We start from the raw sequence: 139,583 nt of genomic DNA on the forward strand, positions 1-139,583 counted from the left end.
TAGGGCCCCATCGTAAGGATGGCTGCTGGAAGCTTCCTGAAGACTTTCTGTGGTGGTCTCTGAACCACACATAACCCACCTCCAGAAATAAAATGAATCCCAGTTGTTGCCCCATCCTCGAGGAATTGCTGGAGAAAGAACAAATTTGAAAAGTCAAATTGAACAGGCCTGATTTCAAACCAGGCTTCTTGTTGTACACGAAAGTCACTCGGAAGGACCCTGGAGGCCCTCAGAGAAACAGCAAGTCATTCTCCACACCACTGACCTTGGCAGAGACATGCCACCAGGGAGGTGACTTTTGATGGGGAGAGATGGCTCATGGTGATTTCTCCAGCAGGCAATGATGCCAGACAAATCCGACTTACCATCACACAGACCAGTGGTGCCCACATGGAAATGTTCCCAGACCAAAGAACTCTGCCTCGGGACAGTATCTGACACCTACTGGAGATGCCCCCAGGGCCAGAAGCAGCCCAAATCACCTCCCCCACACATCATCAAGGATGTGTTCTTCAGATCACAGTTAAGATAAAAGTGGACGTGTCTGCCCCAGTCCTGTGAAACTCATGCACAGCTGACCTAGACCAGGGGCCACGGGTTGGGGACAGCCCTTAGCCCCTGGTGACTGTGGGATAAGCAGACTTGCCGTGTCTGCCCTCCACAGCCCACTGCAGCACCCCTGAGTGGTACCCGGGGGAACAAAGCCCGGTGGCTGGGAGCTGGTGCTCCAGGTGGGTGGTGCCGTGTCCTGTCTGCGTCCTCTGGGCGCTGGGCAGAGTGATGGAGAGTGGAGCCTTCCACATCTGGGGTGTGCACCGGGTCAGGGCTCGCAATACCTCCAGGCGGGAGCCCTTCCAGACGCCTTTCCCCACGGGTGGCCCACAATGGGTGCCAGCACCGTTGGCTTCTCCAGCACTGCTTAGTGATTCTGCCCAGGCTCTCTGGGGCGGCCACCTGGTCATTTCTAAGTCCGTGAGCCAGTCCTTGTTATTGATGGACTCTCCACAAACAGATGGAGAAACCAGCCTGGTAGTTTTGTGAATTTTAAAGACCACAAAGGGCTCTGGTAAGATCTAAATCAAAAGGGGACAGAGCCCACCCCTCAAACTGAAGTAGGACAGGAGAGGCTGGACACGGGGGGAATTCTCAGGAAGCAGGTGTATTGACTACAGGGTTCCGAGGTGGCTCTCACCTAAGAACTCTTCCTCTGAACCATGATATGGACAGTCCTTGAACTTCATACCCAGTGTGGGGGGCAGGGCTCTGAGGGTCACACGACAGGGGTGTCTCATTCCATCCTCTAGACAGACAGGGGTCTCCCAAAACAAAGGAAGCTGCAGACCACACTGCCTTCTGCAGATTTTTGCTGAGAGCTAATGTTCTGTGCTCCCTGATCAGAGGAGGAACTCACATGCCACAAACATGGTGGGGTCTCTGCTTCATTACGGTAAGGGTCTTCTGGGTGGGGGTCTCTGGCCTGCTTCAAAACTGGTGCCTGGGCTCTGAAGGGTGGCTGACTTCTGTCCTTGCAGCATCACCGACCCTTGTCACATGGGTCTGGCATTCGGGGACTGTGATTCCTAATGACAGGAAAGTATGGCTGGGATGTCAGGAAGGGGTGTGAGGAGTGGGAGGAGAGCCACCGTGGGCGATTGACGGCAGCGGGACCCAGGGCTGAGCGCAGGGCAGTGGACAGGCACACTAAGCAACAATCCATCTCCTCTGCTGAGAGGCCAGCGGGGATGGTCTTGAGCTGGCTATCGGCAGAGGGGCTCGGAGGTTTTAAGCCGAGTTGTGGGATTAAAATGCACCTTGTCCTCCCGCTGCTGAAGATGGCCTTGGCCAAACGCAGTTCATGAAACCTGCTGCCCCATCGCTTGCTGGCTCAAGGCTCCAGAGGTGGGCAGGACAGGGACGTGGACACGGGATCCACAGCGCGTGGTCCCCACCCCCTGCACCTAAACACCTGGGCCCGTGGACCACGTGGGGGAGGCGGCAGGAGGCCAAGAGCAGCCGTGGTGATGGCGCTGACCTGCTGCCCGCTGCCTGGCAGTGCCGCAGAGGAGCGCTGTGGAGCCATTTCCCACCGGGAGACGTGATCCTCAGTTTGCCAGAGTCTGGGGGAAGCCTGGGTCCAGACCAGCTGGAGGAGGACGTGCGGTGGGAGGCCTGGGGACATCAGGATGGCAGCAGCAACGCCAGCTGTTCTCAGCCTTTGCACACCTGCCCAGTGAAGCCCCACTCCCACCTGAGCCAGGGAGTACTAGCCCCATCTGCAGCGGGGACACTAAGGCACAGGGGCTTGGTAACCTGCCAAGGGTCTCATGTGGGGAGGGCTACAGCCAGGACTTGGACCAGGAAGTCTGGCTCCAGGGTCCAGGCCATCTGGGGCTCCAGGTCACCTGGCCACCAGGGCCTAACTCACATGCGTTGGTATGTGCAAACCCCTCAGCAGGCCACTGGCCGTGGCCAGCCCTGGGCACTGGGTGGGGAGAGGTATGGTCAAGAGACCGTCCTTGATGCTGTTGATGCCCTTGATGGTTTGTGGGTCATTTCTATGTTTTGTTTTTGTTTTTGTTTTTTATTTGTTTTACTGAAAATAACGATACACACACCCAAAAGTCACCCTCCACCAAGAAACACATTTGAAGGCAAGTGGGTCAAACCAGCCAACCTTTGAAATATGACTTTGTAGCCAATTTAGAAAAATAAAATCAACTATGGCCCAAAGATTCTAGAACGACCTAGAGAAGCAATCTAGAGGGAAAACCAGTCCTCAGGAGGGTCTGGGGCTGCCAGGCCCTGCACCACACTCCTCCAGTGGAGGCCCAGAAGCACAGAACAGGACGGCTCCAGGCCGGGGGAGAGTGTGATAGACCCAACCTGATTTTCTCTTAAAATTGGGAGCCATCTCACCACAAAGCCATGAAAAGATAGTTTCGGCTTTACTATAAATTACTGCAAATTCTGAACCTGCTTGGAATGCCTGCCCGTGCCTTGAACTCACCCATGCCTGGCTCTCCGAACAGCTAGCAGCCCTCTCTGAACTTTAGTGACGCCTCACAAATCTTGGCCTTCCCTGGCCAGATAACGACCCTCTCTGAGACTCTAATGACTTTCATAAATTCTGATGTCGGGGCCAGCAAAAATGTAAACTAGGCTTTGTGTGATGCCCGTCAGAGTTCTGTTATCTGTAACCCCCCTTTGTGTAACTTTCTGGGCTATAAAGCTGGGCTGCAGGAAAGCTGCGGCGGCTGTCTTGTTCCCGTGGTTTTGGGTGGGAGAGGCAGCCCGACCGGTAGAAATAATGAGCTTGCTTTAATTTGATGTTAATTGGAGTCAGTGGTCTTTTCTTGCGTCCTGGTCTAACAAGTGACCGCAGGCAGAATGGCAGCTGAAGCCCATGGTAGGTCTTACCCTTGTTTCCAGCCTGTTGCTCTTTACAAGAAGTGCTGATGGCCACAAGTGCAATCCAAAGTCCAGCCCTACAGAGAAGGGGGCAGAAGTGGGGGCCACGCGAGCTGCCCAGCCCCCTCCACATCAGCCAAGCCCTGAGGGGGCGCTGGGGACAGAAACTGAACTAGTTCTCCATTCTGTGTGTGACAGAACTGCAGGCAGTTATCCCACCGCTTCTGGGGGCCTGAAACCGCTTTTCTTACTGGGGCCTCTGCCTTGAGGTCCTGGAAGGCCGCAGGAGGCCAGCAGGGCTCTGGGCTCATCTGGAGGGTTGTTCCCTGAGGCTGGTCCTCTGCAAGGCACCCTCTGGTGGTGGGCAGGACCACCTCACTGCCCTAGACCAGGCTGCCCTCCCTCCCTGCCACAGGGCCCTCTCCAGTGGGCCCCGAGACTCCCTGACCTGACGGCGACATAGCAGAGCATGCTCACGAGGACCAGGCTTCCTGTGATCTCAGAGGGGACACCCCATTGCTCCCCCATTCTGAGACTGGGATCGGACCCAGAGACTCAGGTCCGACCCCATGGCTTTTGTCCTTCCAGTCCCTTAGACGTGAGTCAGTAAGTCCAGCCCACACTGGAGGGGACAGGACCGCCCAGAGGGGGATCACTGGGGACCATGTCAGAGGCTGCCCACAGAGAGAGCAAAGGACACATCCCTCCCTGAAGCAGCATGGAGCCTGCCCCCAACACAGAGGCGTGGTCCTCCTCCAGCCCGCCATCAGGTCTGCGCGTCCTAACCCCAGGCCTGTGAGCCAAGGACTGTTCCCGAGGCATGCGAGGGGCCAAGAGGATGGGTGCTTGTCTTTCCAGCTTGGGGACCACCTTGGGAAGACCACACACTCACCCCAAAATGAATCCTAACCTCCTCATCTTTGCTTGAAACACGATTTCTCAGAGTGTGGCCGATTCTGACCCCGTGCTACTGGGCAGGTGGTAAGTGAGGTGGGAAGTTGACCCCGGGTCTGTGTGCGGCAGACGGTAGGGACTCTCAGCAGGGACTCTCCTCTCCATGGCCCCAACTCCCCGTGATCTTCCATTTGGACCTTGAGGGTCCTTTTGCCCTCCCCCAGGGCTGACACAGTAGACCTTGGTATCAACTGCACAACCAGCCACCCGGGCTGGGAAGACTAGGCTCCTTTGCAGCCACTGGCCAAGTAGGGGACAGAGTGGTTCTGATGCAGACTTGCTGTGTGGGCAGGAGAAGCAGCAGCCATCCATCACCCACCTCCACAGGAGCAGTGAGGGGTGCTCCTGTGTCCTGGTGACTGCTGCCACCCCCAAGTTCACTCAGGGGGACCCTTCCCACAGCAAGATGAGGGACGAAGTCTCCACTTTGGGTGGATCTGTGTCATTACAAGGTCCCACAAAACCTGCTTAGAGTCACCCTTGGGGCTGGTTCAGCAGCAGACCCTACCTCTGCACCCTGCTGTGTGTGTTGGGGGAGGGGGACCTACCTAGGGGTTGCAAACCCGAGACAGGAAGGACATTGCCTGGTTGAGGCTCAGTTGATGATTTTTAAAGACTTTCTAGACACTATTAAGTCAATATAATACGCGTGGGAAGCAGCTTCAGCAAGTGTCGTGAAGGAGGTGACGGGGCTGGAGCAGGAGAGACGCTGCGGTCCCTTCTTTCTCCTGCCCCTATTTACCAAGGCAGGAAGACCCCTCCTCTGTGAAACCTGGCTCCTTTCTACACTTTGAGCTCCAGATGACTTCAGTCATTCCTGAGAAACAAAAGAAAACTGGTGTCTCCGCCTTTACAAATGGTAGCAGGTTGACTAGTGCCCGCCCCATGTTCCCGTTCTAACCCCCAGGACCTGGGAATGGGGCCTCATTCGGGGAGTCATCCTGGGTTCCAAGTGAACCTTAAATCCAGTGACCGATGTCCACTTAGGAGAAACAAGAGGGAGACGTGAGACGGGAAGGAAGGTCCAGTGGCAGAGCACCTGGAGACCCCGGCAGCTGGAAGAGGAAGGGGGACCCCCAGAGACTCCAGAGAGAGTGGGGTTCTGCCAGCACCTTGACTCTGGACTTGAGGAAAAACACGAGCAGATTTCTGTTGTTTTACATCCCCTGGTTTGTGCAACAGGAAAATCACAGAGGACCTAAAGGGCGCACTCAGCCATGCAGGGGGGCTGTGGGGTGTGTGCAAACCTTTTGCAGCTGCAGGAGGCCAGAAGGGGAGGAAGAGGTCTCCAGTTCAGACCCCAGGGCTGGGCGCAGCGGAGAGTTTGCTGGGTCTGGGAAGGCCAGATGGACCCCGGGTGCTCGGAGCCCACAGGTGCAGTTGGTGTGGGTCAGAAGGACGCCCCAGGAGGACGTGTGAGGCCTTCACTTACTCTACAGCCGGTGACTGTGACAGGAGAGCCTCCTGCCGTGGACTGACCCCACCTTTCCGGTGGGGGCTTGCTTTTCCAGGCTGGTGTGTCAGCGGGGGTGTCAAGGCTGCACTGTGGACATGGCCGTGAGGAGCCATGGTGTGACCCCCGGCCCTCCACAGGCCCTCCAAGGTCTGCACCCTGCCGCCCTTCTCACCTGCCTGCCCACCTTAACGGAGTGGCCCCTGCTGCCACTGTGTGCCTGGACGCACCCCACCCCCAAAACCATCCACAGAGCCTTCCCACATCACAGGTCTTTTCAAACCTGCCGTGGTGGCTGTCGGTCCCCTCCTGGGCTGAGTTCCATGACGCAGGACTGGCAGCCCGAGTGGCAGGCCTCCTGTAAACATTTTCCAAGCCCCTCCCAGGTGCCGGGTAGTCACTAGGTGGTGGGGAGGTCAGGAAGGGAGTGACCCTCCAGCTCTGACCCCCCTCCTGGGCCGCGATGTGCGCCACAGCGCACTGTTGCTAAGTTGCAAAGCTCAGTGGATCGGGTACACATACCTGTGACGTGGGGGAAGGCACAGTGACCCCAAACTAGAAGTAAGGCGAAAAGGTGACCACAGACTGAAGCACTTGTGGAGAACCGCGTCCACCACCAATCAGGGCACAGCATGTCACAGCTCCTGAAAGCCAAAGCCGTGTGGGCGTTTGCTTTTCGGTCCACCTGTGAGACACCGAGGGTCCATGCTTTTGCCTGGTAGGACGTTAGCCAAATCTGTGTCTCACGGCAGTTGGATCTGATTGCTGTTCCCTGCCAGGAAGTCTGGGTCTCTGTGTTCTTTTGTCCTCCTGCACAGATCTCATGAGCAAAGTAAATAAGACTTTGACACCTGCCTGCCATCGACTTTAAGAGGGCTGTTTCGTGGTTTGAGGATCACAATGCTGGCCCTGTTGACAAATGCCAGGGAGAGATAAGCCCTCTGGGGCCAGAGAGCCAAGTGCGTGCAGGGGTGTCAGGGAGCTGAGCTGAGCGGGGCAGGGTGGGGGCAGAGGAGAAGACTGCAGATGCACCCCCCACCCCCCACCCCCGCCCCAGCCAGCTTCTGCCTCCCAAGGAGCCAAAGGCCACCTTCTCCACCAGGCGTCCCCACCGGCTCCTGGCTGACTTCCACCACGCGGTGGCACCCCAGCCTCATGAATCAGCAGGGCCAGGTGAAAGGCCTCATGGAAGTCACAGCCTCCAAGGCCACTGGCTGCCACTCCATAGTGACGGTCCCCAGCGCCCGTGGGGGACCCTCGCTAAGCTCTGGACATCATAGAGTGACCCAGTATCAGTTCTGAGATCCTCCAGCACCCAGCTGACCTCATGCCCTGACTGAGAGCAAGCCGCAGTTCTCAAGCCCTTGCCATGGAGCTGACCTCTCTGCCGACAGCACTTTCCCATGTTAGAGACAGGAGCTGAGGCTGCGAGCTCCTGCGTGTGGACTCTCGAGGCCCAGAAGTGGCAGGGTGTGTCTGCCCCGTGGAGCCCTTGCAGGAGAACGCCGTGCTCTGTTCCGCCTGCCAGGAGGGTGGTGTTCGTCAGCAGGAGTCAGGAGACCCCCGGGCCGCTGTCCTGGGGTGGACGGAAAGCTCTGCCGCCAGGCGGAGCCGGGCCCACAGCCTTGGGCTCTGCAGCCCACCCCAGGAGCCACTCCTGGGGTGGGCACGTGGACCAGGAAGGAGCAGCTTCAAAATGGTCTCCGTGAGCAGGGAGTGGCATTCCAGCTTCAGAGATGCCCAAGAGAAGGGGCGGAAGTTGAGTTAGGGCGCTAGGGGAGGCAGCTTGGCCCCACGCCCCTTCCTCTGGCGCTCGCCTGGAGGCAAGAGAGTTTGGAGGTTAGGCCGCGGCACCTGGCCTCTGAACCCACACCAGCCGGACCCTGGGCCTCCCGAGCCTCGACGCCCAGCCTGTGCGACGGCACGAGCCTAGTGCTCACTTCTCCAGGTTGCACTTGGCAGTGCGTGTGAAACGCCCGGCACGTGGCCGGGCCGGGGAAGTTCAAGAAACAGCGGCCATCGTCACTGCCATTATTACTATTGTCTGCTGTCACACTGCTCCTAACTGCCGGCCTCAGGAGGGATGGAAATTCCCCAAGTAGGTTCCTCCCTCAGCAGTTAAGGATGGTGAGACAATGTCACTTGTCTAACCACGTCACCTGAGCGCTGCTTGACTGACAGGTGGGTTATTTTGGGGAGAAAAAAAAATCAGCCGAGCTCTTAAGTGCACTAGGCCTGAAAGGTTTCTATGACAACACACACCTGGAGGTTCTGGTGGGAGGGGAGCCCCGTGGGGACGAGTTCAGAACTGAAATCAAGCAATGGGGGGAGGGGGTGTCCTCCCCCTCTGTGTTTCTGGCTATGCTTATAGACTGACTGCTGCAGCTGGCCGGCGTCACGCGGCGTCTCCAACCCCCACGGCCCACAGGCTGGGTACTGTTATTCTTACCCCGCTTCTACCGATGAAGACACTGAGGCTCAGAGAGGTCCCAACCTGCTGAACACACACTGGGTGAACTGGGGCCTCTTGGGGTTTTATTGGTCAGACTAGAGGACCCCGCAAGGGCAGGCTTTCTCCACCTCTGTGCTGTTAGGGTGTGGGGCATCTTGATTCTCTGGTGAGGGGGCCGTCCCAGGCCCTGGAGGATAAGTCGTAACTCCGCCCACAAGCCTGGAGCACCTTCCTGCCACACCACAGGGTGACGACCAAAACCCACCAGGCTAGAGGTCCCCAGCTGACAGCCCTCTCCTCTCATACAGTGCTCCAGCCTGTGGTCACATGACAAGGCTCTCACACCAAGGTCCTTGTCAGGAGCCAGGGTGCAGCCAGGTGCTCGGGAGACCCCCAGCTCGCCCGCCGTACCTGCTTGCTGGTAGACCCACCTCAGGGCAGCAGCTTCTTTAAGGTCAAGGAAACCGAGGGTCCCAGAGGAGGAAACGGGAGCACAGACCTACCTGTCTCCACTGTGGTCCCCCGAGGGTCCCCATCCCAAAGCAGACCCTAAGGCCCCTACTGGCCCACACAGCGTGCCCACTCAGCTCTCTGTGCTCTATCACAGACTTGATAGGGGCCAAGGCCCAGCCGACGGGCACCCACGATGGCAGATGCCAGGCTCCTGAGTCCCTCAGGGACCCAGGACAGAGGCATGGAGCAGGGTGTCTTCTCCTTCCTCTGGGTACATCTGAAGCAGCTTTGATGGTTGGGCCTCAGCTTCCTCAGAGATGGGGCTTCCACGGCTCAGCACCAGCCCGAGAAACCATCACCTGTTCAGAAGCCGAGGCTCAGAGAGAGTCAGACAGAGGGGAGGCCACAGCAGCGCTGGCCTGGAGCCCTGGTGAAGCCACCTGGGACCCGCCCCTGGGAGTGGCCCAAGGCCCGGGACCCTCTGGGTGTGGGAGGAGAGCGAGCACGGCACACCCTCCACACCTGACGAGCCCGACCTCCGAGATTCACGTCCACGGAGGCTCTCCCACAGGAAGGCCCTGGAAACGCCAGCTACGTCCGCACCCATTGTCCACGGCCCTGGCCCTTGTGCTCGGTTCAGAAAATAAAAGCAAACAAAAATCCTTCTCTTGTCATTCTCTCCAGCTGAGCCAAACGCGTCCTGAGCCCTGCTGTGTGCCTGGTGCCACGCTGAATACCAGGCCTGGGGCGGTGAGTTGCAGCTGGGGCCTGTCCCGAGGGAGCTGCCTGGCCAGGTGGAGTCACCCCTGGTGACTGAAGAGCCTGTCCCACACACAGGGGAGCCCTGCCAGAATTCCGCCCCCCATGGAAGGAACGAGCCAGAAAGTGGATGAATACATGAGGACCTGGATCCACTGGAGAACTAGTGGCGGAAAGGCTGAATCAGGAAGTTGGTAAGTGGTGTGACCGAGTGGACACGGACTCTGCAGGCCCCGTAGAGAGGCATCTAAAACCCTCGCAGCCACCAGGGGCCATGACGACCGTGATGATGACGGTGGTGGTGACAACAGCCACCATGACGGAGGAGAAAGAGACCCGGCCTGCCCAGGCTCCTGATTCCCTGCACGCTCACCCGCCTTCCCACACTCGCTCTCAGACGCTGCAGCCTGAGCCTGTGTCACCTGAGCCACTCAACCTGAGAGGAACAGGTTAGACTTGCTGGAGAGTGGGCACCTGGGCCAGCAGCTGGGGACCAATGGCTGGCCGTCGCTGGTGTCTAAACACCCCAGTTCCCTGCTCCTCTGGGGATGACCCTCAAGGGAGCCTTCTGTGCCACCCGGCATCCCCAGGTGGAGGGGGACGGAGCTGCAGCTGCCCGCCACCGTCCTGTGCTAGGAAGTCCGAAGTTTATTATCTACTCACAAGTGTCTCCTGGTGTCACCTCCCCAATAAAGCACTCAGATCCTCCTCTCTGGTCATCTGTTTCCTGAGGAGCCAAACGGCGAGACTGATGGTCGTGATGGGGGCGTACCAGTAGCACATTCATGGGGTCAACCACTCGTACTCGTGCTGTGAACTCGGACCACTGCGCCCTGGAGCCCTGGTGGGAGCCTGTCACACAGGCACGACATCGTCATCCCGTTCTGTAGGTGAGGACAGGACTCGGTCACAGATGAGCTGTGTAAAGTCACACAAGGCTTAATTGTCGTCACAGCCCAGATATGAGCTGTCTGCAGCTCTGACTCCGGAGCTTGAGGACGTAACCACTGTCCCTCGGTTTGTCTTCCACTGTGTGTAGAGAGGACAAGGAGAGGAAGGACACTGGGTTTACTGGGTGTGGGGGAAGGGTCCCCTCTGTCTGGGTTTTCTCCTCTGGGAGTTCAGCAGGGAGTGACTCGACAGCTCCTTGGGGACCAAGAGCGCCCCAAGGAGGGGCCAGAGGAGTCAGGCAGGGAAATCGTTAAGTATTAGTAGAGCACCTACTGCATGCTGGACACTGTCAGGAGCAAGGCCCTTGAAGGCCTCAGGAGGGACATGCAGGTCGGCTGTTTTCTCTTTTTACTTTCCCCTCTGGGGATGGAGCCCAGGGCCTCGCGCATGCTAAGCAAGCACCGTGCCACTGAGCCGCACTCCGGCCTCCAGCCACACTCCAGCTGACCCTGTGGTGCTCAGGCCAACAGATGTCCCTCCAATCCCAGTGGAGGTGTTTGGCCATGATGAGCCCATGGTGAGGTGAACATAGCTCGAGTGGACAGTAAGTCGCCCCACCGTGCTCACAGGCGGACATCAGCCTGCAGGTGGGCAAGGTCATCCAACACGAGGCTGTTTTATAGTCAAGTGTCAGACACTCAGCTGAAGGTGAACAGCAGATGGTGACTTGGGCGCTGACCACTGATGCCCACAGCCAAGGGCACACCAGGCCTGGAGAACGTTGCATGGAACTCAGGTTAACTGGCCGCATGACAGGGCTGCCCCCGCCACGGGTCATCAGTTCCTGGCTGGGTGCTGTGGCTCTCTGCTGCTGCCCGGCACCTCCAGGGTATTGTACCATGTGAGCCCCACCCCCCAAAGGTCAGAATTCAAAAGCATGGTGCCTACTGAATGCCTCCGGGCTTTGACTCCATCATCAAATGAGAGTCTGTAAGTTGAGTCATCGTGAGTCGGGGACATCTGTGTTGACAAGAATCAGGGGGAATACGCAGGGCACCTGTGGCCACAGGAGGACGGGGTCCAGGCTGTGACCTCCTCCCAGGTCTTAGAACTCTGAACACAGTGCCATTGCAGCCTCAGCCTCCGTGCCACCGGCAGTTGGAGTGGGATCACATTCAGGGCTGTCCTTCCGTTTTCTGCCGCTGGTGACAAGTTAGGAAGAGGGGATGACACAGTGGCCCTGTCATTCCATGTGACCTGAGCTGGGGCGAGGGGAAGGGACTGTGCGGTTGTGTCTCTGTCGAGCTGGCAGCTCCAAAGGTCCCAGGCATCGCGGCGACCGTGGAGGAAAGCTGTAACAGTCCCGTCAGAAGCCACGCAGCTTCCACAGCAGGGCATGGCTCAGTCCCCAGGCTGTTCCTTGTGATGAGGGTCCAGGCAGCCCAGGGCTCGAGGAGCCTCCTCTTAGCCTCCTTCAGGCCTCGGAGAAAATGAGGAGCCCCGACCATGAGGACCATCACGACGGATGCCCCCCCCCTCCCAGCCCGGGCAGGACCCCTTCCTTTCCTTCCAAGAGCTGTCAGAAACCAGCCTCTGAGCTTCCCACTCGTCTCTTCCTAGACCGTCTTCAGCCTCTGAATGGGCCCTTCTGGCAGGACCCCGAGTCCCTGATGCCCACAGCAGCTCAGCACCTGGCACCCAGTAGGTGCTGGGTGCACCTTGGCTGACGAGATGAATGAATGGGAGATTACTACGCCAGTGAGTGACTGCGCTGTGGTCGTCCCCCTCCACCCAGCAGGGAAGTGGGCGGGACCAGCAGAAGCATCAGCTGCCAGTGCAGGGATGTCCACCAGGGGCCAGGAGTGGACGGCTCTCTTTTGCCCAGTGACCACTGGAACAGGTTTTTCTTTTCTGGTTTTGTTTGTTTGTTTTTTGTGGTATCAAAGTAAAACACAAATTTAACATTTTATGCATTTAAAAGTGTACAATTGAGTGTCATTAGGTGTATTCACAATGTTGTACAACCATTGCCACCACCTAAGTCCAGGACTTTTTCACCACCCCAACAGACCCATATGCATTAAGCTGGCATTCCCATTACCCACCAACCCTGTCCTCTGGCAACCGCTAATCTGCTTTCTGTTTCTGTGGATTTTCCTGTTCTGGGTATTTCATATAAACGGAGACTTTGTTTTCAAGATTCTTCCATGTTGCAGCATTTGTCAATACTGCATTCCTTTTCACGGCTGCATAATATTCTGTGGTAGGGATAGACCATGATCTATGTTCTACTCATCAGCTGAATATTGGGTCATCTCCACCTTGAGACAGTTACATAGAGTGCTTCTGTGAACACTCAAGTACAAGTTTTCATTTGAACACCTGTTTTCACTCCTTTGGGGTATGTGCCTAGGAATGGGATTGTGGATCATGATGTAATCCTATGTTTCACTTACTGAGGAACTGTCACACTGTGTTTGACAATAGTGGGACCATTTGTATCCCTCCACTCCACTCTCAGCAATGTGTGGAAATTCCAGCATCTCCACGTCCGCACCATTTTTTTAAACTTTTTATTTGTTCATTTTAGTTATATATGACAGCAGAATGTGTTTGGACATATCATACATTCATGGAGGAAATTCCTGTTCTTTTGATTGTCCATGGTGTGGGGTTACAATGGTCGTGTATTCATAGATGAACTCAGGAAAGTTACGTCCCACTCATTCCACTGTTCCCCCATCCCCCTCCCTTTCCCCCACTCCCCCATGTTCAGTCTGGTGAGCCTCCCCTCCCCCTCCCCCCCCATTATGAGTCAGCATCCGCATATCAGAACATTTGGCCTTTGTTTTGGGGGATTGGCTTATTTCACTTAGCATGGTATTCTCCAGCTCCCCCCATTTACTGGTAAATGCCATGACTTCATTCTTCCTTCTGGCTGAGTAATACTCCATTGTGTATATATATATATATACCACACTTTCTTTATCCATTCATCTGCTGAAGGGTACCTAGGTTGGTTCCACAGTTTAGCTGTTGTGAATTGACCTGCTATAAACATTGATGTGGCAGCGTCACTGTAGTATGCTGTTTTTACATACTCTACGTATAAACCGAGAAGTGGGATAGATGGGTCAAATGCACCCGGGATTTTCTACTTTTTGACTCTGGCCATCCTAGTGACTATGAAGGGGCGACTCACTGCAGTCTTGATTTGCATTTCTCTGGTGATTAGTGATGTTTTCACGTGTTCATTGCCCTTTGTGTATCCCTGGAGAAATGTCTGTTCGGATCCTTTCCCCACTTTAGAATGGGATTATCTTTTTGCTCTGAACTGTAAGCGCATCTGTGTTTTAGACTCTTAACAGGGATGATTTGCGAGAACTTTCTCCCTTTCTGTGTGTCACCTTTTCCCTCTCTTCGTAGCGCCCCTTGATGCACACATTTTTAATTTTGATGAATTCTAATTTATCCATACTTTCTTCTGTTGCTTGTGTTCTTGGTGTCATATTCAAGAAACCAAATCCAGAGTCATGAAGATTCACCCTAATGTTTTCTTCTAAGAATTTTATAATTCTAGGTCTTATATTTAGGTCTTTGACCCATTGCAAGTTAATTTCTGTTTATGGTGTGAGGTAAGGGTCTGACTTCATTCCTCTACACGTGGAAATCATGGTGGGTACTTTGATTAGCCAGTTAGAGGTAAGACCACAAGCCTGAGAGGCAGCACACGTCTTGTCCAAAGGCCACCATAGCTGAGAGGTGGGACTGGGGGAATTCAATACCAGATTTGACTCCCAAGCTGGTCCCCTTCCCACGCTCCCCCACAGGCCCAGGAAATCAGATGGACATGCTCATGTGGCTCTGGACAACTTCTTCCTCCTCTCTGATCCTAGTTTTCTTTCCTGTACGGGAGCTGCTGGTCTCTAAGGGCCATTCCTGTTCAGACGGCTGGCTTCCCTTGAGCCTCACGGCCCACTGCCCTTGTCTGACGTCCCCTTTCAGGTGTGCAGTGGGAGCCCTGCTGGCCAGGACTTTTCTTCCGGAAGGAGCTTCGTCCCAGGCCCCGACTGTGAGTGAGGTCTCATCGCCCCCCTTGGCCTCCTCTGGAAAGCACTCCCAGCCCCCCTGGAAGTTAAAGCCACAGTTCTGAGGCAAGGCATGCTGGCTGGTGTGCAAGGGCTTCCCCGCCTGCTGACAGTTTTCTTCACAAGTGTCACAGGGAAGCTATTAGAGACTCAGCTTGCAGAGCACCTGCTGTAAATACCCCTCTCACGGGCCTCTTTACCCAGAAACGGCACCTCCTTCCCAGCCCCCACTTGAAGTCCTGAACCAGGCCTGACCCACAGTGGCGCTCGGGACACGGTTGGGTGGATGAATGACCAGAGGAGACAGCTGCACACTCTTTTGATGGCCGTAGCTCAGGAGGAGGCAGACTTCCAAAGGGGCCTATGGCAGCTACTCTGCTCTGCCATTGCAGTGCCATGGCTGATGCAAAAATGAATCCGACCGCTGTGTTCCAATAAAACTTTATTTATGCACACACTTATTGTATTTCCAATAATTTTCATTCATTTCAAAGAATTTAGGTCTTTGATTTTTTTTCCAACCATTTAAAATGTAAAAAAAAAAAAAACATTCTTAGCTCATGGTTCACATAGAAACAAATGTGTCAGGCTGCCTTTGCTACAGTTTGTATGAGTTAATAGTTTGCCAAACTTAGGCATAATTTTTTTCTTAGTATAGGAATAATAGATATTCATTACAGAACAATTAGAGATCATTTGTAAATTGTAGGCGAGGGATGTGGTTCAGTGGTAGAACTATGGCCTGACATATATGGGGCCCTGGGTTCAATCCCCAGCACTGAAAACAAAAATCACTCAAAAGAAATCTGCAAATTGCAAATTAATTAATTAAAATAAAATTAGAACCACTCCTAATTTGAACACAGAAATCACTACTTCCAATGGGCACGTAGGTTCTCACTAGTCTAACCCTGTTCCTTACCTGTCCCTTACCTAGCCACTTCATATGTGACCATTAAAATCAGATACAAGTAAGGATTTAGTTTCTAGGTCCACTATTCATTTCAAGAACTCAGTGCGTACGTGTGACAGTGGATCCAAGGTTGGATATCCCAGAACAGAACATTTCTACCATCCTAGAAAGTTCTACTAGATAGCACTGATCGGTTTGTATCAACTTATATAGATTCAATAAAAAATATGACAATACCCAATGCACTGCTTTTCTTAGTACCTGTGTTCACCTACTATGTTAGAGTGACCTTCTGGACTACTCATTTTTCAGCACCTGTGTGTATTGTTCGATTTCATGCAATGGATTTCCCCTCTGGGTTCCTGCTGCACATTTGTTTCCAGTTTGGGATTCTAATAGACACAACGACAGCAAAGCACTTTATCCTCAAACCTTTGCACCCTTCATTGTTTTGAGGTAAATTAAAGGTTTGACAGCCAGGTCAAAGGGTAAGCCCGTGTTTAGGAGTTTTTTAAAAATAGGAACGCCCAGTTTCTTTCCAGAAAGACAGTGATCATACTGCTATCAATAATACATGGAACTGCAATTTCTTGAAACCTCCACAAACAATAGCAATTATAGTAACAAGGCAATTTTTGTAGATGAAAAATTTCCATCTCTTTGTTTTAACTTGACTCTCCTTGACAAAGCGTTTTCTCCCGTGTTTGCCAACCATTTGATTTCTTTGGGCGGGTCTTTGGCCAGTAAAGGGAGGCCATCTGTGTGGCTTAGGTTTTAAGGAAAACTTGCTAGATTTCAACACCTGCCCCCTTCTTCAAGTCCTTTAAGTTCTTCAAGCAAGGTGACAGGATTAACATGCCGGAGAGATTAGCAAAGCCCTCTCTATTTCAACAGACTGAGGGTCCATTAAGTTCTCTGTCCTTTTGAATTATCCTTATTTATTATTTCTTTGGGGTTCCTACAATCATGGGTCACCCTAGGAGGTGGTTGTTTGGTGGTTTGTGAATTTATCTACTTGTTGACTTAAATTCATCTGAATTCCTTTACTCCTAGGATACAACCCTTCTTGTCTAATCAGATATAAAGCCACCTAGATTCCCGGACAGCAAGAAGGATCTGCCAGACCCCAGCCAACCAGAGAAACAGTTACTTGTGGTAAGGTGGAGTGGCAAGAGCCAAGATGTATTCTTCCTTGGCCCTTGAAGGTCTGGTATCTTCATTCAGCCCTTCATCATGAGCACTTGACTGTACGTTGTGCTGGTGGGCAATTTTTGTGTCTTTGATTTTACCACTGAATGATCGTGACCTTTAGAACGTTAGGGGGTTATCAGTCATCCCCACGGTAGTATTAACCAGTTTTCACGCCGCATTTTTAATTGTATAAAAGCATCTTCAAGACATCTGGGTGTCGTTTGCACCCATAAAGGAGGTGCAATCATTCTGCCCATTGAGGATCAGGGCAGCGAAGTGACCTGCCCTGGATCTTGCAGGAGGAACGGTGGTCTGACTCCTAGTCCAGTGCTCTCGCGTTGCCCTGCCACGCACAAGCTACTGGTCTTCCTGATCCGATGGCCAGACGGTGGAGAGCGCATCTGGGAGGCCCGGGAGAGCGCCGCAGCCGTGATCCTGGGGAGGCACAAAGCTCCCCCCACCCCATTTCATATGGAACCATCTGCCTGGGACTCCAGGACACCCGACACCAGATTCGAGGCACGAGGCGGGGCTGGGGCCGCTAAACTCGCCCTCCGCGGGAAGGTCTAAAGCAGGAGGGCGAGGGGTTGTAATTGAGATCCAGTTAAATCAACCTCCAGAGCCGCCCCCTCCCTTAAACCAACCTCAGATCCCCTCCCCCATCCAACTTGATGGGGGTCCTCGGCGTCTCTTCTCCAGTCCCAGTCCCACTCCCGGCCCTCGCGCTCCCTCCTCCGGGACCCCTGGTGCCTCCCGCGGGAGCCCCAGTCTCCTCCACCAGCTGAGGCCGGACTCTGCCCCCGCCCCGCCTTCCTCCTCCCCCCGGGGGCGGTGGCCCGTGGCGGGCGCGCCCATTGGCTGCGGCGCGAGCGAGGGCCAGGGCCGGCAGCGCTGATTGGCCGCGGCGGCTCGGCGGAGCCTGGGAGCCCGGCGAGTCGCTGGGGGAAGCCGAGCAGACACTAGGCGCAGCCGGAGCGCAGATCGTGGACCCCGCAAGTCGGAGCCCAGCGGATTCGAGCCCGGGCCTGGAGGTAAGGACCAGGCGCCTGGTCGCGGGGGGGCGGGCTCTTGCGAGGAGAGCCGAGATGGGGTACTTCTGCTCTGCCCCCAGACTACAAAAACGGAGCATCTTCTCCCAGAAACGGGCCCTCCATCCTCCCAGGACGCGGAGAAAGAAAGGGTCTCTCACCCTCCACTGAGCAAAATAGCTCCGTTTTCCTTTCCTTTCAAAATAGCTCCGCTTTCCCTCCTCATGGCCCAGCTCTGAAATAGGATTGCCCTCCCGGATTTACCCTTTGGAATAGAAGGTTACCCCTACAAAGTGGGATCCAGGAACCTCCTGGGTATCAGAGCCCTCTTTGGAGATGACGCCCCTTCCCTATCCCAAATAAACTAAGTTTGAATCTCTTCCTTCTCCTCTCATCCCCTTCACAATGATGAGCGTCTTCTTAGCTCGTAGATAACAGTGTCCTCTCCCTCCCCCACCCGTGGAAAATATGGAGGTCCTGGGAAATAAGCCCCTCAATAGGACAAGGACATCCTGGGACAGAGACTCTGCAAGTCACCTTCCAACCCCATACGCATCTCCCTGCATCCCCACCTCAGAAACCAGACTCTGGAAATGGATGATTCCCTGCCCTTCCCCACCCCTAAGAGAGGGGAAGCTGCCCCCTCCACTCCGCTAAGGCACCTGGGGCTGTCCCCCTTCCCCCTGGAATGGGGATGTTTGAGGAGAGCCTTTCACACCCAGGAACAAGGCCGCGGTCTGGCCACAATCCCTGAATTCTCCATCTCTTCCTAACCCTTTCACCCAAATCCCACCCTAAGACCCCACACCCACCCTCCCACCTCTCTCAAGCTCTCCCTCCCCGACCTCACAGCCCCACTGATAATCCCACCCCAGTTCCCTCACTCAGGGAGCCGGAGAGGACCTGAAGCCCTGGGCACTGTGACCCTAGGCCTGGAGACCCTTCTAACAATAGAGATGGCCTCAGGCAGCTGGGCCAGTGAGGACCCCCCCACACCTCTACCAACACATACACACCTCCTCTGAGGCTGTCCTTCCTCCTCCTAGAGAAGGGGTGTCAGGGCAGAGAGGGGCTGCTGGCCCTCTTCCAAGAAACCCCCACTTGCTCCCTGGGTCTGCCCCTCAGATCTCCTGTGGGCATTGCCTAGCGGAATTCCCTGGGCACTCGGCCAAGAGAGATGGATGCTGCTGGGCCCATACATTTGTCTAGGGACAAAATTGGCTTTGCTCTTTTGGTGAGGCTGGACTAAGGCAGGATTCTGTGACCTAAGGGGGGCTTGGGGACAGCTCTCAGGTAGACCAGGTTGGTTGGGCAAGGGAGGGAAAGCAAATGAGTCTTGCCTTGTTCTTTGGAGCTGGCACCACAGCATGAAGTATAGAGAATGTGCTTCCTCGAGGCCAAAGGTCGGCCCCGGGGAGAGGCAAACAGCCAGTCTAGCATCCTAAGACCTAAAAGGGATTCTGATGAAGGACTCCGACCCTTCCTCTGACAGTTGGACAAACTGAGGCACAAAGAGAGGAAGAGACTCGTTCAAGGTCACCCAGCCAGTAAGTGACAGAGCCAGCCACCGCTCCTACAGGGCCACAGGGTCCCCATGCTAGCTGCAGTCCTCACCTTGTCCCCACTTGTCAGAGGAAGCACCAAGGATCTGTAAAAGTCATGCAGCTAGGAATGGGCAGAACTGGAACTCAGAGCCACCCCCAGCCAGCACCTGGAGGAGCCCCTCGTGGGTGTCTGCATCCAGTGCTCATGGGTGTCTGCATCCAGTGCTCACCCGTCTGGAGGTCTCATTGAGCCCTCTGTGGAATCCAGGCTTGCCAGACTCCAAACTGGCCCAGAAGAGCAGAGCGCATCGGTGGCCATGTGCTGGGGCACTGCTGCCCCAGGAACTCCAGAGGGTCCGGAGGAAGTCACATCCCTTCCCTCTAGATAACCGCCCAGTCCCTCTGGTTCCCTGCTCCCTGCAGGAGTCTCATTCCTGCTCAGATCCCTGCATCCTTTCCTGCGGCACCAAGGGGGAAACTCTGTCTGCAGATCTCTAGGACCACCCAGCCAGGTAGCAGCAACCTGGTTCCTACCGATGAGAGAGTCAGGGGTAGCAGCTCTTCTCATTCCTACCTCTGCCCAGCTCCCAAGGGAAAGGGTCGTGATCATGCTTCAACTAAGAGCTGAGAACCAAGTTCAAGGTGAAAGTTCAGAGATGAGGATAGAGGTCCTTGGATCTCCAGTCTGCCCCGTGGTGTGTGGTCCTAGGAAAATCTTTCACCTCTCTGTTATCATCCTCAGGGTTAAATGAGTTAATAGCTCACAGCTAATGGGGAGAAGCCATGATTACGATTCCAAGTGCAAAGTCATAAACCTTTAAAGCCAGTGGGTGGGGGCAGCTCCGCTTCCAGAACTCAGAACTTTGCTGTACATAATCTTGCCAGTGGACACAGCCATCTCTTCCCTGAGAGGCAGTGCAGGGTGTGGGCTTGACCTGGACTCCAAAGTCAGATAAAGCTGAGAGGAACCCCGCAGCTGCTCCCTGGGGCACCTGGAGCAAGCCCTTCCCTTCTCTGAGCCCCAGCTCTGCATCTCTGAAAGAGGTCTGTTGTAGGTGGTCATCTGATAAGAGAGGGGTCTAGATCAGGAGTCTCACCCTCCCAGGCTGACACTTGGGGTGAGCTCTTCCTTCCTGTGCATGGTGGGATGTTGGTCGTCCTCCTGGCCCTCTACAGGCGAGGTGTCCACAACACCACCTCTGTTGATAGAAAATGTCTCCACGTGTGATTGGATGTCCCCTCCTCACCAGGGAGAACCACTGGCCTGATGGGTGGGTGGAACACAGCCTGTGCGGAGCCAAGACCGCTTCCCCCCTTTGCAGAAGTTCCTGGCTCTGGTTTCTGCTTGACTGGGGGTTGGGGGGTGGGTGGGCAGTTGTCCAGCTGCTGCGCCTCCCAGTGTAGTAGTCCATCACATCACAACTGTAGTCCATCACATTTAAAATAGCACTTGCTGGTTTCCAGACGCCTTTAGGTCTGCTGCACTAGATTTGCGATTTTACAGACCAGGAAACCAAGGCTTTTAACTGAGGTTTAAAGACTTGCCTGAGGGCATCTGGCCTCCCTGCTTTAGAGGGTGAGAAACTGCCCAGGCCAAAGGAGCTGTAGAAACGTGAGCGCTCGGTGCCTTCCTAGGGAGATAATTGGCAGACTCTCCCAGAACCTGAACCTGCTGCGGGTCCTTGGCCCAGCAGCCCTGCTTCGAGGAATCTGCTGTGGGATGCTCACACAGATGACCTGGGAGTGTCCGGTGCAGGGCTTGGTCACACCCCTCTGGGAAGGGTTCATGTTCGGTGCATCCACGTGGGAAATGGACAGTGTTTCTAGAAGAATGAGGTAGATCGATGTTGCTGACACAATTTAGTGAAAACAGTAAAGTCACGGGATCAATACCTACAGGATCATCTGTGTAGACTGGAAAAGAAAAGATAATTTGTAAGTACACATGAAAATGGATCGGTAGGGAACTGGGGGGCAAAGAAGAGACACATATATTATGTGAATGCGTTTTTGAGGGAAGAATAAAGAAAGGAACGCCCTGGCTAGCTGTCCCTGCCCCGGCCACCAAAGTACAGCCCAAAGAGGTCTCGGGGGCTTGCCGGCACCAGAAGTTGCCAGCAGCAGAGACCGGGGCCTCTGAGCCTCCGGAGAGGTTGGGGCTGGAGAGACACGACCTGAGGCCCCAGGAGGAGGAGCCTGCTCCCTTGCAGTGGGGGACCTCCTTCCAGCCCTGTGGAGGTGCAGCTGCTGTGAGACTGGCCCGATTGCTCCCCAGGTGTGACAGCCTCAGCCTAGCCACTCTCAGGACCTGTCTCCCTGGGTTATTGTGAGGATTAAATGGAACCTTGTGTTCAGGCCCCTGGTACACAGTCGGTACTTAATTAACGTGAGCCCTGATCTCTTTGCATCTGTCCAGTGCCCCCCTGCCCCTTGCCTGCCCCCTGTCAGGAGGCAGAGAACAAAAGCTTCCTAAGTGACAGTTGGGGAGCCTGGGGCCTCTGAGAAAGCTCACTGGGTTGAATCAAGGTCCCCCCTCCATCTTGTCCCCTGCGCCTCCAGGAGGGAGCAGTTGGGGGCAGTGGGGCTGGAGCGGGTTCCCAGGGGAGCTGTGCTCCGGTTCCCCCTCCCTCCTGTCTAGCTCTCCGTGCCTTCTCCAGATGCTCGCGCATTGCAGGAACGGGTGACAGGGTGTGACCTCTAATTACAAGTTCCCTCCATAAGACGACTTTCCAACGGCAGATTCCCCTTCAGACCTTCAGTCCTTCATAGGAACATGTCCCTCCCCCTCCCTACCGCAGCCTCTGAACTCTGCCCACACCCAGCCTTCCGTGGTCCATCAGTGGTACCGGGTTTCCTTCCTTCTGTATACCTGGCAAGCAGAGATCACACCTGCTGCGGCCGTCCCTTGTCCCAGATGCACATCACAGTTTCTGCCGTGTGACAGATAGTCAGGGAGCATTTATTGAATGCATTTTTTTTTTTTTGGTGGGAAAACTTGCAGAACATAAAATTGACCTCTTTTGTTTTCGTGGTACTGGGGATTAAACCCTGGGCCTCGCACATGCTAGGCAAGTGCTGTGCCACTCAGCCACACCCCCAGCCTTTTTATTTTGTTTTGAGACAGTCTCACTAAGATGCCCCGGTTGGCCTTGAAGTTGCCATCCAGTGCCTCGGCCTCCTGGGTAGCTGGACATGCAGGTGTGCACCGCCATGCCCACTAATAGGCCACTGTAACCAATTTAAAGTACACAGCCCAAGGACATGGAGTACATTCAAATGTCCTGCGTCCATTGCCACTATCAAGTCCCAAAATATTTTATCACCTTAAAACTTCATGTGCGGTCCCCATTCCCTAGTCCTCGACAACCACAGTGGCCTCCTACCTCTGTGGATGTGCCTAGCCTGCATGTTTCACATAAATAGAATCATGCAATAAATGCCCTTTTGTGTCATTTCTCCATGATTTTGCATGTATCCATACTTGGTTCCTTTTGACGGCTGGGTAATCTTCTGTTGTATGGAGAGAGCACAACTGGTTTCTCCATCTGTCAGTTGATGCCCACTTGGGTTGGTTTCACGTCTTTGAGACTGTGAACATGCATGTACGAGTTCTGATGGGAAGACCTGTCTGAGGTTCTGTGGAGAACATGCCCAGGAGTAGAACTGATGAGTCACGCGGTAACTCCTTCTGTTTGTCCTTTTGGGGGACTCCCTGACCGCAGTCCTCAATAGCAACACACTCGCCCTCTCCAGCAGCGTGGGGAGCTCCCGGCTCTTCTACATTCTCACCAACGTTTGTTATTTTCTGCTTCATTGTCATCGTAGCCTTTCCGGCGAGTGCGAGACGGTTTTGACTTGCATTTCCCAAACAGCCAGTGATGTCGATCACCCTCTAGGGACTTTGCTGCCTTCTGGAGCCACCTTTGGGGAAGCATCCGCTCGAGGCTTCACTCGTGCTTGATGGGCTGCTCTTGCTGGTGGAGTCAGTTCTTTACACACACAAGTGTGCTTCGGTAGCTCCAGTTCCTTGTCCATCTAAACTCTAGCTCAGCTCCTGTGGGTCAAGGTCTGTTTTGTGACCGTGGGATACCCAGGTGACCCCAGCACTGTTTGTGCCCATGTCTGAAGCAGTTTCTCAGCCCCAACACTGTTGACTTCACAGTAGGGGGCGGCAGGAGGGGCGTCCTGTGCTTCATGAGGTGTTTGGAAGCATCCGTGGCCTCTGCTCATGAGATGTCACTAGTAACCTCCCCCCAGGCTGAGACAACCAAAATGTCTTCAGACATTGCCAAAAGTCCCTTGCGGCACAAAATCATCCGTGATGAGAATCACTGTTAGAGACTGAAACAGGCGTGAATATTTATAACTTCAGTGAGATCTCTTGTGCCTAACAGGTACGTACTACTGGGTATTCAGGACCTATTGAATGTTGGATAGATGGGTAGATGGATGGATGGATGGATTGGTGGGTAGATGGATCAGTGGTGGGATGGATGGATGGGTGGGTGGGTGGCTGGGTGGATGGATGGACGAGTAGATGGGTGGACAGATGGGCAGACAACCCCATCATCAGTTGGATAGATGATAGATGAGTGTGTGAATGGATACATGAACAAATCGATGCAACTTGTAAGTTCTGGAATGTGCCTACAACTCTCCTGTTTTTCCAACTGCAATATTCTACCCTTTCTCTGTTCAGCATGGTGGTCCTTAACTTGCATCAGAACCCCTGGAGGGCTCACTAAAACTCAGATTGATGATCCGAGCCAGAATCGATGGTTCAGTAGAATCACCCACCTGGCAAAGGCTCTCAGCCCAGTGCCGTTGTTCCTTGAGAACCTCCACCCTGCCAACCTGTCGGCTCTCGGAGGTCCTAATCCATGCAGGTGCTAATGTCTGTTGCCTTAACTGTGGGCACATGCTGCAGATCTGCCCCTCAGCTGTGCTGACGTCCTCAAGGCTGGGCTTTGGTGACGGTGACCAGCAACATTGTGTCATCCGGGAGCTGGGGGAAAAGGCTGAAGTTCGGGCCCCACCCAGGCCTGCAGAGCTGAATCAGCATTTGAAAACTATTCTTGGCATGTTTCCTGGGCACCCTGGAGTTGGAAACCTGCCCTTGGACGTTCCCACAACTCTCACGCTCAGGGCTAGGACCGACCAGCCTTGCTGACGAGTCCCGCGGACAGCGTCTCTCCCAGTGTGGGCTGGAGCGTCCCTAAGGCATACTGGCCACCGTGTCTTTACCCGACATGCTCGACCTCGTGGAAGGCCTGAGCTGGCCTTGCTGTCTCCATGGAGAACGTCCCGGGGGGCAGTGTCTTGCTCAAGGTCACACGATGACCATGAGGTAGAGGAGAGACTGCCATCCATTCCCTAAGGGGGAGTGAGAGAGAAGGGGTTGCCGTCCACAGCAGTGATGTGGGAAAATGTGGAGGGGGACTGTGAAGCCATTAGCTTTGTTCTCCAAAAGTGGGGAGATGGGAGGTGACCTCCAAGTGTACAAAAGACCAGGACCTGATGTGGCTTCTCTCATTTATTTGGCAAGTGTGCATTGGGTTCTTAGAGCCAATGGAGTGGAGTATGAACAGGAGAACAAGTCTCCTTCTCAGTGCCTTATCAGTGGGGCTGAAGTACATCTGAACTTTAGTCCTTAACGACTGTGTTCGTTTATTGCGTGGTTTCTGTGTGCTGTGTACAGTCAGTACAAGGAGCAAGTGTGCGTGAGTGCGTGAGTGTGTGTGTGTGTGTGTGTCCTGGGGACAGAGAATGCCCAGAGCATCCTGGGCTCTCTGGGGTACAGAGGCCCTCAGACAGTGGACCTGCCTTGTCCTCAGGGTCAGGAAACATGAGAGCTCAAGGTACAAGGAGGGTGCCTGTCCCTGGGATGCTGCGGAAGAAACTGCAGGAGGAAAGGTCAGAAAAGATGGAAAGTCCTTCTGGGCAGAGAGCAGCACCAGGCACAGGCCTGAAGCATTCATGAGCTGCGATAAGAAAACCTTCAGGGTGAAGTCACGACTCTCTTACAAACAGGAAACGAACCCTGGCTATTGATTCTAAGCAGATGTTACAACCAGTTCAGAGGGAAAGCTAAATAAAGCTCAGATGTATACAGAGTTTAAAAAAAAAAAAAGGTGGACATGCGTTGCAAATGGAGGCAGACTGGTCGGACAAGGCAGAATCTGCTTTGTCTAACATTTTCCTACAACTTACCAAGGGGTTTCAGAGGAACACGGTCTCCATATCATGAGCAGAGCTAAAAATCAGAGAAGCCAAGGGCTCGTGCGGCACTTGGACCGGGCATAATTTTCTGTTGGCACCTGGCTTTTTTCTCCCTATGAAACCAGTGTCCAGAGGACAGGGAGGCCTTCAGCAGGACACAGGATGGAGGGGAGGCTGCAGGAAGGGCCCCGTCGTGACCAGCCCGGTGCCCCACCGCCGTGGTTTGGACTTGGCTCAGAGACCCAAGGGGAGCCGTGGCGGAGTTTTAAGCAAGGTGATGATGCTATTTTATTAGCACTTGAGAGAGATCCTTCTGGAAGCTGGGCAGACAGCGGACAAACACCTTCTCCCCCCCGTTGGGCCCAGGTTCCTTGAGGGAAGCCAGCCAATCCCAGAGGCAGGCTGCTGGCCATTCAGCAAACGCTTTTAAGGCCTTACAGCTCCTTCGGGGCAAGGCTCCTGAACAGCAGCCAAAAGAGCAAAGCGCCACCTCTGCAGGGCTGTCCCCGGGGGGAACAAGCCTGGCCCCCTCTCCCTGTCCAGAGCTGCAAATAGCTCCCTGCCGGCTTTGCAGGCTGAGCGTGTCCGGGGACAGGCTGGAAATGAGCAGACCCAGGAACATTCGTGCAAATCACTGCCCGCTGCCGATTTGCATGCCTGGCACCCAGCCCTGCCTCGGTGCCGCTGTCCTCCAGGGCGCCCAAGGCAGGGCCCGGAGAAGAGCCACACAGAGCAGAGCGTGGACGTTCTGACCTAGGGACAGGTTCCAGGCCGGGTCACGCTCAGTCGAGGAACGTTCAGAGGACTGGACTGAGTTCCATCGTGATGACAGTGACCCGCCAACACTGGCCGCTGAGCGGGCAGGGAGGGTGTGCTCAGAGCCCGGCAGGTGCTTGCGCGTCTGGCTGCTCACAGCGACCTGATGGGGCGAGACGGTCAGATTTCAGAGATGGGAAAAGCAGCCCGAGGTGACCGGCGAGGATGACCGGGTGCGTGGAGAAGGGTAGCCAGGCTTGAAGACTCTGAGCCCAGGGAGGCCTCTGGTGTGCTGGTGCTGCCTGTGGCCCCTGCGTGCTTGTCCCCCGCCTCCGTGGAGCAGCAATGTCTTTTGCTTTGGTCACAGCAGGGGTTGGGGGGGGGGGCTGCTGCCACAGCAAATTCAAAGGGAGAGTCCAAAATGCTGAATAGAAGCAGCGATTGTGGAGAAAGCAGTGGACATGCTCCAAAGCCCCGGCGACAAGGAGTGGGGTACAAGGGCCTTTCAGAGACTTGCTTCCTGTCCAGGGTTTGGCATTGAAGGGTGGCTGTTGAAGGATGGGTAGGAAGCCATGCTCTGGTTTTGGGGGAGCCATTTTGGTCACTTTGGTATCTCTCTTAAGAGGATTGGGTAGTGGGTCCCAGGAGAGAGTGGGAAAAGGGACCCTGAGGTGGGGACAGACAGTTAGAGGCAAAGTTTGCCCAGAGTGGTCAGCCATCCGTCCACCCCCTGCGGACAGGAGCTCTGGTCTTCGTCCCCCTGTTCTGGCCTTTTCTGAATCTGGGCAGTGGCCGATGTTTGGGCTGAGTGCACCCTCCCCACGGCAGCCTGCCATCGACCCATCTGTCCCCGTGCGGACCCTGTAGGTCCAGGAAGAAGGGCTCTGTTGGAAGCCAGCAGTGCTGCCCGCTCCCCGAGACTCCTCTCTGCAGACCTGCCTTTCCTCGTCTGTGGGACGGGTGGCAGAGGACTCCCAGCTAGCGTCCCTGAGAGGCCGAGGCAGTGGAACTGGTGACATTTGGCTCTTGGAAGCGGTATCCCAAGAGGTCTCCAGTACAGCAGATTCACACCTGTGTCAGGGCGGGGTTGAGAGGGAGGTCCCCCCCCCAGAAGGGCCTGAAACTCTCGCCATTGCGCATTGCTCTCTGTTCCTTCTTATGGGAACGGAGCACGTTCATGTCATCAGCCCACTGCAGCTGAGTGCGGGATGACAGAGGTCACTGCATTTGCCCGGGTGGACTCTGCACGTCCATCTCGAAGGACAGGCCAACGTAGAGGTCCCTGCCCTTTGCTACCTGGGGGATGAGCACTTCCCCAGCACATTTCACGGGAGATTTGCTTAGCTCAGACCTTTGAAGGGTCCAGAGGTATTTCCTAGGTGATAATAGGTTGCAACTGAAATTCACCAAGATGATCTTTAACCTAGGAGGTTGTAAATCCGAGCAGGCTCCGTCCCTGCAAAGGCTTAGTGGAGGGCAGCGGCCAGCCCCTCTGCAACTTGTCGCCTGGCTGCAGGTGCGGGGAGGCCCACAGGTGAAGCTGGCCACCCTGAGAGCCATGAACAAGCTAATGAATCAAAGGTTGTGTGGGGCTCGGCTTTTAACAGGGGACCCAAGGGCCCTTGCCCTGCCTTCTGTTAAGAGCACCTCGCCTGCATTATCATTTAACCCTCAGGAGCCCTCAAGGTAGTTCTGAACTCGGCAACATTTTATAAACAAGGAAATAGAGGCACAGAGACGTGAAGGAGCTTACCTCCAAGGTTATACACCTTGCTGTATTTGGATTGCTAGGGCCAGGGCTGGAGCAGGGCCCCGTGGTAGAGCACTTGCCTGGAATGTGCAAGGCCCTGGGTTCCATCCCCAGCACCGCAAAAAAAAGTAAAGGAGAGAGAGAATTGGTCAAAGGCATCTGTCCAGAGAGGCAGCCCCCTCTGGCCTAGGACAGGTCCCCTGTCATTCAAGCCTTCGCGGTGCCCAAGCCGGGTCCCCCACCTCTCTTGGGGAAGCCACTCTCCCCTGGCCGCCTTCTCGCGTGAGTTTATCACGCTGTTGAAATTCTCAGCTCATTCACTGTCTCCAGAACTCTGGTAAGTCCCTCGAACTCAACTGTGTCCTTCCTGGGGCCCCGGCATTGTCCTGGGACCTGGTACCAAGGGAACAGTGAGGTCAGCAGTTGTGGAGTGACTGCGACTATGTCGTTAGATCAACTTTCCGAGAAGCTCTTGAGCAGGTTTGGTGCCTGTTTAGGTCCTGGATTTGCTTGGCCTTTCTCTTCAACGAGCCCTTTGCTTCGGGATCCCTGTAGACTGTCACCCAGTGGTAAGAAGTAATACCGAGAGATCCCAGGGGCCCTTTCTGCGGCGCATCCCAGTGACACCATCTTGCTGGCCTGGACACACCAGCATGGACACCATCCACCTGTCTTATTGGGATTTCTTCAGTTTTACGTGCATTCCTTTGCACTTTTGGAGGGTGGGAGCTGTTTGGTTTTGCTGGGGATCAGACCAGGGCCTGGTGCACATCCGGCACATGCTCTTCTGCTGAGCTGCCCCCCGCCCCGCCCCCCCCCCCCCACACACACACATTTGAACAACTGCCGGTCTCACAGGGGGCCGGCTAACACCTGAAGGCAGCAGTCTCCATCTTGGGTGACTCAGAGCCTGACTCCGAGAGGCTTGGAGGTGGTGCTGGCAGGTGGAGGCCGCGGGTGGCGAGGGGGACAGCCCTGCAGGGCCCCGTTGCCTGAGAGTGGGGCCCTGGAGAGTGGGCTCCGGAAGAATCATCTGAAGCCTGAAGAGTGAGGAAGAGGAAGGCGTGTGAGGACAGACCCCTCAAACAGCAGCAGGGAGACGGAGAGGGGCGCAGACCACGGGCTGTGAGAGAACTTAGGGTGCCATCCAGGAAACACCCCGCTTACAGCTCACTGATTTCTGAGGCTCAGTCCTTCTCATCCCTCGTTCCAGAGTTTTGTCTTCGCCGAGCACGGCCTGAACCCTTGTTTCTGGGTTCGAATCCCAGCTGGGCTGCTTCCCAGGAGTGAAGACTTAGGCAGCTTGGTCTGCACTGGGTGTCGAGTCTCTAAGGGGGTGTGACGAGCTCATGGACCGCATGTTCACTGTGGGGCTGAAGGAGGAGCCCAGGGGAAGCCTGCAGGAGGGGCCTGGCGCTTGGAAGTTGCTCAGTGAACGTCAGCATTTTTCTTGGCGCTCGCTCGGTGTTTCTTTAAATCAAATTGGTCGGCTGTGTTTACTGAGCTTCACCTTAAGCAGTTAGATCTGTGCAGGTCAGGTCTCTCTCTCTCTCTTTAATCTTAATGCAATTAAAAGGAAAACATTGCCATTGAGATAAATGTGTCATCTGTTATTTTCTCTTGGGAAATGCATCCCATCACCAGGAATCTAGGTCAACTTGGGGGTGCCTTCTTGTGTGTCGGGCAACTCCCGTGACTCTGAGCCTTTGCCTCCCTGTTTGGAGGATGGGCGTGGTAAAGCAACCTCCGAAGGAAGTATCATGGGAACGTAGTGAGCCCTCCAGAAACCCTTCCCTGGCATGAGCCTGCTCTGTGGCATCAGACAGATTGCTTGTCTTCTCTGAGCCTTGTTTTTTTTTTTTCACAGTTATGTGGGACAGTTGGGCAAGATCTCCATGAGGTTTGTAAGCAATTATGAAAGAGTTCTTGATTTGAAATTTCCACTTGTCACATCTCCTTTGCTAAAAGAGGGGCTTGCATGCCAGTGGAATGATGGCTTGGCTGTGACAGGCGCATTCTGGAGGCTGAGGTGCCCCTGGAGTACCTCAGCTGTCTGTGCTGGGCTAGGTCCAGGCGGGAGTTCATGGGCAGAGAGGAAAACAGGGAAACCCAGTAGATCCCTGCATCCTGACACTTTGGCTCCAACTTGGGGCCCAGAGGGTTGTTATCTGGGGACACTGACGTCTGTCCTTGTCTGCCCCACACCTGCATCTCTGTGAGCTCCGTTCTTTGTTCTGGGCCCCTCAAGTCTGAGATGAAGAGCCCAGGTTTGTCTGGGGACGTCCTTTGGGAGTAAGAGCATCACGCTGATGCCACATGGCTTCAGGGAAAAGTTGCTGAGTCTCCAAGACATCGCGCCACATGAGTTGGCTTCGCGGAGAGAGAGGAGAAGCCCTCAGAGATTTCTGTTAAAAGACTGGAGTGAGAAGCAGATGGCTCCTGGTGGTTGTGATAAGAAGCGGGCACCTTGCTGTAGTTTTAATTTGCTGCAGGAAGCAAATGATGGTAAAGATTGCATTTCTCTGCCTCTGCAGAATCACCCTAGGCATCAGGCTCGGTTTCTGCAGAAAAACCAGGCAGCCAGACAGACCTGGGTTCCAGTCCTGACTGCCACCCTCTTGCTGCAAGAACAGGGGCACGTTTTGTTTAACCGTCTCTGAGCCTCAGTGAACTCACGGGCAAAAAAATCAGACCACCAGGGCTTTTTTAAAATATTTATTTTTTAATTGTACACAATACCTTTATTTTGTTTATTTATTTTTATGTGGTGTTGAGGATCGAACCCACGGCCTCGTGCATGCTAGGTGAGCGCTCTACCACTGAACCACAACCCCAGCCCGGGCCACCGTGGCTTTGCAAGATGTTTAAGAGCATCCATCGGTGGTGGTGTTTGGAAATCCATCTGCACAGGGCGAGTGTAGATAAAGCCTGGCCCACCAAAGGGCCCTGTGGCTTTCTTTGCTTCAGTTTTCTCATCTGCCATGTGGGAGAAATTCGCCCTGTGGTGGGGAGAGGCTAAATCTTCAAATGAAGAGCATCTGCCTTCTGTAGAGAGAGCAGTTATTGGTGGTAACTGTAGAGATGGGTTTGCCCCGATACCTGCCATTCCTCAGGACTGAGCACTAACCCCAGGGCCTGGGCAGGCAGACAGTGCACAGAACCTCAGGGCTGGACACGGGGAATCTCTGAGCCATCAACTTCAAACCAAGTCCCTTCACTAGCCGCTTAAAGCCCCTCCTGTGTGCCTCTGGAGGTGATCCCCTGTCAAGCAAAAGAGGTTTTGAGCCAAAATCTGCCTTCTGGTTACTTCTTTCCCTTTTTACAGCTTATGGAAGATGGCAGCCAGAGCAGAACCAGGTCTGGCTGCGCGGCTCACGCCCGTGACCCCTGGGCCCCATTTCCTCTGTAATCCAGGTTCCTTTTGCCTCCCCCTCTGCCCAGGACTCACAGGGTGGGGCACAGGCAGGGTTCAGGAAGAGCCAGTGCGCCCGTGGCCGTGGGGCGCTCACAGGGAAGGCGGCTGCCTCGGCCAGGAGCCCTCTGGAAGTTGAGGGTCGTCGGCTGTCTGACTGTGGTCCTTGACGTGGACAGGTTAACAGGGAGTGTTCCAGCAGCCAGGCACTGTAAGGGGCAGACCTAGGCAGGCCCATGTGGACAAGCCTGTCCACGCTGAGAGTCGCCGTTCACATCCCTGGGGGGGGGGACTCGCCTCGGTGGAGCCGACGCCTGTAGTCGGCCTACGGCTCCTGTCCCCAGGGGCGAGTGCAACCCAGGAACTTGTCAACGCTCACCTTGACACTCCATCTCACATCCACTGTGAGAGGAGAGAGGGGAGGGAGGAGTTTGTGTGGTGTCAATCAAGCTGTCAATCAGGAACGAGAAAATGAGGAATAAAAAACTCCAACAGAAATAAAATCTGGTGGCCTGAAGTCATGGCACTAGTGCCAGAGGCCTCAGAGAAGCTCATTCCAGGCAGGGCCGCAGCAGGGCCCTGTCCTCATGTCACAGGGGCACTTGAAATGTTTTTTTTAAATATTTTTTTAGTTGTTGATGGACCTCTATCTTATTCATTTATTTTTATGTGGTGCTGAGGATCAAACCCAGCGCCTCACACATGCGAGGCAAGCGCTCTACCACTGAGCGCAACCCCGGCCCCAGGACTTGAGGTTTTCCTTGGAAGGCTGGTTCTATTCTCTTGGTGGTCAGAGGGCTGCGGTGGCTTCCATGATGGGCTTCGCTTTAAAATAACCCCGTGAGCTGCTCCACGCGAACTGGATTGAAGGCAGAGAACCCGGGAGGCTCCTGCAGCCACCCAGGGGGAGGTTTGGGTCCAGGTGGAGACAGGAAGAGAAAGTGACTTGAAAACTTTCTCTGGACAGAGAGAACCCAGACGCTGCTGGACAGAGTCCAGGAGAGTGCGGTCAGGGCCTGGTGCTTCCCGCGTCCCGTGCCTGCGCTGGGTGTGGGAACCTGCATTCCTTTCCTGGCGTGTAAATTGTCAATTGCAGCAGATGAAGGTTTGTAGATTGAGATGGTGATAAGCACCTGTCTGGCATGGTGGCCAACCACAGATCGGAAATATTCAGAAAAACAAACTTCATCTGAACACGTCCAGACTTTCTTCTTGTTCCTATTCCTTAAACTTTATCATAGAACAACTGTTTACTTAGCTTCATTGCGTGAGGTATTAAAAGTAATCTAGAGATGACTTAAAGTACATGGGAGAACTGGACACAGGGGGGCCACGCCTGGGATCCTAGCTGTGGGGGAGGCCGAGGCAGGAGGATTACAGTTCAAGGTTAGCCTGGGCGAATTAGTGAGGCTCTGTTTCAAAATAGAATAAAAAGGACTGGGGGTGTAGCTCAGTGGTAGAGCACCCCTGGGTTCGATCCACAGTACCAATAAATAAAGAGGATGATGCATATAGGTTATATGCAAATACTGTGCCATTTCATATAAGGGGCTGAGCATCCATGGATCTTGGTGGCTGAGGGGGTCCCAGGACAAGCCCCCATGAATACTGGGGGACAGCTGTGCCGTCATTCCCTGGGGTTGCTGTAACAAATCACCACAAGCTGGGTCCCTCAAAACAACAGAAATACATTGTCTTATACTTATGGAGACCAGAGATTCGAGGTCAAGGTGTCCACAGGGCCCTGCGCTCCCTGAGGGCTGGAGGCTTCCAGGCTCGTCGGGGCCAGAGGAAGAATCGAGAGCCCCTGAGCTCACAGTTCCTACCCAGCAACTGCTTTCTCACCCCTGTCCCATGGCTCCTGAAGGCCACCCCGTCACAGCTCCCTGCAGACAGGAGGAGATGGACCAGAGACCTCGAGGGCTGACAGACAGGTGGGCAAAATGGGGCAGTGTCCCGCCAGGTGCCACCTCCTTAGACCCACGGATAAAGGAGGTGTGACCCCATTTCAAGGACGCTGAGGTTTAGAGAGGTCAGGCCACCTGCCAGACGGATAGGAGGTGGCGGGAAGCGCCCGTGTTTGAGCGGCGGCACCGCCCTCCGTGCAGAGCCCTCCTGCGCGAAGCTCCTCGCGAGGGCTCTCCCTCCGTGGCATGAACTCTGTGCCTCGCAGCAATCCGTCACCCTCTCTCGCCCCAGGGGCTCAAGGGGCGGCCTGGATTGGGGTTTGTGGTGCAGTTAGGGCCACTTCCACCTGGGGCTGGGGTCCACGGGCGGCTGCTTCTCTCTGTGCACGGGTCTCATGCTCCTGGCTCTCCGTGTGGCTCGGACTTCTCCTGGCTCAGCAGTCTCAGAGCAGTTCCCTTCTCATGGAGGCCAGCCTCCAAGGGCAGGAAGTGGGCAGTGCCGACCCTGGTAAGCGGTGCCAGGAGCTGGCCCGGCATTGCTTCTGCCACGTGGTGGTGGCGTCCTGACTAGTCACACATGACAGTAAATGCACTTCAACGCCTCACACGCAAGTGGAGCATAACTTCTCGTTCTTCTGGTTGCACATGATGCAGGATCACACCGCACACGTAGTCATGTCCGATCCATTCCACTGTCCTTCCACCCCCAGACACCCTCCCCTCCCTTCACGCCCCTCTGTCTGATCCAAAGTACCTCTCTTCTTCCCTAACCTCCACTCCCTTATTGGGGATTAGCATCCTCATATCAGAGAAAACAGTCAGCCTGCTCTTGGGGATTGGCTTGCTTCACTTTGCATGATGTTTTCCAGCTCCTCCATTTACTGGCAAATGCCATATTTTCATTCTTCTTTAAGGCTGAGTAATAGTCCATTGTGTATATGTAGCACATTTTCTCTATCCATTCATCTGTGAAAGGTACCTAGGTTGGTTCTGTAGTTCACCATTGTGAATTGAGCTGCTGTAAACATTGATGTGACTATATCACTGTAATATGCTTTGGGTATAAACTGAGGAGTGGGATAGCTGGATCAAATGGTGCTTCCATTCCAAGTTTTCTGAGGAATCTCCATACTGCTTTCCATAGTGGTTGCACCAATTTGCAGTCCCACCAGCAATGTATGAGTGTGCCTTTTCCCCACATCCTCGCCACATTTATTGTTGCTTGTAATTCTTGATAATTGCCCTTCTGACTGGAGTGAGATGGAATTTCAGTGTAGTTCTGATTTGCATTTTTCTAATTGCTAGAGACATTGAACATGTTTTCATATATTTGTTGATCCACATTGTTTTTTTACAACAGCTGTTTTGATATAATTCACCTGCTACACAGTTTGCCTGCTTAAAGTGTACACTCAGTGATTTAATTGTTGTTGTCTCAGCCATTTTAAGTGTACAATTCAGTGGCTTCGGTTGCCGTCACTCTGTTGTGCAACAATCACCACTGTTTTCAAAACTTCTAAAAAGAAACTCTGCAACCATTGAAAAATAACTCCCTTTCCCTCTCCCCATGTTTGTTCACTTTCTGCTGCTATGACGCAATACCTGAGATAAACAACTTAAAGGAGGAAAGATTCATTTTGGCTCACAGTTTCAAAGGTTTGCAAAGATGGAATTCCAATGTGACTCTGGACAGGTGTCTTTGCTGCTCTGTGCCTCAGTTTACCCTTTTGTAAAATTAAAATATAATAGTGCATCATGCCACATCTCTCAGTGATCAAAATACAGTAGTCCCCCGCTTTTCTGCAGGGGATACATCCCAACACCCCCAGGGATGCCTGAAACAGCAGGTGACATCAGACCCTGGATGTACTGCAAATTCTCCTGGATGCCTGGCAGCCTGGCCACACAGTCCTGGGGTTCATCTGTCCTCCGTGGTTTATGCCTGGGGACTCCTTGGCTTCGATACTCTTGCACCTGGGGCCATTATTAAGTAAAAATAGGGGTTCCTTGAACACAAGCACTGTGACACTGTGACAGTCCCTCTGATTACTGAGGCCGCTACAGAGAGGCCAATGGGTGGTTGACGTGTGCAGCTGCTCCCAGGGATGATTCACATCTGGGCAGGACAGAGCGGGACCCTGCAAGGCTCCACCATGACTCTCAGCACACTGTGCGGTTTAAAACGTGTGACTCGGTGGTTTCTGGAACTTTGCACCAACCGTTTCAGACCCTGGTCGACCTCAGGTAACTGAAATGGTGGAAAGAGAAGCTGCAGCTTCGCGGGGACGGCGGCAGGTGGGACGCTGCAGCCCTGAGCCCGCATCTCTCTGGGGATGTGGGAGGCAGGAGTCAAACAAGATCCATGTTAAGCAGGGAAGGGGGAAGGGCCAGCGAGGGCAGGGTGCCGGGAACTGGACAGCACAGACCTGAGGAGGACAGAGAGGGAGCCACCTGGGTCTCGGGGGAAGGGGAGAGGGTGGGAGCCCAGCTTTGGGATTGGAGAGACAGCGAGGGGTGCCGGGAGAAGAGGGGAGCGGGGTGGAGGACAAGCGGGCCTCCTGGAGGTCTCTTCCGTGGAATGGGGACCATTGGAGGACTTTGACCAGAGGGAGGACTGAGGAGATCTGACCAAACTTTTGCAAAAAATGCCTCAGGCTTCTGTGTGGATTGGACACAGAGTGAGCAGGTTGCTGGCGAAGGGGGTGGTGGAGGGGTGCGGTGGGGTGAAGAAGGGGAGCGATTCTGGATCTGTCTGTAAGGTGCACCTCGGGATCAGGCGTGATGCAGAGAGGGCTCTGGAGGGTGGAGCAGCGTTCAGGTGCAGTTGAAGAACAACTCTGTGGTCACGGTGTCACCTTCTACGGGCACCTTCTATTTATAGAAACAATACTGGCCTTCCAGGCATAATGGTGATGCGAAGGCTTCCGCCTGCCCGCATTGTTGTTAAAAACACAAGAGAACTTTCTTTTTTTCTTTTGGGGTGCTGGGGATGGAACTCAGGGCTTCACACTGCAGGCCAGTGCTCTAACACTGAGCCACCTCCCCTGCCCTAGAAAGCAAGATCGTTTCAAGGAAAAGTCTTATAAATGGTGATAAACATGGAAAAAAAAGATCAGCATGGGCTTTGTATAAATGCTCTTTGTATGCTGATGCGTCAGGGGAAAAGAAGAGCCAAAGAGACCCTGCCAAAGTGGGTCTGCGAGATTTCTCTAAACTTGAACTTGGTTGTCAGGAAGTAGGACAGACCTGTGGCTTGAAGGCTCGGAATGCCTGGAGCAGGGGCGGGCAGACTTTTCCTGTAAAGGATATGTTCAGCCTGGGGGGTGGGGGGGTCACACGGTTTCTCTCCCAGCTACAAGAGCACTCTGGGTGTAGCCGGGTTACAATAAAACTTTATTAACAAAATCGGGCCCATAGCCCTGGTTTGCAGACCCCGGTCTAGAGTGGGATCCCAGGGCAGCCTAGCCCCCAGATATCCTTGTTCCTGGCCTTCAAGGAATTCCAAGCTGAATTCTGAGCTTCCCTGGCTTCCACTGTCCTGGGATTGGTTTCCCTGTGAAACAAATGCGCTAAACTCCCTGATTTGGCGACCCACTTCCAGCTCTAAGCATTTCCACCTGGGAACTGGAAGACAGTTTGACCTGGTTCAATGCCAGAAAACTAATGTCCTTTTTATAGTCCATTGGAGGTTCGTCTCCTCTTTCCACACCTTCAGAATCCAAACGGAACACAGATCAATTTTCAGGTGCCTCTGGGGCTCTCTGTTAAAGCCATGTCGAGTTATTCGGTAGCTGTTGTCCCATAATTAAATGTCTAGACACATTTGCTGCCGTCCCCTGACGTTCCCCTCATGCCCTGTTAAGGTTTCTCTCTGGATTATTTGAGAACGGTAAGGAGGCTCCCTCTCCCCCAAACGCTGGATAAAACCGATCATACAGATCATTCACAAAGAATCAGAAACTGCAAAAATGTAGGGGAACAAACAGCCTCGTATCCAAGACAAAACACTGACAAACAGAAAGCCCATTTCTTTCCAGACTTCCTTCATCAGGTATCGGTTTATGATCTTGTTTTCGCACCTCTACAAAATTACAGCCAGGCTGCGCAGGAAATTCTATGTGATTTTTTTCCTTCTCTCATTACATTGATTCAGAAATCATTTGCCTATCTTTTACTTAGTTTCCAGTAAATTCAGTAGGATCAAGTCTTTGTTCTACCCCAACAGTCCTCTGCTGTTGGTGTTCACGGGGGTTTTGGTCGCGCGCTCTTCTGCATGACGCCGCGAGCGACATCTCTGAACACAGCTGTTCCCTCATCCAGGTTTATTTGCATTGGCTCAATTTCTAGAGTTGGGATTCTTTGACATTAAAAGTTTTAATATCTCATTCTCCCTGTGGCCCCATTGTTTTCCGTAAGGGTTAGACTCGGGTAGCCCCCACGAGTGTCTATCTGGACAGGGAGCTGGGGGTGACGCTCCGACCCTCAGCCCTGAGGGCCAGAGGTACAGAGGCTCCGCTCTCAGGGAGTTGGCTGGTTGGTTGGTTTGTGGGCGCCACACCTGACGCACCCTCGGTTTTACAAAGCGGTTAAGCGAGAGGGCACATTTCATGGTCCCTTTGCAGTGAGTGATGCCGAGGAGTGAGTGTGACTCAGTATGCCAGCCACTTGCCCACGTCTCGGTCCCGCCTGTGTGCCCTTGAGTAGCACTGCGCACAGTAGGATCTTAGGATAGACGTTTCATACATTTGTAACTTTTTTTCTGAGCCCTCATCGCCCCCACCTGTAAAATGGGAATGAAAGAATTTATTCCACAAATATTGCACGTCCTGCCATGTGCCCTCGGGGACCTCGTATCCCTGCATGGCTCTGCTGAGCCATCACCAATGACCACGGTGGCCAGGAGGAGGGGTGGGACTGGGGAGACCAGCAGATGGATTGGAGACACCTCAGAGGCAAATTTGAGTTCCACTTCTAGTGGTCCTGGTTCAGTCGCAGAAGTCAGGGCTGACCGCCGCGGCGTTTCACGAGGGTGTTTCTAAACGTGGCCACACTGTGAGCCCAGGGGAGCTGGCGGGACCCCACCCTGCGTGACCTCACCAGCACTCCAGGATGATGCCCACCCCAGGTCACATTTCGCCCAGAGTCACCCCAGAACCAGGACCCGTCATAAAGTCATTACCGCCATGACCGTCCCCACAGGGACATTGCCTGACTCACGTGTCTTAGTGAAAATGACTAAGGGCTTGGCTGGGGGAGAGAGCCTCCCACGACCCTCCAGTCCAGGACAGAAAGAAGCCAGCCGCTCTGTGTTCCCAGGGGACCTGCCCCGAGGGACTCGGAACTGAACCTGATCTCAGTCCCATGGAGACAGAAGAAGAGCGTGGGTGGCACGGATCACCTGGTGGGTTCCCAAGGTCTCCGCGGGTGAGAAGTTCAGGTCGGTCACATGCCTTCGAACTTTTGAATGATCTGACCTATTGATTCATCAGATTGTTTAAAATTAAGTGCTACAAGGCAAGTGCTTTTCTCTGGAGTTTCATGTTTCCAGACGTGTGACTGGCAAGATGTACAGAGATTCTAGAACATTTATTATTAGTCGGCAGCGACATGAGACCAGGGCTTTCGATTAACCTTGGTTTGAACTCCAGCTCCTCAGATGGGCTCCAAGATGGTGGATGTATTCCTCCACTACATGAGCTCATTTTTCTCCTCTGCAGCTTTCGAGAGCCCCTGTGTCACAGGGCAGGAGAAGAGTACCAGGGGATCAGCCAGTGCTGGTCACTAGCTAAGGGTTCACCTCCTTCCAGATTGTCCCAGCCCTCCCACCTAGGCTACATTCTCCAGTGAGCCACACGTGGCCACGGTACCCGAGATGTGGGTAGGCTGAATTCAGATGTGCTAGAAGCATAAAATACACGCCTGATTTTGGAGACTTAGTTTGCCAAAAATCACATAAAAATCTCATTAAGTGGTTTTTATATTGATTATATGTTGAAATGATATGTTGGACCTAGGTTAAAAAGAACAAACAACATTTACATCAGTTATCATATATAGTATATAGTATGCATTATATATATTTTACATTATATGTTATAAATTATACATAAAATTATATACATCACACATGAAATATACATTAAATGGAATATATAACACTATACACAGGTTAAACAGGGTGTTATACATATTATATATTATACATTACATATAATGTTTTTTATATATTACACATACATTGGTTAAGTAGATTATACATTATACATAGGGTATACATTATATGTAGGTTACATAGATTATACAACGTTAATTCCATCTGTTTCTTTTTAATGTGACTACTAGAAAACCTGAACTTGCACACATGACTCACATATATCCTTCTTTTCAAGAGCATTGGTCCAAAGGCATGATTTAAGAAATAGGGATGAGGTGGGCCAGTGGCACATTGCCTGTAACCCCAGTGACCCAGGAGGCTGAGGCAGGAGGATTGCGAGTTGGAGGTCAGCCTCAGCAATCTAGCAAGGTCCTAAGCAACTTAGTGAGACTCTGTCTCAAAATGAAAAATAAAAATGGGCTGGGGGTGTGGCTCAGTGGTAGAGCGCCCCGGGGTTCAATCCCCAGTGCCAAAAGAAGGAGGAGGAGGAGGAAATGGGGAGGAGGAGGAGGCAGTGAGGAGGAGGAGGAAGTGGGGAGGAGGAGGAGGCAGTGAGGAGGAAGGGCATGAACTTTGCAGTCAGGACGCCCCGGCCTGCCCTGGGCGCAGCACTCTCGGGAAGCTGGCAGGGGCGTCACCTAACCTGGGCGGGCCTCTGCCAACATCTGCGAAGTGGGAGCGGAAGCCACACAAAGGCATGGATTGGGACCTAGATCATGCTTAGCGCAGCCCTGGGCGCACAGTGGGTGCTCCAGCACAGACCGAGGCCGTGGCCTGCTGTGCGTGTGCTGGGATTGCTGGGTGTGCAGAATGGGCTGAGTACGTTCCGGGGTGAACGGCAGTGACTCTCCTTTGCCCAGAGAGCTGGACTGTGGCTGCTCTTTCCACCTCCCCACTGCTGTCCCTCAGAGCAACTCGGGAGGCTGGGCAGCTTCTCGTGGAGATGAGGAACCTGAGGCTCAGGAGCACCTCCAGGTCTGAGCAGGAGCTAGCCCCAGGCCTTCTTCTGCCAACCTTCCCGGACTCCTTCAGAACTTTCCAAGCCTCCAAGGTGCGTTTCTGTGTTTCCTTCGCCCTCCAATTAAGTAGCTCCCGTAGCACTCCCCAGAACAGGAGAGAAAACCAGCCTGTAGTAGAGCCCAGCAGCTGGCGAGGCTGACTCTCCTGCTGGTGCCGCGCTGTTGTTTCCTAGGGTGACCTGTGGGCAGAGATGCCACTCCTGTGCTCCACTCTTGTTTTCCAACCGGGTGGAAAGCCGTCTCAACACCTGCGACATGTTTCCTGGACAAATCAGTACCCACTTCTACCTCAAACCAATGTAGGGGCCAAGGATAAGGAGCCGCCAGGCCTGGGGGGCACCCCACACCTGCTCATTTACAACTCGTTTTAACTTAGTACGTGAAGCAGCACTTTCCCACAGCAGCACAGAGAGCACCCCCTCACTCTTTTTACTGGATGCATGCTATTCTATATCCCGGGTGCGCCAGAATTTATTAAGGTAGTTTCCACAGATGGACACTTAGGTTCTTTTCAGTTTATGTCAATGAGACAAACTCCTGCAAGTAGATTTATGCTGGAGAACATGGTCTGTGTGTTTAAAATGTTATGGATTTAGATAAACTGCTCCCTGAAATGTTTGCAGACATTGCCTTCCCACCAGCAGTGTATGAAAAGCCCCACACGATCCACGTGGCCAGATACTTCATGATAACAAGCCAATGTGGAGAACGCAGAGAGGGAGCGAGAGGGCAGCTGGGAGGCCAGTCAGGAGGCTGGGCAGCTGAGAGCAGGGACAAGAGAAAGAGCAGCGGAGTCGGAGCCCAGGGTTCCTGTGGAAGTCCATGCCCAGGGCGTGGGGGTGAGTGGAGGGGGTGGAACCAAGGGTCCCTCGAGGCTGTGGCTTGCACCCAGTGGTTGTTCACTGAGATGCTGCACACAGCAAGGGAACGGGTGCAGGAAGGGAAAGGCCGTGCTGCGGCTGAGGCTGCGCTGAGCTTGGTGTGCAGGGTCTCCTGTTGGGTCTTGCAGAGATGGGAGAGTTGCTGGAGAGATGGATGGATGATAGAAGAGGGGTGGATGGGTGGAAGAGAAGGTGAATGGATGGAAGGATGGATGGATGGACGGGTGGGTGGGAGAGAAGATGGATGATGGATGGATGGAAGAGAAGATGGATGGATGGATGGATGGATGGATGAACAGAAAGATGGACAGGTGGATGGGAGAAGAGAAGGATAGATGTATAAGTAGACAGACAGAAACCTAGATTTTATTCTGTTTAGATTGAGCCATATGAAATTGCTGTTTTTCTTTAATATCTATTTTTAGTTGTAGTTGGACACAATACTTTTATTTATTTTTATGTGGTGCTGAGGATCGCACCCAGGGCCTTGCACTTGCTGGGTGAGTGCTCTACCGCTGAGCCACAACCCCAGCCCCTGAAATTGATATTTTTGTTGTTCAAAAATGATCAGATCTTGGGATTGGGGCTGTGGCTCAGTGGTACAGCGCTTACCTAGCAAGTGTGAGGCCCTGGGTGCGATCCTCAGCACCACATAAAAGTAAGTAAAATAAAGGTATGTAGTCCGCCTACAACTATAAAAATTTTATTTAGATGATCAAATCTTTGTTTTATGTAGGCCAAAGTATTTTAGAGCAAGGGTGCTGATGTCTGCAGTTTATTTTGAAATGCATTGAAAAATAGGATTGAGAATGGATGGAGGGTAGACGAGTGTTGAAGCAAGGCCGGGAATGTCGATGGTGGGAGCCATGTGCTGGGCTTGTAGGTGCTCACGGTGAGATTCTTTCAACTCTCCCATACGATGGAAATTTCCATGACAAATCCCTGGGAAATGTTTCCCAATGGTAATTATTGGCAATTTCATGTAGTTCCACCCAATATTTATTTCTCATTTGCCAAGAGTTCCTTCCGGGTTCCCAATCGGTGACATCAACAGACCTGCCTTGCTACAATCTCCTTTGGCCTATTCTCCCCAGATTTGGAGGGCAGGGGTCCGCCTTTCTCCCTCCCAGAAATCAGGTGGAATGGCCCTAATGTGCTGATCACTGCGCCGAGTACCCGGTATCTGGCTTGTAATAATTATAGATTTCCTCTGCGATTTGATCCCATTGGTTGCCCGGGCAACGGCGTAATAGCTCAACCCAAGTGCTGTCGCGGTGATTTAGAGCCAACACGTCTCCGGCAGCCTACAGTCTGGGTGCCCCCACCCCTTGCCGTTGTCATGGCAACCGATGAGCTGCACATGACCGAAAGCTCTGTGTCACCCTCCCCCCCCTCCCCGTCCCGTGATCATCCCCACTTCCTCCTCGGGGCCCCTCTTGGACAGGCGTTGACCCCAGCAAAGGCTGTGGGGGATAGTGATTGATCCCCAGGTTACCCCAAGTCCCCGGGAGGGGGTCGGAGGACCCTAAAGCCAGAACAGCCCTCCCCGCCGGGTCTTGGAAGTGGCTTGCACCCCTCCTGGCTCAGCCCCTTTCTGCTGAGCAGCCCACACGGGCGGGCGGGCGGGCGTCCTGGGGGAGCCATTTAGGAGTCTAGGAAGAGGCCTGGGAGGGGAGGGGTGGGGACGGCTGGTTTCTGAAGGTCTGAGAAGATGCCGCTCATCTTTCTGGCTTAAACCAACGGGGCTTAAAACATGTTAAAAAAAAAACAAAACAAAACTGTGTTCCGTTTTCCCTGTTTCTCGCTCCCTTCCTGTCCCTGGTTCCCCGGTTCCCCTTGTCTCTTGTGACTCTCCCCCTCTCTCCAAGCCCTCTGCACTCCCTGGCTCTTCCCTCCTCCTCCTCCTCCTCCACCTTCGTCCTCTCCCTGAGCACTCGCTGGATTCCAGCTGAGCGCATCCTGTTCCCAAAACTGCTTGCTTCCAGGGGCCCTCTTCTCCCTCCTGAACCTGACCCCACGTTCTGGCGACTACCTGGAGGTCCGGAGCACCCTCCCACCGTGGGAGCTGGTACCCGGCAGCAGCTCTGAGGATGAGCCCAGTGAGGCGCGTGTCTGGGGCTCTGCAGCATGACATAGAGGGAGTGCTTTAAGCAGAACAGGCTGCAGGACCCTGACTGCCAGGCACGTGAGTGCAGGCGTGTGTGCTGGTATGTGGAGGTGTCTCAATGCAGTGCTGGGGTATGCACGTTCGTGTGTGTGTGCCCGCGTACATGTATGTGTGCAGACACACCTATGTGAGGCTTTCTGTGTGAAGGACACACAGACGTACATGACAGATTTTTCAAGGATGTTCTCTTAAGCCTCTTTGAACCAGCAACTAAATAAAGATAGATACAAAGATGATAAGTAAGCAATTTGCTTTCCCCCGCCCCCCCCCAGGCTTGCAGAAAAGTCTGCGTGCATCTGGTCCCCGGAAATGCAACAAGGGTCGCCTTGAAAAGCATTTTGACTCAAGCCCTAAAATAAATCCCTCCCTCCCCTTCTCGGGGCTGAAACAGCACTCGCATCCCTTTCTCCTTGAAGCCGAGCGAGCGAGGCCGGCAGATCAGGAGGCGCTGTCAGCGGGCATCCCGCCTCCTTCCCTCCACCAGATGGAAGGAGTTTGCAGGGAGAATCTCAATTGACAACCGGCAGGACTCACGCCCAGAGGGGGTGGGAGGAAGGACGGCGGCTCCCCTCGCATCTTGTGGACAAGATTCAAAAATTCATTTTGGAATTTTACACGGAAGCAGTCCGTGTCCCAAGAGGCAGCAGAGGAAAGAAATTTTACAAACAGAATCTCATTGGCAGGGCAAGGTGCAGGAATCCTGGAGGTGTGTGCGAGCTGGCCGCCAGTTCACCCAGAAGGGAATCCTTTGTGTGTGGCCTGTCCCCGGGCCCTCGGGAGACTTGGAAGCCATTGCTCTGGGTGAATACTGATGGTGGCTTGGGCACCGGGGAGAGAGGAGAGAGCCAGACCCAAGGGCCAGCCTCAGGAAGTTTCTGCTCCCAGTGGAGACAGACCCGATCCCGTGGGGGCCACATGGAAGCACGGCTGCCTAGCGTTTCCTCCCAGGGCCGTCTTCCTCCCCTGCCCTGGCCTCTGGCGGCCGTGGCCACTCTTGCCCACCTGCCACGGCCCTAACTACCTTTCCACTTCCTCTCTGTTGCTCCCAGGAGAGCTCTACCCTCCACCAAGTACCCCCAGTACTGTCCACCATCCTCCTGGGCCCTCCACAGTGACCTCTGGCTCCTGTGTCCGCAGCCTCCTTTCCCACATTTGCTCATGAGCTTCCGTTGATTTGCAGAGAATTAAATTAAAACATTAAGACTAACACAGGCAGAGTCGGTGCCCTGGGCTCTTAACACGTTCACGTCCCAAAAGACAAAATGGCTGGGAAAGGGTTCTGGCTTAAAAGAGATTCAAGGGCCACAGACCCAAGCCCAGCATGGGATCCTGGGCAAGGCCTGAATCAGGGGAACAAAGGACACTCCGGGCCACGTGGGGAGCTTGAATGTCCATATGGGTGCTTTATCAGTGACACATTTCTTGAGAGTGAAATGCTTTGTGTCTCAGGTGGCTCCTGCTGAGGTTGCACAGGGAAGTGTCCTTGCTCTTTGGGGAACCAGCTGAAGGCTGGAGGGGTGAATATCACAGTGGCCGTGACTAGCTCTCAAATGGCCCATGGATAGCCAGAGTGGTGTGGACCTGGCCAGGCACGAACCCTTGGTGTTTGGGGACGTCCAGTGCCTGTTGAGTGCACTTGTGACTTTTCTGTAGGCTCAAAACTTGCTGTGCAGCCACTACGTGCTGGGCACACTGCCCGGCTTTATCCACAGATGATCTCAATACCCAGAGCAGCCGGGCTGGGGTGCCCACCATACCCATGTTCCAGGTGGGCAAACAGAGGCAGGGCCAGATTGAAGCCCAAGGCAAGACCACATTATACCCCTACCTCTGATTATTGGGAAGTGACTCCAGGTATCTCAGCAGTCCTGTACCTGTCCAAGAAGTACCTGGGGTCTGAATTTAGGGCTTTGCCACATGATAGAGGGTGAGGGCGCTGGATCTGCTGCCAGCCGGGGTTCATAGCCTGACTAGCGAACTTAACAGCTGTGTGATGTTGGGCAGGTCACTTGACTTCTCTGGCCTTTCTTCCTTCCTTCCTTCCTTCCTTCCTTCCTTCCTTCCTTCCTTCCTTCCTTTCTTTCTTTTTGTAAGAGTCGATAATACCTACATCTACTTTGGAGAGTTGGTGTGAATTGTTAAGGGCATTCTGTGTGATACTTAGAGCAGGGTTTGGTCCTCAGAACGTCATGGGTAAGTGCTCATTGACCCAAGGCTGCTGTCGTTGCTGTCACTCCTATAGTTACTGCTGTCATTGGAACCCTAGTCCGCCCCCCCCCGGGACAAACCTGGAGGGGCCTCCTCTGTCCCCAGGGCTTCCTGGGTCTGCAGCCTGTGGACAGTATGGGTCCCACACTCAGAAGAGCCTGTGCTTGGAATATTGCTCTGCTGTCACCGGCTTGATGTTCTCAGTCACTTGTTTGGAGAGGGGCCTGGAATATCTGTTTTGCACGGGTCCCACCAATCACTCAGCAAGTCCTGTGTCACCCTCCTTATGTGGCCCCGTTGATGGCAGCAGTCAGGCTGCGCCACCTGTCCCTGCAGCATGGCTTCAGGCAGGCCCTGCAGCCCATAGACCAGCCCTGGCCTGAGCCTCAGCACCCAGGGTTCAGGACAGTGGCCACCTGTGTCCAGGCCGGCTGTGGCGCACTTGAGGTGAGGCTGATCCCAACTGAGATGCCCGTGTCACTTTGAAGACTTAGTATTTTAAAAACGTAAAATACCCTCTTGTTAGTGCTGATGGGGATTGTGTTGGATTGTTGTATTTTGGGAACCTCGGGTTAAATCAGATGCCCTATTAGAACGGCTCAGGCCGTGGGGGCCAGAAGATGGGAAGCTTCCTCCGAGGCATGCATCAGACACCTGCGCTGCATTTCTGGTGGGCAGCCCCGCCGCAGACCAGTGCCCCTGTGACTTCATCCTGGCTCTGACCTGAACCAGACAGCAGGTGACACGCTGCAGCCCTGGCGCTCAGGCCTGACCCGAGTCTCCCAGTCAGCAGGCTCTGTCCCCCCCGGTGCCTGCTGTCCTCTCCCTCTCCTTCCTGAGAGCCCCCGATGGCCTGAGGATGTTCACAGGCAGCCGGTGACGGGAGGAACTCTGAAGTGGGAATCGGGAGGACTAACTGGGGGATCCAGTTAAAATCCCAGATCCACCCTTGGCCCTGCTCCACTCTCAGTGCCGAGAGGCGCGGGCATCAGAGCCTCACAGTCCAGGGCTTGAAGCCGACGTTGGCACTGACAAGCTCAGGGACATGGGACAGTCACTACCCTCTCTGGACTCCAGCCCCATCCGTGCGGTAGAGTGGACAGCGCCTGGCGTGTCACACCTTTGCAAGGACAGGCTCAGCTGAAGCAGACGGAGTGCCAGCCCAGCAACCGGCACGTGGGGGCTGTGCCCTTGATCCCTGTGTTCGAGACGGGATCCATGTTGACCCAGGAGAACAAACGCGGTCTTGTGGGGAGGAAGGAACCTTGCTCCCGTGTCCGTAGACCACGTGCAGAGAGGCAGACACGCAGCACGTCCACGGCCTTACAAAGAACCCGCAGGGCGCCGGCCCTGAAGAGCAGGCTGAGAACCCCCAGACGGCTCTCCAGTGGCGAGCTCCGTGGCCATGAGAATGCTGGCGGGTCCGTCACGGGACCCCACAGGTGTCCTGAGCACCCGCTGTTGCCACGCCCCATTCTGGCCCTGGGAATGTGCCCCTCCAGGTGTGCGCTTTCCAGAACCACCTCCAAGGCCTCCCGGGCCAGCCCCTGCCTCTGAGTGGCCAGTTCCTAAATGGTGGCCTCCTGGGGTCTCCGTTTGGACACAGAGGTGAGAGTCCTCCTCCTCGGCCTCCGTCCAGGGCAGCAGTGCCCTCCGGGTTCCCACCTCCATGATGGAGACTCCACTGAACCGAGGGCCTCTGTTCGGTGGATCCGCGTACACCCAGACTCAGGGGCTGGAGCAGGCTCGGGTTATCCTCCTTGGCATTTCAGCTCCTCGGAGCTGCGAGGCGCAACCTAGATACGGTGTCTGCAGATCCATCCCTGGCTCTTTGGTTCTGTGAACCAGGTGTTCACACATTCAAAAAGCCATCCTGAGAGTGGGCACGGAAGGAGGGTGGCCGCAGTCCTGACCAGCAGGCAGAGGGGTGGTCCTGGTCCTCTCCCAAGGAGCCAGGAAGGAAAGGACTCCTGCCGCAGTGGCCACAAAACCCAGGCTGTCACAGTGGGCCCCGCGCTGGGAACACTCAGTCCTCTGGAGCACAGCAAATGTGATGACCTCCGCTGGGTGTGACACACGCTGGGACTGTGCAGAGGGTCCGGTCACTGTGTCTTATTATGCTGACAACCCTCTTCAGGTTGTGCAATTATCTCACGTGTTTACTTGTTTGTGTTCTGGCTCTTGTGCTGGGAGGGAAGGAAGAGATTCCCTGTGTGGTCCCACCTCCCTGCCACCTGGGCCCTCCGTGGTGAGGAGATACCAGTGCCTAACAAGGCAGGGAGGGAGGGAGGGAGGAAGAGCGTTCTTAGGACAAAGGAGAAGCAGAGATGTGACCACGGTAAACTGTGAGATTGTGTATATAAACCATGGAAACCCCAACCGCGGTAACTGCTGAAACTTGGTGGTGAGCGTAGCCAAGTTCTTTCAGCTCACCTGCATCTGAAAATTTTCATGACAACAGAAAGTGATCAGTTACTTGAGAAATTCAGAAGAGTGACCTCTGACTCTGAATCGAGGGTCAAGAAGGCTTCTCAGAGGACACAACTTGAGGCACCATGAAGAGGTGCAGGGAGTTCGGGGAATGTCGGCAGGAGGCGAGGCAGAAAGGACGCGCGGACAAGAGGACACCCCTCAGGAGGCACAGCCAGGAAGGCGGAGGGTGCTGCGTGTCCAGCCAACACCTGGGCTCTAGCCTTGGGTAGCCGGGAGCCTGGGAATGTGCAAGCGCAGGCATGAACAAACCGCCATCTTTCCTGCCCCTAACCCTCCAGTGTATACACGCCATCACATGCCAACACGCATCAAGAGCTTTCCGAGAACCATGATCTCACCTAAAGGACAAAATAAGGCACCCACAATTCACCACAAACCACTTGATGTGGATGTCCTCTCAGAGGATTTAAAATAGCTGACGTAAGAACACTCAGTGAACTGCAAGAAAACAGAAATAATCCAACACTTTATCAGAGAGACTTAACAGAAACATTGAAGTAATTTTTAAAAACCTTTGAGTTGAAAAGCACACTACATGAAGTGGAAGACATTATAGAAGGCATTAGTGGCAGAATAGACCAGAAGAATCAGTGACCTTGAAAGTTGGCTATTTGGAAATTTAGTTGGAGGAGAAAAATGTAAAAAGACTGAAGAGAAATAAAGCTTATAGTAATTTGGTATAGCATCAAATGAGTAAATATTCATGTATTGGGATTCAAAAGGGACTTAAGAATGCCAAAGGGTAGAAAGCTTCCCAAATCCAGAGAAAGTTACAATATTCAGGTACAGAAAGGTCAAAGGTGACTAGTCAGATTCAATTCAATGAAGTCTACCCCAAGACATATCATAATCAAGCTCAAACATGAATTCTACTTAGAAATAATGAGATGAACTTCCTGTATATCTTTTTGAAAATATATCCCCAAGAGAAAATCACGTAAAACAACTTGCAATTAAACTTTATTTGATGCCAGATGAGAAATAAATGTTTTTAAAACTGTAATTTTAATATAATAATTATTTGCTTTGCATGTGCAGACCAGCAGCTTCTAATATTGTACCAGTTCCTTCACCAACATTTATTTCTAAAGTAACTCAATGGAGACTAAGATTTCAATTGCATTTTTCTTTTATTTGTATATTTACTCTGAAGGTTATTTTTGAAAAATACATTATTTCCATTTGACTTTAGAGGTCATAGGACGTAAAGGCCATTATGTAACCAAATGCCTTCTCTTTTTTAAAATAAATTTATTTATTTTAATTAGGTATATCTTACAGCAGAATGCATTTTGATTCATTGTACACAATTGCAGCACAACTTTTCATTTCTATGGTTGTACATGATGTAGCGTCACACCATATGTGCAGTCCCACATGTACCTGGAATAATGATGTCCATCTCATTCCACCATCTTTCCTGCCCCCATGCACCCTCACTCCCCTCCCTCCCCTTTGCCTAGTCAGAGTTCCTCCATTTTTCCAACGCCTCCCCCTCCCCATTATGGGTCAGCATCCACTTATCAGAAAGAACATTCGGCCTTTGGTTTTTGGGGATTGGCTTACTTTGCTTAGCATGATATTATCCACCTCCATCCATTTACCTGCAAATGCCATGATTTTATTCTCTTTTAATGCTGAGTAATATTCTATTGTGTATATATACCAAAGTTTCTTTATTCATCCATCTATTGAAGGGCATATCGGTTGGTTTCACATTTTAGCTATTGTGAATTGAGCTGCTATAAACATTGATGTGGCTGTGTCCCTGCAGTATGCTGATTTTAAGTCCTATGGGTATAGACCAAGGAGTGGGATAGCTGGGTCAAATGGTGGCTCCATTCCGAGTTTTCTAAGGAATCTCCATACTGCTTTCCAGATTGGTTGCATCAATTTGCAGTCCCACCAGCAATGTATGAGTGTGCCTTTTCCCCACATCCTTGCCAACACTTATTGTTGTCTGTATTCTTGATAACTGCCATTCTGACTGGAGTGAGATGAAATCTTAGAGTAAGTTTTGATTTGCATTTCTCTAATTACTAGAGACGTTGAACATTTTTTTTGTATATTCGTTGGTCGAATTTACACCTTCTTCTGAGAAGTGTCTGTTCAATTCCTTGGCCCATTTATTGATTGGATTATCTGGGTTTTGGGCGTTAAGTTTTTTGAGTTCTTTATATATCCTAGAGATTAGTGCTCTATCTGATGTGTGAAGGGTAAAAAATTGCTCCCATTCTGTATGCTCTCTCATCACCTAACTGATTATTTCTTTTTCTGAGAAGAAGCTTTTCAGTTTGAATCCATCCCATTTATTGATTCTTGATTTTATTTCTTGCGCTATAGGCGTTTTGTTAAGGAAGTCGGGGCCTAATCCAACATGAAGATTTGGGCCTACTTTTTTTTCTATTAGGTGTAGGGTCTCTGGTCTAGCTTCAGTGCTAAAGAACAAATTAAGTATAAATAGTAATAACTAAATTAATATGATAAGAGATAGATAAGAGACAATGTCAAAAATGTAAAATAGAATAGCAAAAATTCAAAATGTGGAGAGGAATAGAGTGCAAGTCGGGTTTTTTGTCGTCGTTGTTGTTGTTTCTTTTCCTGTCTTTACAACAGTTACTATCACTTCAAAATAGCTTGTCAGAAGATTTTTTTGTAAGCCTCCTAGAAACCACAAAGCAAAAATCTCTAATAGACAAACCAAAAATAATAACCCCAAAATCAAAACCCACTACTAGAGAAACAGAACTTAGCCACAAAGGAAGATGTAAGAGAGGGAGAAATAAAGAAAGTAATAACCACAAGACTAGAAAACAAATCACAAAATATCTGTACTAAGATCTTGCCTATCAATAATTACCTTGATGTAAATGGATTAAATTCTTCTAATTAAAAGTCAGAGAAACTGAATAGATTTTTTCCCCCCAAAGGCCCAACTGTATGCTGCTCACAGGGAACTCATTTTACCTCTAAGGACATTCATAGACTGAAAATGAAGCCATGGAAAAAGATAATCCATGCAAATGGGATCCAAAAGAAAGTAGAGGTAGAGGGATGTGTACTAGGTAAGATAGACTTTAAGCCAAAAGCAGTAAAAAAAAGACGAGGAAGGGGGAATTCAATATCTCTTCATGATAAAAGCTCTGAGAAAATTAGGTATAGGGGTAAGATACCTCCATATAATAAAGTTCTTTAAAAGTGAAAGAAGGGGCTCTAAGTAACAATCTCTCAGCTGACATGATAGTGAGTGGGGAAGCTGAGAGTCTCTCTGTAAGTTTTGGATCAAGACCAGGGTGAGCACGTTCACCATCCTTACCTAACCTACTTCTGGAAGTTCTGGCCAAACAATCAGGCAAAAGGAAGAAAGAAAAAGCATATCCAGATTAGAAAAGAGCAGGTCAGATTGTCACTGTTTGTAGATGACATGGTCTTATACACAGTGAGCTCCAAACACTATCAAAAACTAGAACTAGAAAACAAATTCAGTGAAGTTGCAGGATATGACACCAACAGAGGTCAAAGGCTTTTCTATACTCCAATACAGATCACCTACAAAACAAGTCAAGGCAGCAATTTCATTTATAATAACTACCAAAAAAAGGAAATAAAATACCTAGGAATAAATTTAACCAAAGAGCTGAAATGTCTCTACAATTAAAACCATAAAACATTGATGAAAGAAATCAAAGAAGACACATGAAAGACAGAAAGACACCCCATGTTTGGAAAAATAAATGTTGTCAAAGTGTTCATAATCCCCAAAGTGATCTGCAAATACAGTGAAATGCATATCAAATTCCAATGACAGTTTTCACATAAATAGATAAAGCAATCCTAAAATTCACATGGAAACACACACACACACACAAATAGACAAAACTATTTTGAACTAAAGAACAAAGCAGGAGGCATCACATTACCTGACCTCAAAATGTGAGACAGGGCTGGGGTGAGGCTCCGTGGTAGAGCTCGTGTGTACACTCGTGTGGCTGCTCCCGCCACACCGACTCTGTTTGCGGGTGGCTGGTCCTTCCCATGGAGCCCGCGGTCCCAGAGAGCAGAGCGCGGCCTGTGCCGGCTCACCCCGGGTTACCAGGGCTTGGTGTGGGTGCTCGGTGAACATTTAGGGAACCGAACAGATTCGAGAAGCAGGACCTTCTGGGGTTGGGCTGGGGCGGCTCTCGCAGCACCTGGGGGGCACCTCGCTGGCCCAGGTTCTGTGCTGCTCTCCTGCTTCCAGATGGGACCTGAAATCCAGCCCCCACCTGGCCACGCACCTCCTTCCCGTGGGTTTAGGCTCCATGTCCCTGACATTCAGAGGACTTCCACTTGCCACTGCGCCTGGCCTTTCTGTTCACAGATGGGTCACTACCTGCCCCAGGCGACCTCTCCTGAGTGTCTGATGTGAGCTCACCAAGTCCTGCCGAGGGAGCCTGGGCCAGGAGGACCCCGAGACGGCCGCAGGAGGGTGGGAGGCCGGGGCCCACCAGCTTCGCTATGGACCTGGGCCTTCGGGCTCGTAGCAGGCCACTGCGGGTGCCCTTCATGACAGGCCATGGAGGAAACGCCTCCCCCAGGCCAGAGAGCTCCTGGAAGCAGAAATCCCACGGGGCACTTTTCCTGCGGCTCCCGGGTTCATTCTGCACTTGGACCTTCCCAAACTGAGTGCCTCCTGAGCTTGTGGGCAGCTTCCTTCCTCCCATCCTGCAGACGAGGAAACGGAAGCCCCGGGGGAGAACGACCGCCACAGTCACCAGGATAATATCTATTCCAGCCGCGACTTGGACCCGCTTCCTGGCTCCTGTTCCTCTCAGCTGCCCCTTCAGCCTGTTTCCAGGACCGGTCCCCCTCTCTCCTGGCCCCAGGGGCTGAAGACTGCCTCTCACCCCAGAAGGCAGGAGCAGGGCACCATGCGGACAGGGAGGGTGGGCTGGCGCCCACGCTGCACAGAAACCAGGACAGGCTGCTGGACGGGGTGGGGAGGGGTGGGGAGGGAAGCCGGCAGCGATAAGCCTCGTCCCAAGGCCATCCATCAGAGCCCATGAATGGGGCCCTGTTAGCCTTCCACAAAGGCCCAGGGCTCGGCTTTATTGGTTGTCATGGCAACCCCTGGCCTTGACAACAGAGCCACCCTTGGCCAAATGTGTCTTTGTGTCCCGTTGAGTCTGCAGGAAAGCTGACTGTTGGGGCTGCAGCCGGGGAAGGAATGTCCTGAGACCCTGCCAGTTCTGTGTCTCAAGCCGAGGTAGGGCCGTGAGAGGGAGCACTTTGGGGCCCCAGAGAGGCCCAGGGGCTCACTTCTAGCCAACGATGCATGCAGAACTTCCCTCTCACAGGCCTGGGAAGCCGCACAGGAACATGACACCCTGGGCACAGCACATTTGTCAGGCGTCCAGCACGGCTTCAGGGCTGTGGACACAGCACCCACCCAAGTCCCAGGTCTCGTCCAACCTCTGCTAGCTCAGGAAGTGGGCTCATTGTTATTATCCCCATTTTACAGACAAGGAGACTGAGGCACAGAGGTGACTTCACATGCCTGACGTCACACCGCTGGTAAATGCGGAGCCCGCAGAGGCTGCTCTGGGGTGTGTTTCTTTTGAAGGATGCAAACATTTGAAAGATGACAGGTGGAAGCAAAGGAAGAGAGGCCGCTTCATGTCGAGTGCCCCTCGCGGTGTGCCATCCCGGCTTCTTGAGTTGTTTGATTTTTCAAGGTCAGAACCCCACCACTTCTAGGGCCTTGGGGTCACACAGGCCTGTGGGTATGTGAGGGCCCATGGGTCCATGGTTCTTCTCCCCTCCAGAACCTCCCGGGGCAGGGCTCAAGCCTGCGAGACTCAAGCTGGGGTGCTGTGGGAGTCCCTGCCTAGCTCCACGTGCCGGTCAGGTGTGGTCCAGGCTGTGAAGCTCTGGCCGGTGAGACCTTGACAAGCCCATTAAACTTCTGAGCCTGTCATTCAAGGCAAATCCTGCAAATGCCTGAAATCACTGCAAGGTGCGGCCCCTGTGGTAGGTGAGAGTAAATGGCAGCAGGCATCTTTACTACTGCTGATCCTCTCCCAGGCAAAAGGGGTGGACTTCTCCCCTTTCACCCGCAGGCCTCTCATCTTACTGATTTAGACCTTGAACTCCGCCTCCTCGCCCACCCCACCCCACCCCCAGCTCCCTGTGCACTAGGCAGATAAGAGGAAGCAGGGAGAACTAATTAGCATTTTAATTAAAGGAAAGGGGTGGGGAGAGGTGGGTGGGACTGGGGAGTCCACCATCTGCCCGAGCAGGGTCTTCCACTTGTCTTGCTGGAGACACACAGAAGAAACAGCTTACTGCAGATCCAGTGCACGGCCAGAACCAAAATCACCCTCGCTTGCCTGGACCCTGGCCATCCTGTTCTGTTTACTGTATGGATTGACCTAGGGTTCTCTTTCGGATCTGATCACTTAGAGGTAAAAGCCCCCACTGGGTGCCAGGCTGTCTGTGACACCTCACACCTGCTGGTGGCAGAGGCTTGCCTCGCATGCTCAGGGCCTGGGCTTGATCCCCAGCACTGCGTGACGAGAGGGCCAGGCCGGGCCCGGAACCTCGGGGACTCCATGCTGTCCCTTTAAGTCAATTTTCTGTTCTTTCCCCGTCATCTTTGTTGCAGCAGATCAAAGTGGGTGGGGGAGGAGGAGGGCGGGATCAGAAAAGAACCTCAATTAAAATTGTTTAGAAAACAAGTTGATTTTAAGAAAAACTTTCAGTGATCACAAGTCGCGGAGAAAAAGTCGAGTGCTGCGTCAAGAACAGGCCTGGGGACGTGGGAGATGGGAAGTTTCACAGATGGGGACAGTGGGCAACCAGCCTGCTTTCCTTTCAGATCTGGGGGTTTCTCCGTCACCTCGTAGTCACAGCTTCGCCGGATGCCAGGGTCCTGAAAGCAACCCCCTAAGACTGGGCTCTTCCTGGTCCCCCTCCCCATTTTCCAGATGTGCAGATCCAAGGTCATCGGATGGCAGAGGGCCTGGTGGGAGGGACTGGGAGACACTAAGGCCACTCTGGACAGGAGCAGGGCTGGGAGCAATGTCCTGAGAGTCCTCCACATGCTTCCAGATGGTTCTCAGGGCCAGAGTGTGGCCCAACACACACGTTTACACCTGAGGAAACAGACCAGAAGAGGTAGGGTCTTTGGTCTCTGAGACAGACAAGGGCTCCGACCTTTGTGATCAGAGAATGTCCTTACTCCACAGGCCCCACTCACGGCTGGCTCTCCTCAGCTACAAAAGCCGAGGGCCAACTCCACACATCTTTTTATTTTTTGTTGAGATAAATATAGCAAGTTTAACTATTAAACCACTTTAAATGGATAATTTGGTGACACAATGTCATCCAGCCATCATCTCTGTCTAGTTCCGGAATGTTCCATCACCCCAGTGGGTTCCCCACGGATCCAGCAGTCCTGCCCTATCTGCCCTCCCCAGCCTCTGGCGGCCTGTAAACTGTTCTGGGAGTTGCGTGTCAATGGAATCAGGCAACGTGTGCCCTTAGCATCTGGATTCTCTCACTGGGTGTGATTCATCACCATCATCAGGCTTCTTCCCTCCCACCAGCTCCCACCATTCCAGCCCACGCCCTCCAGCAACCCACCTCCTGAGCTCGCGGTGACCCCTGCATCTCGTGGACATGCCAAGTGCGAATCCCCTGTCCCACCCGGGAGCCTGGCTGAGCACAGACCCTCGGGATAAGACAAGAGCATCTGGGACTCTCCTCCCCTGGAGAGGGCCTCCCTGGGGCCCACTGACAGGTGGGACTGGCTCTGTTCCTGGAGATCGGATTCCAGCCAGTCCTGTCCCCAGCTTCCCTCTGCCCCCATGACTTCACATCCCCCCCGCCTCTCTGCACCGAACCCTCACACCTCTGAGCGTTTGCTCCTACGACCCCTGGAATGTCCATGGTACAGCTCAGGGACACCTCCCTGGTATCCTAACCCTGGCCACAGGGAATCTCTCCACCTTGCCTCAGCACCCTGTTCACAGGGCCCAGAGTGGGGATTCCTTTCTGTCTCTCACGTTGACAGAGAGCTGCAAAATTTTTATGTTTGTGTCTTGCCAGGTTATTTTAAGAATTTTAGGACAGGCTGGATAAAGCAGCCTAGTACATTAAATTCTCCCACTTCCCCCGCCCCCAGTGTAGTCCCCTGCCACTAAATTATGAGCTTCAGAAGGAGAGCAGTGTGTTTTCCAACCTCCATTCTCCGAACCTAAATGACAGGGCCTTGCCTCTAACGGGGGCCTAATTAACTGACGAGTGAATTAATGGGTGACAGAATGAGTGGACAACAGCAGCTTTTCTTATGATTTGAAATACTTTGTGTTAAGAATTAATGTCTGATGGAGATCACGTTTTGTTATAAGGTCAGTTTCAACCTCAGGCCACCAAAATGTCACATGTCACCAAGATAAGTTTTCCAGTATGACATGCTGCAGTTGCAAGTGTGCAGATGTGGCTTTTGCTTGTGCAGAATATTCAAATGTTAACGCTCAGATTCTCCCCAGATTCTGGAGTTTTTAAAGATGTACTTAATAGAAATGGAACTGTGGGGAGCCTCAGTAATGGCGTTTGAGACAAAGGGCTGGAGGTGAGAAGGCGCAAGTGCGCCTTCTGTGTATGCTGCTAAATTGCCAGGCTGGCGTTGAGCTGGATGTAGCAGAAGAGATTTTTAAGAATCCATTAAATCATCAAGAGGGGAGTGTGATTTCTCGGTTAGCTCATGGCCACACTTTCCTAGCCTACCTTTTCCCTGCCAAAATTTTCTCTGGTGAAAAGAAAGAAAATGTATTCGCTGCACGACAGCAGTTTTACTCCTGCAGCCCCGTAGCTGCTGCAGGTAGAGTAACTTAACTGATACGAGGAGCAAAATCAAGGGCTTTGGGGTCGGCAGCGCAGGCAGCCCCGTGACCGAGGCCCACTCCATCAGCCCTCTGACGGTTCCTTTTCTGCCCTGGAGATGCCTCTGTGATGGAGGGCGGGGCATATGAAGGTGGGCAGTGCCCTGCAGAGCGCCTCACCCAAAGGCCTCAGGCTGGGTCCACTTTCACCCTGGAGGAAGGAGCCAGCGTCTCCAGGGCACAAAGCAGCTGGTTCTGGGGCCAGTCCTCCGCCTGCAGAGGGGACACTGTTGCTGAGGGCTATCTTGAGCTCCCTGCTGGCTTTACTGGCCTGCAGTGGAAGAGACACTGTCACTTGCATCCAAGGTCAACTTGACCTTGGCCTTGAGATACCTGGGATGGGGTGACCATCCCAATTTGCCCAGGACAGTCCTGGTATCCAAATGGAAAGCTTCACATCCTGAACCTCTCGGTTCCAAGCAAACTGGGACAGTTAGTCACGCTGGGGCTGTTCAGCCTCCAAAATGGGCCACCAGATGCTCACTGGGTGCCCAGTATCACCTGGGAGCAGGGCAGTGAGGACTCCCCACACTGTGATGCCTGGATGTCTGCTCTGAGTCTGTCCATCTTGTAGAGCACAGGCCTGTCCTCACCCACAGGGGGTCTCAAGCCAGCTCTGTCCACTTGCTTTCTTTTCCCATCCAGAAAATGGGCACAGTCGCCCCTACACGTGGGACATGGAGTGTAGCACAGCTCAAATGAAGAAGCGGTGAGTTAAAGTGTCTATGCAGCACAGCACTGGCTTGGATTAAGATGAATATTTAATAGCAAAGGGTTGGTGGTCAGAACCTTCTCCACAGCTGGGGAGAGGTGGAGGTGAGACCCACAGCCCGCAGCATGAATTCTTTGTGGGCCTCAATCTGGATTTGTGGTCTCTTTCAGGGCAGCAGCCAGTGAGGGGTCCCTGTTCTGGAAGGAGGGGCCATGGCCTTCATGCTGTTCACCCGGCGGCTGGTCTGCAGCTCCCAGCACAAGCACCGCTTGCTAGTGCCAGGTAAGCCCTGGTGGGGGGCAGGTTGGCAAGACCTGGCCCTGGGGCGGGGACACTGCGTATTTGAACTTTGCTCTCTTCTCCATCGAGTGCTATGCAGTGTGACAGGCTCTAGTGAAGCTGGGCGGTGGCAGTGGCAGCCATCGATGGCCTGTGGCTGTAGCATCCCTGTCACATGGCCCTTGATTTCAGCCCGGTGCAGGTTCTCCAGGTCGCGCGTGCTCTGTGCCGTGTGCATCCTGGGTGAGCGCCCAGACAGCCACCCCATTGCTCACCTTCAGTACGGGATTCCATGGATCACAGGGGAGTCGACACTTGGTTATAAACAGGCTTCACGTTGGGGGCCTTGGCACCCCTGCAGGCTGATGGTAGTGTCCTGAGCGTGTTTAACGCCAGCCGAGCCAGGCCATGATGGGCAGTAGTGAGTACATTCGTCAGCTTTGCATCGCTGCAATGAGTCACCTGAGACAGTTTGGGTTGGAATGTCTGCTAGTCAGGATTGGAAAGGATCAACTGGTTAGAATTCATGTTAATTTCCATTTGGGTCTGCCCCCCTTCGGTTTTCCTGCCCCTGAGAGGTGGAAGTCAGTGGATCTTGGATGCTTAGGGTGTGGGGGCTGAGGGAGGTCTGAAGCAGGAGTCTGCACCTGCCCCATGGGACAGGCGTGCACAGCCTGGCTTGCGGTGGCCCTGGCTGCTGGGCCTGCCCTCTGCTGCCTGGGCCTCTGCTCCTATGCTCCAGGACAAGGGCTTGACTTCACTGGCCAACTCCAGACTTCTGCTTTCTGTCCCAGGGCCAGCCTAGTTTCCCACATTGCCCTAGTTGTCAGGTATCGGGACCAGCTTTTTGTTACTATGACGAAAAATCTGATGGGGGCTACTTATGAAGTGCAGAGGTCTATTTAGCTCACAGTTTTGGAGACTGAATGTCCCAATGGCATGGTGCAGACTCTAGTCTAGCAAAGGCCCTGTAGGGGATGGCGAATGGAAGACGGTGGGTGTCAGTGGCAGAGTGCACCTTAGGATAACGGTCACATCACAAGCCAGCCAGCAGAAGGAGCTGGACGGGGCCAGCTTGCTCCTTTCTGACAGCCCTTGAGAGAGAGCTGCCTCAACTCCTCCTGGGAAGCACCCAGAGACCTAGAACCTCCCCCGGCCCCAACTCTTAGAGGTTCACCGCCTCCCAATAGCATCCCTGGGGACGGAGCTCCTGGTACCTGTGCCTCGGCGAGGACAACCTGTGTTCACACCCAGCCCTGGGCCTGGCCTCGCTGGTCTGCGATGTTCCTGTCTTTCCTGATTCTCCTCGAGCCTGATGGTTTTGAGGAGTCATTAGCAGGCTCTGAGGCAGTTTTTGTTTTATGTATTTACAAAAGAAGCATATTAATGTTGACCCATAGTATGTTAAAATAATCCCAACCCAAGAACAGGCGGGCCAGGCACGGTGTGTCCCGGTGGGAGAGCCGCGGCAGGGCGTCCATTCGCCTACCCAACACTGCTGGGCATAGACCGCAGGCCTCGTGCCATGCCAGCTGCAGAGGGCACCCCCTCTGGGGCTCCTCTGGGGCTCCAGCCTAGGGCAGCGTGGCACCATCTCTCAAGGTCATTCTCAAGGACATCTGAGCCCTCCCAAAGGGGCACGTGGAAAGGGTCCTGGGTTAAGACTCATAGGAGCCCCAGTTCCGGGCGGGCCTGACCTGGAGTGCGAGCCCCAGCCTGTTTTCTCCTGGCACAGAGATGCTGCCTGTCTCACAGGTGCCTGGCCTCGGAGGAAACGGCTCCCGTGAAAGCACTTCCTGTGTGTCTGTGTGGGGTGGGGGGTGCCCAACACTCACTTTGCAGCACAGAGACGAGGCCCCAAGCACGGAGAGGAAATGGCCAAGTCCCCGCTCTACCTGTGGGTGTCCTGGGGGAGTCACATCTTTCTGAGCGCACGGTGCCAGATTCAGAAAGCCACACAGCGAGACACTGGCCTTCCCTTTTGGCCTTCAACTTGGCCTACCTAATGTGCAGCGCAGAGTTGTTCTCTGTAAGACGCTGGAACAGTCCTGGGAAAGAGCCGACCGCGTGCCTCACGCACCTCGGGCGGGCGGGGGCTCTGATGGAAACCCCACAGGACTCCTGCTTAGTTTTCACCCTCCAGCCCCCATCGCAGCCGCCACGGCAGAAGGACCTGAACGCAGACACTTGGTGACTTGCCCTGGGATAGCAAGTGGCTGAGCCAGGCTTTGGGGGAGCCAGTCGGGTGCCAGGCCCTGTGTGCACGTGACGATGGCCGCAGGTTTAGCAGCCTGAGGTGACCCGTGCTCACAGTTGAGGGGCTGGGTTCAGTCCCTGGGGGGCTGCCAGCAGGAGGCTACCCTCCGCCCTTGATGCTCAGACATCTAGCACAGCTCTCGAGCTGGTGGCCGCCTTACAGAGCAAGGGAGGCGCCGGGTGGGAGCCACAGGCTGTCTGGCCTCACGGTGTGGGAGGCTTCTCTGTGGCCTCTCTACCCTCGGGGCCCCGTGAAGCCAGGAACATGATGGTGGCTAGCGGCTGAAGGGACTGTCCCCAATACCATCATTTTGTGGAAAAAAAATTTTTTTTAATTGTGACCTTGTATTGATAAACAGTGTACAGAGACAGGGAGACTAGGCCTCAGGGGTCATGTCTGGGTAGAAAATTCAAAGTATTGTATCCTCAACGAGCACGTGAGAGCATATAAGGGGCATAGAAGATGCTTTTAAAAAGAAAAGCAGAGCTAACAGCTCCAGCTGGACTTGACCTTGGGTTTGGCCAGACTCACCTGTAGGATCTTTGCCTTTCGGTAAAGTGACGTTCTCTCAGTTATAAAATTGAGAGGACATTGAAAATGCTCAGTGGCTGCTTTATGGGTGGGAGTTAAAGAATCGACTCTTTGGGTTGGTGTGGCCGCGGAGGGCCATGACCTTCACTGTCTGACCCAGAGGGCTGACCTGTGTCCGTCTTCTTTCTCAACAACACCCCTCTGCCTTCCCGGTGTGCTCTTACTTATGAATGAAGCCAGATCATTCCATGTTACTGCAAATTTGCTTCTCGTCGCTTCTCTGTGCTTCTGAAATGATTTCCCCCTAGGAAAAGTAGGTTGTTTTGTGCAGATGTTTCACTTCAAAGGTCAAAGAAAGGAAAGAGGCAAAAAAATATCCATTACCTTCACAGTATCCAAGAAAGAGGGCAGCAGACTCATCTCCAGCCCAGCCACTTGCTAGCTAAATTTTAGCAAATTAGTCAGCTTCTGTGAGCCTTGGTGTCTCCTTCTAGGACATGAGAACAGGGTCGTGAGGGCGAAGAGGGATAGTCCACGTCACCCACTTAGGATAATTCCTGGGACATTCACCCCATGGGATAATACACACAGGACATCTGTTTGTGTGACTTGATAGAGGGAGTTCAAGGGAAGGTTTCCATGAGGCTCCAAACTTTGTTCTGTTCTCTTATGGGGTGTGGCGTTTTTGTCATTATTATAGAACATTCATTATAGTGTCATTTGGTCATTTTCCATATCAAAAGCCAAAATGAAACACAGAAGGAAGGGCAGAAATACCGGGGTTGTCAATTTGGGGGTTCCCACCTGGCTCTGCTATTCACTAGCTGGGTGATTTTGAGAAGACACTTAATCACTCTGGTCCTCATCCCAAGGGAGTTGTGGATTCTCCCACCCAGGAGATAGCCTGGGTGGGGCCTGCCTAGCACATAGTAGGGCTGACTCTGTTTCCCTCCTTCTCCGATTGCACAGTTGCCCACAAATTATCAGGCTCTGACTTTCAGGGTCTCTGCCCGGCAGTCCCCTGCCCTCCTCCTTCCTCTGCACACAAAGACTCAGCCCGCGGCAGAAGCTGACGCCATAATTCATAACGTGCTGCACCGGGCCCCAGCATCCCGCAGCCCAGAGCCCCGTTGGCTGGTCCTAGCCGCTCTGCCCAGCTCCCCTGCTTCCTGCTTGTCTGCCTCGGGTCCCCCTGTCTGCAGCTCCACACCCCGGCCCTTCTTCCAGGACCCACCCAGGGCAGCTCTGGTGCACCCTGCCTCACCCTCTGCCCCACATTCCCACCCCAGGCCCCAAAAAGCCTGAGCTACAACCTGACACCAAGACAGTTTCTGGGGAACACAAAGGACTCTGTGTCCTCGTGGGGTCAGTAGTTCATTGTGAATGCTTCACCTGTCCCCTTCGTTAGAAAGGAAACAGCTCAACGCTGGTGAATGGCTGTCTTCACCAAAACACCCCTCTCTGCTTTACGGGGACACATTGTGGCAACCCCGAGTTCCACCAGGGAGGAGACATAGTTAATGTAAAAAGATCATCCGTGCACCCCACGACCTTTAACCCTCTTCTAGCAGAATAGACTCTTCAGGAATTTCGTTTTTTAAGATCAAACAGAAGAAAATAAAGGCTGTTTTCTTCATGCTTAAATCAGTGCAGTGCTGTTTTTTTAACTAGACTTTATGTTCAAAAGGCTGCATTATATTGTAGAATTAATTCAGAAACTTTGATATTCAAAGCAATCATAGAAAATGAAGAATGAATTTAAATGTTTCCTAAAAATCGCGGCGCTGTGTGGTTTGACACGCTATCGGTGTGAGTGTGTGTGTGCGTGCATGAAATCATGGCGGGGTTTTCTTCCCCCCTTTTCAGTGCTGGAGACCAAACCCAGGCAAGCTCTGCACCACTGAGCTCCATCCAAGCCCCAGACATTTTCCTATAACCTCTCTGAACCTTGGTCTCCTCTTCTGTGTAGCGGAGACGAAAAGATAGAGCTATTACATGTATGTGCACGCTCATGGGAGAAATGTCATCACCCGGGTGATTTATCGAAAGTGTCTGCTGATCCCCTCGTCTGGTATGATTATGGTGACAAAGGCTACCCCAGGAAGAGGAGCTAGGCTTTCTCAACTAGCAAGCACATACCAGGAAGGCAGGTGAAGAGAGAGACGGAATCTGAGGGCCACTCTAAGTCCTTCCACCCTTATCCGGGTCCAGCCCAGTTGCCTTTCACTCAGGGATGAGCAGGGTGGGCTTGAGGCCACCCCCTGTGTTTCAGCCACACACTGAGCCAAAGCACCTCAGAGACTCACCCGGGAACGTAACACCCTCTGAGAGTTTACAGTACGTGAAAAATGTGAAATGGTTCCAGACAAATGACTTGTGACAAAGACTTTTTTTAAAACAGAAAACATCTGTTACCTGGGGGCCACCTTGATTTAGAAACTTAATTATTCTCTCCTGGTGGATTTCTTTCTTTCTTTCTTTTCTTCTTTTTTGAGACGGGGGTCTCACTAGTTGCCCAGGCTGGTCTTGAACTCCCGGGCTCAAGTGGCCCTCCTGCCTCAGCCTCCTGACTGGCTGGGACTCCAGGTGCAGCCACTACACCCAGGTTCCCTTCTGGGTCGTTTTGATCGTCACAGCTGGGGACACAGCTGAGGACAGAGACACCTGCATGCAGTGATCAGTGGCTGAGGGTGCCCCTGAGCACCCTACAGTGCCAAATGGGATAGCAAAGAGTTACCCAAACCAAGTAGAGCAGAGGCAGATTAAAAGGTGACTAAACTTTTACAAAATCTAGGTAATTTTTATAATTTGATCTTTCATGTGCTAATACTATTGGGCATCTTCCTGAGTCCTTTCGTATTCAAAATTTCTATCTCAAACAATAGGGGCATAAATATTGCATGCGGTGGCTGGCTATGTTGATTGTACTTAGCTGCCCTCCAGCCGTGCACGCTTAGGTTGTTGCCCCTTTACTGTGGCTGTAGACAATACTCTATGAATACTTTTAGAGGATGGCTGCTTAAGGGACAGGATCTGGTGTCCACTCACCCTCACTGCACTAGGGCAGGAGCTGCCTGTTTGCGCGTAATTTCAATGACACTGACTTTTCCCATTTGTGACATCTGGGTGCTCTTGCAGTGCCCAGCTCTGTCCTGACTGAGCGTTGTGGGGCAGCTGGCCAGGTTGAGGCTGAGGTCCGGTTGGGACCTTGGGCATCTGCTGGGGCAGACCCTCATCACCAGGGGTCTCTTCTTTGTTTGCTGCAGGATCCAGATACATCAGTCAAGCTGCAGCCAAAGTGGACGTTGACTTTGATTATGACGGGCCACTGATGAAGACAGAGGTCCCAGGCCCAAGGTCTCGGGTGAGTCCAGCACATCTGAGTGGTTTGTGGGGGTGGAGGGAGGGGGACCCAGGAGGCAAGAACACGGAGGAGCTCAGGGGCCTTCGCTGGCTGCCTTCTGACAGTTCCTTACGAGAGACGGGTATTAAAATAAACTAGGCCACTCCACACAGGAGATAAGGAAGGCTCCAAGAGACACGTCCCTATCTGTTGCCACAATAATGCTGCACGCAGACCTGCAGGAGCCCAGGAGCACACAGCAGGCAGACGGCTCCTGTGTTTGGGGCTGAGCGGGGGCTGGGCAGTCGACTCTGCTGACTCCCCTCCAGACCGGGGACTGATGCAGGGTAGTCTCTCCTGGGGTCACTGCAGTGGTGTGGTTGTGCGCCATGTGTCCCACCCTCCAGCAGACTGGACTGGGCTTGTTCCCCTGTGCTCAGTCGGCTGAGGCCCGGGCTCCTCCCAAGCTCACGGGTACTTCCACCTGATGTCCTGTCCAGCTTTTGACTCTGTGCTCTGGGTCTAGAGTCAAAGGCTGGACAGGACATCAACCAACAGGCAATATATAGGCAAGGGGCCTAGAGGTTCAGTGCCTTGAACTTGAACTTGAACTTGAAGGATAAGGAAGGAGGCAACAGAACAATGGCACAACCCTTTGTGATGCAAATTTATCTTTTCTTTGTAGATTTTGCAGATTTTCTTCAGTCATTTTTCTTGGAGTGTCTATATACCTATTGTCATTGCAACTCTTTTATAGATTCAGAAATCTCTGAATGAGTATAAATGATTAGTTATTTGGGAGAGAGTCTTACTAACAAAAGGAGAGACTTCATCATACATATTTCTATTGGGAGATGGATCCTAACTTCATAATAGCAAAGCACTGGAATGATTTTTCATATTCTTGTCAGTAATATTATTTTATATTTTTGCATGGAAATATATAATTGTAAAACATTAATTGATGAAGTTTGTTTTATGTTGAATTTCTTTTGGAACTGAGATGTTTGTCATATCAAAGCAACTAATTTCTAATTCCCAGTTTCTACGTAGAGTTTTTGGAATGTTTGGATTATAATTACAAATGGTTATTTGATAGGCAAAACAATATTTTAGTTGATTTTATTTTCTATTCCTAATGAAGTGTGAAAGGCTTCTTCTTCTTCTTCTTCTTCTGCTTCTTCTTCTTCTTCTTCTTCTTCTTCTTCTTCTTCTTCTTCTTCTTCTTAATAAAAAAGGAATCCATGTTCTGGTGGACACTAGATAAATACCTTCCTTCAGCTTAAATTTTTTTGTTAAATATTTAGTTTCTTTTATATTCCAGGTGTCTAAATCTCACCTGTTGTAATTTAACTGGGTAATGGAATGGTTTCCTGCCAACTATTTATATTAAGTAATTTAAAATTATTTATAGTATTGATGACTGACTAATAAACTACCACAGTACTGGCAAGAGAGGGGAAAACAGGACAGATTTCCGAGCTGTTCTGGCAAGAGTGTGTTTGCCTGACGCCCTTGTCCTTCTCCCCTGCAGAAGTTGATGGAGCAGCTGAACGTCATTCAGGTGAGTGGGGCCAGGTAACGCGGCTTGCTGCTTCTCCACCACCTCTCAGCCGAGGGGCGTAGCTTACTCTGTGCTGGACTTGACTCTGTTCTAAACCTGTTTTCTAATTGCCCTTGTGATTTCCTCTTTGACCCATTGGTTATTTACATCCTGCTTAATTTCTACATTTTTGTGACTTTCCCAATTTTTTGTTATTCATTCAATTCCTTTGTGGTTGGGAAACATTCGGTGCAATTTCAACCCTTTTAAATGTGTTGAACGTCTTGGATGAGCTGCCATGGTGTGCCCTGGAGAAGTGTCCCTGCATGTGGTCTGTCCTGGAGAAGTCTCCCTGCCAGCCTGAGGGGGAGGTGCCATCTGCTGGGCTGCCGGGTGCAGTGTCCTGCTGACGTTAGTTGGACAGCTGCTTTTTTAGAGTGTTGCTCAAGTCTCCTATTTCCTTGCTCATTTTCTGCCTAGGTGTCCTAGTCTTATTGGATGTTAGGTATTGAAGTCCACAACTATTTAAAGGGGAACTGTTTCCCTTCAACTCTGTCCATTTTTTCTTCATGGGATTGGGGGCTCTGTTGTTTGGTGCAAATATGTTTATAATTGTTGTATCTTCTTAGTGGATTATTCCTTTATCATTATAAAATGTCTTTCTGTAGTAACTTTTTTCTTGTTGTTTTCTAGTCTGTTTTTGTCTGGTTCCAACATAAGCCCGTCAGGCTTTCTTATGGTTACTGTGTGCATCATATATCTTTTCCATCCTTTCACTTTCAACCTATTTATAGTCTGAAATCTAAAGTATGTCCCCTCTAAATAGCATGCCGTTGCTTCTTTTCACCCAGTCTGGCGATCTCTGACCTCTGGTTTAATCTATTCACAGTTAATCTATTCACCCATAATTGCATTTACGCTTCCCATTTCACTTTTTGTTCTCCATGTGTCTGGTGTATTTTGTTGTTGTTGTTGTTCCTCCATCTTTATTTCACTGGTTTTTGTTGGGTTGGTTTTGCTTTAGAGCAGGGATATGCATCAAATGAATATTTTCCTCCATAACCTTTTTATTTCTTTAACGTTCACTATTTATTTCTAGTTTTCTTAGTGGCTGCTGTAAGGTTTACTACATATATCCTAACTTCTTGGAATTCTGCGTTAGATTTATATTTCAGCCTTTTTCATTGTGGTATCTGAAACATATATAGAAAAATTCACAAAATACAAAAGTCACAACTTTAAAAAACTATTACAGCAAGCCACCCATGTAGTTACTCCCAGAGCAAGAAATGCAGCCTTAGAAGCACCCAGAAGCGCCTTGCATGTCCACAGGATGGGCAGAACATAGTTGACTTTACCGATTCGGGCTTGTTTCTGAAGACTAAGCCCTCGGGGGTCGCTGTGAGCCTGAGTTAGTCTCTTCTTTCCCCCAGAATGCAGAGGCTGTGCATTTTTTCTGCAACTACGAAGAGAGCCGAGGTAACTACCTGGTGGACGTGGACGGCAACCGCATGTTGGATCTTTATTCCCAGATCTCCTCTGTCCCCATAGGTAAGAGCTGGAGAATTGGTCCTCTGATGTCCTTCCTCTCTCCCTCCCTTCCTCCCTCCTTTGCCCTCAGCCCTCCGCTTTAGATGCTCCTCCCAGCAGGCCCATCCTTCAAAGCAAGGAGGCAGTAGTGTGCCGAGGGCGTGTTATGGACACATCGTTCCTCATCCACCCCTCCCCACACCCCCAAAGGTATGGATTAACATCCCCACTTTGCAGATAGGAAAAGAAAGTTTGGAGAGGCGGCAGCTTGGAAAGGAACCCCAGCTAGGCGGTGAACCAAGTCTGTGTTTGTGGCCGGTGTGCATAGACCCGTATCTTGGTCTGGGATTCCTGGAGGAATAGCCAGACGCAGGAGTGGTGTTCCGGTCATCTGCTAAGGGACAGCCTTCAGGGGAAATGAGAGGAAGGGGACAGTGTAGGGCAGGGGGAAGCTAAAAATGAGGGCTCTCTGCTGTAAAACCCTATAGCCTGACTCCAGGGGACTCTGAGCAATTGAACCCCAGACGGGAGCCAGAGGGCTGCCTTTCTGTACCCTGTGCAATCGGTTGCCCATCAGCTGCCCGGGGGAGGACGAGGGCAATCTCCTTGCAAAGCGGCTGCCATGGAGCCAGGGCAGTCTTCCAGGGGAGGGGGCAGCTGGAGCCATTGTCAGCCAGCACACACAGCAGCTGGGAGGGGAGGACCTCGGTGGGATGCCCACAGCACCTGCCTCCAGACTCCCCTCCCAGCCTGCACAGCACGGCTGTGGGGAGACAGGGCTAATTTGCCAACGCAGTGGCGGCTATCTGCAGCCTGGATGGGTAATGTTCCTTTGGTTGATGGATCCCGACGGTGCTCAGTGGCCCATGGACTGTGTCTGATGAAGCCTGTCCCTTTGCAGAGGAGGCTGGCTTGTCTGCAGCAGGAGGGGTGGGGAAGTACTGCGCTCCTCGGCCCTTTCCCCCTCCTCCCCCGAGACCCAGCCTGGGGTGTCCACCGCCTTCTCTTCCCCCACCTGTTTCCTCAAACCTTTCTATTTCCCATGAAGATGTGATCAGACAGTAGACAGGTGACTCATTATTTGGGAACATCTGTCATTCAAGGTGCCTCAGCCTTTGAAAACATTTTAGATTCCAAGACCCACCAAACCACATCTCCTGTTTGTGTTGGGGTGCAAGAGGTAGGCTCTGGACTCATCCTGGGTTCAAATCCTGGCTCATTTATTAACCATGACCCTGGGACCCATCCCCAGCGCTCCCTCAGGTTGAAACCCCAGCCACTAGTGTGTGCAGGGCATAGGATCAGGTCTGCAGCTTTCACGGAAAGACTAGGGTCCTGAGTGGTCCCTCTCTAGCCACCTTCCCTCCCGTGCCTGTGGTCTTTGAGATGATTTTCTCCAAGCTAATACTAATTGAGAGTTCACTGTCTGCCGGGTGTATCGCTAAGGCACCCAATGCTGTCTCATTAAATGACTACAGCGTCCTATCACAGGGTTTTTGAACATCATTTCTACCTTACATCATTGCCAGGTTTCAGGGGGACACAGGGTCTGTCCAGTACCTTACAGAGAGTCCAGGGCTGAGGCAGGACAGGACCTGACAACTCCACCTCCTAGCCAGCTGGGAGCCACCTCCCAGCCACCCTGTGGCTAGAGGCCCAGGGTGGGACACCCCTAACCAGGGGCCAGCTCTGCTGCTCTTCCTCCTGCAGGAGTCAATCAGACAAGCAGCTTCTGGGCTTGATGAGGTTTACCTGGAACGAGCTTATCCACTGAGGCAGAAAGCCGTCAATACCCCACGGCGGCAGGGCGAGGACTCGGAGCTTAAAGACCTCTGGCCAAAACATTTGGAAAAACCCAGAGAGCGTTCCGTCCTTGGGTGCGTGCGCTGTCCAGCCTCGGGCCCGGGAGCCTCCGTGTGGGGAAGGGAGGAGGCTGGAGGGTGTTGACTGTCCCCTTGTCCCTACTTCACTTGCCAGCCCATCTCCGCGGCCAGCAGAGGGAAACCATGATGCTCTTCAAGTCTCTCTGGCCCTTCTGCATTCTGTCAAGGAGAAGGTGTCCCCAGGGTGATGCCGGGTCTTTAACACCTGCCGATCTCTATTAGGGAGGACAACAGGCCCTAGACCCAGAGCCCGGGTGGGACAGATTGTTCCCACTGCATTCCGCCTGCAGCTGGGTGATGGGAGGCCTCCTTTCAAAGCAAATGCATTTCAGTTAAAAAGTGAATTGATTTCAAGAAAATAGGTACAAGGCCTGTGTGTTGGCCCATTGGGGCTGCCGTGATAAAATGCCAGGTACAAGGCCAAAAGTTATCTCTGAGGGTTTGGAAGGTGGATGTCTGGGATCGAGAGACTCAAGAGTTGGTGTACAACAAGGGCCACTTCCTGATGCCTGGACGGCACCTCTCATTGGGTCCACACTGTGGAAGGCCACAAACGAGCCTCCTTTACAAGGACACTGCTCCCCTCGCAAGGCTCTCCCACCCCCAGTCCCCTCCCAGAGGCCCCCACCCCTGACACCACCTTGGGTTAGGATTTCAGCATAGGAATTGAGAGTGGCGGGGGGGGGCATACTTTCAGACCCTAGCAGGATGTGGAATAAAAATTGTGATCCTTTCAGATCAGGGATTATTTCTCCAAAGTCTACTCCTGCTCTAAGAGGCACTGGGTAGTCTTTCCTCATACGCAGGTAGTTGTGAGCTCTGGCCTGTGTCCCTGGACCTCTCTGTGATTCATGCATTCAATTAAAATGTATTGACCTGAACACGCCGCAGACCTCAGTGCCTCCCTCCTCCTGCAGATCTGGCCTTCCTGCCAGGATTATTGCCAGGATTAGCAGTAATGAACAGAAAGCCCCCTGCATGTAGTAGATGCTCCATTAACAGAAGCTGTCATGAAAGGAGGGAGGGTGGATATGGTGGACGTGAAGGGAGGAGGAGGAGGAGATAGTGCCGCACAGCTAGAACACGGGGCCCACAGCCTGCTTCTGGACGAGGAGCCAGGCGTCTGCTGCCCTCTCTGGGTCTCTCTGCTTCCATCTGCATCTTTGAGCTGACAATGTTGCTCACGGGCTCCCTTTGGGATTCGGTAGGATCATGCATATGAAGTACGTAGCACAAAGCCTGGTACACAGTTGGTGCTCAATAAATGGGAATTATTATGTATATGTTTTCTTTTTAATATTCCATAAGTTTATACATAAAGCCTGAAGTTTCTGAGAATGTTTGTCAAGGTTATTGGGCCAGATCAAGCTGTGTTTTAGGTGCTTCCATTCATTCGACCAACAGTGTTCAAGAAGCGCCACTCTGTGGGGGGCAGACAAGTCGGACTGCAATGCCAGGCAGCACATATTTCTCTTAATTTCATTCTTGATCGTCCATGGCAAGTGTTTGAAAACACGTGATTCAAATGCACTAATCCTGCCTCCCCCAGCCGTGCTGAGCGCCTTCGCTGGCACTGAGGTTTCTAGTGGATTCCTCAGGATTTATTTGCACAAGATCATGCCATCCATCTGCAAAGAGACAGTTTTACTCTTCCTCTCCAGTCTGAATGTTCTGTTTCCTTTTCTCGCCTGTGCACTGACTGATGCGATGTCCAACAGCAGTGCAGGAGGGAGTCTTGCCCTTGAACCTGGGCGGGGGAGGGGAGGCAGCCTCTCACCATCCACGCGGCTGTGGGCTCTGGGAGGGACCCTGTGTCAGGGAGATCAAGCATATCTGTACTCCCAGTTTATCATAAATTTATGATAGTGTCTTATCATAAAACATTGGGTTTTGGCAAATGCTTTTCTGCTTCTGTCAAAATGTCCGTGTGACGTGGGGCTTTATCCTGTTGGTCTGGGATGCTGTCCTTAGGCAGCATTTGACAAGTGCTGACCATGGAGGTGTCAAACTCGGTGGGAAAAAAAAAAAAAAAACTCCGTGGGAAGAGGAGAGTGGCACGGGCTGCCGCTGTCAGCTGGGCTTCCCAGGAGGGGGTCCCGCCTAGGCCTCAGGCAAGAGGGAAAGGGGGCCATCCCAGGCCACAGGACGGTGCAAGCCAAGTGTGCAGAAGGCGTGTTCAGGGCACAGCTGCCCACCTGGGAGTGGAGAGCTCACACCAGGGCGCAGGCTGGCCCTCCTCACCCTCCCTGGCCTGGTGGTGCACAAGGCCCCAGGGCTACCCAGAACCCGTTCTAAGCCCCTACCCCTCCTCCTCCCATCGCATCACAGTCCTTTACAGTCTAGCCCCAGAAGAGTGCAGCCAAGACCTGGTGGCCCCAGTAGCAGAACAGGGTGCGATAACCGTGGGGCTCCTCCAAGACTCCCTCCTCTGACCCATGGGGTCCAGGTGTCGCCGCAAAGCATTCTGGGGCTGGTGGAGCAGGATCGCTGCAGTCAGGGGGATCTGTAGGAGGCAGAAGGGTGAAGGGGTGTCACCACGGGTCTCAGGGGTGTTGTTGCCACTTCTCAGGCTTCAAGCCACACAAACATGAGGACACGTCCATCAGGTTGACGGCTGGGATTTTTAGAAACACATGTCAAAAAAAAAAAAGAGGTCAGGCGTGGAGTGCTTTTTCCTGAGAGACCCTGCTGCCATCCGGTGCTCCAGTGTGATGGGTGCTCTCTCTCAGTACCGACTGGCAGGCGGCCGGAAGAGAGGGGTCCTTGCCAAAAAAGAGAGCCCAGCTCAGCTCCCCGAGGAAGGCCAAACCACAGCAGCACCCCGGAGACGTCTTCATTCTAAAGGCCCCTGAGCAAAGCAGCCTTACTCAAGTCTAACATGGCCACACAGTTATTCCTGTGTTTTAGGTGCTTTCATTCATTCGACCAACAGTTCTAGACTAACTTTAAAAAACTTTTTGTGGGGCTGGGGCCATGGCTCAGCAGTAGAGCGTTCACCTAGCACATGCCAGGCCCTGGGTTCGATCCTCAGCACCACATAAAAATAAATAAATAAAATAAAGATATTGTGTCCATCTACAACTAAAAAAAAAGAGAGAAATAAATATTTTTTAAAATTTTTTGTGTTTTTATGACTCAGGAGGCTGAGGTAGAAGGATCACATATTCAAGACCAGCCTCAGCAACTTGGAGAGGGCCTAACAACTTCATGAGAACCTGTCTCAACTTTTTTCATTTAAATAAATATTTTTATTTTAAAATTTTACTTGAGGGAGTGTCTTTCCCAAGTCTGAGCCTGTCCCCAATTTCTTTCCCATTATCACTAGTTTCTTCTAGCGAGAAGTGCATGAGCACACCTGTGTCCTGCCTCCTATTTTGCCCTTGGCAGGAGACCTCAGGTTATTCTGACTCAGCACAGGTAACTCACGCTTTTCTGTAATAGCCTGGGCACACTGGAAGCCATTTATCCCATGAATGAGTGGTGGTTTATTTCCCTGGTCTGCTATCGATGGATGTTAGGTTGCTTTCAAGTCCTGAGATATAGAGGGTCCCATCTAAGATCCAGATATGGAGGATACATTCTCAGGAGAGCATTCGCTGGATCCCAGAGCACCCTGGGCCTTGTTGATATTCTCAGTCCTCTCTGGACAGGAAACAAGCCCACAGATTGCCTTTGCTTCACTCGGGTCCCTAGCAGAGCGCCACCTTGAGCGCCACCCCAGCCAGGGGGCCCTGGGGAAATGGCGGGGCTGTCTGTCCTGTTGAACCTCTCCTGGCCCAGTCTTGAGATTTGCCCTGACCTTGCATTCACTTCCTCTGAAGTTTGTCTGGTTCAGTGGGTGGGTCTCACACCTGCATGAGCATCAGAATCTAGGCCTGGGGAAGGTGTGGGAGATTTCCCAGCCAAGCGATTCAGAGTCAGTGGTCAGGGCTCTGGGAATCTTCTGTCTTCCTTTGACATGGGAAGAGGTCACAGGGCTGAAGGCCAGGTAGGGGAAGGGGGGGAGGGTCCTGGGGAGTCTCCCACAGGCTGCTCATCCCTAACGGTGCCCTTGTCTCCCCAGGTTACAGCCATCCGGCCCTGGTGAAGCTCATCCAGCAGCCTCAAAATGTGGTATGTCTCCCTGTTGCGCTGAGTAAAGACCAGCTGTGTGTGGCCATTCGCCATACTGGTGTCTTTAGAAATAGTCTCTTCATTCATTTGTCATTCCATAAAAATTTATTGAGCTGGGCGCGGTGGTGCATGCCTGTAATCCCAGAGGCTCAGGAGGCTGAGACAGGAGGATCACAAGTTCAAGGCCAGCCTCAACAACTTAGCAAGTCCCCAAGCAAGACCCCGTCTTAAAATAAAAAATGGAAAGAGCTGGGGGTGGAGCTCAGTGGTTAAATTCCCCTGGCTTAGATCCCCACCCAGTACCAAAAAAAAAGAAAAAAAAAACTTATTGAGCTCATCTGAGGCACTGGGAATGACTTGGTGAGCAAGCACCCAACCCCCTGGTGACACCCAGGGCCTGAGGGAAGACACATGGTCTTCAGGCACCTCCTACAGCAGGGCTCTCAATTCAGCACCTGCGACCATGGGAGACAAACGTTCTGTGTTGTGGGGACAGCTGTGTGTTGGAGGGTGTTCAGTGCCTCCCTGACCCAAAGTGTCTGCAGACATGGCCGGGGCCCTGCAGCAGGCACACCTACCTGGCTGAGAGCCCATGAAGTAGAGGGCTCATCTGCCCTGGGAATGGCTAGAAAGCCATCGTGCGCCTACGAACACGACCCACCCACGTTGTTTTCCCAGTTCTTCCCCATCCTGAGGTTGGGGAAATGTCCTGTTTCCGTCACTACCATGACAAATGACCCCGACCTAGCTGGCTTAAAGCCACACCCCTGGACCATCTCAGCTTCCGTGGCCAGGAGTGTGGTCTTATACCACTCAAAGCCACATCTGAGCGACTCATCTTGGGGGTGTCCTGTGTGGCCAAGACTGTCCATCCTCCTGGCTGTAATCTCACTTTGAATACTCTGCAGTCGATTATCCATCCTGCTGTTGGTGGCACGTGGTGGGCTCCAGACTGGGCTCTCGGTCTGCCTGCGGGTGGGCACACCTCCCAGGTCTGCGGGCTACCGCGCAGGCCTGGAGTCGCTGGCCTGGGTGGTGTCTGGGTGGAGCTTCAGCAAATCCTGCCCGTTTTCCCAGCTGGTTGCTCCCATCTCCACTCCCACCAGCAGCGTGGGAGGGATGCTGTCCCCCATTCCTTTGCCAACACGGAGTGTCATTGGGGTTTTCATTTGCCCCAGAGAGGGACATCCTCTTCCACACATGACAAACAGCTTGAGTCCCCAAAATAAATCCAAGGCCGGCCGGGAGGACCTCAGCCCAACCCTCACGGGACCTGAGTCTTACGAGTTCTTCCCTTTCCAAGGACAAAACTGAAGACCGTCAAAAAGAAGCACCTTCCCTCCTTATAAATGGTGGCCCTGCCTGGCAGGGAGGGGGAGGGACCTGGGGACACCTTGCCTCCAGTTAGCGGACAGGGGCAGGGCTGCTGCCGAGGAAGGAGGGTCCCAGGGACGGTGTCTGCTGGGCGCGGGGCAGGCTGGGCTGTTTACGGTCCAGCGGGCTCTGTTTCCCCGTGTTGCGCAAAGCCCAGCTGCGCCGGCAGTTGGTGCTCAGGGAAGCACGTCAACAAACAAGTCAAACACATTTCCATGTCAGCTGCCTGTGGAGGAAGGATCTTCCCCAGCATCGCCTGACGTCCAGGCCCAGGGAGGCCGATTCACGGAGGACTGCCCTGTCCCCGCCAGGAGGCTCCCCAGCCCACCCCCTCCACCCTCCCCTGTCCAGGGCTGCTCCTGCCCCTCCTGTCCCCAGCAGCCCCTCCCACCTCTGTTCTCTCTCCGCCAAGCACCGTGTGCTGCGAGCTGAGCTTCGGGTGTGCACACAAACCCTTCCCAGGGTCCCCACCTTCACATGCCACCAGAGGCCTCTGCTTCCAGGGCAGAGCCCTTGGTGACCGGCTTCTGCTCTCTCCCTGGGCCTTGCACCTTGACACGGGCACCTCACAGTGACCCTGAGTCCTGCTCCTGCCAGCGCTGGTCTCCTGTGAGAGCTGCCTCTATCCCAGCTCAGCAGTTGCTCTGCAGGGCACCTGAGTGGAGCTCACTGAGAGGAGCCCCAGCAAGTCTTAAAGCAGTACTAGCTGACCGCCACTCCAAACAGCGACACGCCGCGGGGCACGCAGGCGTCAGGCTGGGAGGCTGCCCACTGACAGTTCTCCAGTGGAGACGCACTCAGGTTACAGTATTTCATGACAGTTTCCTGCCAGGCCATCAGGAGCTCAGGTGCGAAGGAGCTCAGCAGCCCTTTTGCACCCCAGAGCACCGCCCTGAGACTCCAACGTAATGAAGTCAGGTGACTGCAAAAATGACACCACATTCCCTGGATCTAAAATGTGGGTCCCTGCTACAATTTTTTATGTCACCAGGGCCATCTCATTGTGTTGCCCACAAGCTGGGCAAGGGTTGTTGGGCTTTGTATGTGCACAGTCACAGTGCAGTGAATGACAGCTGCAATCTGACTTCTCTGCACAGGGGATGAACGTAGCATAGGGTCCCTGGCCAGGTACCATGGACACAGACCTGTGACTGCCAGGCCTTCCCATTTGCACAGTTGTTTGAGACTGAGCATTCTCTGAATGCCACTTCATAACTCCTTAAAAACACCTTGACCCCATTTAGGCAGATGAAGACCCGGAAGCTCAGCGAGGTTAAGTGACTTGCCTGGGGTTGCAGAGCCACTTAAACCAAAGCCCATTCTCTCCATGCTGCACTTTAAGACTGCTGAGCTGATAGTGAGGCTTCCAGACACCTGCCCTCATTTGATTCTGAGACCTGATGTCCCAGATACCTTCTGCTCGTAATGCTACGCTTTGCTGAACAAGAACACCACCCCCACAGCTTTCCTGGGCCCAGATAGGCAGTAGGCAGTCAAGCTGCCAGCCTGCCTGTTGCCCTCTGGGAGCCTCGTCCCCTGCAGCCTGTGACGGTGAGGGCAGTTTGCTTCCACCCTACTCTCATGATGCACCAGATTTCTTAGGAGCCCTATGAACAGCTCAAACTAGGGGGAAACATTCCCTGAAGGACCCTAAGCAAGCCCAGGTCTCCAGTTGTGCCAAGCCAACTTGTACCCAGAACTATTAATATCGCCAGGTGAGGCTGCCTGGCATGTCTGACAGGGAGTGGCACCTGAAACGAGCAAACCTGGGTCTGTGTCATGGTTCTGTCCCTTTCTATCAGTGCATCTTAGGACAAGTTGCTTGACCTCTCTGGTCCTCAGTTTTGCTAACTCTACAATGGGGAAGCTTATTTTCCCCCAGGAATTATCTGAGACCCACTTGGATAGTCACAGAGCAGAAAAAGCAACAGAGGTATGAATCTGCCACAATTCTAGTGACCCAAAGCCACCAGGACAATGACCTCTGGAGCCTCCCTGTCCCTGAGCCTCCCCCACACAGTGATGTCACTGTTTGGATTTGCATTGAGCTTATTACACTGATTATGTCAGGGAGAGAGAGAGGTACCTAGGAAGTCCCCAAATCCCAGGACAACCCTGCTTTTGTAATTAAACGTCCATATTTTAGAATAAGTCTGTCCATCTAAACTAAAGCCCTCCTGGATTCCTCCCGCGCTTGCCAGGGGAGCTGGGGACCCCCAAGACTATCCCGACTCCACTTCCCTAGGAAATTCAGGGCTTGGCTCCTGGTGGGCCCCCTGCTGTGTGTCCCTGGCTCAGGCCCCTCCTGGGCCCCTAGAGTAGCCCCTGCAGCCGCCACCTGCTGCTTGCCGAGCTGGACTGTGAGTCCGCTGGCTCAGCACACACTGCCCCTCGCTCTGCGGCATCGCTCTCCTCCAGGGCTCAGCACGTGCTTCTGGTCAGCACAAGTGACAGGGTCAGCTAGGGATGCATAAAGCCCTGCCCACTCGGCCAGGTGTGAGCCCCACGGTGCGGTGACGCTTCTCCCCAGGGTTCACTGTCCACTCGGTCCGGGCCCATCCTGCCTCCCTGGGAAGGAGAACGGCCCCACCTGGCCTGGTGCTGCTGCAGAGAGAGCCACTGGGGGTGTCCTCCCAACCTGACAAGCAAGCAGTGCAGACCACTTTGTTCCTTTTTTTTTTTGGTGGGAGGGTTACCGGGGATTGAACTCAGGGGCACTCGGTCACTGAGCCCCATCTCCAGCCCTATGTTGTATTTTATTTAGAGACAGGGTCTTACTGAGTTGCTTAGGACCTCACTGTTGCTGAGGCAGAGACCCCCACATCAGACCCCTATTCTACTCGGAAATTCCAAGTAGAACTCGCAATCCTCCTGCCTCAGCATCCCGAGCTGCTGGGCTTACAGGCACGCACCACCGCGCCCGGTTTTACCCCGATCTTTTAAAAACTCCAGACAGAGCAGTGCCCTGCCCCAGACATCCCCTCCCAGCTGGGTCAGCCCACCAATGGCTGTCCTGTTCCCCGTGGCCTGCCTTTTCCAGAATGTCATGCGAATGGAAACAGACCGCACAGCCCCTTGCTTCTACCTCTAACTCGGCATCCGGCTCTGAGCTTTCTCCACGTGGTCGCCCGAACCCGTGCATTGTTCTTGATGGTGCTGGGTCGTCCTCCGTGGTGGGCACGAGCCACAGCTGTTCCCCTCTTCCCATCGGAGAGACATTTGAATAGTTTCCAATTAGGGGTAAATGGAAATAAAAGCCACCACAAGGTGCACACACCTGTCTCCATGTGGGTGTGCGCTTCCTCTTCTCCTGGGTAAACACCTGGGGCCGGTTGCTGGGCCACAGGACGATGCCCTGGGACATCACAGGAAGCCAGCACGCTGCTTTCCCAGGTAGCTGCACCATTTCGCCCTCCAGCTGGGAACGGGAGTTTCAGGGCTCTGCATCCTGGATGGCACCTGTCACTCTCCTTCTTCCCATTCTGATGGCGTTTTTAAAATAATACAGCTACAGGAAGTTGCGAAAAATAGTACAAAGAGATCCCATTACCTTTCACCCAGACCCCCCACCATGCAGCATCTTATAACGGAGAGCACAACCAAGGAACGCCCTCTTCAAATCCAGAGCAGCCTCGTGAACTCTGAAGTGCAGGGAAATGTGTCATTGCCCGGACAGAACAGCAGCAGCCCACAGTGCCCTGTGGAGCCCACTGAACCCATCACCTGTGGAAAGGTGGAAAGGGACACAGTAACCATTTGTCCCTGGTCTTTTGCAGAGCACCTTCATCAACAGACCTGCGCTGGGCATCCTGCCTCCAGAGAACTTCGTGGAGAAGCTCCGGGAGTCCTTGCTCTCCGTGAGTGGGGTGGGGTGGGGGGACAATCCTGTCACTGTGCAGCCCCACCTCTGCCTTCCGCCCTGCTGTCCTGGGGTGGTCCCGTCAGGGGCAGCAAGGATTGCAATGGAGGATGGGGAGCTGCTTCCAAAATCTTGTTCTTCCATAAAGATCATTTCCAATTTTCCTCTTGGAGGAAAGAAGGAGTTTTTGTGGGCAAGACCAAGGGAACCAGGCAGTGTGATACTTGTCCCTGGTAGGAGCGCGGCCCTAGGTCTCCTGTCCTCCTGGGTTTTCAGTTTCAGTTGCTACAAGGATTGAAGTCACGGGGACCCTGACTTCCCACCTGGAGGGTGCCGTGTCTGTGGGTGGCAGCTGTATCAGAAGGTGCAGATTGGGCTTCCCTGGCCGTCTGTCCCCTCTGCTGGCCTCAGGCCCCCTGGGCTTCTCCTCTGCCTCTGGAGAAGCCTGAGTCCACCCTCCCAACCCAGCTCCTCCAGGCATCCCTCCCGTCCTTGGCCTCTGAGTGACGGGGTGATGGAGCCAGGGCACAGCCCCCTCACAGATGCAGCTGGGGTCCCCAGGCCTGGGCTCACAGCTGGCTCCCTCACTGCAGGTGGCTCCCAAAGGGATGACCCAGCTCATCACTATGGCCTGTGGCTCCTGCTCCAACGAAAACGCCTTCAAGACCATCTTCATGTGGTACCGGGTGAGGCTGGGCACAGACACGCGGATTCCACCACACGCCCACCCGGCCTGACGGTTATCCCGACGGGCCAGAGTATTAGCTGCAGTGGCCAAGGTGGAACTCCAGGGAGGGCCTGGACGCAGCTTCCAGCGTCCTGGTGTGGGTGGTGGAAAGGTCTTGGTGTCAAACCCACCCAGTGTGACGGCACTACTTCTACTGCGGGACACACGCCCTCCCCAGGCACAGGTGTTACGTGGAGAATAGTAACGTATCTCGATGCGCGGTGCACGGTCCTCTATTTCACTGCAAGCACAATGAACAGTCTGGGGCCCATGGAGACATACCATGATCAATACAGGAGACCAGCTCCCCAGAAAGCACCCCCTGGTTGACTGGACTAAAGAAAGAGTTTAGGAGCCAGGTAGATGCCCCGTCTTCAGTGTCTCAGATTTTGTCCTGTTCTGTTTTGGCAGAGCAAGGAAAGAGGACAAAGGAGCTTCTCCAAAGAGGAGCTGGACACCTGCATGATTAACCAGGTAAGTGCGGTGGGCTCCTTGTCACCCATCTGCGGGGAGCCGCCCCAGCCCCTCGGCTGACACAGGCTGACCCAGCCTGCCCTTTTCAAGCCTCCTCACTCTTGAGTCCACTCACTGGGGATCAAGATGGAGTAGAGTTCTTCCTGACCAGCCTTCGCCAGTTTCCCAGAACAACTGACTGAATCTGACAGATCCTAAAAGGCCATTGATGTACTCTCTAGAATAATGCAAAGCACCAGCATGGATGTGTACACAGTGTTCTGTTGGTGGCACTAGCCAGAAAGGACTGGAAACCACCTAGGTACACAGGAAGGACTGGGTAACTAGGAGTTGCAAACCAAACCCTCATTGTTCACAGAGACACCAAGGCGGCCACTGCTGGGGCGATGGCGGGGGCTGGGGATTATTCCAGGGAAATAAGATTGGTGGCTGCATCAGTAGCTTCCTGTCACTATCACAAAATACCTGGCACCAACAATTTGAGGGAGGAAAAGTTTATTTTGGCTCAAAGTTTCAGAGGTTTCAGCCCTTCTTGCGCAGGTCCTGTAGTGACTACTCATCATGGTGGGGGCACAGCCAAGAGGAGGCTCCCACCTCTTGGTGGCTGGGAAGAGAAAGAGAAGAGCCCCGGTCTCAGTATCCCCTTCAAGGACATGCCCCAGTGACCTAACTTCCTCCCTCTAAGCCCCACCTCCTAAAGCTTCCACCCCTCCCTGTAGCACCACAGGCAAGGGACCCAGCCTTCAACACCAGAGCCCTTGGGGACAAAGACGGCAGGAAGGCAAGATTCCCACCCACCTCCAACCACAGCAGGCTTGTCTTCATTTTGTGTGAAGTTCAAATATAAGTGCTGCTTTAAAAAGGGGGGGCCTGGGGGTGTAGCATGTGCAAGGCCCTGCAAACAGAGAACCCACTCCTGGTCAGCTTCTGTCTGCCTTCACAATATTCTTCAGCTGAAATAATTGTAATTAGGAAGGCTATCTCTGGGCCTGGACAGGTGCTGGGACTCAGTGGAAACAGCAGAATGTAAACCACAGGGACAGGCACTGCTCTCCGCTGTGTGAATTCGTGTGCAGGAAGGTCCTGCTGGCGGGTTGGCGGTGGCCGGCTCTGCTCTTTTTCCTTAGGCTTTCTCCATTTGCATTTTTCCTAATCTCGCCTCCTGCTAGTGAAGCATCCACACCTTCCTAGTATTCACAGGGAGCTGCTTCCACTTCAGATTTACTTTCTTTCTTCTTTTCAGACCGTTTTCTTAAGGGCCCTTCTCCCACCTCCCTCCCTGACTGAGCATCCCTCACCTGACATCCAGGCATGTCCTTCCGATGGGCATTTTTAGATTTCCATCCATCATTTTTAGTTGCTGAATTTAGATATGCATAAGAATGTGTACGTATTATATTTGTAAACTGGAGACAAAGAAAAAAATTGGCAAGAGGGTATTTTGGAATTTGTGGGAAGAGGTCTTGGAGTTTTACCAGTGGTCTCAGGGAAAATGCCGCATGGATCTCCAAGAGACTGGTGCAGGTGGCCTCTGAGGCTGCCCAACAGTTCTCTAGAGTGAGCTGCAAGTGTCTGGACTCCCCGTGGAGGACCAGAAACCCATGCCAGCAGGGGCAGCTGCATCCTTTCCTTGGGGCCAGGCAGAGGTTGGGAACTCTGGCATTGGCTTCCTGACCCTCACACCCAAGGGCAGCTGCAGAGGGGGCGGGGGAGTGGGAAAGGTGGGTGTCCCCCACGGACCAGTTCACAGCACATCCTGCAGCGTGGGACCCCCTAAGAGCTGTGGAGGGCAGGGTGTGGGCCGAGCTGGCAGAGATGGTAGAACAGGGTCTGAGTTCAGAGACCCCAGCTGAGAGGAGCACAGCATGAGCACTGTGGCCACCTGCGAGGGAGAAAATGTCCCACCTGTGCAGAACTCATGGGAAGTCAGAAATTCAGATATAGGTGAAATTGGTCTTAAATTTGATAACTTTTTTTCTTAATTCTTTAAGTGCATGAACAGAACAGAACATCTGGGGGCTGGGTAGGGACTTCAGGGACCCACTTACAACTTCTCTGCCTGGAAGGACATGGTTCTTCTGATAGACTTTCCTCCTCTATTTGGCAGGGTCACACTGGTTCCCAGTCCTCACAAGGATGACTGACACTGATCTTTCTTGGTTCTAGGCCCCTGGGTGCCCCGACTACAGCATCCTCTCCTTCATGGGTGCTTTCCACGGGAGGACCATGGGTAAGGAGGATGGATGTGGTCCCAGGGTGGCATTTACAGTGATGGCAACAGCAACAGCAGTAGCCCCACTGCCTTTGGTCTGGCGCTGGAGATTTACACAATTCTCGTAGATTCCAGACGATTCCCCAAAGAGGGGCACCGTTATGTCCACTTTGCAGATGTAGAAGTTGAGGGTCAGTAAGAGAAGGAACTTGCCAAGGCCATTCGGTGGCAGAGACTGGGATTTAAACCCTTGTGTCTCATCTTTAGAGCTTGTGTGTAATGAGTGGCAAATCATAAAGCACACGTGCATGTGCGTGCACGCAAGCACGCGCGCGCACACACACACACACACACACCCATTTGTGGGCTCTTCAGGATGTTACAAGAGCTGGGATCTGCAGGCCAGAGACTCCCTGGCCATTTCAGGTCTGGGACTGAAATCACGTCCCCTTCAAAGACTGTCGTGCCACTGCCCCAGCCAAGCGTGTGCTCTTCTGTCTCGCTGGGCTCAGGTTGTCTGGCAACCACGCACTCCAAAGCAATTCACAAGATCGACATCCCTTCCTTCGACTGGCCCATCGCGCCGTTCCCGCGGCTGAAATATCCTCTGGAAGAGTTTGTGAAGGAGAACGAGCAAGAGGAGGCGCGCTGCCTGGAGGAGGTACCGCCCCCTCCCTTCTCCTCCCTGCTGCCTGGCCCAGAGGACAGACGCCTCATCTGAGATGAGGGTCGTGGTCCCTAGAAAGGAGGTGGGGACAGAGAGACCTCATGCCTCACGTGTTCCGTGTCCGGAAGGGTGGTGAGACCCTCTTTCTGCCACCACACTCATCCTCCACTTCTGGTACCAGCTTCTCTATCACTCACGCTTCTTTGGGGACAGAACCTGAGGTCACTCCTCATTTTAATAACATGTGAAGCTCATCTGTAGTGACAGTGATCCTATCAGGGCTCTGTGGAGGTGGGATTGGGGAGCACTTGGTGTGCGTGGTCCAAATTGAAATAAAAAATGAAATATACACAGTATTTTAAGGGCTTAATATGAAAAAAATCTCACTAGTAAATTTTAAATATTCATTACATATTGACATAATAGTTTGGATAGATTAAGTTCAGTAAAGTGCTATTAAAATTAATTTCATCTTTTTTTGAGGGGTGAGGATTGAGCCCAGGGGTGCTCTACCACTGAATCACATCCCCAGCCCTATTTTCCTTTTTGTTTTTTATTTTGAGACAGGGTCTTACTATGTTGCTTGGGGACTTGCTAAGTTGCTGAGGCTGGCTTTGAACTTGGGATCCTCCTGCCTCAGCTTCCTGAGCCACTGGGATTACAGGTGTTCGCCATTGTACAAATATCGTGGTTTTTAAAATTAAAAAGACATTAACTTTAACAGCATTTTGTTGAACCTACTATGTCAGTATGTCATTAGTATTTTTAAATGATCAGAGAGACATTTTAACTTTCCACATTGAGTCTGGGACACTGTGTGTATTTTATACTTAGAGCTCAACTCAATTTGGACCAAGCACAATGCCGAGTGTTCCCCTGACCTCACTCCACACTGCCCTGGTGGGGTCGCTGTCTGCAGATGAGCTTCACAACAGTGTTTTAGAGAGGAGCCATCTCAGATTCTGCCAAAAGATGCTCACACCTACGATGAGAGCAACAAGAATGTAAGGGTGACGAGGTGCAGCGGTGGCAGTGGGGCTCTCCCTGCCGGTAGCTTCTCTGAGCCAGCCACAGCTGCCTTGTGGGTCAGGACGGGGCTTCCCAAGTGCAGTCACTTGGCCCAGGGCTCGGCTTGCCTCCCCACCAGCACCAGCGCCAACCTCAGGTCAGATGCATTGCTCCTAAGGGACCCATGCTGGTCCCCAAAGTGGCACAGCACTCTCAGTACCACTCCAAGGGGCTCATGGAGCCCCAGACATCCCTCCATGGACGCAGCTCAGGAGCGTCCCTGAGGCATTGTCACCTTTGCAAGCTGCTGTCACTTTTCCATGGTTTCCAGGTGGAGGACCTGATCGTGAAATATCGGAAAAAGAAGAAGACGGTGGCTGGGGTCATCGTGGAGCCCATCCAGTCCGAGGGTGGAGACAACCACGCCTCGGATGACTTCTTCCGGAAGCTGAGAGACATTGCTAGGAAGGTCAGAGAACATGGCAAGGCCACAGAGGTTTTTGGGTTGGGTTCCAGGAGCAAAGAGTGAGCTCTGGAACCCGTGGAACATCCCGATGCGCAGCAGGGGTCACATCATGGATAGAGGAGGTGGGGGAGTGCTTCTTTAAAATGTTATTGCAAAATCAGCCACCAACCTGCTGCTTTCATTTGGAGCTTTCTCAATAATTAAGCGGCTCCTGGGAAGGCCTCAGCCTCCTCCCTTTCCTTTCTGGAGACCCTCACCCCATCTTTCAGTCAGTTGTAGTCCATACTCGATGGGGCCCCAATGGACAAACTGTTAAGATCCCGTGTCTGTTTTAACGGGTTGTGCGTGTATGACTCACACGTCAACTAGTGAGTCCGCAGATAAATGCTGCAAGTCGTGAGCTGGTTTAGACACAGTACCGTGTTAGCAATGGGCATGGCGATAGGCAGAACGTGGAAAGTGAGTGTAGGAGGTGACGTCCCCTCCCCACTGAGGACACATTTACTCCTGCCAGGGTCAATCCCGGGACTAGGGCCAAACCAAACAGGCTTGATGCAGCTCTCAGGCCCCTGCTGACCCAGCTGGGCAGTCTCAGGACATGCGCAGCCCTCAGCACAGCGCAGGCTGGAGCTGCTCCTCTGCTGGAGGGTTTGGCTTTGATTTTCAAAGCCCAAGAACGTTGGTTTGCTCTGCAGCTGAGCCAGCAGGAGCTGTGGCTGGGTTGTGGGTTCAATGGCAGGTCACTGTGCAGGGTGGGGGCCGCCGGCCTCGCCAGGTGTTGATTTCTCCCTCCTGTCTCCTGTCTGGGGCAGCACGGCTGTGCCTTCTTGGTGGATGAGGTCCAGACGGGAGGAGGCTGCACAGGCAAGTTCTGGGCCCACGAGCACTGGGGCCTGGATGACCCTGCAGACGTGATGACCTTCAGCAAGAAGATGATGACTGGGGGCTTCTTCCACAAGGAGGAGTTCAGGCCCAGCGCGGTGAGTGGGCCCGGCAGGCCGCAGGCGAGGGCCTGCCATCCCCAGAACCAGGCCTCTCACACAGGACTCGGGGCACCTGGTATGTCCCTGAGGTGTTGGAAGACCCCGCTTGTCACTTTAGTCGATGGTCATGGTTACCCCAGCTCCAGCTCCTCTGCAAGCCCATCTGCACAGCCGTCCACTGTCCGTCTTCAGACTTTCTCAGTAAGATCAGTAAGATCTGCTACGGCAGACGGAAGCAGTGCTGTGTGCGGAGCACTTCACAGGTTCTCTTAGTCCTCACAACAGTCTAACCCATGGGTGTTATTGTTATTCCCATTTTACTAATGGGGAAACAGGCACAGAGAAGTAAGTTGTCCAAGGTCACACGGCCTGTAAGTGACAAAGCCAGGATTCAAATGCCCCAAACCACTACAGTATACTGCTGTGTGTACATACCGGTGAGTGTGCAACATCGGGCCCGGAATCCTCCTCCCATCATTCCTACCCTCGAGGTCACTGTGATCTGAAATGGCTGCTGGAACTCCAGGAGTCAGACCTCAGTTCTAGGCAGTGGGAAAGGAAAGAAGGGATGGAAAGGAGCCCCTTCCTGTCTTCAGAAGCCTGAGAAATCCCTCAGGACGCTTCCACACTCCAGAAGGCCAGGTCACCCGGCCAGTCCTCAAGACACAGAGGCCGGGAAGTGTGTGCTTCCATTGGCCACAGCCCTGCCTATTCCCTGAACGGCTGAGGGTGGGTGAAGTGGGGGACCTATCAGGGGCAGAGTGCCCACAGCCCAGTCAGCTCCCCCTCCTTAGCTGCATTTGCCATGGGCAAGATCCTCCCCTCTCAGAACCTCAGCTCCCTGCCCTGTGAAGTGAGGGTCACAGGCAAGTCATGCACCCCAGGCTGAGGTTTCGCTCAACAACACACCTCATGTATCGTGGTGGCCCCCAAGATCGCACCACCTATGACCTAGCAGCGTCTCCACTGCCTTAGTTTGTGTATGCTCACTCTGTGATGTCCTCACGGTCACAAAACCACCCGGGGACGCATCTCTTGATACTCAGTGCAAACCCCGAGTGGAGGCCCCACCGTCCTGACCTCCCCAGGCCTGAGGCATCTCCAGGGAGCCGGCATCTCGGTCTCCCCACAGTGCGCATGCCTGAAGGGCGGACTTGGGAGGACTCTGGGGGAACAGGGCTGCTACCCTCCTGGCCTTTGGCAGGTGTCCTCTGGAGAAGAAGGTGTGTCAGAGGTGGGGGCCCTGCAGGGAGTGGCCACGTGAGCCCTCCTGACACTCCACCTCCTTCCAGCCTTACCGGATCTTCAACACCTGGCTGGGGGACCCGTCTAAGAACTTGTTGCTGGCCGAGGTCATCAATGTCATCAAGCGGGAGGACCTGCTGGATAACGCGGCCCGTGCCGGGAAGGCCCTGCTCACAGGGCTGCTGGACCTCCAGGTACCTACTCAGACCCACCATCCAGGCGCCTGCACCCCCAGGGCTGCAGCCGGACCCTCACATGGCACTGCACCTGCTGTTCAGAGGTCCTGAGCGGGCCATGCTGCTCCAGGCTCCCCACAGAGAACGCACCCCCCTACTCCTCCGCACCGCCCCTCTCCCCCGCTCCTGACTCCTGCTCACCCTCTGATGTGATCTCAGACATCCCTCCTTGGAGAGGCTGGCGCACACTCCCTCCTGCCCCACACTCCCTCCTGCCCCACAGCGTGCTCCTCATTCCCTCTTCTGTTCTGCCTTCTGCATATTCTCAAGCTTAGCAGGCCTGTCCACCGTGATCTGCAGCCAGCTGTAGGTAATGTTAAATGTTCTAGAAGCCACATGAAAAGTAGATAGGAGGAAGTAAAATTAATTTTAAGAATATATTTTGCTTCACACATTATATCAAAAAGATTATCAATTCAACAGGTCATCAATATAGAAAACAAACAATGTGCTATTTCAGATTATTTTTCTCATACTAAGCTTTTAAAATCTGGTATATATTTTAAACTTAGAGCATATTTCAGTTTGGACTCATCACGTTTCAGCAGCCATTAGGAAGGACAGCTCTGCATTAGAGCTTTTTGTCCAACACACACAAGTGCCCTCTCCTAGACTCAGGGTCAAGGTGGGAAGTGGCTGGAAGAGAACCAGTGTTCTCAGGACCAGCCAGAAGAACGCAGGAGTGGGAAGGAGAGGTGCCTTTCTCTGGGTGGCTGATCTCAAAGGGTCCCTCCCCTGGTATTTGAAACATCCAGCCAGCAGTGACATGAGCAGAAGCTCACTAAGGTGGTGATAGTGATGATGATAGTGGTAATGGTGATGGTATGGTGATAATGTTGGTGATAATAGTGATGGTGGTGAAGGCGATGGTGATGGTGATGATGTTGGTGATACTGGTGTGGTAATGGTAGTGAAAGTGATGGTATGTTTGGTATATTGACAGTGGTATGATGGTGATGGTGGTGGCGATGGTAGTGACGCTGATGGTCTGTGTTCTTTGCCGATGTTTACCTCTCTGTCATGATAAGGACCTAATGATGATAACTTCTGTTTATTGAGAACTTGGTATGCCAGATCTTGTGTTAAAGGCTTTATCTCATTTAATGTTTAGAATAGAGTTATCCTATTTAATGAGGAAAAGACAGGACCAACATTAAATTTAAGTCTCAGAAATCCAAGGTCCAGAACTTGGATTTGGATACAAGAGGAGTCAGGGGCTCCAGCTCCATCCCCATGCAGGGTGGCCAGATTTAGCAAATTACATTAGAAGATGTCCAGTTGTTTGAGAAACAGCAACTGATTTTCTCTTTTTTTTAGCAGAAGCATATCCCAGGCATGCAATAGTTAGGATACATTTATACTTTATAAAATTGTTTGTTGTTTACCTGAAATTCAAATTTAGTTTGACATCCTATGTTTTACTTGAAAACCTTAACTCAGAATGACTTGAGATTAGGAAAATATAACTATCCTTATTTTCTGGATGAGAAGATGGAGGTTTGGGGAGATGTGTCCTTTGCCCAGGCCCAGGCAGCAGTGAGGGAGCCAAGCTTTAAAGCCAGGTCTGCCTGACTGTGAAGACTCTAAAGGGGTTAGTTTCGCTAAGGAGATAGCTGAGACCCCCAGTGGGTGTGTTCTGGATGGATTCCTCTTGAACTGAGTTAGAATTTAAACTGAGGGTGGCAGAGGGGCAGGGAAAGAGGGAAATCATCCAAACAGGGCTGAACCTTTCCTGCTAAGAGCCTCAACACTGGGAAATGGCATGGGCAGAAGTGACAGGTGACACTTACTGCCTCAGGAGGCATCTGGGCCCTGCTCGGGGTCATCTTAGTCAATTGTGGGACATCATGTTGGGTCCAGACCAGACAGGGATCTTGGTGTCCTGGGGCTGCCCCTTGTCCTGAGCTGAGTTCCCTTCCCGAAAGGTCCACGTGGACCCAAGGCTGCCCTCCTCATGAGACATCATCATGGGGCAGCTTGCAGACTCTGGAGATAAAAAGGGACAGGCAGAGCACATGGCCTGGTGGGGACGTGAATGGGAACACAAAGAAAAGGCACCAGGAGAGAAAAGACAGAGAAGTTCAGAACAGTCCACGATGACCCCAAATAGGCCAGTGGGACAGAGAACAACCGGACAGGCCGTCAGACCTGAGGTCTCGGTGCTGCACAGGGGAATGGAGAGAAGCATTGTCCTCCTGACCCTCCAGCCTCCCCAGTGAAAGCAAGCCCAGGTGAAGATGCGCCAAAAGTGTTCTGGGGAACTCCCTGGCATCCTGCTTTTGAGAACCTGCATGGGGGCTAATTTAGAGGGGTGGGAGGGGTTCTGGGTCCCTGTTGGAATCTCAGAAAGCTATAGGCAAGGAGTTGAGATTATAGGAATGCCCTAAAATAATTAGGGGGAATGGGTGACTAAGAGGGAGAGGCCTACGCAGATGCACACGTGCAGACCACAGGCCATCAGAGCCCGGCCTGGAGCAGGGGCTGTCGTTCCTGCTGCCCTGCACTCATTCAGTCGATAGCCATTAAGAGAGTGTGTGTGTGTCACAAGGGCCCTAAGTTATGTCCAAATGGAACAGACCTGGATCCCTGCCTCCCAAGAAACTGCTTGCTGGTGTGGGAGGGGGTTCCATCGCCACCAGAGCACGACTGGGTCTGCAGTTTCCACCAGGGACCTGTTGTGAGAGAAGAGCTGCTTCAGCAATGCCCCTCCCAGTGCCTGAGAGGATTCAGGGTTACCTAGGCCTCACCCGTTGCCCTGCATGTGGACAGTGTAGAGCAGGGAGGGATGGACCCTCTGGTCCAGGGCCTTTGTGTCTCCCAGATGGCTGAAAACTGGGTGGCTTAAAATAAGAATTTATTCTCACACGGTCCTGGAAGGGTTTGTTCCTGCAGGAGGTTCCGCCTCGCCCAGCTTCTGGGGGCTGCTGGTCCTTGGCTCGTGCATGTGTCCTCCAGTCTCTGCTTCCACCATCCCCTGGCCTCCTCCCCACTGTGCTTGTGTCCAAATGCCCATCTTATCCGTTGTGACACCTGTCATTGGATCGAACCCACCTCTGTCCAGTAGGACTCATACTAACTACCTCTGCAAAGTCCCTATTCCGAACAAGGTCATTTGCACAGGTTCCAAATGGTGCGACCAGGCACCATTCAACCCAGTGCCTCTCCCAACCCCAAAGCCTTCAATGAGAAGGAGCATTCCTTCTAGAAGGAATAGTAGCTTCTAGAATAGCTAATAATAGAGATGTCTAACATATAAAGAGCACCTACTAAGTGCCAGGCCCTGGGCATAGGACTTGGCACATAAACCCTATCCCATTAAAATCTTTGCACAGGTTATTAGGGTCAGTGGCATTTGCACCTTTGGTTTACAGAAGAGGAATCAGGTGTGGGCCACTTAGATGATCCACCCAAGGTTACACGATGTGAAGGACACAGCTGAGTTCTAAAACCAGGCCTGGATGTCTCCAGAACCAGAGCTCTTAACCCAACAGTGATCCTACCAGTCCAGCAGAGCCCCAAGGACTGGACCAGGAGAGGCATCTGAGAAAGCACAGCCATGGAGCCCAGCTGGTGCCCAGGAGATGGCTTTGACACCCTCTTTGTCACCCCATTGCAGGCCCGGTACCCCCAGTACATCAGCAGGGTGAGAGGACGAGGCACCTTTTGCTCCTTCGACACTCCAGATGAATCCATAAGGAACAAACTCATTTTAATTGCCAGAAACAAAGGTAAGGAGACCCAGAATGGACATTTGAGTTTCATCAATGTCCAGAGTCCTTCCTTCAGGGAGGTGCAATCTCACAGGGAGGGGAGCAGTAAGCACAGCATTTTGTAATCTACTACGATTACAAATCCTGGGGAAGGGGAAAGGGTGAGATGGAGGGGTGGAGAGATCAGGTGGGGAAATAGTGGGGGCCAGAAGTCAGCAAAAGCTGCTTTAAGGAGGTGGCATTTTACCCCGGCCTTGAAAAAGGAACAGGGTTTGGCCAGGTGGGGAAGGAGAGGAAGAACATCCTGGGCAAGGAAAGCATGCAGGCACACCTGAGGCAGGTGGAGCTAACAGGTGGAGAAGCAGAAAGAGCGGAGGGAGGTGGGGACAGACAGGGATTGGCGGAGTGCAGCAGGGGTGGGATGCAGGCCCACATCAGGCTCCAGATGCCAGACTCCAGGAGCTCAGGGAAGCCTCAGAATTGTTTTAAGTGGGCGAGGGGGGATTATGATGTGATCAGAGCACCTACTATGTGTCAGGTACAAAGTCATATCTTTTTCTCATGCCTTCTTGTGGAATCCCTGCAGCCCTGCAAGGCAGGGATAATCGGCCTCCTTTTTAAAATGAGAAAACCAGGGGCTGGGGGATCGGGTCCTTGTCTAGTATGTGCAGCCCCTGGTTCCCTCCCCAATGGGGAAGGGGAGGTGGGAGCAAGCCCCGCTGCAGATGGAAAGCTGCCCTTGAGCACCAGCCAGAGAGTCCCTCCGCCAGGACAGCTCATGCCTGCATGGCCTGAGTTTTCTTCCCCAGCACATAACGAGCCTCTGGAGGGCAAGGAAAGCAGGCATTCAGAATCAGGTGGCGGGAAAGAAGCAGAGGAGGGCTGAGGTGGGTGGGGGAATGGACGGGCAGGTCAGGAGGGAGCCTGGCCAGGAGGACCATATGGTGGGTGAGCGTCACTGTCCTCCCAGCCCTCCTGGCACACCCACCGGGGCCCCCTGCCTAACCACCTCCTGCCTCTTCCCCCAGGTGTGGTGTTGGGGGGCTGCGGCGACAAGTCCATCCGTTTCCGTCCCACACTGGTCTTCAGGGATCACCATGCTCACCTGTTCCTCAATATTTTCAGCGACATCTTAGCAGATTTCAAGTAGAAAAGCCATTTCCACTACACTCAGAGAAGCCCGATCTCAACAGTTGTCAATTGATTAGTTTGCCTAATTCATGTTTCCACTTAAAAGCGTCAGAGGCGAATGCATAAACTGAAGGGTTATTTGTGGAGAGGGGATGTTTTGGTGGTTGTGGGAGAGGGGAAGGGAGTACGGGGCTGGCTTTGATTTTCCTCCTAGCAGAGCCAATGGTACCAGTTGGTTTCAGCCCAGAATTTCTGGTGGAGTCCTGCACATGGTCTTGGAGAGGGCCATGTGGGTCCTGGCCATATTTCAGCCCACCCAACCCTGACAATTTCTTTAGAAGCCAGTCAAGGGAGTCCCACCTGCTCCTGAGGCTGGTGGCCAGGGCTCTTGGGTTCCAGGCTATCTCAAATGCCCTGTCCTATAATCAAAGATGGCTGGCTTCCCCTCACCCTATGCAACAAACACGCTTTCCCTTCCTTCCCCAGCACCTGGAGCTCTGAACACCCCATGCATGATTCCGTGCCGGACTGGATGGTTCCCAGGAACCAACAAAGCAGGCACAGGAGGACTGAGCTTGGGGAAGGGGGACCTCTGGCCCCTGAGACTAGGACCTCTCCTCTCAGTGCTCCTGGGGTCCTCTAAACTCTCAGTTCCACCCATGATGGGCCTCTGTCCTTGGAGGATCTCTAGGCAGATCGAGGATGGTTCTTACTGACACCCTCTATCCCCACACCATCCTCCCTGTTGTATGTGCAGCCTAAAGTGTGACCTGAGCATGCAGGGGACACACAAGAGCTGGAAGGTCAGAAGCACGAGTCTGTCCACCCAGGAGCACAAGCCCAGAACCACTTCATCCCATCTCCCGGGGCCCCTTGAGGTCTGACCCTTGACCCTCCCTCCTGGGAGGCTCCTTCTCAGCTTTCATTCATCTGCCTTCACTCTGCTTCTGAGCAGAGCTGACCCATCGGCGGGAGCCACTGCTGGACTAGCTTTCTTCTTGAGGGAAGTGTTGTGAATTAGACACCAGAGCCCTGCACATGAAAAGCAACCTGTTGGTTGCTTCCTTATACTTGCCCCTGAACTCCGCTTTGCCTGAGATGCTGGAGCTGGAGATCACAGGTAGATGATTCTTATGTGGCTGAGCAGGTTGTGGACAAGGCCCAGCATCTCTGCCAGAGGCGAGACCTTCTCGGAACTTATCTGACCTCAGATGCTCCTAAAAAGAGCCCTTGAGAATCCTGTAGCCTCAAGGCATAGTCCACTGGGTAGACAGAGAGTCTGGCTTGTATTCTGTGACCAGAGGGAAACCTCTGCGCCTCTGGTGCCTTGGTGGACTGTTTTGGAAGATGGACGTGTCAAGATTCCCAATTCAGCATTTTGTCCTTTTAATAACTAATCATCCAAAGATTCAGCTCCCACTCTTCCTCATGCTTGATCATCAGCCTTTTTTGTTGAGATGAAATGTTAACAGAGCTGGACGGATCCACAAGTCCTGGGTCACTTTGCATTCCTGCAGTCTGCAGCAAATCGGCTGCTTTTCCTAAGGAGTTTTACTACGTCTGAGGTCATGTTTGCCCTGCTAACTACGTGAGGAGGCATGCCTCCCTCTCACCCATTTGTATGCTTTTTTTAATACATCAATCTTCACTCACTCATCAAACTATCATGAAATACCTGTGCCACCCCAGGCCCTGTGCTAAGCATCTGGAAGACACATGGGAAATAAAATGTGGTCCCTGCTCTCAAAGGACTCACTATCCATGGGGAACAACCGACTCTAAAACCAAATATATCAGAATGGCAAGTGCAATGACAGAGATGCATGAGGAGCACAGTAAGTCAGAGGGAGGACCCCAATCTGCCTGAAGTGTAGAGGAACTTTCAAGGAGAAAGAAACGTTTGAGCAGGACTTTGCAGAATGAGCAAGTTCACCAAGCAGACAGGGCACGGAAGAACGTTCCAGAAAGGGAACGGCATACAGAAGTTCACAGTCTCATTCCTTTAACTGGGGAGCCAGATTCCACAGGCAATATCCCAAGGTTCAAGCCTTACTTAACAAACAAGAAAAATGCAAACCCAACCATGATGCATATATGGGATTATGTTTGCTTTCTCCTGAGAACTTTAGCACCGGGTGCAAATATTCAATAAGATTCTTGGAGTCCTGAGGATTCTAAGCCTGGGAACACTGGGAAACTTGGCTCTCTTCATTGGAGGGCATGGCTCCAGTATTCTGTTCTCTCCCCACGGGGCACTGACGGAGGAATGAGATCATTTTATCTGGAAAGTCATTTCTGAACTTATCATTCACTCCTTACCAAGGGAAGTTACTTGTAAAGTGTTTAAGCCATTTACCAAGTCCTTGTCAACTTGGGGCATGATGAGCTCCTGAGATGTCCTCTTTTGTGGGGTGGGGGTGAGCTAGAGGAAATCCAAGGAAAAGAATTTTTGGCAGAGCTCAAGATGGCAGAAACTGAGAAGAGTCTGGAGAAGACACTGTAAGCCAATGGACAGCTGCTGTCCAGGGCAGAGCCCAGGAGGAAGTGCTTCTGTGGGGGTCTGGAGATGAACCCATCACCCATTAGTACCATCAAGTCTGGTGAATGTCTCTAGCCTGTCTTGTCACTTTTACAGAAAACCAAGTCCAGTACTAGCAAGTCTTAGCACATCCTCCCTTTTATTATAAATGGGTGTTTTTTTATAATTTTTACTGACTCTCAGTAACCATGCAAAATTGTGCTCCACATTAACATATCTATATATCTATCCTATCTCTATATATCAGCTCATGGTAGAAACCATAGCTAGGGAGCATCGCAGACTTATGCATACAAAGTGATCTTGTTTACAGTATTCTGTTGACAGTGCCAATAAATGATAAGGAAATTAACATGCCACAATGTAACTGATGACCACATGCACAATTCCATGAATTAAATGTTTCCTGTGTTGATCAGTATTCTTAAATTAAAAAAAAATTTATAATGGGAACAACAGCGTGAACGTGGACTTTCTGAGTTAGAAATGGTTTTGTTACATAATTATTTGATAAGCACTTAGGAAGCACCTATCGTACACCCGGTAGAGACGTCTTGGGGAAGCCCTACCTGCGTAAGCCACCCTGGGCTCAGAAGTGCTGTAAGGCCATCTTCGCTGCATTCATATCATGTGACAGAGATGTCAGGGTGGATGAGGCACCACCCTTCTCTCAGCCCACGTTCTGGCGGGAAAGGTCATGACCACCTAGTGTAGGGACGAGACAGACACTGCATGCTGCAGATGCACAAGGCTACCTCCAAGGTGAAGGGGTGCTCCAGCAATGGGGGACGTTTCAGAGGAAGATTACAGCCAGACAGAGGCAGGAAGGCAAGGGCCGGACTGGCGGCTCTGAGATCCTTATCGCTAGATCACAAACAGGGAGACAAGATGAGGCTGTGACCAGGTCAAGCAAGAAGGCAGGGCTCAGTCTCCTGGGACCTTCTCTGCCATGCTGAGCAATATGAGCCTTCCATGTGGGACATGTGGCCAAAGGTCTGGAGCAGGGAGTCATCCAGGGCATGTTTTAGAAAGACTCCTGAGGGTTCTCCACAAGGAACAGGGAGTCCCGAGAGCAGTTAGGAAGCTGGCCTGTGGCCTGGAGAGGAGACAGCGAGACAGGTTGGAGAAGAAAGAAAAGCAAAGGCCAAACAGGACAGTCATTCTCAACACCAGATGTATTAGGATTCACCCTAAAGAGTTTTTTAAAAAATCCTAAAATCACTCCAAACCAAGTTAGATTCCCTGGTGGTTGACAATGGAATAAACTAGGAGCAGAAGCAATAGGGGAAGGCACAGGGACGCTTTGAGACACTGTGGAAATGGTCAGCTCTCTGACCCCTCTGGTGTCCTGAGCTGGAGCCACCTCTGTCCGAGCAGCAGCTGTGGTTCTCAAGGTCCTTATTTTCCTTAACTGTAAAATGTACTGTTTGGATCACATCTTTCCAGGGTCCTTCCAAATTGGACATCCAACAAATCTATGAACCATTTAGCCTGGAAGGCAGTATTTACCATAAGACGTACTTTTAAACAATAATCCCGGTAAATAGTGCTGATCGTCATTTTGAACATTCACGGCAAGCCTCCTTTTCTGATGGTGCTTTAAAATTCTCACAATGAAACGACAAGGTGTTTATTTTGTAGACCTACGTTTAAGACAAGGAAACCGAAGCTAGGCGCGCCTGCCCAAAACCTTGCCACTTGGAGGCCAGGATGTGATCTATACAACCTGTGAAAGAAAGATCACTGTGGACCCCTGCATGCAGCTGATGAAGGACTGGCTGAGGATGGGACTGTCGAGCACTCAGGGCGCTTTCCTTCAGCCAGCCTGGCTTTGCTACCAGGGATTGATTCCAGGGGCGCTTACCACTAAGCCACATCCCCAGCCTCTGTTTTTTATTTTGAGTGGGGTCTCAGTAAGTTTCTTAGGGCCTCCCTATGTTGCTGAGGCTGTCCTCAAACTTGTGATCCTCCTGCCTCTGCTTCCTGAGTTGCTGGGATTATAGGTGTGCGCCACCCAAATAGGCAGTCCTTGAAAGTCAACAAGAACTGGTCAGCATTAGTGTGAGCTCCAAAATGCACATTTCTAAGGCAGCTGGATTAAAGATACCAGAACTTCAAGATCAAATACACTTTTAAAATAGGTCAATGTTTTCTATATTCTGTCCCTCCCTCCCCTCTGGTGAGGCAGGACAGGTCGGTAGAATGACCCAGCTCTGCTACTTTCTACCTGGGTGACACAGAGCAAGGCACTTTACCTCTCTGAGCCTCGCCTGCCAAATGTGGGTGATTATAGTAAATACTAATATTTCCTGAGCACTTCCCTGGCCTAACCACCAATATTTTCAGTGCTTTTCCTATAGTAGGTCATTTAGTCCTCCCAGTGATATACTGTTATTATCTTCACTTCACAAATGAAGAAACCAAGGCACAAAGTGCGGTTATACAACTGGTCCAAGGTCCCAGCAGGGCTGAGATTCAAACAGAGAAGAAACTCAGCTTCAGAAGCCTTGTGCTTTGCCCTGCATTCTATCTCCTCCCTGGGGTTCTCCAACTCAAACGGCTACTGGCAAAATTAAATAAAATCATGGAAAAATCATCAGCACACAGTAGGTGCTTACCATTCCTTTTGATGCTGCTTCTTCATGAATAGCTGAGTGTATCTCACATAGGACACTACCAACCTCATAGAGCAGCATTTCTACTCGTAAATATTACATCTATTTCCCAACACAGGTACAGACCTGATGCTGGAATACTCCAACTGTAGATCAGTAAAAAGAATATTTTGTCCCTCCAGTTGGTACCAACATGGCCAGATGGTATCAGCCCTGCCTGATTAGTTCTAATCAGGCAAGATTCTATGGTTGTAAGCCACAGGATCAAAACAAGGCCATAAAAGTTGGACTCTGCCTGGGGCTTGATTGGACCCTGTTGCTTTCCATTAAGGAAGTCATGAAACAGCAGCTGGAGGCAAGTGCCAACTGGAGTGATTGGGCAGTCACCCAGGCTGTCCCCTGCGAGGAGCAGTGCCCATTGATCCATCTGGAAGCGCATTCAACATGGAGACTGAATGAGAGGCTGGGAGGTGGGTAGACACCTGGCCCTGGGACAAGGTGAGTCTCAGGTTTGTTAACAGTAGGAAGATCAACAGCTGTGACCAGTTTCAAGTTCCATGTGCTACCTGATGTGCAAACCAGAAGCATTGTCCCCAGTTCAAGTGACGACCATGTGGAAACCAACAAGGCACAGACCACCCTGTCCTCCATATCTAAATGATACACAGCCACAGCACGTGCAGAGTGGAAGGGGATTGCCACGTCCAGACAGGAAGGAAAGCTGCTCTACAAGGGACCAGCACAGTCACGTCACAAATGCTTTCCACTGACCGTGGGTTTCCTGTGCCCAGCCACTGAGTTCAGAATCGGAATTCATAGCTGGGAAACTTCTCCTGTTTAGAAAGTTGGGCAGGGACTGTGTACACCACAGCATCCTTCATGTGTTATGGGCAGTGACAGGCTCATGATGAAAACTCAAACCTTAGCAGGGGTATCCAGTTGAAAACATAAGACTTCCGGTCTCATCCACCAACACCCTCCCCAGGGGTGACCACCGCCAACCATGTTGTTCTGTGTTTTGCTTTCTTCATTTCATGCCACCCCACAGTCATCTTGCCTACAGATGTAGGTCAACCTCACCCTTTTTTAAGGGCCACATGAATGCCACAGTATGGACCCAACAATTGTTTAACTATGTTCCCTACTAAGGGAAACTTGAGACTTTTTTTTTTTTTTTTTGCTATTAGAAATATTTCAGTGAACATCTTCACATTCTTGTGTGAAGATTACTACTCTATAGTGAATCTCTGCCCTCCCTGTCCCCAGAAATTCATGTTGGAACTTCATCTCCAGTGCAATGGTATTTGGAGGTGGGGACTTTGGAAGCTGATTAGGTCATGAAAGATATTGGTGCCTTGATAAAGGACATCGGGAAGGCTCCCTCACCCTTTCCCCCACATGAGAACACAGCCAAGGGATGGCAGCCATGAACCAGGAAATGGACCCCCACCAGACACAGGGTCAGCCTGATTGGACTTCCTGGGCTCCAGAACTCTGAGAAATAAGTGTGTTATTTTGAGCCACCCAGGCTGTGGTAGTTTGTCACAGCAGCCCAAAGAAACTAAGGCAATTATTATTTTTTGTTTTTTTAAGGGGGACACATGCCCCACCTGCATAGAAGACCATTTCTGCGTTTGGAGAGCTGCATTCCCACCCATTTTGGGTAATTCCCCAAAATTGGGGTGCACTGGAATTACGTGGGAAGCACAGAAACGGTCTAGCAAACTCTACAAGGTTGAACATGGTGTTATCTGTTCTTGTTCATTTGGGGTTTTAACAGCTCCCAGGCACTCTCCCATTGGGTGTTCCGGAAGACGACTCACTCTACACTCCCACATCAGGAACTGAGGTCTTAGCTCAGAGCGCATTTGCTCTGTGTGCCCTCTGCTGGTGCTGCCTGGGCCAGCCACGCATGCAGCACCAAGCTGATGGGAACTGGCTCTCACCTTCCAGGCCAAGTCCCTAGCAGGCTTAACAGTACAAGATCCTTCAGGGTTGGCACGAACCCTGACGTTAGGATCACCTGGGGAAACTTACAGATAGTGATGCCAGGTCATGGGCTGGGTGCTGCTTTGAAAGCCATCATACAATTAAGTCAATGGAATCACATGCCATTTACCCTGAAGAGCTGGCACTTCCAAATGGGTTTGAGGGCCTCCAGGCCCAGCAAGACCCAATACCAGGATCTGGGTCACACCTACAGAATCTGCACACCAGGAACATGCCCGGCACCCACAGCCCTGTCTAGGAAAACCCGATGGACCCACTTCCACGGTCATCAGCAGGAAAGTCAGGCTCCTCCCTTTGGCAACTGCTCTCAACCTGTCCAGTGCAGAAGCACAGGCCTGCTGCTCCCTCTGTGCCTGCCTCCTGCTTCCGCTTCAAGTCCAGGGCTAAGGCCCTCCCACCACGCAGTCCTGCCTCAGACCATCTGACCCTTTCTTCACACTTGTCACCAACTGTAATGATATACATTCATTTGTTTAACAGCCACAAGTACCAGACACCCTACTGCAAGCTCCACAAAGGTGAAAATCTTGAATTAGCCAGTAACTGGCACAAGACAGACACTGGTAAAGTTTAGGTGGAATGAATGACATTTGAAAGCCTGCAGGAGCAAACTCTTTTGAATTGTTTTATTTGCTTTTCTGAAATGAAAAAATTAACAACAAAAACACCTAACTTCTTTTGTTAACTGATTTTTGTTTTAAGTCATTTTGGGGCCCAATGTGGTGGCATACACCTATAATCCCAGTGACTTGGGAGGCTGAAGCAGGAAGATCACAAGTTCAAGGCTAACCTAGCAACTTAGTGAGACCACCTCAAAATAAAAAATAAGGGTTGAGGTTATAGCTCAGGGGGAGAGTGCCCGTGGGTTCAATCCCCAGTAATGTATAAAAAAAGAAAAGGTCATTTTGAGCTGGCAATGCAGCACAGTGGCAGGTCGCCTGCCCAGCCCATTCAAGGCCCTGGGTTTAAGCCACAGCACTGCAATATATGAAAAAAAAAAAAAAAATTCAGTTTTTTCAAAACATCATTTTCAGCTTACATTCTTATTACTACTCAAAAATTGGGGGGCTGGGGATATAGCTCAGTTGGTAGAGCACTTGCCTTGCATGCACAAGGCAATGGGTTCAATCCCCAGCACCATAAAAAAAAACAAAAAAAAAAACTGGGAATGATCTAGTTATGGTTTAGATATGAGGTGCCCCCCACTAAAAGCTCCTGTTAACAATGTAGGTGATTAAATTATGAGAGCTGTAACCTAATCAATGGATCAGTCCATCTGATGGGTCAGTAATTTGAAAGGACTGACCATGTGGCACCTGTAGGTGGGGGGGCACACCTTAGGGGTTTCTATTACCCCTGGGCTCCCTGCTTCCCAGCCACCAGGGACTGAGAAGTTCTTCTCCACCACACCCTTCCACCTCACCTCGGGTCCAGAATAATGGAGTTTGCTGGGCAAGGACTGAAATTCTGAAACTGTGAGCCACAGTGAATTTTTCCTCCTCTAATTGTTCTTGCCAGGTATTTTGGTCACAGCAATGAAAACCTGACAAACATAACAGTAAAGGTTAAAAGGACCTGCTACATCCACTCAGTGTAATACTTTGCAATTCCTGAATATTTTAAAATAAATATACATAACTGAGATACTCTCATAACATGAAGCAAAGACCAACTTCAAGTATAGTATAACTTGTTTTTTAAAAGCTTTGAAGCTCCATGGGATGCCACTGTATATCTTTGACCAAAGGCTTCATATTTGCTCTGGGCTACTGAGTTTGCAAAGTACTTGGCAATTATTGGTTTCTTTATATATTTGTTTTACAGACTGAAGCCAGGGCTTCACACATGCTGAACAAATGCTCTACCTCTGAGCTTGACCCCCAGCCCACATTTAGTTATTCTCACATTTACCCATGAGACAAAGAGTCCCATCCATTTTACAGATGTGAACTTAGACACACTACTCTGCCCAGGCTGAGAGCTGAGAACTGGTGGCACCCAAGCCTTTTAACTCCAGATCCTGTGCCCCTTGCCATGCCTCTTGGTCTTCCAGTTTCATAGCTGAGGCTAAGTGACCCCGCCCAGCTTCCTCCAACAGCTGCCTCCTAACAGAAATTCTAGCCATTATCTGAATGAGTGTCATATACAGGTATAGGAAGATTCTGCTCTGAAGGCCTTTTTCGTAAACCTGGTTACTACTTCCACTTCATAAATTTCTTCATCCAAAAAAACAAGTTCCCAGGGTCCTGGAGATTCCCTGCTTCAGCTGCTCCCACACCCTCAGCTTTCTTGTCAGAGATCCAGGTGGCCACGGGCTACCCAGATCAGCTCCAAGCTGTTCACTTGAGTCTGTCCAGTGTCCCGAACACCTGCGTAAAACGCTCTCTGTCCACGACACGTCCATGGCGCAGGGTGAGATAGAAGGTCTGCTTTCCACTGTACTGCTGGATCCGTACGAACAGATCTTGGGGCCGGTCCTTGGTTTCTGTCAGGGGCATCACATCAGCCACTGGACAGTATGTGTCCTGACGCCAGCCCCAGAAGGTGAGGTGGGCCACCCGCAGTATGGTACCTGACTCATTCACATACAGGATGCCCACCAGCCTCCGGAAGAAATAGCTCATCCAGCACAGCATGACCAGGGCAAAGCCAGCTATCCCACTTAGGAGGCACAGTGAGTTGAAAGTCATGAGGCCCTGGGAGTACCAGTAGAAGCCTGGTGGCAGGGCCACCACTGTCAGAGCCGTCTGTGCCACCTTCAGCCGAGACACGTACCCAAAGGCTCTGATGGCATTAAAGCGGTAGACCATCTGGAATTTCTCATTCTCTTCACTTGGTGGTTTCTCCTTCAAGGTGGGTGACCTGTTCCCCACCCACCTCTTGGGATCCTCCTGCCCACTGCAAAACCATAGCCCATGGAGAGGCCTTCCCCAAGCAGCTGGCCCCTGCAACCTTGGCACAGCTCGGAGGAGGGCAGCCTGGAAGGGAAACAGGAGATATTTTCTCATGGAATTCAACAATGCCAATCACACAGTGTACATCTGTAAAACATCACACAAGGAGGCTCCCACCAATCCTGCAATGTCACCAGTACTGCCAAAGGAGAGAGAATGGCAAAGCCAGATGCTTTACTTCATGGGAACTGCACAAATGCTAGTCGGGACGAGTACTACTACTTCTTTTTTTACCAGTAAGGAAACTAACCCCAGAGAGGTTGAGAAATTTACCCAAAGTCACACAGTGGAATGAATATAGGGATGGGGAGGTGTCTGATTCTCAAACTGGTCCTCTTTCCCCCAGAAAGTTCCAAGTAAAAATAGAAAAGAAGGCTTCTTTCATTCAACAAACAGCTAGGGAGAGCCACCACTGGACACTGGATCCATAAGGCCATGTGACTAATGTGTGATTACCAAGGAGTAAACTAATCATGTCCTAGGAGGAAACTCAGGTAACAAATCTATATTTACAACAGTAATCTTCCAGTTTTCCACCTGGTTTATGCGTTATCTTGGTGGCAGAGGAAACTGCCATTTTCTACTAAGCTAGCTTTGTAGCAGAGTGATGCAGTGAGGCCCCAACACGTGGCAGAGATCATTAGTGGGTAAGTAGTGCAGTCGAAAAGCTCTGGAGCACATCTGGGTTCCAATCCTGGCCCCGTCACTAGCTGTGAGTGCCCAGGCAGGTTACTCCTCCTCTCGGTGCCTCAGTTTCTTCACTTTTATCTATTATTTCCATTAACTGGTTTATTGATTGGTTTACTTTGTGGTACTGGGGCCTGAACCCAGAGTGTAGTGGCATCCCTTCCTCAACAGAAAATCTTAACTAAGTTTCTCCAGAAATCTTCACCATCATTGATTTTAGGACAATCAGCAAAAGAGTATCTACAAAAGAGTTCAATGTAGGTAAACACCCTACTTTCCTGTTGCTCTATTACTTGGTCACTGGCCTGGAAGAAAGCAGCATTCCAGGTGCTGGACGCCCCTTTACTTGTTTTTCACAAACACTTATTCAGTATAGTAGTTGTAGAAGTGTGTTCGCAAATGCAAAATGTGATTTAAAAAAAAAAAAGAAATTTAACAAGGCCTCTGGCCTTGAGCTGGGCTTCACAGAGGTGTCTACATTTCTAGGAAAACAGAAGTTGCCAACTGGGCTCCATGGTGACAGCTGGTGGGGGAGGAAAGAAGGGGGAGAAGAAGCTCTCCCCTTCTCAGGTGCTGTCCTTGAAGGGTTAACGTGCCCAGAACAGTGAAAGAAAAAGCTGCTTTTGTGTGAACTTCTGCAGACTGGGAACTTCTGAGCCCCTCCCCTTACATGATGGGTATAGAACTCTGAAACTCCCTGAACTCGGGCTTCAGGGGATTGACTGATTACAGCAAAAGCTGTTCCCCCAAACCCGGCTGCAGCTCTCTTGGAGCCTTGCCTCTTCCGTCCTTCCAACAAGAGGCGCTCTAAAACTCAGCCACAGCCAGAGCCCCTTTTTTAACCTTAAGGCAGGGGCTCACTAAGCTGCCGGGCTGGCCTCGAACCTGCGATCCTCCTGCCCCAGCCTCCCAGGCAGCTGGGATGGCAGGCGTGGGACACCGCACCACCCAGCCGGTCCTTCACCTTTTGAAAGGGAGACTCCGGATGCGGAACAGACAAAGACTACACGACACGACCCTCCACCGAGTACGTGCGCCCGGCCGGCGCTCCGAGGTTGGCTCCTACCCGGCGGGTCCACGTGACCCGGGGAGCCGCAGCCTCCTCACGCGGACGCCCCAAGTCAGAAACCCAGGCGCGCCTACCTCGGCCCCAAGTGCGGTACGTCCCGCGTCCTCCCCACCGCCCTCCTCCCCACCGCCCTCCTCCCCACCGCCCTCCTCCCCACCGCCCTCCTCCCCACCGCCCTCCTCCTCACCGCCCTCCTCCTCACCACCGCCCTCCGCCTCCTCACCATGAGCGGATCCCCTGCTGCCGGAAGTAAATGCCACAGGCCCCGGAAACTCTGAGAGCGCATGCTCAGACTCACGAGGCGCGCGTTGCATCTCGGGAGTCGTGGTCTTGGGACGGGGCTGAAGCGCGTCCCGGGCAACACGGGAACCCGGATGGTTCTCTTCCCGGCGTGCCCTGCGGCGCGGGTGCCGGACCCGGAAGTTCCGGGTCGAGTACCTGGTGCCAACTCAGGTGCCAGCGCGTCCTATCGGGTGCGCTCGGAAACTGCAGCCATGGCGGCGTCTGGCCCAGTGCTGTGCCTCTTCGATGTGGATGGGACCCTGACGGCCCCGCGGCAGGTAGGCGGCGCCCGGCAGGCTAGTGGCTGCCGGTGCGGGGACCCCGCCTCTCGCACACCTGGCTAATGGCCACCCAGGGTGGGCGCCGAAGGGCGACTTAGGACCTTTCTTCCTCCCTGGGGCTGAGCTGTGTTCTGGGCGCCGTGGAGGAATGAGACCAGGGTCTGACCAGCTCTCCAGAACCTCGGGTGCTCAGAGACGTGAGGCGGCGACGAACCTTAAGAGCAGGAAACGTGCATTGGGCGGGGAAGTACCGTTGTGGACTTGCCCGCGCGCCCTGGGCACTGATTGACCCGGGTTTCATCCCCAGCTCAGGACCCCTTGCAGCCATGTGACCGTCTCAGTCCTGTGGCCAAAGGGCTGTGCTGTGTGCATGATAGTAAAGACAGGCTTCCAAGTCAGACACTTAGTGGATTCTCTGCTCCTCTCTTGACAGCTGTGTGACCTGGGGCCAGTCAGTTAACTTCTTTGAGTCTCAACGTCTACAGCTTAAATAGGGACATTACCTGTTCCAAATGGTATTTGTGAGGATCTGATAGAATTATTAGAGTATCTTGCATACAGTGGATATCAAAACATTAAACACTTCCCCCTGCCCCTGCAATGGACCTTGGTGACGCAAGAACCCTGGATCACTTTAGGCTGCTGCTGAGAGTTACTTGGGTCCTGCAAACTTGCTCCCCACTACCAGATTTTTGCTGCTCTGGGCACAGATAAGTTTCAGTTAGGATCAGGCTTGTATCTGATTGTGTGGGCGCATGCCTGTAATCTCAGTCCCAGGCAGGAGGATCACAAATTTGAGGCCGGCATAGGCAACTTAGTGAGACTCTGTCTCAAAAATTAAAAAGTGTTGAGGGTGTAGTTCAGTGGTAAAGTACCCTTGGGTTCAATCTGTAGATGGACAGATTGGAAATATTTGAGGCTTTGCAGGCCATGAGGTCTCTGTTCCAACTACCCAATTGTGTTAGCACAGAAGCAGCTTGTACACAACGGATGGGGCTGTGTTCCAGTGATTACACAAACAGGAAGTGGACCTGATTCTGGCCCACAGGCTCTCATTTGCTGGCTCCACCTCATAACTGTAGTAAAATTTCCTTAAACATCTCCCCCCAAAATCTTCTATAAATTTTTTTCAGAGTTTCTAAACTTTTTTTTTTAAGCTTTTAAACTTTTTCAGAGTTTTTAAACTTTTTTCCATCTTAATTTTAAGTTTTTGAATCTTCCTCTATTTCATTTTGTGTGGGGCAATGTATAATCATGAGCACAGGTTTATTTAGGAACACTGAAATAATTCTGCTGTGCACTTGCTTCACTCTGAAGATTTCTTCTGCATCAGAGTGTAGTGTAAATGCTCAGCTGTGGTTACAGCATGTGGATCCTGTTTCCTCTCCGAAAGTATTTGCTGCCACCTGGAAGCAAAGAGTGATCTTTTATACCCCATTCACATTGCAAGACATGTCACAGTGGCTGACCGCGGTACCACTTAGCTCATCAGTGTGCACAGGGTTTAGTGGAATAAGTTGTACCCTTACGCTTTCTTAGGCTTTGAAGCTGGAAGTATTGCTGCCATTGTTGGTCAGTATTGTTCTTCTAATATTTTGCAACAGTCTTCCCACTTCCTCCCATGCTGATGTCAGGTCTAAGCAAACCATTTGGGGACTCTGGGGACAGGTTTTCACATTCTCACTGACTCAGAGGCCACTCGTGCAGTTCTGGATTTTGCCCAATATGTCAAGATTCTGCTGTAAGAGGTAGAGAAGATCTCACTCTTTATAAGCTCCTCTGTGAGGTTTTATTAATAATATGAATGTATTTATCTAAAAAACGTGTTTTAAAGAAAAAAGGGTTGTGCCAATACCTATAATCCCAGGAACTCTGGAGGTTAAGTCAGGAGACTCCCAAGTTCTTGGCCAGCGAGAGCAATTTGGTAAGACCCTGTCTCAGAATAAAGAAGGAATGGGGATGAAGCTCAGTGGTAAGGTGCCGCTGTGTTCAGTCCCGGTGTGGGTGTGGGGAAGGGCAGGAGGAAGAACAAAGCATTGAACTGTAGATGTTATATCTTTTCATCGTAGTTTATGATTTATTTTGAATGATGATACAATTTGGAATTGAGCTTAGAATTATACCAGTAAGATCACTGTTTATAGACAGGAGCTTTTCTTTAAAAAAAAAAAAAAAGACTAGCAAATTCTTTTTTTTTTTTTTTTTTTTTTTAGTTGTTGATGGACCTTTATTTTATTAATTTATTTATATAAATTGCCTAGAATGTGTGAGGCACTGAGTGCAATTCTCAGCTCTACCACTGAGCCACAACCCCAGCCCCCAAGACTAACAAATTCTAATGTTATCCTTTGTTGGGGGGTGGTTTTTTGATTTTTTGAGATCCTGGTTCAAACCCAGGATCTCACTTATGCCAAGCACAAACTTAACCACTGAGCCACATTCCTAGCCTAGCTCTTTGTTTTATATAACTATAATAAATCAGTTCTAAACTTCCTATTTAATTTCATTGTAGTCTTTCATTTTAAAATCAATTCAGCCAGCTGGGCAAAGTGTTACATGCTTGTAATCCCAGCAACTCAGGAGGCTGAAGCAGGAGGATTGCAAGTTTCAGGCTCTCCTCAGCAACTTTGCAAGACTGTGTCTCAAAATAAAAAGTAAAAATCTGGACTATGAATATAGTGCAGTGATAAAGAACGCCTGGGTTTAATCCTCAGTACTGAAAGAAAAAAATAGACTATTTTTACATGTTTATATCTAGTAAATTCATAGAAAAATAGCTGTAACAATACATAAGGCTTTTCATAAATTGCTTATGTGAATAAATTTTGGTAAATGTAAGTAAAAGTCAATAGGTTTATTCTGATAAAATATCACCTAAAATTACAACTAAAACATTTGAACTTATCTACAGACTAGTAACTGAGTAAGCATGTATAAAAATAAGAATTACTTTTTCTTACAATTTTAGTCTGTTGATTATTTTGTGGCTCCTGACATGTGTTTTTCTTCTTGAAATGCAGAAAATTACCAAAGAAATGGATGACTTTCTACAGAAATTGAGGCAGAAGATCAAAATTGGAGTGGTAGGCGGGTCAGACTTTGAAAAAGTGCAGGAGCAGCTGGGAAATGATGGTAACTAACGCATTGCCGATTATGCTTGGTCAAAGACGAGCTTCTCGTGATGCATTGGAAACTATAGCCACCTGTTGTCAGCTTTCTGCTTCCTTCTTTGAGGAAACATTTTCTCTTCCTTTATTTTTCCTGTGCTTTTAATCCTGTCCATACAGTTCTAGAGTTGACTGATGAAAATACTTTACTCGATGTGTAGGTAGATTGTCATAAAAAGGTGGGTGTCCACATCTCTGCACTTAGAAACCTTTCTGCCTCGAGCGCGTGCCTGTTCTTGCTCACTGCCTTCTAGCCTTAGCCCAGGCCCCAGCTCTGACTCCTCGCCCAGGTGTGGAAGTGCCCCGTGGGCTGGTGCCTCCTCCCCAGTGCCTTCATCAGTGTTCCCTACTCAGGAGAGTCACAGGCTCTCCCTGTCCCCCATCCAGAGTCTCCAGAACAGAACCCTGGAAGCTGGAGAACCATATTGACTCCTTTCCTGGAGATTCTGACTCAGTAGTTCTGTGGGATGATGCAGCAAAGCCCTGCCAGTGTAGTGCTCTGTTAGTTTTGGAATCTGCCTTGAAGACCAGAACCAGTCATTGTTTATCTCTGTGCTCCCAGGGCCTCTGGGGTGCCTGGCCTATGAGAAATAGTGGGTGGAGAAATGATGAATAAATTGTTTCTTTAACCCCTGTTTTCCCCAGAGTCCCCACATCTTGGAACCAGCTCTGATAGAGCAAGGCTTTTCAATCTTGGCACTGTTGACATTTTGAGCCACATAATTCTATATTATAGGGGCCTCCTGTGCATTGGAAGATGTTTAGCAATTTCCCTGGCCTTTTCCCACTAGATGTCAGCAGAGTTCACACACACAAACACACAGAATTTTGACAACCAAAATGTCACCAGACATTGCCAAATACCCCCTGGTGGCGGCACCCCTGTTTGGAACTCCTGTTCCATATATCATATCTTACCCTTCAAATCCATGTAGGCCATATTTATTGGGTTATCATTACTGGAAGAATAATGTACACGATTCCTTTAAGAGTCTGTACTCCACTTATGTTTAATTCTCCTTGTAGATGCTTTGTTTAGAAATGCTCTAAACAGCACAACAGGGCACTTTTAGCCTGGAAACCCTGTTGCCTGGTTGGGATTGCCCTCTCTCCTGCTCCTGGTACAAGAGGTGCAGGAGGGGTCTGCATAGTCAGAATGTGCAGCAAGAATCGATACACAAACTAGAAGAAAGTTAAACCCACCTCTGTCACAGTCACCATGTTAAACTACAGGTGCGAGGGTCTCTTTCAGCACGTGGTGATATGGACAAGGGGCGCTGGGCCTGGGGTCTGCATTTGAACAAGTGCCTAAAGTTTGAGAATCCCTTCATTAAGGCTGTGTGGTAGTGTTCAAATCTGACTGGTTATAAGAATTACCTAAACAGCTTTTTCTTTAAAAAAAAAAAAAAAAAAAAAAAATCTTATGTTTAGCCTGTCACTTAATGATTAGAAAGCCCAAAGTCAGAGTTTAGAAACCTACATCACCTGCTGCCCCAGTGATGCTGGCTCATGGCAAGTTCGGGAGCCCACTGGGCCAGACCAAGGGGATGAAGGCAAGTACAGAACAGGACCTGTGGCCGGCTCCAGGCCTGCTGTCATTAAATATAACCAAAGAGCCTTTCTTTCTTGCTCTCCTCGTTTGGGGAGCTTGGTTAGGATGAAGTTCTTCCATGGTTCTTACTGGAGGTCAGTAGTTTTATTGGTGGTGCATGTTAGTCAAGAAGTAGAAACAGATTTTAATTCATTCATTCTGAATTTTCTTTTGTTTCGGTTTGGTTGTAGTGGTTGAAAGATATGATTATGTGTTTCCAGAAAATGGCTTGGTAGCGTACAAAGATGGGAAACTATTATGTAAACAGGTAGGTTCTGAGTATGTGAACAACTACATAACACTTTTAAAATGATGTCTAAAGGGCATTTGATACTGAATGCCTCTGGGGCGGGACACTGGGAGCTGATTAATGGGGGAAATGAATCTTTACTCCATTCTTCATTAAGTTTTGAATGTTGAAACATATGACTGTATTTAAGTTTTTATAATTGGTTTTTAAGACTACTTATACTACTTATATAATTGGTTTTTAAGACTACTTATATCTGGCCTGGGTTGTAGCTCAGTGTCGGAGCACTTGCCTACATGTGTGAGGCACTAGGTTCAATCCTCAGCACCACATAAAAATAAATAAATAAAATAAAGGTATTATGTCCATAGACAACAAAAAATATTTTTTCTTTAAAAAAAGAGGTCTGGGGTTGTGGCTCAGCAGTAGAGCACTCATCTCACATGTGTAAAACTCTGGGTTCGATCCTCAGCACCACATACAAAAATAAACAAGTGAAATAAAGGTGTTGTGTCCAACTACAACTAAAAAAAAAAAAGAATACTTAGGGCTGGGGTTGTGACTCAGTGGGAGGGCGCTCACCTTGCACATAAAAATAAAAAAGTAAAATAAAGGTATTGTGTCCAACTACAACTAAATTTTAAATTATGGGCTGAGGTTGTGGCTCAGTGGTAGCGCGCTTGCGTAGCACACATGAGGCACTGGGTTCAATTCTCAGCACCACATACAAACAAATAAAATAAAGGTCCATCAACAACTAAAAAATATTAAAAGAAGAAAAGCTATTAAAAAAAGAATACTTATATCTAATATTTCTATTATGATAGCAAAAACTAGGCAGGCTGCCTCAGCATAAGTAAGCATCTTAGAAAGTACTGTATAAACTGGTGTGGTGGCACACACCTATAATCCTAGACACCTGGGAGGCTGAGGCAGGAGGACCACAGGTTCAAGGCCAGCCTCTGCAACGTAGTGAGACCCTGTCTCAAAATAAAAAGGGCTGGGGTTGTTGTTCAGTGGTAGAGCATCCCTGAGATCAATTTAAAAGGGAAAAAAAAAAAAAGGTACTACATAGCTCTTAAGAGTCTAGGATCATTCTGTTCAGACAGAAGAGGAGTATGTTTTGGTCCATCACTGTAGATATCTTAATTGAATAAAAGCTAGAGCATTAAACTCTTTGGACTTCCAGGAAGTGTTTGAAAGATAATGAACACAGATCTCTAAGCAGTGAGGAGAAAATACTTTTGGCTGGTGCTTTTGTGGCTTGCCCCATGTCTTCAGCCAGAGGAAAAGGGAAAGAAGTAAACGGCAGGGACCCGTGGCCCTGCCCTGCTGCCTCAGCCTCGCAGCTTCCCAGCAGGAGTGGCTGAAGATGGGGCTTGCTGGAAAGCTGTCTTGAAAATGCTTCCTGCTAAACCAAGTAACTCCACTACTTTGTTCACCTAGAATATTCAAGGTCACCTGGGTGAGGCTCTGATCCAAGACTTGATCAACTACTGTCTGAGCTACATTGCAAAAATTAAACTTCCCAAGAAAAGGTAGGTTTGCCTTCAGCAAAGAGGTGCTACTGCAGTAGGGAATAATGTCTTGTGGGGTGAGTGCTCATTTACATGCAAAGCCCAGCACTTGGAAACGGTGTGTGACGCCAACAGTGTAGGATGGTGACGCAAATGGCCTGTCCACATGAAGGCCATTCGTGCAGCCACTGAACACCATACACCTTCCAAGGCTGTGGTGAAAGGGAGCACCTGTTAAAGGGCGTGTACAAAGAGCAAGGGAGGCTCCAGACCTGGACATGTCATGGAGGCCTGCAGAGCCTGCCCAAAGCCAAGTGTGGCTGGCCCACAGTGTTAAATAAAACCACACTCATTGCCATCATTTCACATTTGGTTTTCTGATTTTGAAACATCTAGATTCTGACTTTGTGGCAAATCAGGCCCTGGCTGTTCTGGGTCCCATGGGGCTGCCCTGCCCCACCCCACCCTAGAGCACTTACTCCAGTCTCAGTGCCCCCAATACAAAGATGGGCAGGCAGTGGATCCAGATGCTGACGGGGGCTAATGGTGAGGTTGCTGATTCTTTCCGGTTTTCAGGACTTCCTGGGTAGACCTTCACTGTCATGGGGGAGATACATCTTTAAGGGGCAGCTGGGTCTCAGGGCTGCACTCCAGAGGCTGCTCCAGCCTGTTAGGATCCACAGAGCAGCCGCACCTCCAGCCCATGCAGGTCCCTTCCCCCAGAGAGGCTATGGGTGAAACGGGCTGGTCTGGTGCTGCTGGTGCTGTATACCTAGGGCTCCTTCTCCTATTCTGCTTGCTTCTAAGTTTAAGTTCCCCATAGTAAAAAGTCAGACACCCATGTCCCAAGTCCATCACCTCATTACTATCGGCTAAGCATAATTTTTTTTTTAAAAAATGAGACATGATCCCATCCTCAAAGAGTTTATCATCTAGTGAGGCAGAATGGAGTACAGAGCTATAGTTCCAGAACACTGAAAGAAACCAGAACTGAGACCCAGTTGATCAGCTTTTCCACATTTTGCATCAGTACTGTGTGCTCTGCCTAGTTCAGGCAGAGGCCGTAAGACCTACACGGCCCAGTCTTCACAAGAGAACTGAGTATTGATAAACCACCCTAATCCCTGTTTTTTGGGGGGTACTAGAGATTGAACCGAGGGGCGCTTTACCACTGAATTACACCCCCAGCCCTTTTTTTTTTAAATATTTATTTTTTAGTTGTAGTTGGACACAATACCTTTATTTTATTTATATATTTATATTTATATGTGGCTAATGATCGAACCCAGGGCCTTGAATGTGGTAGGCTAACACTCTACCACTGAACTACAGCCACAGCCCAACACTCCTAGCCCTTTTTATTTTTTATTTTAAGACAGAGTTTTAGGCTGACCTCAAACTTTTGATCTCCTGCTTCAGTCCCTTGAGTCACTGGAATTACAGGTTTATGCCACCATGCCCAGCCTAATCCCTGTTTTTGAGAGACTTTCTGAAATGTGTCAGCTTCCTCTGTGTATTGGGAATAAGTACAATGTCTGAGTTGAGAGGAAATAGCTGAGCTCTGTTTCTGATAGCTTACCCCATGGCCCTAGGGTCAGCCCTGGGAATCAGTCCCCACCCTCACCCCCCAACCCCGTATCGACAGGGACAGGGCTAGGTCTCTGTCCGTTTCAGGACAACCTGGACATGGAGTCTTTGGGTTTTTTATTTTTCTCAGCAGTGGGATTGAACCTTGGACCTCATATATGCTAGGCAAGCACTCCACCCGCTGAGCCACACCCCTGACCTCCAAACATGGGATTTTTAGAAACATTTCTTAGGTGTTCACACTTCCTGTATCATTTGCTGTGTTCTCCATGAGTCGTGCATAGCAGGGGCCCAGATCCATCTGCTAGAGACATGGATATTTCTATTTTACTTGATAAGTACTTGTTCATTCCCAATTTACAAAGTACCTTTACATAAACTGTCTGTTTGCTTTTCACTAGACCCTTTGGAGGCAGCCAGAGCAAGTGCCATTAGCTTCTCTCTGTAGGTGAACAAACAGAGGCCTGGAGAGGTGCCCAGAGTCAGACAGCATAGTAAGAGGCCAGCTGGCCTTGAATCGCGTCCACACTCTGCACCTGGCAGGTGGCCTCTCAGTATCTACCATGGCAGGTGGCTGGAGGTCAACGCTGTGTAATTAAATAATGGAAAGAGACTGGGAAAATGTTCCGTAGGTTCACAAGTGCCGCCTTTGAGAGCTGGAAGATGTGTCAGTGCATGTTTGTCACAAAATATTGAAATTTAATTTGTCAAGATGAATGTCTATCTTCCAAATTATCTCAGCTTTTAAGAAACTATTCTGAGACTGAAAGTGCAAACATGGTGGGCACAAATGGGGTTGGTTGGTTGTTGGTGGTGGTTCTGTTGGGGCAGGTTCTGGGGATAAAACTAAGACCTCAAACATGCTAGGCGAGCACTCAACCACTGAGCTACATCCCGATTCCTGGAAAAAAAATGTTTTTAAACATCTTCATTTAAGTCACTGAGGTGGCGTTCGTTGGGCCGTTCTTATTTTCTGTGATCAAGTCAAATCCTTAGGAATGTCTGCCACAGGGTAAATTGAGTTTCCTCGGTTGTTACTGGGGCTCTGAGCAGTTCTCAGAACCCTTCTGTGTATCTCTGCTTGGGGAAGTCAATCTCTGAGAGTTCACAAGCAACATAGGTGTCTGGAAGTGTTTTCCAGCTCTGTAGGGAGGAACGGATTGCTCTTGTGGTGCTGGAGGCATCTTCACAGCTCTTCATTAACTCTGAATTCTCTGCCAAGCAGCCACAGTGTCCAGTAGAAATATAACTTGAGCCACAAATGTAGCTTTAAATTTTTTTCAACCGAATGTATCAGAACTGCTTTAACAAGTAGTCCTTATAAAACATTACAAAGGTAATCATGTTCCTTTTTAATACTAAATTTCAAATCTGATCTCATTCTGGAGTAGCAGCATTTCAGGGCCCAATGGCCCCCTGTGGTTCCTGGCCTACTGTGTTGCACAGCACAGCTCTGAGAAACATGGACCGCTGGCCAGGGGAGGCGCGCACCTCCACAATGCCAGCTACTTGAGGGACTGAGGCAGGAGGAGCACAGGTTCAACACCAGCTGGGCAATTTAGTGAGACCTTGTCTCAAATTTTTTAAGACATTAAATAATGAGGGGCTGGGGTTGTGGCTCAAGTGGTAGAGTGCTCGCCTAGCACCTGTGAGGCACTGGGTTCAATCCTCAGCACCACATAAAATAAAGATATTGTACCCACTAAAAATCAAAAAATAAATATTAAAAAAAATTAATAATGAAAGGAGATGTAGTCAGTAGCAGAATGCTCTTAGGTTCAATCCCCACCACCACAAAAAAAGAAGAAAAAAACAAAATGAAATATGGATTACATCCCCTCTACTTCATAAAACCACTCAACCTTTTAGTCTATTTACCTACCGATGTTGCCCAAATAAATAAGGACATTTGGGGGACCTCGGTCCCTTTTCCTCCCTAGGGGTACTTTCATTGAATTCCGAAACGGGATGTTGAATGTGTCCCCTATTGGAAGAAGCTGCAGCCAAGAAGAACGCATTGAATTCTACGAACTGGATAAAGTGAGTCCTGAACTGGCCGTGGGGGATGGAAATCAGGTAGACATGCACTTTGTGGCCAGGACTTAAAGTGCTCCTCTACAAAGCGGTACAATGGACAGGTTTTTGTTGTTTTTTGCCAGAAAGAAAATATAAGACAAAACTTCGTAGCAGATCTGCAGAAGGAGTTTGCAGGCAGAGGCCTCACGTTCTCCATAGGTATTGTATATCCAAACGTTCAAGACGTGGCTACCCATTTGCCAGGAGTTGGGTGTGGGCTGCTGAGCTGGGTGGGGGATGACATGGGCAGTCCAGGCTGTAAGGAAAGCAGCCACTCTCTCCTGCACAATTGGCTGTAGCAGGACTTGCCCAGGAAATGGCTTCCAGACTGTCAGGTCTGGTTCTGAGTCCTCACTGGGGATTCTTCCTGCCTGCACTTCTCGTGGTCACAAGGAGTTTCTTGATGCTGGAAGAGTGAGAAGTTGCCCTCATGCCTTTGGACAGGAGAGGCGCTCTGCAGAGAACTCCAAAAGAGAGGGAGGGGCTGTGAGCCTCTGAGATGAATTACACCAAGATGTCTTGGAAACGTGGTTCAGTGTATCACCAGCAAGGGACTGTCACCGTCAACTGGGTCGTTTTTGCAGAGCAAGAAACCAAGGCCTGAGCTGGACATGGTGGCACGCACCTGTGATCCCAGCTACTTGGGAGGCTGCAGCAGGAGGATCACAGGTTCAAAGCCAGCCTAGGCAATTTAGTGAGTTCCTTCCTCAGAATAAAAAGGATGGAGGATGTAGCTCAATGGTAAAGCACAATAAGCAATTACTTATTGTAAATCAATGGATGGATGATGAATAGATTGTAGGAAGTTTAGACGCCAAGGGATTTGGTGTAAGACATGAGTGTTCCTAGACACTGAGATGGACAGGTTTCTGACAGAGCTTTGAAAGGGTCTCTGTGGCATGGGAGAAGCTGCCTATGAACCAGTCACCTTCTACGTGATTTTCATACTTCCTGCAAGACACACTGGATGCAGCCTGCTCCCCGGCATCTCCCACCAGGGGCACTGGGAAGTGCAAGGAAGTGCATCTGAAGGAGCCACTGCCAGGCTTCTCCTCAGGCTCTCCCAGGTGGGCTTTGTTTGCACCCATGTGCTTAACAGATTCCTCACTGTGAGCTGGCGTTCTAAACCTTATGTTTAGACCCAGGTGAAATAATGTTGGAAAAAACGTCACGTAGATTAATTTCTAGCACCCGTCCTTAAAGTGGTATAAGTTGCAGATTAGGGTATCAAACAGCCTTGGCGATCTAGTTGCTGACAAAGAATGAGTTATAAATCTTCTTCAGTGACATATTAGCCTCTTTCTTTTGGGGGAATGAAGTCTGGAGCCCAGAGCCTCCACATGCCAGGCAAGTGCTCTGCCCCCGAGCCACACCTCAACCCTCCTTAGCCCCTTTTCCCCTTTAACGTGTGTGTGTGTGTGTGTGTGCGCGCGCGCGCGTGTGCGTGCACTGGAGTTTGAACACCCAGGGGTACTTAACCACTGAGCCACAACCCAAGCCCTTTTTATTTTGTATTTTGAAACAGGATCTCACTAAGTTGTTTATGGCCTTGCTAAGTTGCTGAAGCTGGCTTAGAACTAATGACCCTCCTGCCTCAGCCTCCTCAGTTGCTGGCATTACGGGCATGCACCACCACACCCGGCATCATTGTTAATTTGTGTGTGTGTGTCCCCTGGCAGGAGGCCAGATCAGCTTTGACGTCTTTCCTGATGGATGGGACAAGAGGTATTGCCTGAGACACGTGGAAAATGACGGTTATAAAACCATTTATTTCTTTGGAGACAAAACCATGCCAGTAAGTATGAAGGTGTTTTTTGCAACTTCACTTTCAGTTTGGGCTTGAAGGGGAAGGGCAGTGACCAGCTGTCTTCTCCCCACTGGCCCAGCTCAGTTTGAGGGATGGCTTCTGTCCTGGAGGACGTGAGCAAGCCTCCGAGCTCAGACACCCAGTGCCCCAGTGGAGGAGAGGATCAGCTGCCTGTCAGTCGATCCTTTTCAACTGGCTTTTGAATTAAATGTTGCCCTTTCAGAACAGGGCCTCTGGGGCTAATGTGAAATGCTCTGGATTTCAAATCCCTTATCATTTTTATCTTATTCTACTGTATCCTCCCCACATTGTACGTTGAGGTGTACATTATACACTGAGGCATCATAAGCCTTGGAAGGACAAGGAATTGCCTGAGACTCAGAGCATCAGGGACAGTTGGGAGGTAGGAGTGGGTCCTGGGTATCACACTCAGGCTGTCAGTGAGGTGGGTATCAGAAATCCCAAGCCTGGTACCAGATCTGAATTGGAAACTGGAGGGTAGCCCAGTGGTGAAGGCCAGTGCCAGCAGTTTCCCCAGAGCCACTTTGGCATCGGGGCCAGGCTTGCCCCAGACTGGAGAATTCCCTTGCCACTATCAAGGGCCCACGAGCCTCAGCATCATCTGTCCACTCCTGTCCTGGGGCTCCGTATCTGAGGGGCTGTGTCTCTTTAAATCCCTCTCGTTCCTATCCCTCTGCTTCCCTCCCACACGGTGCCCCAGGTGTCTTATGACCTCAACTTCCCAGTCCCCACTAGTCTGTTAAGACATTGTGCACCCAGCAGGTGCATCATAAATGCTGCAAGTACAGAATCACTCATTCCTCTCATCTCTGTTCCACTCCACAACCTTGCTGCTCCGCCGTGATCCACCCTCTGATGGGCCTGCCCTGCATCGAGGTCCTCACTTCATGAAGGGGAGTGCAGGGGAGTCCAGACCCACTTCTTGCTTCTTAAGTGATAAAATTGGGAATTGGAGAGGTGACTGACTTACCCATGGTCACATAGCTAATGACAGAGCCAGCGGCACCACAACATGCCTGTCTGCTTTTTCTGTTTTAAATGACTTCATTGGGGTATAATTGACACAGAAAATCTGCACACATGTAACATATGCAGCTTGATAAGTTTGGGAATCTTTGTGCCTTTGGTTTGGGGAGATTCTCGGGGTGGGTTTAGTGGTTGTGGTGGTTGCTTTATAACACTTAATGTGATATCTGCCCTCTCAAAAGAATTTTAAGTTTATAGAAGCCAGTCATGTTGGCTCAGACCTGTAATCCCAGCTACTCAGGAGGCTGAGACAGGAGGATCTCAAGTTCAAGGCTAGCCTTGGCAATTTAGCAAGATGCTCAGCAACTTAGACCCTGTCTCAAAATAAGGATTCCGTGGTAGAGTGCCTCTGGGTTCAACCTCCACTACTGCCAAAATTTAAAAAAAGTTGTACCTTGTTAACTGGAGGCCCATGTTGTCACTGGTCTCTAGAACTCCCTCAACTAAGCTGACAAACCCTGTGTGCCCACTGAACAACTGCTGCCCTTTGCCACCTCCCAGCCTGGGGACCACTCCTCCACTCTGCTTCTGTTGGTCTGACCATTTAAAATGTATTGACTGAGTGGAATCATGCACATGTGTCCTCTGTAACTGATCTATTAACTTGGATATTGTCCCCCAGTTCATCTGTGCTGTCACAAGTGGCAGGATTTCTGGGTTCAACCCCCAGTGCCAAAAATGAGCACTGGGGGTTGAAAAAGAAAATGAGAAGCAGAGTGAAGAAGAAAGGGGGTCACCTGTCATCCCGCTCATCGGCTGAGCCCCACCCCCAGCCTCTTCTCCCTGCTGCGGTTCCAAAGGCGGCTCCCTGCAGTGTGGCCACTTCACCTTTAGCTTCTGTCCCCTAATGTGTATGTTTTCTCCATATTAGTGAATGTTCTCTGAAAGCAGTTGTGACTTCGGGCTCAGAACTTCCAGCTCCTGGTGTCACCCTTCCATACTGTGACCGCCCAGAAGGCTGCTTGTGTTCCTGCTGAGCCATGAGTTTTGCTGGCTCCCAGGGAAGGAGCCCGAGCTCTTTGTCAGTAAAGAGCTATTTCCCTGCAGGCACTGAAGGCCGCGCTTGCTTTTCCAAGAAACCCTTCTTCCTCCCCAGCAGCCGCACTCAGACCTGGCTCTGAGTTCAGCTGACAGGCCTGGGCCCGCCTACGCCCACCTGCGCCTGCAGGGAGAGAGCCTAGGGACACACCCAGCCTGGTCCACCTGCTGAGTCCCCCAGCCACTCTGGCTTCTCCCAGAACCCTGGTTTGTTGAAAGCTGCTTGCGAGCAGCACCGTGGCTTTCAGGCATTAGAAATGTGAAAACACTTCATGGTGACTGCCCCGCGCTCCACCTTGGGCAGCTGAGCTCTGGGTGTCCTGGCATGTGTGCGCCTGGGAACTGAGGAGACCAGCCCTTACACAGTGGTCCTGGGGACACATCTCTGCAGTTTCCTTAGTGCCTGAAGCAAAGTGCAGGACCATATAAGTAAAGTGCTACGTCTTTGTCTAAAGTGGGGGAAATAATCTCTCACCTCAGCTTGCGCTGTGTGAAGGGAGCCTGAAAGGTAAAGAAACACTCAGCAGGTACCAGAGGGGCGAGCAGGGGCCTGGAGACTGGCCACCAAGCTCTTGTCCTCTTTAGACGCTTTTCCCCCAAGTCACCTGGCTCCGGGCACACCCCAGGCCGAGGTCTGGGAGATTCAGATGGATGCAGGTGTGTCCCCTGGCCGCCGTTCTCTGGGCAGTCTGAGGTGCAGCCTGCGGTAGCACCAGGAGACCCATCTTCATTTTGAACTATGTGAATATGGGGATCTTGTTTGTTTTCTGAGGATTTTTTGTCGTCGTGCCTGGACTTGAACTCAGGGTCTCACACAAGCTGGGCAAGTGTTCTACCACTGAACTACAGCCACATCCCAGAATGTTCTATCTGTTGAAAGTAGACTTTGAAAATATCAGATTGAGAAAGGAAGCTGCAGTTTTCGGGCACCTCTCAGTTCAGACCTGAGCAGGACGCGGGGGAGGCGTGGGCCCTGCTGGGCTCTCGGCCGACAGCCGGGCCCCTTAGTTCCCATCTTGCCCTTCACCTCACCACCTCTGCAAGCCAGCGGCTTCCTCCCCTTCCCACTAAATGTGCAGCATTTTACTCTCCTGAAACGTGAACAAGACCACCTGTCTTTAATATTGGATTGCGGGCTGGGGATCAGCTCAGTTGGTGGAGTGCCTCCTCCCCTGTACAAGGCCCTGGGTTCCATCCCCAGCACCCCCCCCCCCAAAAAAAAAAATTGAGAGCATGGGTCAAGAGGTTTGTAAACCAAAAAGATGGATGTGGCCCTGCCACCTGCCCCTGCAGTAACTACACACAAGCCTCCGTCTCTCTGAGGTTCAGTTCCCCTGTGAATCAGCCGTACCTGGACACAGTGAGGTCCTGAGAGGGGTAACAAGCCCCTGGCTCAGAGGGGGGGTCAGGGTGTGCCCTCTCCCAGCAGCCAGCTGTGCTTCCTTTAGGAGACACTGGAAAAGCCTGGCTCGGCCTGGAATCCCGGCCACGTGGCAAAGCTGTGTCCGAAAGGTCTGGGACGGGGTTCAGTGGTGGAGCACCCCTTAGGGCTGCAAGAGCCTCCCCCCGTTACTGAGGTCTCAGAGATTGGGACCTGCCAGGTCCCAGGAGACAGGTCCTCACCGACTCCAGGCTCTCGTCTAGGCTCCCCGCTGGCCCTCGAGTCAGAGGGTCACCAGGGTTCACCACTTGACTGTGGGGCTCAGCAGCAGCCTGTGCAGATGGGGTGGGGAGTGCCAGCCCCAGGAACTGAACACGGAACCCTGGGCCTCTAGGGATTTGAGTGTTAAGGGGCGAACTTCCCCTCCTTTGGGCCTGTAACAGATTGCCACAGAAGCATGCTGCTCTTTCTCGCCTCCTCCCCCTTTCCTCGGGGAACATGCTTTTTATTCGTGGAGCCTCCCCTAATGGAACCCTAGCCTTTGGTGCATATGCAAATCGAGCATTTGAAATTTCCGATTCCCTGAAGCCTTATTCTAGACGCCTTCCTCTGAGGAGCTCAGGGCTTGGTTCTGTCTGAGCTGCAGACTTCAGGCGCCTGGGAAGGAGCCCCCTGCCCTGAAACTGACTTGGAAGGAAGAGAGTCCCTTGGTGGAGAAAGGAAGGCCTGGGGTGGCTGGGAAGGTGCTTGGGAGGAAGATGCCCTGGCAGCCAGCAGAGCTGCAGGGCACATGGCTGGATGCCAGGGTCCTCGGGGGTTCTGGAGCAGCAGGTAGCCTGACTCAGAAGCCCAAGGCCAGCAGGGCTGTGGGGGCCCTTCCTCCAGCCACTGGACACACCCCATCACAGTATGTGCCCAGCTTCCTCAGACCGCCACCTTTTTTAGGCTGTTTCCTGATCCGGGCCAGGGTGAGACTTGCAGGAAGGCACACCAGGTGAGGAACAAGACCGGAGCTGTGCTTCACCTGACGTCTCCCGGACCTGGCCTTGGGCAGGTCCCACCATTACCCCATTCTGGGCAGAAGAGCCTTCTGTAGCCACACCCTCATTCAGTCAGAACCAAGGTCCAACCCAGGCCACCCGCTGCAGAGACCATACCCTTAGCCAGCCACCAGCTGCATGGGGCCATCTAAATGTGATCAAAATCAAACTCAGCTCCTTGTGGCCCTACCTACACTTTGAGTGCCCAGTGACCCCATGTGGCTATGGTCAGCACTGAGACAACTGTGCACACTGTCACAGCTAGCTGCCCGAGGCTGTCTACCCTGCCCCATCCTTGTGATGGAGGAGCTTGGGCATAGGTAAGACGAGTTGATGGCTATGAGGCTGCTGTCACTCCTACACTTGCTTTATAGCAAAATAAGCCTTAGATCTTCACAAGAGCATCGTGATTTCCTTCACAGGGATAATTACATGTTCCAAGCCCAGTTGGGGTTCAAGAGGAGGTTAAAATCCTTCCCAAGAGTGCTCGCGGCGTTCCTCCCCTGCAAACTAAGAAGTAACTGGAAGTCTCCCTGCCCTGGTGAGGTGTTGGTCCCTCACTTCTGTCGGCCTTCAGTGCCAGGGTCGCAGCAGCCGCACCCTGGGCAGCAGAGCCTAACACATCTGGGCCTTGTGTCTCTGCAGGGCGGCAATGACCACGAGATCTTCACAGACCCGAGAACCGTGGGCTACACTGTGACAGCACCCGAGGACACACGCAGGATCTGTGAAGAGCTCTTCTTGTAACGAGGGTGGGGAGGGGGTCCCTGGGCCAAAGCCACGGCCCCTCCTCACACACACCCACTCCCAGGCCAGCTGTCTGCACTGTCCAGCTGTGCACGGTGTGGACACCACCACACTGGGCAGCAGGATCAGCCTCCACCCCCAGCAGGTCATGCTCCTCTTGCAGTGCCGGAAGGATCCAGGGAGGGGATGAGACCCCATCCCCAGCCTCAGACCTGCCTCGCGCTGGCACGTTTTCACCCTAACATGGGCTCTGGAAACTCATTCAAGGAGGATTCAGAAAGAACAAATGTGCCGAGGCTCGCCCTCTTCAAGGGTCTCAAATACAACTGCTGTTAGTGTTTGGACCCTGGCGTAGCTACCAGAAAGGGCGACAGCCCCTGCATGACCCTGGAACACAGCTGGGCTCCCCTCCCTCCTGAAGCCCCCTCCCGAGTTGAGCCAGGGGGTGGGGGGAGGTGCTGGGATGCGCAGTTTTCCAGCCTGCTTCCTGTTTGTGGCCTGCCAGGCAGATTGCTGGCCTGGTACCAAGTGACCCCTGGCGTCTGCACTGGGCAGACCCCGCGTTCACTGCTCTGAACAGCCTAGCTGCTCCTGGGAGGACAGACCCTGCTAAGACACTGGCGGCAGCCCTTCCCCTGCACCAGAGCAGCTCCCAGGGATGTCATCAGACTTCCCCAAGAGGGCCCTCCTGACGGGACCTGGTTCCTCAGGCGTCCACACAGTCTGCTCCTGCCCACCCTTCCCTGTGGACTGAGGGAGCTCCACGCCCCCAGCCCCCGGAGCACTGGGAAGAGCCCTCCGAGAAGGGGTTCCTGTGCCACTTTCCAGCATCTGGCCATCTCCACCCCGAGGCTTACCACCCAGTCAGCCCAACTGCCCGGCTGCATGGGGTGAGGGCCAGCAGCAGCTGCAGGCCTGCCCTTTGTCCCACACAGGCAGGTTCTGAGGAGCTCTCAGGACCAGCCATCTTGTCACCTGCCCTTGTTGAATTTTGAAATTGTACTGTAACGACCTTTCAAAACACAGTGGAGCACACTAAAGTGACGTTTCCTGTTTCTCATTCTGATGCTTGTTCCTCCTGATTGTCAGTGGGTGGTGAAGAGGGATTGGCAGCTGCACCCCATATTCCGGGAAGAAGCCCACCTTTAGCTCTGAAACCACTCTGCTCCGTGCTTCTCTCCAGTGGCTCCCACACCAGGTGGCTCTGCCACTCTTTCTGGCTCTGGGGTGAGGTCCAGAATTCACTGGTAAACCTTCCTGGGCAGGGGGCTGCCTCAGACCCTCCTGCATGAAATGGACCTGGGGTTCCTACCTTCCCCTTTCTTCCTGTGGTCTCTGTGTTCCATGGAACCCCAGTCTGACCCTCCCAGGGTACAGTGGGAATAAGTGGTCATGGTGTCGGCTGTGATGGAGCAAGCTCCAGGAGCGGCAGGGTCTGTGAGGCCAAGTGGGCGCAGACTGCCCCGGTGTGAGGCTGGTTCTGCTGACCAGCTGTGACTCAGAGCACGTCCCTTGGCATGTTGTCGTCTGCCAAATGAGATGGCCCCTGCCACATGGTGCGGGGTACACTGAAGGAGCTGATGGCAGTCTAGTAGGCCTGCCCTGTGTGAGCAGTCCCAACTCTGGATGCCTCCCAGCAGCCCGGGGGCAGCACAGTCATTCCCTTGGCCCTGGGGAGTTGGCAGGATAAAGTCACCAACCCAAGACATTTAAATACAGTAGGAGTTGAGCAAGAGGGAAGCACCGAGTAAGCCCAAGCCAGCCTGGGCCTGTTCAGAAATCTGAAGACACTGCTGGCCCTGGACTCCAGGTTACCTGGGTCTAAGCAGCCTCAGGAGGTCCGCAGGCAGGCTCTGTGTCAGGCCTCCGGGAGGTCCTGCAGCTGATGGGGGAGGGGGTGGCTGGAGGGCTCCCTCCCACCCCACTGCCAGAGCTGGGCAATGGCACCAGACCCAGGTGCAGCCCAGGCCTGCGGAACCCTGAATCACTTCCTCTTCCTCCCCACTCCCAGGCTCCCCCAGCCCAGGCCCAGCCCAGGCTGGGCCCATCACAGCCCAGTAAGCAGCCAGCCCCAGGCTCTTCCCACCTGCACAGCCCTAACTCGCTGACCTTCACAGCCTCCCAGGCGGCCTGCTCCTGACCCAGCTGCAGCTTCCAGCCCTCCCTCCCCCAGGCACCTGCACAGAACACTCCCTTGGTGTAAAAAGGCAACTCGCTCACGGTTGGTTCTGAGCTTAAGGCCAACTCCAACCTCTTTCTGAACACACTGGATGGATGGACTAGTTCTAATTTCCCCAAAACACTTCAAAAATCATATTAATACAAATACCCATCCGCATCAGATCATCATCCACCTCCTTGGGGAACACCAGGCAGAGTGAAACCCACCCGGCCAGGCATAAAGTCCCTCCCCAAGCTGCCCCTGCCCTGTCACCCGGGATTGCCACCCTGCCCACCTCAGTCCCTGCACCCTCTGAATCTGGCTGCCTCCCCACAACTGTCCCACAAGTGACCTGCTGCTCTCCACCAATGTGACCACCAAGACTTAGAAGATCTATTCTAGCACTCTCTCCTGAGCCCCGGCCTCCAAGATGAGGCTGGCCTCATCTGTTCCCAGCCCCCCCCCCCCCCCCCCCCGCCGTTGGCATCTGGAGAACTTCAAGCCCCATCAGGTGTCCGCAGCAGGAACCCTGAGACCATTCTCTTGTCCGCAGGGGGACACTGAGAATGAGAGCTCCCTCCTGCTCACACAACCCCAAAACACCGCCACAGAGCTTTATCCACCGCCAACCAAGCCAACGACATGTGTTGTGACCTCATGAGGCCACATCTACAGCACAGCTCTCCCGCACAGGAGAATGAGGATCAGAGCTCCATTTTCCACAGAACCGACTGCAGGGGGGGCAGGGTTCCGGCCTCTGCAGGGAAGCCATCCTGACCCTGGGCTTCCATGCGCCAGACCCCGTGTACACCGCCTCGCACCAGCAGGCTTTAGGGAGGCAAGATCCCTTCTTGGGAATTCTGCATTCTATTCCCAGCTGCGTCCCTCCCCATCTGCAAATTGAGACTCTGTGTCTGAGTGGAGAGGGGTCACTTCCAGCTCTAATATCCCTCGGTTCTAGAATGCTCATCAACTGAACAATGTGGTCACACAGGAAGCACCGTTTACAAAGGGTTCTGCCAAGCGAGAGAATCCAAAGTCCACTGACAGCAGAAAGCAGCTCCCAGGCTACTGTGGGCACAGCCGCTGGGCGCCAGCACGTGGGAGGACACCAAGTCCCAGCTGGCCACCAAGCTGAGGGCAGAGCCAGAGTCGCTTGAGAGGAAGCAAGTGGCTTTGGAAACCTGGTCTGCGCCCAACAGACAACCCAGGGGAGCAACCTGGAAAACAAGCCAAGACTTGGAGGGAAAAAGCCCCTCTACCCAGCAGAGGACAGGCAAGAGTGGAAGGACCCTACAAGGGCACAGCAAGCAACAAAGGAGGTCACCCTAACAGGGATGGAGCCACATGCACGTCACAGCACACACCTGATCAACACCACCTTTGCCTTTCTGCAGTACTGGGAATTGAACCCAGGGTACTCTACCACCAAGCCACAGTTCCAGCTTTTTCTTTTAATTTTTTATTTTGAAACAGGGTCTTGCTAAGTTGCCCAGACTGGCCTCGAACTTGCTGATCCTCCTGCCTCAGCCTCCAAAGTGGCTGGGATCTCAGGTGCACGCCACTGTGCTGGGCTTACCTGCCTTTTTAAAAAAAAAAAAAAAAAAAAAAACTCCACCGGTCACCAGCAAATAGTTCTAGCCCTCCATCCCCTCTCAAAGGAAGCATTCTTCGGCTGGAAGAGTCAAAATGTAACCCCCAGTCCAGATTTAAGGCCTGTGATGAAGTCCTGGCTGCTTCCCACATGGACTGGTCTTCCCTCTCTTCTGCAGTGGGGTCCTGGGCCCCTCAGTCCGGCACCGACAAGCAAACACCCGACTACACAGAGGCCGTGGACTTCCAAAGGTCTCACTCAACTGCTTCTACTTTCAAATCACAACCAGAGCCAAACCAAAGTACTGAAAGAAGGTCCTAAGGGTGCGTTTACTGGAAGTCCCTACCCAAGGTGCCACATCAGCAGAAACGGGGCAGGCCCGGTGGGGCAACCTCAGCTGGTGAAGACCGTCCCTCAGCACCTCTTAACTATGTGCATTTCCACCTGTAACTTCTGACTTTCCCAGGCCGTCAGGAAGCAAGCTCTCCACTCTCTGGATGGACCTGGGGAAAGTTCTGTTTTGGAGTTGTTGTTTTCTCATACTGGGGAAGGAACCCAGAGTGCTCTACAACTGAGCCACCTCCCCAACCCTTTTATTTTTTATTTCGAGACAGGGCCTCACTAAGTTACCCAGGCTGGCCTCACACTTCTGATCCTCCTGCCTTGGCCTCCTGAGTCACTAGGATTACAGGCGTGGTCACCATGCCTGCCCAGGAAAAGTTCTGTTTTTAAATAAAGACCCTCCCCTCTCTAAGGCATCTTCCACCCCCATCAGCCCCTGCAATCACCCCCATAACGACAGGCTGGGAAACGGCTGCAATGGGGAGTGCTTGACTAGAAGGTGAAGACCAGACTCTAAAAGAAGGCAAAGTTCAGCCCGAGCCCAGGCTGCCAAGCCCTGGGGTCCAGGCTCCCAGGGACGGTCTTCCTCAGACTGGCAGCAGTGCCACGTGTCCCGCTGCCAGGGCACCAAACAGCAAAAATCCCTCCAACCCAGGGCCCCACCCTGAAGCAGCTTCCCTAGAACCAACCAAACCAGGAGTCAGAAGACTGCACTGGCCTGCTCCCCAGAGGACATGACGGGCACTGGGTGGAACTCACCCTGGGGAAGTGGCGCGTCACCTCTTGTGGGCCAGAGCTGGGGACCTGGGGGCGGCGGGGCTGGGGATGGCGCCCAGAACCCGGTGCGCTCTAGCCGATGGCTCTACCTCGGAGCTGCACCCCCTGCCCAATCCAGGGATTTCCAGCCCCACCAGAAGGGGGAAAGGCTCTGTGGCGGAGCCTGCTCCTCTGGGCAGCTGGGGGACAGTGACCCTGGACCCACCCCCCAGGCTGGGTGGGACCCTGGCTCAGCCAGCAGCAGGTGCCTCTCCTTTCTAAATGCCTTTAATGCTTTCCAGGAGGTGACAGCTTGCTGACGGGAGGAAGCTGCTGATGGCCGGGGGCACCCGGGCCTGCCCCACCCCTTCCTCCAGAGACACTCAGAAGGGACTGTGTCCCCCTAGAAGCCCCGTCTCGTGCGGTAGATCATCTCCAGTGTGGCCCTGACTCCTGCTCCCCACAGAGTCTCCCACATGCTCAGGAGAAGGGGTGCTTCTGGGTCCCCTAGGAGCTGACGACGTGCCCAGACCAGGTCTCGTGCTTGGTGCCCGGTGCCAGGTGGGTGATGACCACCTCTACGGCCTGCAGCTTCTCGTTCTTGGGCGGGATGGAACACATCTTATAGGTAACCTCGTCGCCTTCCACGGGAACGTACTCCCCTTCCACGCTGCGGGAGCAGGAGAGCAGGCAGTCAGAGCCCCGCCAAGGAGAGCCCGCGCCACGCCCCCCAAGACCTCAGCACCCCACTGTCAGAGGCCCCCTTCCCAAGGGACCGCCGTGAGGCCTTCCACCCTGTGCCCAGCCTCAGGTCTTGGCCAAGGAGCCCCAACCCACCAGCCCCTTCCCAGGGCTCCCAGCCGAGCCTCTGCTGGACTCCCAGACACTCAGAGAGCCTTCCAGAAAGTCCCTGTGACCCCTCAAGCTAGTCCCAGGAGGGCTTCTCTCCCTTGTGACCATCCCCAGATAGGTCCCCCTCTTGTCTCGAGGACACGAGTCACCGTCTCATGGCAAGGCTGGTATCCTGCTGCTGCTCAAGGAGACCCCAGGAGGAAAATCCCCTTCGGACCCTGAATGCCAGGGCCAGCCAGCTCCCCCAGAACTGGGCTGCTTTATTAGAGAGTCCATGTGCTTTCTGTGTTTGATTTGGCCACCAGGAAGCTCAGGAATAAAGCCGCAGCCCAGGTCTTGCAGTAAATCCAGATGGCACGGCTGCTCCGTCGTTCCTGGGTGCCCCCAAACCCATGTCTTCCTAACTTTTTTGTAAACCACGAGACATTCCTTCTGAAAAGAGGCAGCCTGTAAACACAGTTGCACACCCACGTACACAGTGCAATGCTTCAGCAGTCCCCTCCTGTCTGCGCTGCAGAGGGCCCTTTAATACCCCTGTCATGCAGGCATGCTAAGGGAGGGGCAGGGCTGATGCTCCCTAGCAGCAGACAACAGGGGCCCACTTACTTTTGTTTGTTTTGAGGGGTGCCGGCGATTGAACCCCGGGGCACTTGACCACTGAGCCACATCCCAGCCCTATTTTGTATTTTATTAGAGTCAGGGTCTCACTGAGTTGCTTAGCACCTTGCTAAATTGCTGAGGCTGGCTTTGAACTTGTGATCCTCCTGCCTCTGCCTCCCCAGCTGCTGGGATTACAGGCGTGAACGACCACACCTGGCCTATTTTTGGTTTGATTTTGTTTTTGTTTGGTACTAAGGATTGAGTCCAGGGCGCTCAGCCACTGAGCCACATTCTCAGCACTTCGTTTTTTTTATTTTTTAGGTACGGGTGATTGAACTCAGAGGCACTTAACCACTGAGCCATATCCACAACCCTATTTAGTGTTTTATTTACAGACAGGGTCTCCCTGAGTTGCTTAATGCCTTGCTTTTTGCAGAGGCTGGCTTTGAACTTGCGATCCTCCTTCCTCAGTCTCCCGAGCCACTGGGCTTATGGGCGTGCATCAGCATGCCCACCCACCATGTATTTTTTATTTTGAGACAGGGTCTCACTGCATTGCTAAGGAATCCTCCTGCCTCAGCCTCCCAAGTCACAGGGATCCTAGGCACCCGCCACAGCACCTGGCAGGGCCCCACGCCCTCCAGGTCTGCTGTGTGGAGTGGCCCCCTCAGTTCCCTCTCTCGGCTCCAGCCCCAAAATTGAAAAAAAAAAAAAAAATGGGGGGTTGGGAAGTGCTTAGGCCAGGAGTGCAGTTAAGAGTCCCGGCACATCCCAAGGCTGCAGGGCCAGCTGTGGGGATGGGCTGCGGGGCACTCCCAGCCCTGAGGACGTGGGGCCGCCCTGGGCTCCCCAAGGGCTTCCAGACACTCAGGAAGGAAGGACGTCAATGAGCAAGTGGCAGGAGAAAGGGTCCAGCCCCTAACTTCCTTCCTGGAGCCCCCCGGCTCACCGGGCCACTTCCCCTGAACCAGGCAGGAAGCTGCCTCCCAGGGGTGCCCTCAACTGACCGGCTTCGCTGGGCGCTCAGGCGCACCCAGCAGCTCCAGAGCCCCACACACCCGTCCACCCTGGGCACCGTGGCCGGGGAGACGCTCACAAAAGCCAATGCACTGTTCACAGGCGTACCCAGTCGCTGTGACACACACACACACACACACACACACACACACACGCAGCTGCCTTCAATCTGTCTCACGGCCCCACCAACATACACACAGGGACAGTCAGAGCTGGTCACGGGCAGAGTCCCACACGCCTGGCCACATGTCCTCACACCCAGTGCCCCACCTGGCCCAGCCCAGGGCTGCCCAGACCTGCTGCTGACTCACTCGGAGATGTGCAGGAAGATGTCGGGGCCACCGTCAGCGGGGGTGATGAAGCCGTGGCCCTTGGACCGGCAGAAGCACTTGCAGACTCCTTTGTAGACAGGGCCCTGCGAAGCCCGCACCGTCCTGACGGGAGAAGGAGGTGCAAGAGGCCCCCTCAGCCCCCGGACAGCCACCCACTCTCCTGGGACACACCCAGCTCATCCCAGCCCTGCCCACAGCTGTGCCCAAGGAGCCGCCATGTACAGTCACACAGGTTGTGCATAATTACAGAGCAGGCTGCACTCACGGGGCCTGCAACCTGCACCTGCCAAGCGCTGTGTGGGTCTCCTGCAGCCCTGTGGCCACCAGGCGCTGTGCCCCTGTGCAGCTGACTGCAATGACCTTGACGCCCCAGGATTTCCCACCCCGCTTGTGGCCCTTCTCATGGACAGAGCAGTGTCCTCAGAGCTCGGACAGAAGGTCCTCACCACCAGCCCTTACCCCCTTCCCAAGACTCCCCAGGGGTTTCGGAGGCCCAACTGTGGCTGGACAGTGGACCTCTGGCCCTGGGCAAGAGCGCCATCTCAGGAAGTGTCCCCAGCCAGCACGAGACTCACGCCGAGAAGGTCCTTGTCCGGCGAGTGGGCAGCGGGCTGGGGACCACGTTGCCTCTCAGAGGAGATGGTGACCGATCTCGGGCCCCAGAGGTGTCCAGCAGCCCGATCGAAGCCTGATGCGTGGGGGGCTGTGGCGGCGGGGGAGGCTCAGATGACATTGCTGACCTGGAGAGAGACGGAGAGCTCTCAGGGGTCAGACCTTGGAGGTGGGGCCGAACACATCCTCCTCTCCACATCTGAGGGGGCCGTCCGAGACTCGAATCGGCCCCCTTGACCATCACCGTGCCACCCCAGTGGGCCAGGTGCCTGCTCAGGGCTCTTACGTGGCCACAGGCCTCCCTCTGTCACCGATCACCCCCAAGACGAGGACAGTGACAAAGGCAGCCTTGGTCCCCTTTGTCCCGCCTCCCTCCCCTTCACGGCACAGACCTGGGCCTACTTGGGACATTTGGCAGGTGCTGTGAAGGGGAGGGAGGCCAGGAACCCTCCGCCAGTGAGGCCACTCCCCGTGACAGACACTCCTGGCGCCCTACTGTGTGCCAGGGCTGCGGGGAAAGGGCAAACAGGTCCACTTCAGGAGGCCGAGGAGCAGAGCGCTCAAACCCCAGCACACGGCCCCGAGGGGCTGCCCCAGCCTGCACCCAGAGAAGGGAGGCCCGGCAGGCTCACCCAGAGACCTCCGGAGAGTTCCAAAGGCAGTGTCCACCAGGCCCTTGGGCAGATCCAGGGACTCAGAGCACGCTGCATTGGCCCAGCCACCAGCCTGCGGGGCAGTCCCGCCATGCCGCCTGCCTCCCCAGGAAGCAGCACCCGGGTGGCCCACCAGGAGGCCGCTCCACAGCTGCACCCTGGCGGTTAGCAACTTGGTGGTAAGTGGGACCCGGCTCTGTGCCCAAAACCCGGGACGGGACGTGGAGGTGCCGGCTCCAGCCAGCCTCGGCTCAGGGCCAAGGAAAAGAGCCACGACCCCAGGTCAGGGGCCCTGGGTCAAGTCCCTTCCACACTGGAGAAGGGGCAGCGATGGGCCTCACTCACACCTGCTCAGGAGCAGAGGAAGACACTGCCAGGTAGCCCGGGGCAGGCCTGAGCTCAAAAGTCCCCTCGAGTCCACGGGCAGGTGGACTGAAGCAACCCGGGTGGGCTTCATTAAGATACGAACCACCTGGAGCATCCCACCTCTCCGCCTGGGAACCAAAGTTTCCAGCTACTTGTGGCAGGAAGCTCTGACGCCCAGACCCCAATCACCACTGCCCGTGGTGACTCTAGGCCCCCATGCCCAGGCCACCTAAGACCCAGGCCTCCGTCCTCGGGGGAAAGGGAGGTTCCACTTCCAAAGGAGACAGCCTCCCGACACTCCCACACTCCCCTCAGTTCTGCCGGGCTGGGAGAGGAGGGGGCCGGCTGGCCTTCTTCAGGGAGTGACATAGCTACCTCCTGACCCTTCTCCGCTGCAGCCGCAGCCAAGCAGGACCACGCGTCCAGGGAGCCCCCACCTCGGACAGGCCCGCTGCTGGGCTGGAGGTCAGGGCTCCGGCATGAGCCAGCAGTACAGGTCACAGAGTCCTAGAATGTTCCCACGACTGGAGTTCTGGGAGGGAGGGGGGTCCAGGGAGGGGAGGGGAAGGGAGGACCCCCTCGGGCCTCCTGGGACAGCAAGTGGGACCACAATGACCCGGTGGCTCCAGTGTAAGGTGGGGAGCTGCCCTCCACCCTACAAAGCAAAGCCTCCCCACCCCCTGTCTTTTAGAATCGAGGCCCACCTGACTTCAAATTCTATCACCTGCCGTCTGTGTGATCTTGAGCAAGTTACTTAACCTCTCTGGACCTCTGTTTCTGTGTCTGGTAAACGCAAATTACAACAGTCCTGAATTCACACCATCATCATGAAGTTGGAACAAAAAAATGTGTGCTCAACGTGGGGCACAAATCTTGCCAGAACGAGTAAGCAGCAACGGTCAGCTGTAACGGCCATCATAAAGTCGCTCAACAAATGGATGCCCGTGCCAGGCCTTGTTCAGGACACTGGAGACACAGGGCTGAACCTGGAGCCTGAGAACAAACAGGTGAATAAAGCCATCAACAGGTTGTCACCGACTGCTGAAAGGCCGCACACAGGCAGGCAGAGGGGACAGAATGCGATGGGCAGAGAGGGGGTGCGCCTGCCTGGGGGGGCCTGCTGGGCCTGGAGCTGAGAGCCACTTAGCCCCCTGAAGGAGGAGGAAGAAAGGCCCCGAGGTTCATGTGACCCCATGTGACCAAGGCCAGCAGGAAGGCTCTGGGGAGGGATGCTGGGTGAAAGTGGGTGGGGAGGGCAGCCCCTCTGTCCACACATGGCCACGCCATGCTCCCTGGATTGACCAAACAGGCCCCAAACAAGGGAGCCCCTTCCTTCTCCACCTCAGCCCTCTCACTTCCCAAATGTGCCCCGCAGGGCTGGGGGCACACCTCAGTGGTACAACTGTCCCCGCAGGCAGGACAACCTGGGTCCAAGCCCCAGCACCACAAAAAGGCAGCTGGAGCCAAATGCATCCAGTCCCCCTGAGATGCCACTGGAAACCCATGTTCCTCAGGGGAGCTATGTGGGGACCGCACAGGGGCTCGCCCCCCACTCCTGGCTTCTCAGGGCCCTGGGCTAAGTCCTGCATCACCCTAACCCTAAGGCACCCGGAGTGCGAGGGATGGGAAGGCCCAGGAGCCCCAGCCTCCACCAGCCAGCCTCTCAGGAGCCACCTGGGACAGCCGGAACAGGGCGGGCAGGGGGAGCACATGGACGGCCTCCCTGTGGGGACAGCTGGGTCAGAGTCCGTCTGTATAGGGGCTGTGCAGCCAGCTAGTCACCCAGGAGCACCCCCAGGTGGGCGTGCGACTGCCCTAGCCCCACCCACCAGCATGGGTGGCTTCCTGCTGCCAGCTGCTCCCCGCAACACCAAGGGTGGCCTTGGAGCCCGGAGCACAAGGCAGGGCTGACCTCCGCGACCAGCCACGCCCCCTCCCAGTCCCCGCAGCAGCAGGGGGTGAGGCTGAAGCTCAGGCTGCAGCAGGCTCAGGGCCTGAGGGGGGCCCCTGCCTGCAACAAACTTGGACCAAATGTCATGGCCATGGCATGTCACGACTGCTGGGCTGTGTGCACACGTGCTGGTGTGCGTGCACGCGTGGGGGGTGTCTGCATGTGCTTGTGTGAGTGTACATCTGCACAAGTACAGGGGGGTGCGCCCATGTGTAGGGTGTCTGCACACGGGCACCCACACGCATGCACGCAGACTGGGTGGCTCCTGATACCCCAACCTCCTCCTCTGCAGTCACGGGCCTCTGAGCCACCACTGAGCTAGAAACAGCCCAGGACACAGCCTGCTACCTGCCCCAGGGGGGCGCAGTGGGCGAGGTGAGCAGCTGGCCGCATGCCCTTCAGTTCTGATGAGTGTCAAGGGCCCCGCAGACTGGTGGGCAGGAAGCCCTCCCCACCCTGACTGTCCCCAGGGAGGGGTTTGTCAGCTGGGCTTTTACCCTGAGAATCAGAGGCAGAGGGGGCCTCAGCCTAAAATAGCCTGGGAATTTTCCATAACCCCTACAGCTCCTCTTGGAAGGTTCTGGGATTTCAGACGGGTACTGGCACTGGGCTGCGGCCTGCCTGACCCCCACCTGGCCCACACCCACACCTGGAGCTGAGGGCCCGACCATGCAGAGCCCTGTTAACCACCTGCAGGTCCTGCTCCTGCCCTGGCCTGGAGGCCCACCAGCCGCCCGCAGGAGGAGCCTCTGGAGCCAAGGACCAGGTGCTCATCCCAGGAGGGAGCTGGAGGGGCCATCAGCCACTCCAACAGCCACCCGGCGTTCAGGTCACCAGGCGCCCTTCTTGCTGCCTCGGACCCTTCCCTGAAGCAGATGATGCAGGAGTGGACTGGAGCTTGGCTCAAGTCAGACGTCCACTCCTGGGCAAAGCTGACCTCTCCCCGCCTGCCTCACAAAAGGCGGGCATCAGAACTTTCCATGGGTCTCTGGCTGGGGAAGGCCAGGGCTGGGTACCCTGCCAGCCACCTCGCGGCCCATGGTGTGGACACTCTGGCAGGTGGGGTGGACACAAAGCCACACTGGGAAGTGGGCAGGGCAGGCTGCAGGGCCCGCTGTGGGGGCAGAGGGCTGTGCTGTTACTCACCCAAAGCCGCTGCCCTCTGGCCCGTGTGGGCTCCAGGGGACACCTACACACACGACCTAGATTAATCTTCACATGAACCCAACAGGGAGGCACTGCCACCAGCCATGTTTCCCAGATGAGGACCCAGGCACAGGGGGCTAAGTCAGGGCTGTGCACTCTTCAGTGGGTTCAAATGCAGATTCTGATTCTCAGGTGACGGTGGCGTCTGAGGTGCTGGGTAGAGAACCCCTCTAGAGGAGGTATATTCCCCGTCCCCACCCCCAGTCTGCATGTCTAAGGGACTCCCAGGGAGGGAGTGGCACTGGTCCATGGGGTGATTCTCTTGCCCAGCGAAACCTCAGGACTGGGGCCAGCCTCTAGAATGATGGCACAGTCAGCCCCACTGAGCCAGGGCTGGCAGAACTGGCCTAGAGCACCCGGGCAGGGGCAGGGGTGTCAGCTGACCTGGGACAGAGGGGTCCCTGGAAGCAAGGCCGAGAATGAGCCAGAGGCTGACGCAGCAGTAGGGCTCAGCCACACTCTGCTCCATTGTTGGGCAGGGGTCTGGTGAGGGTGGAGAAAGGGGAGGCACAGGGACAGCAGGCCTCCTCAGCTGCAGCCCGCGCCCAGCCCCCCCACTCCCTGCTGACACTGACTGTGAAGAGGCCAGAAGCCTGAAGAGGAGCTTTCCAGGACCCCAAGGCAGCCCCTCCAGCATCACCAGCCTCCTGACCCCCCATGAGCACCCCAAAAGCCTTGACCATCCAGGCGACAGAGTTACCCACTGCCCCACAAGGCACTCAACCAGGAGGCCTCCAGGGACAGCGGATCCATCATGCACAGAACCCTGCCCTGCAGGCCTGTCCCCATCTACTCCTTCCTGTTTGATCCTTTCCTCGATCTGCTCTTCCACACCGCTGCAACCTCTGGCAAGCAACCCTGCCTCAGTTTCCCCAACTGTCCACTGGAATGATGCATCATCCTGGGGTGCGGATGTGTGGACGGTGCGATGACCGTGTCCAGTCAACATCAATGCGCTGGCAAGGTGCAGCTGTGAGGCGCGGTTGAGCTGAAGAGCCTTCCCTCCCATTCCTGGCCCTGTGTGTGGGACGTAAACCAAATGCCCTCAGTCTGCCACTCAGCAGGACAAACAGGCTGTCCCCCTCCCCCTCACCTCCACTGCAGGACCCAAGGACCAAGGCCTAACTCAGCTCATCTGATCCCAAGCATCTACTCCCGTGAGGGGCCACCAGGCCAGTGCTGCTGACAAGGGACACATGGGTCAGCATGGAGAATCCACTGGCATTCAGGCAGCCCCAGGAGCGGATGGCCCAGAGATGGACCTGCTGAGCCGGGTCTGAAAAGATCTCTTAATGGGTGCAGAGTCCAGGCCGAGGGCTCCAGAGGGGCAAAGGCCCAGAGCGAGGGAAGCTGTAGAGGCAGTGGGGGTAAATCACAGGAAGCCTCTTGAAAAGTTGGTAGCTTATGGTAAATGACAATGGGGACATCAGAGGACAATTTTAAGCAGGAGGGTTGAATTTGAAGCTATTGTTTTTACAACCACCATCTGGCTTCGGCTTGGCCATCATATTAGAAGGGCAAGATGAGACATCAAAAGAGACTTGGGAAATATCAAAACAGCGGGAGAGTGGACCTAGCGTTTCTCCGGCCTGGGCTAGCCCTTTTATTCCTACGCACCCATTTTTGCTAGGAGAAGTTCTATCCCCAATCTGCAGACCAGGATTCCAGAGGCCTCCTGTTTTGCAACGAGACACCTCCACCTCTAAGAACCGAGGCCCGGCCTGGAGCGGAGCGGGCTGCCCTTCACTTCTCCCAGGACACGCACCCACTCCAACCCCCCCAAAAGCTGTGGGCCCAGAACTTTGCTTTTTTTAAATTTAAAAATTAATGTTGCATCTCCGACCTGCGCACCTGGGTGGCCAGCGCCGCGCTGGAGAGGGGGCCTGTACTCGCGGATGAAGTTTTTCTCCTCCGTCTAGTCGTCCCCCCACCACCCTCCGGCGCAAAAACACCAGCGAGCGCGCGCCGCGGTCCCTCCTCCCCCAGATGCCGCCAATCGCACGGCGCCAGGGCGGCTCCCCCGCCGGGCCTGGCCGCCGTCCCACCCGCGAGCCCACAGCTGTGCCGCCAGGCCCGGCAGGGAGGTGGCTCCGCCTCCAGCGCGCGGCGCCCCCCGCGCCCACCCCCCGCACCACGAGTCACCCCATTCACGCTCCAGCCCACAGGCAAGAGCGGTGGCGGGGACCGGGAGCGCGTCCCCAGCGCGCAGAAAACAGGTGGCCGGGCGGGAAGTGCTGCCCGACGCTCGCCTCCGATCCCTCCAGCTGCGGCCACACCCACCCCTTCCTCCCGGGGAGAGGACCCGCGCTTCCCAGCCAGACCCCGGAGGCCGGGCATCTCGCAGGGGCTGGGAGGAACTGGCCCGGAGCCCAAAGCCGGGAGCCAGAAGACCCCGCACGGGGGGCTGGCGGGGGGCAGCACCAGCGGGGGAGGCCGCGGCCCCGTCCCTGCGCTCCCGGGGCTCGCGCGGGGAGCCCCAGGCCCCTCGCGGGGTCCCGGAAAAGCCTCGTACCTGGCTGCGCGTTCCGCTGCGCCCACGGCTGGGCTCCGACTGCGAGAGCCGAGCGGGCCGGGGGCGGGGCGGGGCAGCGAGGCCACGCCCCCCGAGCTCCCGCCAATGGGCCGGGGCCAGGCCCGCGGGGCTGGACCTTTGTGTGGGCTGGGGGACGCCTGGACCGGACGCGGGGCTGGCCCACCCGGAGGGACCCGCCGTCCCCGCCCCGCTGCGCCGCGCCCGCGGTGGAACCCTGGCCCCGGGGAGCGGAGAGCCGCACCGTCGCCAGCCGCGCCAGCCTGTCCCCACCTGCCCGGGGCTCCCCGTCCAGATGAGCCGGCCCCGGGTTTTAGCAGAAAGGACGAGACAAAAGGGAAACAAACTAGCAAAACACCGAGGGAGGAACCGAGAGAAATGAGCAGCCAAATCGGAAAGCCGCGGGAGAGCAGTTGGTTCTCTCTCTCCCCCTCTCCCTCTCTCTCTCGTTTTTGTTTCTTTGTTTTTCTTTTTGTTTCCACTGCGTCCTTGAGTCCTCGATCTCAGAAGGCAAATGGTGTTGATCGTTTTGCAAGGTAGGAACCGAGGCTCTCGGAGGAGGTCACCTGCTGATGGTTGCGGCCCTTGAATGCGATCCCCGCCCCCAGGACCCGGGGGCGGGAGGGAGGAGAGGTATCCGGTGGCTCTCCTAAGCCACAAGCCCAGGAGTGGGGATGGCGCTGCAGTCCGCTGGAGATGCCATTCTGTGACCCCAGACTCCGCACCAGGCTGAGGCCCAGTGGTGGCAGACGCCCAGCAACAAAACCGACTGGGGGAGGCGCCCTCATGCTGCTGGCGGGAAAGGGAAATGGTAAAGCCACCGTGGAAAAGTCTAACGGACCTCGGACAATTACACCTAGAAGCACCCGACCTGCACACCCACTGCTAGGTATATGCCCAAGGAACCGAAAGTGTATGACCGCGCAAAAGCGGATATGTTCCCCGATCTTTATAGCAACATTATTGCTAATAGCTAAGGAGTGGGGCTGGGCACGGTGGCGCACACCTGTAATCCCAGCAGCTCCGGAGGCTGAGACAGGAGGAGTTCAAAGCCAGCCTCAGCAAAAGCGAGGCCATAAGTAACTCAATGAGCCCTGTCTCTAAATAAAATACAACATAGGGCTGGAGATGTGGCTCAGTGGTTGAGTGCCCCTGAGTTCAGTTCCCTCCCCGGTACACACAAAAAAGAAAAACATTAGCTAAGGGTAGAGTACAGGGCTGGAGCTGTAACTCAGAGGTGCAAGGCCCAGGGTCAACCCGGATGTTCATCAGGTAATGAATGGATAAACAAATGATTGTGTATCTGTGCAACAGAAAATTATTTGATAATAAAAAGGAATGAGGACTGTCTCAAAATTTTAAAAAGGTTAGGGTTACTCAGTGGCAAAACACAGTGGCCACTGGGTTCATTCCCCAGGACAACCAATTATATATATATATATATATATATATATATATATATATATATATATATATATATGAAGTATTGATTCAAAATGAGTGAACCTTGAAAACATGCTAAAATGAATGAAGGCAGACACAAAAAGACACACATATCCCATCTGACTCAAATGTATGATATGTCAAGATCATTGTACTGTCACATGTAACTAATTAAAACAAATAAAAAATAAAAAAAAGACACACATAGATTTCATTGATACAAATATCCTGAATAAGCAAGTCCATGAAGACAGAAAGTAGATTAGGAGGCCTGGATTTGGGGCTTAGTAGTGGAGCGCTTGTCTAGCATGCAGGGGCCCTGGGTTCCATCCCCAGCAATGCGAGGGGAAAAAAAAAGCCAGGGGTGGGGGTGGGGGTGGGAGTGGGAAATAGGGGCTGAGAGCCAGCAGTACTGGGTAAGACAAATGCTCCAAATTTGATCAAGCCATAGTTGCACAACTCTGTGATTGTACTAAAACCATTGAATTATACACTTTCCATGGGTGAACTGTAACTGAAAACAGCTATAAATCAGACAAGGGACCCCTGGGCAGGGGTGGGCAGTGACCATGGGATTCCAGTTTCTAGTAAGGTTCTGTCTCTCAATCTGGGGGCAGGGACACCCTGGGGTGGTTACTTTATGAAAATACATCAGCCCAGGACAAATGATACATTTCGACACACATTCATTTTTATTTTTAAAAATATTTTTTGGTACTAAGGATTGAACCCAGGGGTTCTTCACCACAGAACTACACCCCTAACCCCTCTTCAGTTTTTATTCTGAGACGGGGGCTCGCTAAGTTGTTTAAGGCCTTGCTAAATTGTTAAGGCTGGCCCTGAACTTGCAATCCTCCTGCCTCAGCCTCCTGAGATGCTGGGATTACAGATGCCATTGCACCTAGCAAAATATAAACTTTTCAAATACAGGTGAGTGCTAACAGGGCCCTCTCAGTGCCTACCGCATTCACCTAACCATAACCCTGACTCTATGGGTACCGTCCAGAATCTGGAGAGCAACCCCAGAGAAGATGCTGATCCCTGCTCCCCTTGAGGCTCTGTCAAGGCTGCATCAAGACGCCTTGGTGTGCACCATTCCTCCCCAGCACTGCAGCAGGGTAGGAATGTCTGTCTGTCCTTCCACAGAATGCTTCAAAGTGAATGTGTTCTTGTCCCATTGTACAGATAAAGAAACTCAGGTCTGAGGGCTGGGGATGTGGCTCAAGCAATAGCGCGCTCGCCTGGCACGTGTGCGGCCCGGGTTCGATCCTCAGCACCACATACAAAGATGTTGTGTCCGCCAATAACTAAAAAAAATAAATAAATATTTAAAAATTTTTCTCTCTCTCTCTCTCTCTCTCTCTCTCTCTCTCTCTCTCTCTCCCCTCTCTCTTTTAAAGAAAAAGAAAAAAAAGAAAGAAAGACACTCAGGTCTGCCTGCTGAGCTGCCCTGGGTGGACAGCCCTTCCTGGTCCATTGGCCTTTCTGAACCTCCGTTTCCTCATCTGTAAGACAATCAGATCATAGTGGGTGGTAAGGAGGTACAAGCTGGAGGCCTTGGCTGGTCCCTGACACCCAGTAGGAGTTCAGCAAGCCTTGGATCCTTGGAATCCCTCCAGGGCAGTGGCCATCCAGAAATAAGAAGTGTCCACCCAGACTCCATCCCAGGGGGCAGGCACAGGGATGAACACTGAGCAGGAAGTCTGTGCCGCTCAGGAAGTGTCACAGGGCCCTTCCAGGCAGGCAGCAGACAGCAGGCTCATCCTCACCCAACCCTCTCTTCCTGCCCTTTTCCCACTGGTTCATGGCGCACCACCACCTCCGGGGTGTGTTTGGGGGATGCAGGAAGTCCTGGAGGGTTGTCCCAGCCACTGGGGGGAGACTTGTGACTTGGAGAACTGCAGTGGGGGCAGAGGGAAGATGGCCCCGCCCATGCTCTGGCTCCTCGCCCTGCGCCCTACACTGTGTATTGGTGGCACTTAGAATCGTCCCAGTCTCAACTCCAGCTCCACCCACTGGACACCGTGTGTACTCCGCCCTGTTCTAATGCTCAAGTGGAAATTCAGAAGATCCATGGATTTTAGGGGAGGCAAGAGCCCTATGTGCATGGATTGCTGAGAACCACACCAGGCCACTGTGTTGGACACCCTGCCCCCAAGAGAGCCACACCCACCTC

The 139,583-nt window shown here is 52.8% G+C and overlaps 4 protein-coding genes across 10 annotated transcripts; 2 read left to right on the forward strand and 2 right to left on the reverse strand.

Annotated features, from left to right (window-relative positions):
- The first annotated feature begins 17,464 nt into the window (after positions 1-17,464).
- Positions 17,465-94,213, forward strand: Abat (4-aminobutyrate aminotransferase). Its single transcript, XM_046445119.2, has 16 exons — positions 17,465-17,593; positions 57,907-58,018; positions 64,070-64,167; positions 65,681-65,710; positions 67,123-67,240; positions 73,166-73,215; positions 78,366-78,446; positions 79,042-79,134; positions 79,587-79,649; positions 81,816-81,879; positions 82,374-82,522; positions 83,868-84,005; positions 84,815-84,982; positions 86,278-86,424; positions 90,083-90,194; positions 91,205-94,213. Exons 2-16 carry the CDS (start codon positions 57,949-57,951, stop codon positions 91,324-91,326), a joined length of 1,503 nt encoding a protein of 500 aa, XP_046301075.1. The 5' UTR covers positions 17,465-17,593; positions 57,907-57,948; the 3' UTR covers positions 91,327-94,213.
- Positions 94,214-99,083: 4,870 nt separating this feature from the next.
- Tmem186 (transmembrane protein 186) lies at positions 99,084-103,541 on the reverse strand. Its single transcript, XM_046445173.2, has 2 exons — positions 103,405-103,541; positions 99,084-101,449 (listed from the first exon to the last, which is right to left on the reverse strand). Exons 1-2 carry the CDS (start codon positions 103,465-103,467, stop codon positions 100,811-100,813), a joined length of 702 nt encoding a protein of 233 aa, XP_046301129.1. The 5' UTR covers positions 103,468-103,541; the 3' UTR covers positions 99,084-100,810.
- Positions 103,542-103,571: 30 nt separating this feature from the next.
- Positions 103,572-122,052, forward strand: Pmm2 (phosphomannomutase 2). 4 transcript variants are annotated; one of them, XR_009226902.1, is made up of 9 exons: positions 103,575-103,741; positions 106,765-106,876; positions 108,694-108,770; positions 110,199-110,290; positions 113,797-113,896; positions 114,016-114,091; positions 115,612-115,727; positions 117,658-120,786; positions 120,891-122,052. XR_009226902.1 is itself a non-coding variant. In XM_046445133.2 (8 exons), the coding sequence occupies exons 1-8, from the start codon at positions 103,676-103,678 to the stop codon at positions 116,649-116,651; spliced, it is 771 nt and encodes a 256-aa protein (XP_046301089.1). In that variant the 5' UTR covers positions 103,572-103,675; the 3' UTR covers positions 116,652-117,640. The 4 variants fall into 4 exon arrangements, 3 of the variants coding, with proteins under 3 accessions (XP_046301089.1, XP_046301098.1, XP_046301107.1); XM_046445133.2 differs by lacking the exons at positions 117,658-120,786; positions 120,891-122,052 and adding an exon at positions 116,520-117,640 and having other exon boundaries at positions 103,572-103,741; XM_046445142.2 differs by lacking the exons at positions 117,658-120,786; positions 120,891-122,052 and adding an exon at positions 116,523-117,640 and having other exon boundaries at positions 103,572-103,741.
- A 4,065-nt stretch (positions 122,053-126,117) lies between these two features.
- Carhsp1 (calcium regulated heat stable protein 1) lies at positions 126,118-136,067 on the reverse strand. 4 transcript variants are annotated; one of them, XM_046445185.2, is made up of 4 exons: positions 135,947-136,067; positions 129,222-129,386; positions 128,626-128,748; positions 126,118-126,515 (listed from the first exon to the last, which is right to left on the reverse strand). In XM_046445185.2, exons 2-4 carry the CDS (start codon positions 129,377-129,379, stop codon positions 126,353-126,355), a joined length of 444 nt encoding a protein of 147 aa, XP_046301141.1. In that variant the 5' UTR covers positions 129,380-129,386; positions 135,947-136,067; the 3' UTR covers positions 126,118-126,352. The 4 variants fall into 4 exon arrangements, with proteins under 4 accessions (XP_046301141.1, XP_046301159.1, XP_046301149.1 ...); XM_046445203.2 differs by lacking the exon at positions 135,947-136,067 and adding an exon at positions 135,286-135,397; XM_046445193.2 differs by lacking the exon at positions 135,947-136,067 and adding an exon at positions 135,278-135,396.
- Between the last annotated feature and the right edge of the window lie 3,516 nt (positions 136,068-139,583).

Source organism: Marmota monax, unplaced genomic scaffold (assembly GCF_021218885.2).
Source record: "Marmota monax isolate L192 unplaced genomic scaffold, Marmota_monax_Labrador192_F-V1.1 WCK01_AAM20220418_F8-fsc00035, whole genome shotgun sequence".
Taxonomy (NCBI): domain Eukaryota; kingdom Metazoa; phylum Chordata; class Mammalia; order Rodentia; family Sciuridae; genus Marmota; species Marmota monax.

Excerpts from the sequence above, each read along its gene's own strand:
- Abat (XM_046445119.2), top strand. The coding sequence starts at position 57,949 with ATGGCCTTCATGCTGTTCACCCGGCGGCTGGTCTGCAGCTCCCAGCAC. Across the intron at positions 86,425-90,082 it reads CAGGGCTGCTGGACCTCCAG|GCCCGGTACCCCCAGTACAT; the intron begins GTACCTACTCAG and ends ACCCCATTGCAG. Across the intron at positions 90,195-91,204 it reads TTTAATTGCCAGAAACAAAG|GTGTGGTGTTGGGGGGCTGC; the intron begins GTAAGGAGACCC and ends CTCTTCCCCCAG.
- Tmem186 (XM_046445173.2), bottom strand. The coding sequence starts at position 103,467 with ATGCGCTCTCAGAGTTTCCGGGGCCTGTGGCATTTACTTCCGGCAGCA. Across the intron at positions 101,450-103,404 it reads CAGCAGGGGATCCGCTCATG|GCTGCCCTCCTCCGAGCTGT; the intron begins GTGAGGAGGCGG and ends TTTCCCTTCCAG.
- Pmm2 (XM_046445133.2), top strand. The coding sequence starts at position 103,676 with ATGGCGGCGTCTGGCCCAGTGCTGTGCCTCTTCGATGTGGATGGGACC. Across the intron at positions 110,291-113,796 it reads ATTAAACTTCCCAAGAAAAG|GGGTACTTTCATTGAATTCC; the intron begins GTAGGTTTGCCT and ends TTTCCTCCCTAG. Across the intron at positions 113,897-114,015 it reads AATTCTACGAACTGGATAAA|AAAGAAAATATAAGACAAAA; the intron begins GTGAGTCCTGAA and ends GTTTTTTGCCAG.
- Carhsp1 (XM_046445185.2), bottom strand. The coding sequence starts at position 129,379 with ATGTCATCTGAGCCTCCCCCGCCGCCACAGCCCCCCACGCATCAGGCT. Across the intron at positions 128,749-129,221 it reads CGGACAAGGACCTTCTCGGC|GACGGTGCGGGCTTCGCAGG; the intron begins GTGAGTCTCGTG and ends TTCTCCCGTCAG. Across the intron at positions 126,516-128,625 it reads ATCTTCCTGCACATCTCCGA|CGTGGAAGGGGAGTACGTTC; the intron begins GTGAGTCAGCAG and ends CTGCTCCCGCAG.